The 129,020-nt window shown below is 64.8% G+C and overlaps 2 protein-coding genes across 9 annotated transcripts; one reads left to right on the top strand and one right to left on the bottom strand.

Annotated features, from left to right (window-relative positions):
* The first annotated feature begins 54,221 nt into the window (after positions 1-54,221).
* RIMBP2 (RIMS binding protein 2) lies at positions 54,222-98,742 on the top strand. 8 transcript variants are annotated; one of them, XM_036013820.1, is made up of 21 exons: positions 54,222-54,307; positions 56,725-56,847; positions 62,215-62,319; positions 67,060-67,110; positions 68,667-68,687; positions 71,133-71,337; positions 72,501-72,646; positions 72,821-72,897; positions 74,193-74,302; positions 75,457-76,266; positions 78,062-78,213; positions 79,199-79,639; positions 80,806-80,946; positions 83,411-83,569; positions 88,253-88,373; positions 89,837-90,021; positions 90,236-90,404; positions 93,781-93,887; positions 94,808-94,879; positions 96,085-96,219; positions 98,155-98,742. In XM_036013820.1, exons 3-21 carry the CDS (start codon positions 62,218-62,220, stop codon positions 98,341-98,343), a joined length of 3,393 nt encoding a protein of 1,130 aa, XP_035869713.1. In that variant the 5' UTR covers positions 54,222-54,307; positions 56,725-56,847; positions 62,215-62,217; the 3' UTR covers positions 98,344-98,742. The 8 variants fall into 8 exon arrangements, with proteins under 8 accessions (XP_035869713.1, XP_035869710.1, XP_035869707.1 ...); XM_036013817.1 differs by lacking the exon at positions 54,222-54,307 and adding an exon at positions 96,694-96,740 and having other exon boundaries at positions 56,730-56,847; positions 98,155-98,219; XM_036013814.1 differs by lacking the exon at positions 54,222-54,307 and having other exon boundaries at positions 56,730-56,847; positions 93,784-93,887.
* Positions 98,743-103,533: 4,791 nt separating this feature from the next.
* On the bottom strand, positions 103,534-117,429 carry PIWIL1 (piwi like RNA-mediated gene silencing 1). Its single transcript, XM_028503610.1, has 20 exons — positions 117,352-117,429; positions 116,980-117,091; positions 114,605-114,730; positions 114,216-114,430; positions 113,719-113,840; positions 113,231-113,311; positions 112,428-112,625; positions 111,970-112,081; positions 110,719-110,845; positions 110,403-110,520; positions 109,928-110,042; positions 109,332-109,519; positions 109,037-109,109; positions 107,605-107,805; positions 107,410-107,513; positions 106,632-106,702; positions 106,388-106,541; positions 106,081-106,206; positions 104,476-104,623; positions 103,534-104,327 (listed from the first exon to the last, which is right to left on the bottom strand). The coding sequence occupies exons 1-20, from the start codon at positions 117,427-117,429 to the stop codon at positions 104,211-104,213; spliced, it is 2,586 nt and encodes an 861-aa protein (XP_028359411.1). The 3' UTR covers positions 103,534-104,210.
* Between the last annotated feature and the right edge of the window lie 11,591 nt (positions 117,430-129,020).

A 129,020-nucleotide genomic window follows, 5' to 3' on the forward strand; every position in this document is an offset into this window, starting at 1 on the left:
CTGCGGACGGGCGCGCGGGGTGCGCCGGGAGGCTGGCGGCCGAGCCGTCCGGGGGGGCGGGGCGTGGAGCCCGAGGCCGGGAGACGCCGGGAGCGCAGACCTGGGCGCTCCTCCCCCGCCCGGCGCCCGCGCGGCGGCGTCGGGGCCCCTTCGCCCCGCGAGAGGACGGCGGGACGGCGTGCCGCCGCGGGGGGCGGGGGGCAGCTCTCCGGAAGGGGGGAGGTGGGCGGGGCCTGCTCGGAATGGGGCGGGGCCGCCAGTTCCGGGTCTCTGCCAATGGGCGCGGGTTGCTCCTTCGCGCGCCTCGGGTCGTGTCCCTTGGACGGGGGACCCTGGAGCCCTGTTCTGCCCTCCAGCGAGGGCGTGCGCGGGTCCCCCCTTCCATTTCCCGGGGCGAGCGGCTCTGTCACTTCACACAGACTGCCGCCTGTGCGCCGGGCCATATTCCCGGGGCTGGGGGGACGGCCGTGACGGCCCCGTGCGGTCTCTGCACCCACCGGGCCGTCATCCGGGGGAGCGGCACGGGCAGCACACGCGGTGACTAAGTGAGATGTGGAGCGTGCCGGGCGTGATGGCGTTTTGGAGGAAGATGAGTCTCCGGAGGATGAAGAGTTCTGGGACACGGAGTTCTTGTGCTTCCGTGCGCAGGGCGGGCAGGGAAGGTCGGACCGGAAGGTGACATCTGAGCGGTGGCACGAAGCAGGTGAGACTGCGACCCACTTGGATTTCCGGGGGAAGCGTTTCTCGGCGGAGGAGGCAGCCTGTGCCAAGGTCCTGGGGTCTGCTGGCAGCTGGCAGGAACTGGCCGGGGGTGCGATCCGGGGCTCAGTGTGTGTGCGCCTGTGTGTGTGCACATGTGTGTGTGCACGTGTGTGTGTGTCTGCTGGGCTGTCGTAAGGACTGGGACTGTCACACGGACAACAGTGGGAGCCCCTGGAGCGCAGGCACAGATAACTGACCTGACCTCCGTGTCTCAGTGGCATCGCTCAGCCTCCCGTGTTGAGACGTCTGGAGGAGGACGAGGACGGAAGGAGGAAGACCAGTGAGCAGGGCACTGGGGTCTTCCACAGACCACAGCAGAGACGCCTTTGAGACTCACATGCTGCTTCGTAGGGAAGCTGTGTCTAGTCTAAACCTCCACGGAGCTTCACCGGTAAACCCTGAGCTCGTCTCGGCGCCAAGGAGGCGGGGGGCAGCGCCGGGGCTCTGGCTCGAGGGCGGCTTGCCGAGGGGCTCCTCTCTGGAGCCGGGAGGCCGGTGCCCACTGCGGACATCTGAGTGCAGCCACAGCTGCTGTGTTTGAAGCGCCGTGACTCATGCTGCACGCACTCCCACTTGCCGCCCGCCCGAGCTCTCTGCCTCGGCAGTCAGATGGGAAGCAGAGTCGTGAGCAGGGTATTTCGGGCAGCCTCGCAGCAGAGGTAGCACCAGCCGGGCAGACGTCCTCTCCCCCTGGGAGAGTCTCCTGCGGATTCCGGCCTGAATGCACAACTTCCTTGGCTGGTCCCCGGGACGGTCTCCCTGGCTGCTGGCGCCGGCCTGGGCTGTTCAGACGGAGCCCGGTCTGTGAAGACGTGAGTGCCGCAGGCCTTGTTAGTGACGGTTTTCCTTAGAGGTTGAGTGTCTGTGGGATTGTACGTGGGAATCGGGGGCGTCTGTAGAAGGGCTGGGGTGAAGGTGTGGGCTTGCGGAGGGGGGGGGGGGAAGAGCAGACACAGGTGTTTCTACAAAGGCTCATTGGCAGGTCAGGTGACCAGCTGGGTACTGCACCAAAGACCATTCTGGGGGTTCATGTCAGTTGTCTCCACTGAGGGAGAAGCGGGGGTGGGAGGATGGTGGGCATTGGTGAGCTGGAAATTCTGGATAGGGTGTATATGTTCATCTGAACAGCGAGGTGCTAGGTTTTGTGGATTTAAACAATGCGTTTCATGTGCTATGCCTGTTCCATCTATGAATAAGGTTGAGGTCATTTAAATGACCAGATTTTGTAGATTCTAAGACACGTTTTCCCCGTCGCATTATACAGCCTCTGAAACTGAGTCGAGTTTCATAGTCCGTGGCCAGTTGCAGTCACAAGTCCTGTGTCGTCTGTCTCATGCTGGTGCACTGAAGCCCCGTGGTTCATCTGATCGTTTTAACGTGGATGACGTAGCGTGTAGCTTTTCTTAGTTTTTTCCTCTGGGCCTCAGTCTCCCCATATGTAGGAGGAATATTGGATCAGCTAGTGCCTCAGGTCCTAGCATTCGGGTTGATATTCTGGGGTGCTGCGGCGGGACCGTGCAGGAGGGCGCCCCGGGGCAGGACGTGGTGTGCTCCTAGTGTGAGGCCTGGTCCTCGGAAGTGCCACGCTTTGGGACCTTGGTGTGACCTGTGGGGGTTGTGCTTGTTGACCACGCAGTTCACTTCGAAGACCGGCTGGGTTTCCAGACCAGCCACTCTCTGGTCGTGGGCCCATTTGCCTGTCCTGGGAAAAAGCAAGAAGTGCTCACCTGCTAGGGCTGTCTCGAACAGCGGTTTCTGTGGCCTTAAACACTCAAAAAGGTGGGTATGGTTCGGTACCTGGTGACCGTTATCCTTCTGGAAGGTTCATTGGGAGGAGGTGTTCAGAAGCTGTGGGGCGGCATCGTCACCATGTACTTAAAGTCTTGCCGCCTCCCGACCTCCACTGATGAATGTTCTTAGTTTGAGCAAATGAAACACATCCTAGGTTGATCCCATTTTCTTGCCTTTGTTCATTCATGACAAAATGAACTTTTTCAGTGAGAGAGAAATTGAGTTTTCTCACCAATAATGAGTGGATCGTTGGAGGTCAACTCCAAGGCCTGTTGGGAACAGTTCCGTCATGTACTGGCCTTTGCAGGAGTTGTTTCAAAAATCAGGCCGGGGTCTGCTGTGGAGCAGACCCTGCACCTGCTCTTGGTGTCTTGGTTTACACACCAAGGTTGGAATTCACTTTCGTCCGTGGAAATGAGTACTGTGGCCGGAAAGTAAGGCATGGATTATTAAAAACAAATTGGTTGGAGTTGCTGTATGATTTTTAAATTGCCTTTAGCTGAGGCACACTCTTAGACCGGCCTCGTTAATACACGGAGAGTGAAGAGGTGGGGCTGAGCCCTGTGGACCGTGCTGTGGGCTGGGCACCGGCAGGCAGACCCCCTGGGACTAACCGTTGGTCTGGCCCGACATCCAAGTGGAGAATTCACACTCAGATGAAAGAATCTGGCTGCAGTTAATGAGCTGTAACACGTATTTTTTTGTGTCACATACTGGACTTTATTAAACTCACTCTATAGCTGTTAGAAGATGAAACAATCACATCTTAGAGCCAGGAGCGGCCAGCCCAGGGCCTGCAGGTGTCACAGAACCTGAATAAGCCAGCGGAGCAGGTGGACTGAACAGACAAGCCTTAGCTGTCAGGGCACTATGTTTTGTTCCAATAATAGCTTCCTGGGACTGCTTTGCTTCCAATGTTAGAAGACATGTGAGTATAAGAAATATTTCATTTAATTCCAAACTAACGGTCAATAAAGCAGCTGGGCAAATGGCGACTGTGCCGACCTCAGTGACAGAGAGGCAGCCGCGAGTGTGCGGGTTGTGCAGGGGCCACCGTGCAGCCCTGTCTGAAGAGGCAGCCCACCCCCCATCCACTCTGCTGCCTGCTGCCTGCTGCCAGCCGGGGTGTGGGGCAGGGCCACCAGCTCCTCCGGGTTTTCAGGAGAAGCTGCCACCTGGGCCTCAGTGGGAGCCTCCCTGTGGTGGCGTGGTGCAGCCTGTTCAGTAACAGGGAGCCCTTCGTTCCATCAGGCGGTGTGGGGCAGAGACAGGCTGACCTCTGCAGGGAGACTTCAGAGGGACAGCTTCGGGCCCAGGGAAATTCCTTTGACTTTGTAGCTGGTGCCACAAATAAATCAGCACCAGGCCTCATGCTCCCTTGCGGGCCTTCTGGAACACTCTCCTTGCGACACCCCGAGGACCCCACTTCCACCAGCAGCACCAGGAGGTGGGAGGCGGTGCGGGGGCTGGCTGTGGGCGAGGACGCGGAGAAACCGGAGGCGCTCTGTGTGGCCGGTGGAACCCCAGATAATGCAGCTATTTTGGAAAACAGTTTGCAGTTTCTTCCAAAGCTCAACAGAATCTTACATGACCCAGCAATTCTACTCCTTGTATTTACTCCAGAGAAATGAAAATAAACGTTCACACAAGGACCTGTAGGCAAATACCCACAGCAGCACTATTCACGATAGTGTTTCCAAAGCTGGAGCTGCAGGAGCGTGCACCCACAGGCGAAGCGTGAACCTGGGACACACCCACACCGTGAGGCAGCCCTGGCGGTGAGTGGGGTGGACACGCCACGAAAGGGAAGAAGCCAGTGCCCTGCGCTGCTCACTGCAAGGATGAGTGGCCATGTGACCCCCAGGACCGCAGGCCCAGGGAGACGGGCAGCAGGTCTGTGGCTGCCCGAGGCTGGGCGCTCTCTGCAGAGATGGAGGCGTTTCAGGACTGGACTGTGGTGATGGTTGTACAACCATAAATGCACTGAAACCACCCAACTCCGCCTTCGCAATAGGTGCATTTTACGGTGTGTGTTCTGCCCCAGTAAAGCCGTTTAAAAAGGTCGCGGTCCCCTCTCCACGCAGGACTTGGAGGTACACGGTCCCGAGGACAGCTGGCTGGCCCCAGCTTGTCGCTGCCTCCGGGGCGTTCTGGCCTCTGCTCCACTGGCCTGCAGAGCAGGGGACGAGCAGCAGAGGGCGCCCCGTCCCAGGCCCTGAGTCCAGGCTGCCTGCCCAGCTGAGGATGGAAGGGGGCTTCTTTTTCTCCTTGGCAACTGTTTTCTTACAAACCTCGGGTGGGGAGAATGTGTGTCAATCAGATCTCATTTTCTCACTGACCTGTGCGACCCTTGAAGAGCTGTTTATCATTGCCTCTGAAGGGGGGCCTCCACACACAGATAATCCAGGAACAATGGTTACCTGTGGGACCTCACAGCCGCAGGGATCCCCGCGGCGACTGCTTTTGTAAAACTGACCATTCAGGCTCCGCGAGGTCTCCCGAGCCAGCAGGGGACTCTCTGGTCAATAGGTGGGATAAATGGTGGGCCTGAGCTCTAATAAGCAAGGCCTCCTGAGAAGGCCACTCCAGGGAGTTTCCCACAATGCTTAGTGGCTTCCAGTAATCCCCCTGGAAATGGGGACAAAGTAGCTCAGAGGAAGGGGTGCAGAGATGACCAGGGCAGGAACAAGGGATCTGTGGTCAGCTTGCCCAGAGCCCTGTGGGAGTCTGAGCCACTTTGGAAGTCCTGAGGTTAAAACATAAAACCACCCCTGCCCCCCTGCTCCTACCGGATAACTGTGCTCAGGGCCCCGCCCGTCATCTGGTTCCGGGAGCCCTCCCTGCGCCGAGGTCGGCCAGGTGCAGAAGGAGTTCAGACGGGACCCCTCAGTGGTGTCCCTGGAGGTCAGGCTCAGTGCTTCCATCAGCCACCAAGGAAGGGCTTGTCCAGGGTGATGGTGGAAACGAGGCCAGCCCTGGGCTCTGAGCTGGCAGGAGAGGGCTGCGGTGGGGCCACTGGGGAGGACCCGAGGCTTGTGATGGTGATGACGCCACCAGTTCTGATCCGGTTGAATTTAAGGTGCCACCTGGACTGTCGGGGGGAGGACTGGCCATGGCTGGCTGAGTCAGGGTGGTCTCACTGCTGAAGGGGTGAGTGCTGGAGACAGAGGAGGGGGTGGTCGGGGAGAAGAGATGGCTGAAGAGCCGGGAACGTTCCAGTCTTGCAGGAGGATGCAGTTTGTAAAGGGAGACAGTCAAGGGCAAGGTCCCATGACGTCGGCATCCACAGACAGCGCGTGCAGGCAGATGGGCGAAAGAGAGCTTCACGGGCAGAGAGCGAAGAAACGAAACTGTGTATGAGAAGCAGTTTCTCCTCATCGACGGACTGCTTTATGACAATTTTCAAGCATACAAAAATGGGAATGAATTTCGTCAGGGACAGAGATAATGCCTACCACCTAGATTCTACAATTGGTGTTTGGCTGTATTTGCTCTGCTTGAATTTACCCATCTGTCGGTCACATCCATCGGTGAAGTCATCTCGGTACTTTGACATAAAAAGCAGCTTTTCAAATTCTAACAGGCCACGTAGTTGGCAAGTACAGACTAACATTAACATCCTCAAGTCTCCTGCACTCCCCTTGGTGAAACAGGTAAACTCTTCTGAATGCGGCCGGCTCAAGGTCTTCGTCTTCGCGGTGTTTCCGGGAGCAGAGGCTTGGGGAGGACGAGGCGGAGCACCAGTAGGTGGCGCCAGAGGGCAGCGATTTTGCTCAGGCAATGGACCCCGATGCTGGGTGAGCCACCAACCAGGTGACATCCCAGGTCCACGGTGTCCCGGGTGTGGCCATGTTTGAGTTCTGACCTCTGCACGGGGCTCAGCTACTTGTGGCAGTAACGGGGAAGGCTGAGCTGGGCACCGCCAAGCTACCTCCAGCCGGTACATCGGGGCTTGACCAACGCCCACCCTTCACGGGGCAGGAATCGAATCACCGCAGGCAGGTGGGGAAGAGAGAAAGCGGGAAACGCAAGACCGCTGGGAAGGCTGGAGAGACTCGGGCAGCAGGCATTTTGCCGGGAACCGTGTACACCTTTACTTCCCGAGGAGAAGGAGAGTGACGAGGGAGGACTGCAGTCGGTGTCAGTCGGACTCCCTCCCTGTGACCGTGAGTGGTAGTGATGTCAACAGTAGTGGTGATGACAGCGCAACAACAAGGTTAAGGACACCAACGCGGTGCGGTCCGTTGAAGCACCCTGACTTGGGACTTAGATTTATGCGCCGGTCTTCTCAGAAGAAATGGAATAGAGCTTCTCCCCATTAGTGAGAACAGATAATCTGGTCCAGCCACATTCCCCAAGTGTTCATGAAATACCTTTGGAGTGGTAACAATGATGATGGCAGGGGTTCTAATGAACCCCTTCGTTTCTCGGGCCCTGTTGGTGCCAGCGTGTCCCACGTGGCTATGCTCCGGTCCAACAGTGGTCCTTGCAGCAGGTGCAGTGTTCTCACCTGTATGACGGACAAGGGCGCTGAAGCTTGGAGGGGTGGACCAACTCTCCCAAGGCCACCCAGAGCCAGAATTTAGTGCACACTTACTATGAGCCTAATAGAAGCAGTCAGGACAGGCTAGCGTATGTGGCTGTAACAGAGTCTCAGTGGATTAAAACCAGTCTAGTCATGGCTGGTGTGGCTGAGTGGGTTGAGCACTGGCCTGTCAACTGGAAGGTTGCCAGTTCGATTCCCGGGCAGGGCACATGCCTGGGTTGTGGGCCAGGTCCCTGGCTGGGAGCATGTGAGTTGCACATGGGATGTTTCTCTCCCTCTCTTTCTCCCTCTCTTCCCAGTCTCCAAAAATAAATAAAATCTAAAAAAAAAAAATTAATTCCTCCATCCTGCTAAATGCCCATGGCAAGCTACCACTGCAGTTCTGGGGGACCCAGGCTGCAGGGAACCCCGTCTCCGCAGATGCTTCCGTGGTTGTGGACACAAGGAGAGAGAGGGCGGCAACGAGGGCTCGTGAAGCGTGCTACCTGGAATGACGCACACCTCCGAGTAGTGCTCACAGTGCGCTCACAGTGCTCACAGTAGTGCTCACCGTTCCTGCCTGGCCGGCCCTGTGCCGTCTCCGACGAGTGCACCGGGAAGGGTCTGAAGTCTCCCCCAACCCTCATGGTCTGTCTAGAGAAATTTTCAATAGTTTGGGCTTTCTGGAGTCACAATATCTTAAACCCAGATGAACACCTTTCGGTGGTGGGATTTCTGACCTGCAGGAAGTGAGCTGTGGGCGGAGCCAGGGACACCACGCTTCTTCCCGGTGCTCTCCCCGGCACCTGCCTCCCTCCTCCGTTCTGCTGCAGGGTCTGTTGGCTTCACCTATCCCCGGCATGAGCATTTGGGCCTCTCTGGCTTCCGGATCGTGCTGTGGGCTCCAGGGTGAGCAGTAAGCACGGCATTGGCCCTTTTCTGTGCCAGCCTGCGGAGATTCTGGAATTTGGGGGTCTGACTTGGCACGTGGTCCACACGCACAGTGTCCTGGCAGGCATTCACGCCTGCTATTTCCCATGGAGTTCTGGGCTCAGCTTTTCTCGGTGTGATCCTTATTTGGAGCCCACCAGCTGGCTGGACAAACAGATCGGTCGGAAGAGCCGCCAGCGAAGTGAGAATCGTGTAGGAGCTGCTGAGCAGGCTAGGGAAGGCAGGCTGGAGCGGCTCATCCTTTATTTATCCGCGTAATGGAATCCTTGCTGGAGGTTTAAATATAGTTGACACTAGGGCTGTGTCTTAAATACATCTGCAGCATGTTAATAATTAAACAGAATTGGGAAATGTTTAGTTTGGGGAAGGCAAGTAGGAATCATGAGCTTTCTGCAAGGAATCCTCCCAATGGGAGTTTTGCCTGAATCAAGACTTAAGAATTACGTCCATAGTTTAACTGAAAGTTGTCTTCTTGTGGGAGGGAGAACAGGAAGGAACCCTAAGAGAATGTAAGGGAGAATATTTGATCACACTATTCTCTGGAAGCCAAGATTAAACAAAGAAAAAAATCATTGTTACATCAATTAAAAGTGGTTTTGACAAAAAGAGTAGAATCTACAACTCACAGTATCTTAAACATACAGGACTTACATTTTTCTCACATGAGGGGAAACTTGAATACAGTCAGCTTCAGGCACTGATTCCATGGCTCAAGGTTGTCAGGGCTGTTACATTATGAGTCTCTTGGCCTTTCCCTCGTGATTGCAATATGGCTGCCACAGCTCCATCCATCACACTTGTACTCAGGACAGGGAATAGGAGAATGAGGAACAACACTGACCTCATCTGTTCCCCTTTCAGAAGAAAGAAAACATGATTCTTGGACTCTTCCCTCCCAATCCCCATCAGACTTCTGCTTGCAGCTCCTTGGCCAAAACAGTGGGACATGGCTCCCTCCAGCTCCAACAGAGTCTGATACATTGCCACCCTAAATTAATCAGCATCCTGTTTACACAGGAAAAAGGGACGGATGGGTATTAGAAAGGGCCAAACGCGGTTTTGTGCAGCGTTCAGAACCACCCCTTTCTGTTTCAGGAGGCTGACTCGTTCGTGCTCGGGCCGAGCCCCACCGGAGAGAAGGACAGCGCGCCCCGAGAGGCGGCTCTCCGCCACGTCCTGGAGGCCCCAGGTCGATGGGGACACGCGGGCCCTGCGGCGGGGGCCCAGGGCTGCCAGGCTGGACGGGCACCTGGAGACCCTCGCGCCGGTGATGACAAGCCAGAGCCCCAGGGACCAGCCCCGGGGTCTCGGGGCAGACCCTCTCCGCCTCGCTGGCCCGTCAGTAAGTGAGCCCGGAGAGCTCGAGCTGCTGGAGCGACTCGGGGCTCCGGCCGGGGCGGTGCTTGGGGGGTTTCTCCACCCTTTTGTTCTAGGTCTGTCTGCTCTGTGTCCTGCTGTTCTGTTTTAGCCTCAGAAAAGAGCTGTGTGATACAGTTTGACAGAAAAGTAGGCAGAATAGCATAAAGACTCATACCTTTTACCTGTATTCAGCCGTCCTTTGTATTTACCCCAGTTTCGTTTTTCTGTGCCTTTCTATCTGATCACCTGTCTGTCTGGTTATCTGTCTTGTCTACCTGTCCAGCCTGTCATCTCTCTCTCTCTCTATCTACCTACTTCTCCTCAGAGAGAGGGAGAGGGAGAGAGGTTTTCTCCCAGAACTGTCTATTTGAAAGGAAATTGCAGATGTACCGCCCCTTTATCCCTAAGTATTTCATTTTTTTTCCCTCAGAATAAGAACATTCTCTTACACAGTCGCAGTACAGTGACCAGAACTGGAAAATTTAGTGCTGATAAAACACTGTCATCTAATGGACAGCCCCTATTCAAATTTCGCTGATTGCCCCGGTAACGTCCTATGTAGCTGCTGTTGCACCGGGTCCAGTGTGCAGCCCGGGGCGGCACGCCGTGTGTTGTCCTCACATCCCTTCGGCCTCCTTTAGCTGGGAAGAGTCCTCCGGTGCCTCCCTGTCCACTGTGACCTTGGCGTGTGGAGAGGACCGCCCCTCGGTCGGGGTCTGCCTGGCGTTTCCCCATGATGGACCCAGCCGTGTGTTTTGGGCGTGGTGACTGTGGACGTGACGCTGAGTTCTCGGTGCCGCTCGCCAGGACGCACGTGGTGTGGGCTGTCCTGGACCTGGTGACGCTGCTTTGGGTGCCTGGCTGAGGCCGGATCTGTCCGAGTGCCCGCTCTGAGGCCGCTGTTTCCCCTTGTAATGAGTGGTTTGCGGGGCGACCCTGTGAGGCTGTGTAGCTCATCCACGTGTTGGGGCTGCACACCCTGAACTCTTCCGTCGGCTGGTCTCCTGATTGCAGCTTCTGGAAACCTTCGACTGAGGGGTGGCGAGGCTTTGCTCCCGGGAGTCGGTGGCAAGCATTTCGGGCGTGTCGGGCACGCGGTGTCTGTCGACGCTCCTCGATCTGCGGCGGGTGTGGCGGGTGGCCGTGGGCACCTGTAAACAGACGGATGTGACTCTGTTCCGACAAAACTGGAGGTGCAGGGACACGTGGCGGGGGGGCTTAGCCCATGCCCCTGTACCTCCTGCCCCTGGCACCTGTCTGCCCTTTAAAACCAGGGGTTTCCCCTCACGGGTGCTGTGCCTGCTCCCTAGGGCCTGACCTGGAAGCTCCAGGGTTTTAGCTCTTGGTGTGCAAGTTTTCGAGGGGTGAGTCGGATTCTGCAGCAGCCTGGTGCCCAGTCTCAGAGGCGCGGTGACAGCCACCAAGGTCAGAGGGCCAGGTCCCCGTCGGTCTGGGAACTGTCTGGAGGAAGGGCCCCCCTCCCCGGGGACCATGTGTGTGTTCGGTCAGGCCCACGCAGTTTGGGATCCATGCGAGTTACTTTGGGTGGGGCTCGGTTCTCTCAGCTGTCCCAGGCCTGCCCCTCCCCTACCACCTCCCCCTCCCCTGGTGATGATGGGCTCTGCTCCGCCCCCAGAAGCCTGTTTGTCTCTCACCCCTTGGTGAAGTCGTGACGATCAGGGGCCACCTTCCAGAGCTCCTGTCTCTCGTGGCCCTGGACCGCCAAATCCCAGATGGAAAGTTAACCACGTCGGATATTTGTGCTTCGTGCCCCGTTAGCTGGAGAGCAAGAGGAGCCTCCCTGTGATGAGGCCCCCCCCGGGGGGGAGCCCGACGGGATGTGGTCGTTCACAGAACCAGCTCAGCTCCCTCGGCTCCGCAGCGTGGGCGCTCCAGCCTGACACTGGCCCGCCAGTGCGGGTCACAGGGCTGTCCCGGAGGCGGTTCTGGGGCTCGGGAGCCACAGGACTGTGTGGGGACGGGCAGCCGAGGGGACGTGTGTGCGAGCTCAGCCTTGGGAGCAGTGCACTCGGGTGACGGTGGGGACCGTCTGCTGCTTCATTTCCCGGGGGGGGGAGCTCTGGGAGGTCCCACTGTGGGTCTCCTCCGAGCTGACCATCCCTCACTCAGTGGTGATCACTCCAGAAGGTTCTACTCAGAGGGGTGTCTTGCCGGGGGCCTGCCGCGGAGGAAGCTGGTGTCAGCCGGACGGAACGCGTTCTGTGAGGAGATGGGGCGCCTCCGCCTCCGGGCGGGCCGAGCTGGGATGCACGGAGTCTGTCCAGCAGGCTGCGCAGCGGAAGCGCGGGGAAGCGCAGCAGTGGCCACCCCACGACAGAGACTTTTAGAAGTTGGGTGTTACGTGTCATCCCCTGTGGCCTTGATCTGTGAGCTACTGGAACGATGCAGAAAAAGGGGGGCTTGGTTCCGTGAAAACCTGACCACGGATGCTCTCGTCCCAGGGGCTGTTCCTGCCCCCAGGGGGCTGGAGGCTCCCAGGGAAGACGGAGAGTCCTAGGTGCAGGGTCCGGTTGGAGCCCAAGCGGCCGAGGCGCCCACAGCCCCTGCTGCAGCCTCTCCTCTTGGGGGGGGGTCACCTGGTTCCTCCCCCCTCCCAGGGGGCATCTAGCCATTTTCTCTCCCTGTTGTGTGACGCGCAGTAGGGATGGTCTGCCGTGGGTCCGGCAGGAGTCGCCGACGCTAGAGCGTGCGACCCAGAGCTCCCAGACTCACGCGCTGGCCGGCCGGGGAAATGAGTGAGTCGCGCCAGTGAGGTGGGGTTGGGGCGAGCGGGCGGGCAGTCTGTGGGCTCGGGGTGAGCGGCAGTCAGCCCTCGGACTCTGTCGGCGGTGAGGGGCCTGCAGGCAGGAGGCCCTGCCCACACCCACCTTTCCCACCGAACCAGAGCGGCGGGGCTGTGTGTGCAGGCTGCAGGGTTTACGTCTTGGCATCACATGCGCCCCCCTCAGTCCCTTCTCCCTCTGAGTAGGGCCCCCGCGGGCTCTGCTGTGCAAACCCTGATGGGAGGGGTGGCACGGGGGCCGCGTCTGTGGGAGGTGGGCACGTTGCAGCTCAGCGTGCTGGGCTCCCCGAGTGGGTGACGAGGCGTGGGTCTCGCGGCTGAGCCGGCTCTGCGCTTGGCAAGACACCTGCAGTCTCGGGAGTCTCCCGGCCGACTGAAGGAAACTGTCACCGAGTCTCGCTCCCGCTGCCGGTCCAGGAGCTGGTGGGAGGCACAGTCTCCTCTGTGTGTGCCTGAGAGCAAACGGAGGTGGGGGGGGGGGGGGGGGCGAGATGACGCGTCGCCGCCCCCGACGGCCTGAAACGCCCCGAGCGCCGTGGCCCCCACGCACTTCACCTTCTCCTTCGGTGGTCGTGGAGCCAGACGGTGTTCACCGCGAGGCGGTGCTCGTGGGGCACACCCGGCGCAGCGGTGCCCACAGCACGCTCACGCGTTACAACTCCACGTGAAGTAAATGTGTGAAAGAAAACCCCAAACTGCTCATAACTATGGGAGAGAACATGCGGTCAGTTGTGCTAAGGGAAGGAATTTTTCTTTCTCTTCCCACAAGAGAGGACAGTGTCACAAAGAGAACCAGGGCCCCGGGGCGGTGGCCAGAGACTGTGCAGAGGAACGGTGCTGCAGGAGCGAGGCAGGCAGACTGTGCAGCAGCAACAGACAGCGTCCTGTTTCCCCTGGACTCCGTGGTATTTGTGGGACTCGTCAGCTTTTTAAAGTCTGGAATCTGTTGTGATTTGTATTTTCATTCTTTATATATAACCATATTTGCACCATTTCGTATGGGTGGGTTTTAAAAAATTCTTTTATTTTTGGTGATAAAGGAAAGAAGTCTTTATTCAAAAACTACTCAATTTTGGAATAACAGCTTTCCACCTGCGTTAGTCTCTCTCTTTTTTTATCCCCTCCCACTTCCCTCTGGTTACTCTCAGTTTGTTCCAAAGGAATTTTTAAAAAATATACTTTATTGATTATGCTGTACAGTTGTCCCATTTACTCCCCTTATTCCCCTCTGCCCTGCACTCCCCTCCCACCCACATTCCCCCCTTTAGTTCCTGTCCATGTGTCATACAGGTAAGTTCTTTGGCTTCTGCATTTCCTATACTATTCTTGCCCTCCCCCTGTCTATTTTCTCCCTACCGTCTATGCTACCTGCTCTCTGTACCTTTCCCCCCTCTCTTGTCCTCCCACTCCCCTGGTGCTAACCCTCCACGTGACCTCCATTTCTGTGGTTCTGTTCCCGTTCTAGTTGTTTGCTTAGTTAGGTTTTGTTTTTGTTTTAGATGTGGTTGTTAATAATTGTGAGTTTGCTGTAATTTTACTATGCATTTTTTTAAATCCTTTTCTTAGATAAGTCCCTTTAACATTTCATATAATAAGGGCTAGGTGACGATGAACTCCTTAACTTGACCCTATCTGAGAAGCACTTGATCTGCCCTTCCATTCTAAATGAAAGCTTTGCTGGATAGAGCAATCTGGGATGTAGGTCCTTGCCTTTCCTGACTTGCAATACTTCTTTCCAGCCCCTTCTTGCCTGTAAGGTCTCTTTTGAGAAATCAGCTGACAGTCTGATGGGAACTCCTTTGTAGGTAACTGCCTCCTTATCTCTTACTGCTTCTAGAATTCTCTCCTTCATTTTAATCTTGGCTAATGTAATTATGATGTGCCTTGGTGTGTTCCTCCTTGGGTCCAACTTCTTTGGGACTCTTTGAGCTTCTTGGACTTCCTGGAAGTCCATTTCCTTTGCCAGAATGGGGAAGGTCTCTTTCATTATTTGTTCAAATAACTTTTCCACTGGTTGCTCTTCCTCTTCCCCTTCTGGTACCCCTATAATTCGGATGTTGGAACGTTTAAAGATGTCCCAGAGGTTCCTAAGCCTCTCCTCATTTTTTCAAATTCTTGTTCATTCTTTTCTGGTTGGATGTTTCTTCCTTCTGGTCCACACTATTGATTTGAGTCCCAGTTTCCTTCCCATCACTGTTGGTTCCCTGTACATTTTTCTTCATTTCACTTAGTGTAGCCTTCATTTTTTCATCTAATTTGCAACCATATTCAACCAATTCTGTGAGCACCCTGATCACCAGTGTTTTGAACTCTGCACCTGATAGGCTGGCTATCTCTTCATCGCTTAGTTATATTTTTTGTGGAGCTTTGATCTGTTCGTTCATTTGGGCCATTATTTTCTTGTCTTGGCGCACCTGTTATGTAGTGAGGGGCGGAGCCTTAGGTGTTCCCCAGGGTGAGACAACCCGTGTTGCTGCGTTGTGGTGCTGTGTGTGGGGGTGGGGTCCGAGAGGGACCCATGCCGCTTGCTCCACTCTCTGCCGGGTTTCAGTCATTTCCCCGTTTCCCCCAAGCACAGTGGCCCTTCTGGTGCTGGTTCCCGGGTGGGTGGGCTTGCGTACGCTCTAGGACCCCGTGGGTCTCTCCTGTGAGCTCTCCTGTGAGGCTGGGAGTCTCTCCCGGCACCTCAACCTCCCACAGGTGTTTTCGATCAGAGGTTTGAGGCTGCATTTCCCTGCGATGGTGCCCTGGGTTGTGCAGGCTGTCTCGCTCCCTAGTTGTTCTTCCCGGTTTACCTGCACGCGAATGTGGGGCCTCCCGGCCCACCAGCTGCTGCCTCGCTGAGTTGCAGCTGCAGCCTTACCCGCCCCCGGTCCGCCAGCCACTGCCTTGCCACGAGTCTTCTCCCCCGGGCTGCCCTTCTCCGCCCCTCCTACCGGTCTGGGTGAGTATTTCTTCTTTAACTCCTTGGTTGTTGGATGTCCATGCAGTTCAGTTTTCTGTCAGTTCTGGTTGGTTTTTGTTTTTAAATTTGTTGTTGTTTTTGTTTTGGTTGTGTGAGGAGACACAGTGTGTCTGCCTAGGCCTCCATCTTGCCCGGAAGTCTTTAAAACATTCTTTTCTTAAATAAGTCCCCTCAGATGGAATGAGCTCCGTGTCCCACCAAACCGCGTCCCACGTCTGAGTCTGAAACGTGTGTTGCAGATATTTTATTCCAGTTTGCAACTTGTCTTTCAGTTTTCTGCGTGGCTTTTTTTCCCCACTGTGCAGACGTTTTCAGTTTCATGCAGTCTGATGTAACCATACCTTCTTTTAACATCTCTGGGCTTTTTCTGTCCTGCTGAGAAAGTCCTTGATTTCTTTTAGGATGCCCAGTTTTTCCTCTATGTGTTTAAATACTTGATTCATCTGGCACTGATTTTTGTATAAGGATATTGTAAAACTTATCCAGTTTTCTGACCAGCATTTATAGAATAGTCAATCTTTTCTATTGATTAGAAGTGCCACCTTATCATATATTAAATTCTCATAGTAATTTGATCTATTTATCCAAGCCTGTTCTATCGATCTATTTGTTCCTACACCGCGGCCAAACAATTTTATTTATATACTTATAATGCAGTTTTATGTCTGGTGAGATTAGCGCCCTCCCTTCACTTGTTTTTACCCTAAACAGTGTCCAGGTTATACTTTTGTGCCTGCACATTCGCACAAAGGTCAGAGCCGGTGCCCGTGTCTAGCAAGTCCTGCCTTGGGGTTTGCTGGGACTGTGTCCGACCGTGCGGCTGGTTTAGGGACAGTCCTGTGAGATCGGGCATCACGTCCGAGTGTGGGCGTGCTTTTCTCCTTGTCCGGGCTTCCCCGTGTTCCTCCGTGTTCTTCCCATACGTCCTGTGTATTTCTGGTTCAGATCGCTCTTAGGGACATCTTCTTCGTCTGTGCTGTTACACGTGGGGCTTTTCCCCTTTCCGTTGCAGTTTCTGACTGGCTGTTCTTGTGGAGGAAAGCTGTTGATTCTTATATGTGATCACAGGCAGCAATGTACAAAGTACCGTTGCTCGGAACAAAACTGCTGTATTATTCTATTCTGTTCTCTTCTCCTCTGTCCCTGGAACATGTGTGGGGTTCTCCTCATTGCGGTCCGTCCTGCCCTGTTCCGTTCTTGTAGCAGTTTTGTGGTCTGCAACCTGGGTTCTCCCGTTGGACCATCGGACCGCCTGCAGCACTGCCCGCTTACCCCCGCTGTTGCCCCCGGTCTGTGTGGCCGGGGCGCAGTGCCCACGTGCCCACGAGGAAGCTCCGCCCAGTGTGGATTGGGAAAGTGCTCTGTGTGCGCACGTGCTCCCCAGGAGGTGCGGGCGCCCACGGTGCACCTCGGGCCTCGGAGGGAGCCGGCCGCCCATGTGGCGGCCCCGATTTCAGTGCCTCTTGGCCCTGTTGTTAGGGCTGCGGCCCCAGCGTCAGTTCGCTGGCCACAGCTGACTTCCGCGGCCTGAGGGCTGTGCCCACAGAACCACGGTGCCAGCCACGGGCCTGCTTTTTCGGACGGCCTGTCAGAACGGAGTGGCCTGGCTGGGCTGCCACCCACGGTGGCAGGAAACTCGGAGTGGCCATGAGCAGCGCTGCATCCTCGCGTCCCCGACATCCGGCAGACACGCCCGAGTTCCTGGGGGGAGCCTCTGGCGGCCCGGGGCGGGGCCCAGTGACTAGCAGGACTTCCGTGTGGTCTGTTTCCACCAGTGCAGGGGGGCGGGCAGCGGGGGCTGGCTCACGTCTCTGATTTCGTCGTGGCCGAGGGTCTCGGGCAGGCCGTGGTTTCCAGAACTGGGTGATTCCACGGCAGTGTCAGCCCGGTCCCCACTCGGGCAGAGGTGGATGGCTTCCTTCGCATCCCCGGGCACCCCCGAGCAGGCCCACGGAAGCCTCTGCCTTCTCACACTGCCCACTGCCTCATGCACAGACCTCGCCAGGGCTCCGTGAGGTCAGAGCCTGGCACCGAGGGGTGGAGTCTCCGCCTTCCTTTGGTGCCAGACGTGGCTCTCAGCGGGGACACTTCCTCCCTGGGCCCCAGCTTGCTGGGGACCCACCTGTCACAGCGGCGTGTCCTTCCTAAGTGGGGCACAGTTCTCTCTTCCTCTGTCAACTCTGCCTCCTCCAGCAGCCGGCGAAGGGGGCTCTGTCAGAAGCAGAGGCGACCCTTCTGTAGATGAGGGGACAGGCTGACCCGCTCGGGGCCACACGCAGTCAGGGCTTATGGGACGCTCAGTTCAGGCTTTGTTCACCGGCCTTTGCTTTTTTTCCTTCTTTTTCAGTCGAGGGGGTTTGTGTAACAAGATTAACCACTTCACAGCGCACCACTCAGTGGCATTGGACACACGCATGATGCTTTGCAAGCACCACCTTGAAACCCTGTCCCCAGGAGCGGTCCCATCCCACTCCATCCCCCCAGCCACCCCCAGACCCCAACCTTCGCTTTCCGGTCTGTGGCCTGGCCTGTTCCGGCTGTGCCCTGTAGGGGGAGTCACGGGATGGTGTGTCCTGTGCTCCGTGTCTCTCACTCAGCAACACATTTTTTTTGAGGTTCTGCCACATTGTAGCACGTTGGGACTCTGTTCCTTCTCATGGCTGAATAGTGTTCTGCCGCACGGCTGGGCCACACCGCCGGGCCACACCCGTCCACGGACACTGCCTGGCCCACCCTGTGGCTGCCGTGAAACGTGAGCACGAACGTCCCTCCCTGAGCACCGTTCTTCCCCCCGTCTCGTGCTGCCCCTGTCTCTGCTGGTCGCAGCTACGGGGCGGCAGCTCCGCCTGCAGAGGGAGACAGGCAAGGGGGTCGGCCCCCACTGCTGCTGCTGCCACTCGGGGCTCTGCGACCGACGAGCCAGGCGGGACTGTGGATGTGGGGCTGGAAGGAGCCTCCCACCTGCAGGCACCTTCGGGTGCTACTCCCGTGTTTCGGCAGCAGCAGGGCCCTGATCTGGAAACCCTGCTGGGTGCGTGCTCTGGAGAAGCCGCGGTGGGAAGGCGTTGAGTTCAGGGTCGCTGTGGTCCACAGTGCCTGCACGCTTCCGGTTCCCGCGTCCTGTGTGGGTGGGAAGCAGGAGGGCCCTCCTCTGCCTTGGCATCTGGGGGCCCCGACACGGGGCTTTCTGCCCCGGGGACTAGATCGCTAGCATCATTCAATGATGCGCCTTCGGCCCCCGGGGAGGAGGTCCCGTGTGGTTTCCTGGCCTTGGACTGTCGCTCACTTGCAGTGCTAGGTAGCTGGTCCGTGTATGCGGCCGCCTGAACTTCTGGGGGAGGGCAAGGTGCCTGTTTTCTGTCCTCCTCACCCCGGAGCCCGGGGGACAGGGAGCCAGACCGGAGGGTGAAGGCCCCGGCCGCTCGCTCGGGGCGTCGCAGGACCGCCTGGTGCCTGGCAGCTGGGGCTCGTAGTTGCTCCCTGGGGCCGAGCACAGGCGGTTCCCCCCCTGCTGCCCACGCACGCACGTGGGCCGGCAGCTGCAGGCATCCCCCACCCAACAGCGGGGGAGATGGGGCGCTCTTATCCCGTGGAGGGGGCGTCACCACCGAGCCGGTGGCCAGACAGCGGGGTCACCTCTGTTTCTCCCCGGGCTTTGGCGACAGCGCAGTGAGAAGGGCGCCGGCAGTGAGGGGAAAGCCATCTTGGTGTGTGTGTGTGTGCGCGTGTGTCTAAACGCTGCCGTTCCCTGGGCGCCGGGCACCGCTGCAAGGCGGCTGATCCTCTCCCCTCTCTCCCCACCCTCCCTCTCTCCTCCCCGCCCCCTCCTTCCCTCCGCCTCCCCTCCCTGCTGCCGCCGCTCCCTCCGCCTCCAGTTTGTAATCCGACACAGTCGACTGCAGTCCTCGCCTGCGCCTTCGCCTTCGCGGGGAAGCTCCGAGCCTGGCCCTGCCGCCGCCGGGAAGGTAGGCTGAGGTTTGTTTTTCTCCTAAAAATAGCCTCTGGTCCCCTCACCTTCCCCACCAGGCTGCAGGGCTGCGGTGGTGGCAGGGCCGCGAGGAAACTGCGCCCTGACAAAGTTCTTCTCCGGCGGCATCGGAATGCCCTTCAGCAGGGGTCCAGGAAGGCTGTGGGTGGGCGTGGGTGGGCGCCGGTGCGGGAGAGGTGGACGGGGGCGTCTCCGGACCAGCCTTCTGCCCGGCTGGATGGGGCTGTCTGCTCCCCCCATCGATGGATGGATGGAGGGATCCCTTTCCGAGGGGCAGGGCTGACCAGCCCCTCTGTCTGTGTGGGGGCCCCTCTCCGCGCCAGCCCCCAGCTTTGCAGAAGAGCCCCTCAGGGCCAGCTTGCACACCCGGCCAGGCCATGCCTCCTGGACCCCAGGATGGGATGTCTGACTGTCTCTGATCTGAGCCTCGGGGGCTTCGGACTGGGCCTCCCTGCAGGCCGGGGCTGCAGTGGGGAAGGGGACGCGGCCCCCCAGATCTGAGAGGTGGCTGCTGCGTCCCCGGCGCGGCTCAGACGTGGGAGGCATGGACGAGCGACCGGCACATTAGGATTTGTCAGTTCACGTCTCCTGGACTGACTTGAATAATTTGTTTGTCACAACAGATGCTCCCGGCAGAGTGCGCGTGCAAGCCTGCGTGTGCGTGTGTGCGTGTGTGCCTGTGTGCACGCAGCAGCCTCTGCCCGGCGGGCTGTGTTTTCACCTGGAGATGCAGTGTGTACAGGGCCACCTGCCCAGAGGGAAGTGGAGTTTGGGGGAGCCTGGGGTGGGGGCCAGGGGGAGCCTGAGGCCTCCGTAGAGGCAGGCTTGCTCCTGTCCCGTCACCATGGTCACTGTCGGGGCCTGAGGTCTGGGTAGAGGGGGATCACTGCCTTGTCGCTGGGCAGAGGGGAGAAGGGGCCGCAGGGGCCCCCTCAGGGTGGAGGGCAGAGGCTCCCCAGGGCAGCCCCTGCCCCAGACCCTTCTCCTGGCCTCCATCCCAGCAGGTGCTTAGGATGTCAAAGTAAGCGTGGAGGCGGGAGGGGAGGGGAGGGAAGGGTGTCAGGCCCAGCCTGGCCCATCCCGCATCACCCCCCTCCTGGAGGAGACCCCACTGCGCTGAGGGAAGACCCAGGGCACAGACGGGAGCACCGGGGGCGGAGCGAGCTCTCCTGGGGGTGGGAGACCAGATGGAAGGGGAGGCTGGTGGGCCCAGCAGCGGCTGTGGCCGGGCGGCGTGTGGGTGGGCGGGGCGTGGAGCCCCTCTCTCTGCGCCCAGTTTCTGAACCCAGGCGAGCGGGGCACCAACAGAAGGGACATGCTTCCAGCCGCACGGGGAGCAGCTGGGGGCCTCTGGGAAGTGACTGCCCCCTGCCCCAGGTGTGGTCTTGCAGGGGTCTCCTGCCCCGCCGAGGTCTGGGTTTCTCTTCTCGGGGTGTTATGTGGGCTCCTGTGACGTGGATCTGGGGCCTCCGGGGGGGTGACGGGTATGATGCGGGCTCGCAGGGTCCCAGGCGCGGGGCCCGGGCATGGGAGGAAGGCAGGTGGGAGGCACCTGCGGTATGGAGTGATGGGGCCATGCCCCAGGGTCCGGGGCCGCCGTCGAGCCCTGGACCTGGGACACAGCAGAGCGTGTCCGGGTTATTCAGGGAAGTGGCTGGCAGCTGATTGTACCACCCCCACCCGCTTCTGAGAAGACGACAAACTGGGTCAGGGAAGGCTGGCACTGCCGGCGAGCCCGGGGCGGTGTCTGGGCTGGAGGGGTGCGCCCCGACCCTAGCCAGAGGCCTCCGTGTCCAGCTCACCCCAGAGCGTGTGGGCCCTCAGCCTCGGCAAACCGCGTGTGGGCGTGGGCGGTGGCACATCTCCCCGGGTGAGGGGGCGGGTGCAGAGTGGGCTGAGGACTCCTAGCGATTGAGGGGAAGGACAGCAGACCAACTCAGCCCGTTCCCACGGGCGGGTTTCTCGCTGCGTTTGCTCCTGCGTGTCCGGCCATGGGGAGGGGCAGCTTGTGCTGACCAGGACGAGGAGGGGGGGCAGAGAGGCTGCGGTGTGCCCGGCCCCCCCGTGGCTGCTCACGCAGGCCTGGGTCTCACGGCCCAGCCTTGTGGCGGCGCGTGTTTCTGGGGGTGACTCCCGCCGCTGCCCGGCGTCCCGGCATGTCCATGGCCACCCCGTGGCTGCCGATCCCAGCGAGGCCCCGGCCGGCCACACCGACGCTACAACACGCACTTGCATGCATCCCTGGGTTCTGTGCAGGATGGAGCTGGGTGCATCTCATGGTGGGTGGTGGGGTCGTGGGGGTGTGGCCGCTTCCTCGGGGCAGGGCCTTCCTGAGGGTTCTCCAGAGGGCTCCTCTCGCCCACGCTCTCGCCAACGCTCACCTGGCCCACCTTCCTAGTGTCTGCACGCCTCACCTGAGCTGCCAGGCCTGTGGTCCCCCCGCCCCCCGAGGACGGTGGAGGCCAGGGCGTGAAAGCCCCGCTACTCTGAACCCGAGGCCCTGTGGGAGGTGCTCGGGGGTGGGCGAGAGCCCAGCAGGCAGGGATGAGGGAGGGGCACGCGTGGTCCTCAGTCGCTTCTTGGGGGTGTTGCCTGCCATGCGCAGGGCTTGCGGGTAACGGGTCCTTGCCTTTGAGAAAGAAGTGTGACTGTGGGGGTCTCCTGGGGACAGCGTGGCCCAGCCTCCCAGTGACAGAGCCTCAAGTTAACCTCGACTTGGGAAGCTATGTGTCCGGTCACTGAAGACCGCGGAGAAGACTTGAAGAAGGAGACACTGTGCACACAATTAGCCATTACGTTCAGTTCTCCCACTGGAGGGGGCTGCTGGAAGGCGTGGCTGGGGCTTGTCACCTGTCGGCCCAGGGACGCCGGCCGTGCCTTGCTCGCTCACTCAGCCCACACCTGAGCACAGCGGAACGCCGAGAGCATTTGAGGTGCTGGCACCAAATGGCAGGCAAGACAGATGAGGCCCCTGCTCTCGTGGCGATGATTGTCGTGTGCATTTGTTAGCAGGTGAATAAGTAACAGACTGAGGTAGCGCCACGCCCAGGGTTACAGCAGCCTGATGCGAGGGACTGTGACATCCCGGAAGGCCCCCTGGAGGAGGTGACATTTAAGCTGCACCATGAATGATGACAAAGGTCAGGTGTGTAGGCGCCAGTGCAAAGGCCTTGACTGTTTGGAGGAAGGAAGCTGCTCTCACGGCTTCAGTTCCCATGGACTGGTGTGCAGGAGTGCTGGTGGGGAGTTTGTGGAGCGTGACGACCCTCAGCCTCAGCTGTGAGCCCCCAGGAGCATCTGGACGCCAGCGAGTAGGTGCCCTTTGGCAGCTGTCTCCCCAGGGGTAGGCCGTGGGGGCTCCTCTGTCTGAAGTGCCCAAGTTCCCCACTTCCTCTGTCAGCCCCCACCTGTCCCCCCGCCCCAGCCCGGGGCCGGCCACCGTTGGGAAAACCCTGCCATTCTGCTTCTGGAATAGAGGCCTTTTGCATGGGACTTGGACATGTTGCCTCATCTGGCGCTTTGGTGGTGGGACTTCGTAAGACTCCCTCCGGTCTGGTGAGACGTGCCTGGTGCCGAACCCTGCGCGTGTGCGGCGACCTCAGCCTGGGCGGCTGCAGCTGGCTCCCGAGCCGGCTCTGCCCTGGGTTGCTAACGGGGGTTATTATTACTCATTGTTTCCAGGCCCGGAGCGCTCCCCGCCATGTGGCTACATTGTTGCCTTGGTAGGAGGTGCAGTGGGGCCGCAGATGTAGCTGCTTCTCTGTTTGTGCCCCGCCCCCACCCCCACCCCCGGGAGGAGGAGGGTGTAACCTTTGCCCTGGTGGAGAGTTCCAGGTCTTTGAGGAGCTGAGTTTCCCCGCGCCCCCGACCCTGAATGCACTCGAGGCTGTAAGCGGGGACCCGTCTGGGGGCGGGGACGACAGGTGAGCCTGGAGCTGGGCACCCCACTTCCGTCCTGCCTGGGGCGGGGGGCGGCTGACATCCAAGCCCCGCAGACAGGCCGCCCCAGCGCACGGCAGGGCTGTGCCTCTGGAACCTGCTTGTTTTTAATGTCAGCTTTTATTTTTTGTTACGGAAGTAATGAACGGTGATTGTGGCGAAGTTAGAACACAGAAAAGCACGAAGAAGAAAATGCATGTTACTCATAACCCTGTCACCCAGACACAGCTGCCGTTAGTATTGGCATTCCCCCCAGATTTTCTTCATGGGGATTTATGCATAAAGTTAACTGGTTTAAGTTGCGTTTTTTTTTGAAAGTTTACATGACGATGGCACTTTCCTGTGGCATGAAAAACCGCAGAGATGAGCCCCAGCCTGGCTGGTGACCTCCCCATGAGGCTGTCCGCAGTGACCGGTCACACAGCGACCGTTCCGGTTGTTTCCTCGTCTCTCATTACTGCGGTAACGGGTCGCCTCTGTGTCCAGTCTCTGTCTCTCCGGGTGACAGGTGTGCCCACCTTGGGGGGCAGGGTGAGCCGGGAGCGTGCCGGGGCGCTGGCTGCGGGCGGGTGCTCTGCCAGCAGGACCCGAGGTGCCGTATTGTCCCCGCAGCGCAGCCGGGGGGAGCCCTGCTCTCTCGAGAGCAGGGAGGGGAGTCTCGTCCCTGGAGGGTAAACTCAGTTCCTCAGTGTTTTCTTGGTCATGTCTCAGCTTCACACGGTGAATTCCTATTCCCTGGAAGAGGAGGGGCGCGTGCAGCGGGGCACAGCTGGCCGGGCTGCCCAGGGCAGGGGACCGAGTGTGTCAGAGTACCGGTGGCCTTGCCACCGAGCGGGGAGGGGGTGGCCTTTGGGGTTTTCCGAATCGTTCCGCTCGAATTCTAACGGCCGGTCTGCTTGGGGTGCAGCAGCGACAGCGGCACCCACGTGCTGCACTGGTCACCTCGTGGTCCTCAGAACGACCGTGCCAGGCAGGTGCTGTCCTTCTCCTCGTCCTCCGGGGGGGGGGCCTGAGACCCAGGGAGGCGAGTCACCTGCCCAAGACCGTGTGGCTGGGGAGTGGGGTGGCCGAGGTGAAGGGAGGCACCGTGGGTGGGGCGTCCGGCCCTGGTGCTGGGCCGCCCCGACCGGGGAGTGGACGGACCGTCCACCGGCTCCCGGCTCCCGTCCCGTCCAGCCCTGGTGAGAGGGCCACGTGGGAGCCGGTCGGCCAGCCCTCACTGGGCTGCGTGCCCACAAGTGTGCTTCTGCACCTGCCCGAGCCTCCGTGTTCTCTGCTGTGAAGCGGGGGGACAGGGGCCCTCGTCCCTCCTCAGAGGCCTGCTTCCGAAGGAGCCGACGCGGGCGGGCTCTCAGGACCCAGGAGGCACTGGGTGACCGCCGCCTGTCACCCTCGTTCTCGCTTGGACCGGGCGTTTGTCTGGCGAGGACGGGGATCGACTGCGGCGAGGCTTCCGAGCGGGGCCCTGTGCGCGGAGGGGGCTCAGCACCTGCCAGCCGCTGTTGCCGCCGCTGCGGTTCTTGGGCTCCGGCTGCTCGCTGAGACGGCGACGAAATCAGCCGTTGCACGGGGGGGCTGGCCCGTGGTCCGCAGGGGGACAGCGCCCGTCCAGTGTATCGACGCAGACCTCCCCGTGCCCTGCCCCGGCGGGGGCTCCTGCAGGCTCTGCAGCCCCGCGAGTGGCTGTATTAGATGCTGGCCGCTGCCTTGGCCTGGGGATGGAACGGCTCCTTTAGAAGCCGGGACCCCCCTGGCTTCACTCGGGTCAGAATCAGGCTTAGCCCCCAGGCCTCACGCCCCGCCCCCCATCCCCGCCCGGTCTGGCTCGTCAGCCGTGGGAGGAGGGCCCCTCTGCCGTCCCGTGAGGTCTGCCCTGGCTGCCGTGTCTGGGCCCCACGGCCCCGAGTCTCGTGGACGCTTCCGGAGTTTGTGGATTTCTTCTCTGAGCAGCGCCGCCCCAGGTGTGGGTGAGGGCAGGCACTGGTGCAGAAGGGAGGGGCTGTGCCTGTCTCGGGACCCTGCGCTCACCGGGCGAGGGGCTGGGGACCCCGACTCGTTGCCCGGGTCGGGGGGGTAGGCAGCGGCTCCGCTGCGGAGCGGGGGCCTCGCTGAGCTCTCCCGAGGCCTCGCTCCCCTCGGCCCCCACCCAGCCCGGCTGTTGGCGCTGGTGCCTGGGCGAGAGAGCACGGGCTCTGAGGACCTGGGCCAGTTGTCCCGAGTCCCGCCGTGAGCACCAGGAGACCGGGAGGCTGGCGAGGACGCCCTGAGTCCAGAGCCTCCCCGCTGACCGGGCGTGTGGCGGTTCTCGCCGGGAGAAGCAAGCAGCCCAGGGGACGTCTTTGGGTTCCGGTGGCGGGGACGGGACCGCACGCATTCTCTGTCCTCTCTCTGTCCTCTTGGTCCCCCCCCCCACCGTCTCTCTCTCTGTCACTTCGCTGCTGTGCCTCTTGCACCTCCTCACCGCACCCCGCCCCACTCTGCCCCGCCCCCACCCCGCCCCCGCCCCGCCAGCTCCAGTTCACACCGAAGCTCGCGGCCATCTGTTCCCGGCCCTGGCTGCCGAGGCCCCTCGGGGGCATCCTGCCAGCTGGCGGGCGGTGCTGGCTCCTTGGATGGCGTTGGACAGCAGGCCCTGGCTCCGCCGCTCCACACGCCCGCCGAGGCGCAAGGCTGCTCGCTAAACGCTGGCTGCGGGCGCCCGGGGCGGGGCGACTGGCTTCCCCGTCAGGCCTTCAGCTTGGCAGGCGCGGCCTCTCTCCGGGCCGGCGGTCGCATTTAATCCGAGCGGAGATTTATCGTGCGCTCCTCATCGGGCCCTTGTCTGCCTCGCCGGCTTGCGGGGATGAGGCGGCCGTGGCCTCGAGGTCCTGCAGGTGCCATGGGGACCGCGCTCTGTGCTCTGACCTGCCCGCGGCAGAGACGTTTGCCGGACCCTGTCTCAGTCCTAGTGACACGGGAACGTGAGTGTGTGGTGGGCGTCACACAAGAAACGACCCCCACCCCCCGGCCTTGTGAGGAGAGGCTTCGGGGCGGCGGGGGCGGGGGTGGTCGTCCCGGGAGCAGCTGGAGGCCACCTCGGGTGGGCGGGTACTCGGAGGTCTCTGAGGTCTTTTTAAAAAACGTCTTATTTGTTAGTCTGAAGGAGACAGAGGGCAGGGAGGGGCGGAGACACCGCTCCGCTCCGCTCCGCTGTGCGTTCGGTCGTGGCTGCTGTGTGTGCCCTGGTGGCGGGGGCTGGGCCCACAGCCTCGGCGTCTTGGGATGACGCTGCGGCCCACGGACTCGCCCGGCCGGCCGGGGCCAGGGTTCTCTGGTGGGGAGGGGAGAGCCAGGCCGGGTAGATCAGAGAATGTTCGCCCGGGGCTGGCCTGGGCCCCGGAGGGCGTCCGCTGTGACACGGTGGGCCACAGCTGAGGGACCGGGGAGGGAGAGAAGCTGACAGCTATGGCTGGCCAGTGTCCTGTGGGTCAGCTAACCGTTGGCGAGACCCAGCTGTTCTCCGATGTGGCTGAAACCACCCTGACAGCTACAGCCGTCACCGGGAAGTCTGGGGAGAAGTGTGAGGGCTCGGGGCAGACGGCCAGAGTGCAGCAGGGGGTGAAGGCGTGGGGGTGGGAGGGCTGCTGGTGGGGGGGGCAGCGTTGGGGGGGTCTCGGGGCAAAGCAAGTGGTTTGGCCAAGGAGCGGCCGGGCCCCACAGATCCAAGGTCTGCTGAGGCTGGTGGCACAGAGGTCGGAGGTCGGCCACACACTGAGTGAGGCGTGAAGGCTGATTCTGGGGGCCGGTGTGGACACGGTGACCCTGGGGCCGGGGGAGCCCCTGGACCTGGCCCCAAGGTGAGGACGAGCTCAGTCCTCACTCCTCGGGTCGGTCGGAGTGCACCTTCCCGGGCCAGGTGAGAGCAGGGCGGGGCCTGGGCAGGGCTGGGGCTGGCTCTGCCCCCTGTAGCCTGTGTCTGTGGAGCAATGGTGTCTCCCGGGACTTCGCCGTGGAGTCCGTGACACGGTGTGACGGCCTGAGCCTGCTGAGACGGCTGAGGGAGCGCACGTGCGAGCGGCCCACTGGGCGCCCACCCAGCAGTGGACGCAGGCGAGATGCGCCGTGGTCCTGCCGCGCTCTGGACCGTGCGGGACTCGGCCGCAGGCAGGAGCGAGGCCCCTGCACCTGCTGCAGCGTGGACGTGGACGGACCTTGAAGGAGACATGACGCCGAGTGAGAGGCGCCGGACACGGAGGCCACACAGGGTGTGGTTCCATGTCCCGGACGTGGGACGGCAAGTCCACAGAGACCGGACGCAGCCCGGTGGCGGCCGGGGGCTGCGGGCCGGGGGGAGCGGGACTGCCCACAGGACGAACGTTTTGAAACTAGATGCTGGTGATGTTTGCACAACTTGTGGCGGCACCTAATGCCACAGTGTTGCAACTTTAAAATGGTAACTTTTGTGGCGTGTGCAGTTGTATCCTAAGGGGGTGCCTGCTCCCGGGGAAACTGGCAGAATGTGGGAGGCAGGCGGGCTTCCCCAGGCTGGGCCCCCACCTCCGCTGCCCACAGTGGTTTCTGCAGTTTTATTGGGAACCCAGACAGGGAGCAGTTTTGTGCCCAGTCGGACAATTTAGCCCCAATTACGTTCCTCTAGAAAGACCAGGAGGAGGCACCCTGGGGACTCTTTGATCCCCAGGAGGGCGCTGCTCCTAGGAAGGGTCCTGTGTTCCTCCTCCGACAGAGACTGCCCTGATACCGGGACTTCTCGGCTTCGCCGAGGGCAGAACACCTGCCCGGGCGGGCGAGGGGTGGACATGCCTCGGAGGGGAAGAGAAGGGCGAAGACCACCAGCTGGTCTGGGTGCCCGACGGGGCCTGCAGACGCAGGCTTTCAGCTCGGCTCTTGTTGCCAATGTCCAAAACCAGAGCACACAGACTTCCCGCAGTATTCCACATGCCTGGCAGCTTTCTGAAGCCCACCAGCCGACCAGAGGCACTGCCCTCTGTGTTTCCGCGCCACCGTGGGCTCTTTGGCTCTGCACCTGGTCCCCACTCCTGCTTCCCCCGCCCCCGTGACCTGCCCCGGGGCCGGGCACACTGCTGAGACGCCAGCTGGGGGTTCTCGCTCAAGCGGGGCTGCAGCTCTGAGCTTCTGGGGCGGGGGCAGGGACTTGAGAACTCCCAGAGGGCAGAGGGAAGAGAAGGGGGCTCCCTGGATGGGGGGAGGGCGCCTTCCTTCGCATCCTGTGACTGTGAGCGCCCCCCCCCCCCTCCGGCCCACAGCCCCCCTCAGACTCGCTGATGGAAAACCGCTTCCTGATCCATAAACAGCCCTGCTCAGCGGGTGCTCTGATTGGCTCGATGTGACCTCCTGGGCACCGGGACTCAGCCAAATCACCCCACTGCCACTGGCCCTGCAGGAGAGGACCGCCCCCAGGCCAGGGTGGCCCCGCCCCCTCGCCGGCCCCTGGGAGGGGAGGGCGTCCCTGCCTGTGAAGTGGGCGGTGCTGGCCCCACGTGCCGCCCGCCGTCAGCTGCGGCCCGGCTCCTGCCGATAAATATTTAAGTGGTGGTTCAGCTTTCAGACCGGAGCGCGTCCGCGGCAGAGATCAAGCTTTTTGACCTTTTGTCAATTTACTCAGTGAAATATGACTCTCCCGGCCCCCTGTCTTCTAGCCGCTGTCGTTTCCTGTTTTCATGGTGGAGACTTTTCTCCTGACACAGAGTGGGGGGGGGGCAAGGCCTTTGTGTCCCTTGTCAGCACACGCACAGGGGCAGCAGAGTTCCCGCGCCTGCCCACGGGCCGGGTGCCTGTGCCGGCTCCCAGCCGGCGCTCCCGAACCTGAGGCAGCCGGTCGCCGTTGCCCTTGAAGTCGGAACGCAAGCCCTGCGGCCGCGCTGGTCCCCCACCAGCCGCCCCGGGCTCCTGGGTGCGGTGGCCTCCCCCTGAGCCCGCCCGCTCGCCCTTGTTAGTGCTGGAAGGTCAGCGCAGAAGAGGGGGGTGGGGGTGGTGGGAAACCCGGGCACCTCCGGGCCCCGCCTGGCAGCCCACCCGCTGTCCCGCCGCGCGTCCGTGTCCGGGGGTGCTCTGATGACCTCCGACTCTGAAAAGTAACCTCCGATTTTGAGTACTCCCAGCACAGACATACCTAAAGCTGGATAAAACGTGTACCCGAGGGAAGCTTTACCAGAAGCACGTTGGGTGGCAGCTTCAAACATCAGAGGCTGGAAACCACACACTTTGTGAGAGACGGCTGAAGCGAGCAGCTCGGACACGGGGCTCCTGAGCACAGCGAAGTGAGGCCGTCTCATCCGCTCTCCCTGCCCCCGCCAGGCCCCCCCCCCCACAAGCCTGTTCCTTCCTGTCCCCTCGGGCAGGATTGCCGGTCCATGCCATCGACTGTTCCCAGGCAGGGAGTCTCCCTCTTCGTTGTCCCTGGTCCCCGCGCGGCACCGGTTTGGTGATTAGGACACCCAGAGCCCGCCGGGCTCACGGAAGCAGGGTGCTCGCCCTGCGTCCTCCTGGGCCCCGCTGGGTGGAGTGCATGCAGCGTGTGTGGGGGGCGCGGGCAGGGGGGTGCTGCTCCCCCGTTCCCTGGCTGTCATTTGTCATCATCCGTGTGGCGGCGGCTGACGTCTCCCGTGTGGTGTGGGCTGCACGCCCCTGGAGGGCCGCTGCCCAACAACGGGGCTCTGGTGCCGCGAGGGGGGGCTGCCTGGGCTGGGGCGATCACTGAGCTGGTAACAAAGGACCCCCCACCCAAATTGAATCACCAAGCATTTAAAAAATGTGAATGTTATGCATTTAAAAGTTGGGGGGGCAAAGAAAAAAATCAAAATTGCAGTACTCTTTAGAAATGAAGGGCAATAAGAAGTTTTTCTGGAAAGGCCAGGTGGTGAGTGTGTGCCCCTGGGATGCCGGCCCGTCTCTGCTGCAACCGCCCACCTGTGCCGCGGTGCACCGGCGGTCACACGTCCACGAGCGGGTGTGGCCGTGTGCCCATAAAACTTTATTTATTGTGCAGCCGGGGGCGGAGGGCCGTGGTCTCCTGACTCCTGCTGTGTGGCAGCACCCAGGACTGGCGCAAAGCTGTGGTCAGAGGAGAATACGGCTTGAGATCCTCTTATTTTACAAGGAGTCGAGGAAACATGCGGCAACCAGCCCCTCTCCAGGGGACATGGGGCCCAGCGTTCCCTCCTGGAAGCACCGCTGAGCGGCGTCCCTGTGGAGGCCGAGACCCCGTGAGAAGCCAGGGACAGGGACCTCCATCCTGCTGCCAGCGGTCGCCTCCGAGCCCCCGCCTGTGGCGGTGGCGGCGCGGGTGGCCCTGTGCCTTTCCACGCGAGGCTGGGCGCGTCTCTGTCCCAGACGGCGCCGCTGGGAGCCTCCCCGGCGCGTCCCCCCGCAGCCAGGGGGCCTGCACGCACTCCGGTGTTCCCTTGGGGGGGGGGCCCGCCCCGGCCTGTGTTAGAGACTCGACCTGGAGAAGCCCTCGCCTGTCCCTGGGGAAGTGACTGTCCCTGTCCCCGTCCCCACCCCCGCCCCCAGAACACTGAACTGCCCTGGGCCGAGGAAACAACCCGAACCTTCCCTGCCGGCTGAGCTGGTGAGAGGGTCTCTGGACAACGAGGCTAACGGCGGTCAGCGCCGCCCCTGAAAGCTCAGTCTTCAGAGTGCTGCCCGAGGGTTTCCAGTGCGGCCGGGGTGAGGGGGGGTGGGGGGGCCCCCCGAGTGTCTCTGGGAGGGGCATGGGCCCCTGGGGACAGGCTTCCCAGTCCAGTGCTTGTTCACAGATGCCCTGCCAGGCGGAGCTCGCACAGCCCTCTTACCCCACCTGTCCTGGCCACCCAGGCCTGAGGGGCCCCGGGGGGCGGGGCCTCGGAGAGAAAGGGTCTGGGTGTCCAGGTGGCTGTACGTAGGGGGCCGAGACCGGCCGGGTCGCTAGCGTAAACCGTTGTAAGAAACGAACGGGGACCATCGGGAGGTCACTCCCCCGCAGAGCCTGCCGTTCCTTGCTCCAACCGAGGACCTTGAAGACCGTTCCCACACGTGGCCTGTCTGCTCGACCCTCTGTTACACCAGGCGCCGTGCTTGCTGGTGGCAGCACCCCTGCTTAGGGCTGAAACTCGAAATACCCCCAGCCTGCAGACCTGCTGCCTTCCACCGAGGAGGTGCGTGTGTTCGCACCTGGGGCTGGTGCCGGAAGAGCCCGCCCCAAACAAGAGCCCCAGGTGGGGCTGCAGCGAGGTCATTAGGGGCCCAGGAGAAAGGGGTTCTCGCCCTCGGGGTGTGAATGTGCTGGGGTGAGACGGGAAGTGCTGTTCACTGGTGCTGCTGTTTCCTTTCTGCTTTAGAAGCTTTGGAGTACAAACAAGGCTATTTAGTAACTTGAAGGAGCTTTAATGAGTCCACTTAGTCAGGCGAGGAGGACCAAAATGTACAGGCTTTGCCTCAGATTTCTGTTGTTTGGGAATCTTTCCGTTAAAAGGAAACGCATCTCAAAGTGGCTTCAGTGCTCAGAGTGGTGCCGAGACTCAAGTCGCTCTGAAGTGCGGCCGAGACTCAAGTCGCTGGGAAGTGCGGCGGCCGGGGGCTCATCGGGCGGCCGGGGGCACATCGGGCCGCTTGGGTCCAGGGGCTCCCCGCCGGCGGCTGGACCTGGCTCCTCGTCTTCCTTCTCTGCCCTGTCTGCGGGCCACAGCTGGCCCCAGTGCGGTCACCAAGCCTGTGACCTTCCCCCAGTTCCCCGTGCGGTCACCAAGCCTGCCCCAGGCTACGCACCCCTCATCCAATCCCGCCAGGAAGACCTTTCCCGTGACGGTTCACTCCGCGCCCGCTCCAGCCGCAGGTGCACTCCTGGGGCCCGCGGCAGTCGAGGGCAGGTGTCCCAGCCCGGTGGGCTGTGGCGCCCGAGTGGCCCATGGATGACAGACATGTGTCCCTGGCACTTCCAGGGGCCGGGAGCCCACGAGCGAGGCGCTGGCTCTGGGTGGCAGACGGCCGCTCCACTGCGACCCTGCCGAGCGTGAGGGGCCAGCGAGCACTCTGGGGTCCCTCCTGTGGGCACTAATCCCAGTCACCAGGGCCCCACCCTCGGCCTCCTCACCTTCCAAAGGCCCCACCTCCTCCTGCACCGTGGGGTTAGGACTTTAACCCTGAATTTGGTGGGGGCGGGACGGACATTCAGGCCGTGACCTCCCGTGGAGCCAGTGCTGGGGGCGCGCTGAGCCCCAGGGGTGTGGAGGGGCTGACGCCACCCCGTTCACACGTCGGACCCCCAGTTTCGATCTCTGCTCTCGTCTGGATAACGCCGTGGGGGAGCGGTGGGGGCGCTGGTGCACTGGCCGTGGGGGAAAGCAGAAATGTAAGGCAGCGTGGACTGTTGTTTCTGCCCGGTTCCACGGGGCAGCTGCTCCAGCTGGGGCTGATTCGGGCCACCGCGTTCCTGCGTGTCACAGTGGGGGTGGGGTGGGTGGGTGCCGGCTCCAGGGCCCCACCGCTGGGGGCGGTGCGGGGGGGTGGCCGTGGTGTGTGTGTGGTCGCTGTCGCTCGCCACTGGCCCGTGGCGGCCGCACCGATGGGCCGCGGCCATCACAAGTCGGAGTTGGAGCAGTCGGGGCCTGACGGTGCTTCCCTGGTGCCACGGTCCCCTGTTCCTGCTGGGGGTGTCGGGAGACGCTGAGGTCCCGTGGTGAGTGTGGTCGAACGGGCCTGACCGCTCGGCCCGTCCTGTGGCTTTGCGGCCGCCCCCTGTTGGCCAGGCCGACTCTGGGGTGCGAGTGTGTTTGGGACCCTGGGGTTTTGCGGCCTCGTCCGTAATGCCCGTGCATCCCCCCCCCCTCAGTCAGGCTCCGACGCGGGAGTGCTGCTTTGCACAGACTAATCTGCACTCACTGTTAAGGCTCCTTGAAATACGCAGCTTTCAATCCGCGTCGTGCACATAGATTCTTCTAAACGGTTAACCTTCCTGGACCGGATGATGAATGAGGCTACCGGCCTGGCCGGGATCGATAGCAATTGTGTGTGAACGCAGCGGCGTGCACCCAGGGCTGGGCGTCTGGTACTCGTGGCCGAGGTGACGTGGGTCTGTCTTCACAGACGGAGCGCCGAGAGGGCCGCGAAAGCCGGTTTACCTAAGACCACAGCGGAGGCAGGTGTGCTTCCACGCCGCCTTGCAGGTCTGCCGTCTCCCGGGGCGGGGGGCCGGGGCCCTGTTGGAGCTCTTTGGAGGCCCCGCTGTTCAGTCCGCCCGCTGCTCCCGCTCCCTTGTCTTAACGGGGGAGGAGACGGACCCCCGCTGCTCGGCCCTGCTCCTCTGGCCCCAGAGGAAGAGTCCGTAGGCAGGAGGACACTGGCTGGGCAGAGTGGCTGTCGCGCTCTCCACACGCTGTGCCCTCTGCACGTTTGTCTCAGCGTCGCCAGCTCCTTCTCATCACTGTCCTCTTTCCTCGAAGGGCACCTCCTCAGGGAGGCCCACCCCGACTGCACCCCCCCCACCGCCCCCATTCGTTGCTTTCACACTTTGTTGTTATTTCCCTCGGAACAGTCACCTGAGCTGTGGTCACCTCAGTCACCCCCTTGTTGGCGCACATGCTTGTTGTCTCCCTGCTGGAGTGTCCCCCTTTGGGGGAGGGGCTTATCTTTGTCACTGCCTTGTTCCCAGATGTGTCCGGGCTTGGGGCGTTCGATCAAGTTGAAGGGATGAGCGAATGAATGAGTGAATGAGTGAGTGAGTGAGTGAAGGATGGCCGACAGCACCCCATTGCCATTGTGTGGCCTGGTGGGCTTCCCTTCCCTCTTCGTGGGGTTCTGAGCTCTTGTTGGGAAGAAGAAGTCCCCCACTTGCTCTCCCCTTCAGGGTTCTTGCTGGTTCCAAAGCGGCTCCATCTTCTCTCCTGAGGCCACGGTCCTTCCGGGGGGCCGGGGGGCACCGCCTGCACCCGGCCTTTCCCCCAGGGAGGGCGCGTCTGGGTGGGACCGTCACCGTCGGAGGGGGCGGTGCGGCGAGGCGGTGGAAGCCGCCTTCTCCTTGCACGCGCGCGTGACTGCTGTGACGGACAGGCCGCGTGCGGAGCAGTCTCCATCTGGGGATTGAGTTCCCACCCGCTCAGCTGACCCGGAGCGGTTCCTGGCCGCGGGGACGGCGCATGAATAAGTAAACAGGCTGCCCGCCTGCCGCCTGCCGGGCGCAGACACCGTGGGCCGGGAGAGGCTGCCGTCCTCGTGCTCGGGAACAGACAGGAGGCGGTGCTGCCTGGGCGGCCCAGGCTGGTCCCGCCGAGCCCCCGCCGCTGGTCCCCGCGTCGTGTGAGTGCCCACTTTGGGGGCTGGGAGGGTGGTGTGGGCTGGGGGTGTGGCTCAGACCAGAGGCAGCAGGCAGCCCCTGGACACGGCTGCCTTGTGGGCTGAGGGGCCGGGAGGGGCCTCCGCAGCCCTGGGGTGGGTGAGAACGCGCCGTCGTCCCAGAGCCCTGGGGTCTGGACTGCGGCTCGAGTCCCCGTGGCTGCCCCGGGGCTCGTGGCTCAGAGGCTCTGCTGTGTCCGGTCGCACAGGCGCCTCTGCATCGGGGGTCCTTGCTCGAGGGTGGTGGCAGGGCACTCACCCTGGGTGTGGCCCAGGACAAAGGCCGCACGGGTGCCGCCTGCGCAGGCCGCGGGCGCCGGTCTCCGTCCGCAGCGGAGCCCCCTCGGGTGGTCTCCGTCCAGAGTGAGGCACCCTGGGGTGCTCGTGCAGCCGCCCTGAGGCGGCACAGAAACAGGTCACCGTCGAAGCGGTGACGCTGCCGGTGGGAGGTTTGGCTCTTGCTTCTCGTCCGAGTTCTGGGCAGCGCTGGCCGATTCCTCCGGCCCCGCCGACGAGGCCAGGCTTAACGGCGGGAAGGTCCTGGCCGACTCCCATTAGAGCACGGCTCTAACCTCAGTCTTGTTGCTCCGTGCGGGTCCGGGGCTGGTGGAAACCACAGGCACGAGGGTGTCCGGAGGCTGGTGCCGCTGCAACACCAGCGGGCTCCTCTCGGTGTTTTGTTGGGGGGTGGGGAGCGCCCCATCGCCAACATCAGAGCGAGTGAGCGAGAGGCGTCTGTGCCTGACCCCAGGTAGCAGGGAGGGGCCGCTCCTCCTGGCGGAAGGACCCCCTCCGTGCTGGGTGGTGAGCGGGTTTGGGGGGCAGGGTCCCCGGGCGGGGTTTCGGCGGGACGGCAGTTGACGGCAGTGTGTGGAACGGCCTCCATCGGCCATGGCTTTGCTCCCCGGTCTGTCTGTCCCGGCAGCTCCGTTACCCAGCCCTCCGTGTGAAGTGGCACTTGAGCCCGGCACTCACACGATACACTTGACCGTGTCTCCGAGGGTCCGGGGTTCCCTAGGACAAACAGCATGTGGGTTGCTGGCCGCCTGGGGTGACTTGCATTCAAAGGAGGTGGTCACCCCACAGGACAGGGTCTTGGTGCTGGGACCCACTTCCCCTGGGCCCGTGTGACCGTGGAGGGGCGGCCCGAGCCTGTCGTTGCTACATTGTGGTCACCCCACCCCGTAGCGGGGGATGGGGCGTGCGTCCCAGCAGAGGACTTGGGGAGGTGCGTGCGTTTCACAGACGGAGAAGCTGCTGGATAGCCGTTTGTTTCGTGTACTTCAGGGAAAGACAGGCGTACTGGGTGAGCTCGTGGGATAGTGTGAGGCCCCCCTTGAAACAAGATTCATCACGTGTGAAGACTTCGGTGGATTCCCAAAGCACATGTGAACTTGCCCACTTTTGAGCTCCGGTTGGATTTTTAGTCTAAAACACGATGGAAAAATCAATACTGCCCGAGGGCGTGTGATGAGCCCAGCCACCTCTGGCCTCGTCTTTTTCCTGTTGTCCCTTTAACCCACTTTCAGTGCTTCCAGTGGCTTCTCCTTTAAATCACCTCAGTAATCCTAAGTGAAATGTCCCCCCAGCTCTTTCTGACTTACCAGTTTTCTTTACTCGAGAAAGGCGCTTCTTGTTTCGGGGGATCAGTGATTCTCAAGAAGAGTGACTCTGAGCCCCAGGGTCGAGTCCGGAGACATCTGGGTGTGTGGGCTGCTGGCCTCAGTGGCTCCTCAGAGACGCTGCTCAGCCCCCTGCCCCGTGCCGGCGGTGCTGAGGCGGGGTCTGGGGCAGACGAGGACTGAGCTGGCTCAGACCCCACCGGCACCGACGACACCTAGAGCTACTCTGTCGGCTACTGTCGGGCAGTCAGCGGTGAGGGTCACTTTGTTACGTTGGTGACTGCCCCACCAGTTAGTGGCTGGGTTACCTTTCCTTTCTTTTCTCTCTTTTTTTTTTAAGATTTTATTTATTTATTTTTAGAGAGGGAAGGGAGGGAGAAAGAGAGAGAGAGAAACATCCACGTGCAGTTGCTGGGGGTCATGGCCTGCAACCCAGGCATGTGCCCTGACGGGGAATCGAACCTGCGATGCTTTGGTTCGCAGCCCGTGCTCAGTCCACTGAGCTATGGCAGCCGGGGCTCCTTTCCTCTCTTGCACAGCTTTCCCGTTTCCCTGGAGCCCTCAGCGGCCCGTTCTCAGCCGTGCCGCTGCAGTCCGCACTGAGGACTCTCCCCCGGGCCCGGTTATGCCGGGCACGCTTTCTGCGTGTCCCTTGTCGCCGGGGGCTCGCCGGGTGCAGCCCCCTGTCTTCTCGCTGCAGACGGATCCCCGGACCGAGGCTCAGCCGTCACCTGGAAGCTCTCCGGCACTGGTTCGTGGGGTCTGCTCTCCTTAGATGCTGTGGCTTTCTCGTTTGGATTCTTGCACTTGCTTAGCGGAGCGCTCATGAGACGCTCTAATCTGGGAAATTATGTTTTACCGACAATTTCCTTCTCTACATTTTCTCTCTTTGGAAACACTTGTAGAAGTGGAACCTCCCGGATTGATCTTTAAAGTCTTTTTTTTTCTTTCATATTTTCTATCACTTGTGGGACAGGGCGCATGTGGGGCAGGGAGGACCAGGCTGCATGTCGTCGGGGTGGGGGTGCTCATGACGGGGGCGGGGATGCCGGGGAGACTGCACGGGCCCAGGTCTGTCCGGTCCGTCCGGGTCCATCGGGTCCACACGATGGCCGGGGAGGGGCGAGGGACGGCACGAGGAGCTGGACTTGCAGCGTCCAGTGTGGATGGTGCCGTGGACAGTGCGGTGCATGGAGGAGCCCCATCCCCAAAATGAGAGCGACGGGAGGGACGTGGGGTTTGTGGGGAAGACGCAGGTCCGGTTTCACAGCTGTGCTGAGTTGGAGTTGCGTCTGAAAGGGCAGCGGTCTGGGGGCCGGGTCCAGCCCTCGGGAGAGACGCCTGGGCCCGCTCCCTCCTTCCCTCCGGCAGGCCTGGTGGGAGGGGTCCTGTGCTGAGGTGTTGCTGGAGGGATCGGGAGATGGTTGTAGGTGGTGACAACGATGGCCACCTCACTCTGCCAGGGGCTTGCCCGTGCCGCGTGGCTGGCCAGGCCCTGCCTGCTGCACCTGTGGTCCGGTGTGCAAAGCACGAAGCAGGCGGCCCAACCATGTGGGCCTGGTGTTGGGGCCACTCCTGGTGCTGGCAGCGGGGCCTGAGGCTCACACTCCAGTGAACACGGCGGTGGTAGTGGCGGCAGTGGCTGTGGTGGTGATGGTAATGGTGGTGGTGGTGGCAGTGGCTGTGGTGGTGATGGGTGGTGGTGGTGGTGGTGGTGGTAGGAATGGCCCCAGCCAGGCCGTGTTCAGCAGACTTAAATTCACACCTATTTCTGTGATTTCTGGCGTATGTGTTCATTGTCTGTACGTGAAACTCAGCTGTCCCAGATATAGGGTATGTACTTGGTGACGATGTTTTTTTGGTTTCAGCCAAAACCCCAAACAAAGCCCTGTCGTTCAGTCTGTGGAGGCGGGGCCCCGCCTTCTGTCCCTGTCCACATAGCAGCGGCGGCGGCAGCCGGGGCTCCAGCGGGGGCTCCAGCGGGGGCCCCAGCGGGGGCCTTTGTGGGCGGGCTGGCCTTGCGCTGCTGAGCAGGCCCGGCGGGTCCTCGGAGACACCGGCCTCGCTGAGCACTGCAGGCAGTTACCTGCGGCCGGTGCCCCCGTCCGCCCGCTCTCCCGGCCTGGGGGCCCAGGGGCTACTCGGTCCTCCGGGGGGTGTGGAGGGTTGTCTGAGGGCCGGTCACCTGGCGCTTCGGCTTCGGTGGCTCCGGGCTGAGGCCGCAGAGAGGAGCGCTGTGCGCGTGTGGGAATCTTTCCTATATTTGGAATGGGCTGATACGTATTTTTTTTCGGATGGACTGTTGGCTGCTTTGCAGATGCATCATTAAGTTATTGCATTTAAATTTAGCTCTCGCTCTCACTTTGGAAGGGAGAGGATGTTTCCATCGACTCACCGTGAAGGGAAGGCAGTCGCAGACAGACCCTCGTGACTGTGGGACGGGGGCTGGGCCGCAGGTGTCGGCCGGTGTCCCACTTGGAGGGCTTGGGGGGGGTCCACAGTCTGAGGGACGTCACCCCACCTCAGGCCCCCTGATGGTCACCGGGGTTTGAGCCCTCTCGGGGCGGCGACCGGCACAGAGCTCTGCCCTGACCTGCATTCTCGGTGCGGTGCCGCCAGCGCCCGGGCCCCCCACACGTGACAGACCCTGGGGGTGGGACCCCCGGACCCGAGTGGGGGAACCCACGCACACAGAGCTTCTGAGTGGGGGGATGTCTTCAGAGCCAGTGTCCTCTGCCAGGCTCCAGGGCAGCGGGGGGCCCGTGCAGCCGCTTCCGACATGGGTGTGCCAGGTGTGTGACATGGGCGTGCCAGGTGTGTGACACGGCTGTGCCAGGTTGGAGGCCCGAGGCCCCGGGCCGCAGTCGCTGCCGACGGTCTGGGGTTGCCTTTCAGGGCGTCCAGGCCTTTTCCTGTGGGCGCACACAGACACAGTGTCTTCGTGTGCTGCGCTGTAGATGCATGTAGGAAAACGGGGCGCGTGTGTTCACGAGTGTGCACACGTGTGTGTGCACGCGTGTCCCTGTGTGTGCAGACACTGCTCTGCGACCTTTTGGGGTCACGAGAGGGGCAGTGAGTGTGATCCAGTTTGCAAACTCTCAGGTGTCCTTCACCCTCCCACCACGCTAGCCACTGCCATCGGTCGGGTCTTTCTGGGCCTCCCTCTGCGTGTTTCTGCCTGTGCGCACGTGTGGGCGGTGTAGCCACATGATGGCACGTAACAGGCGCTCGGTCAGTATTTGCTGAAGCCAGGACTCCCCCCCCCCCAGGTGAGCCCCGAGTGCCCTCCCCGGGCCAGCAGGCAGGGACTGTCACTCGGTGCTGTGAGCCCCTGCAGCAGATGGCCATGCCCCAACGCCGGGCACAGCCCAAGGGCGTCGGTGTCCTCTCTGCCCCTGTGCGGTGCTTGCCGACTGTTAGCCGGCGCTGCCTGAGTCCACGGACCGACGCGCCGTTCCCGGGTGGCCTCCGGAACAACATGGGTGAACGCAGTCAGCAGAACCCGGATTCGGTCGTGTGTTTGCTGGGAAGCATGTAATTGTTCACTAGGAAAACTGTAAGTAGCGCCTGGACCTGTGGCTTCGATGGTGCTGATGTGAAGTCCCCTTTTTCAGCATCTTCATGTCCATAAACATGCTTGCTTGCTTAAGGAGGAAGGGGACGCGTGTCGTGGGTACACAGAAACGGCAAACTCGCGGTGTTTGGGGAAGCCTGGTCCCCGATGACCTCCGATTTGACCCTGGGAGCAGCTGGTGGTTCTGTGCCCCGGGACCCAGGTGGGGGACGCCGGGAGGCAGGCTGGCCCCCGGGGTCGAGGCACGTGTCTGCTCGGGCCTCAGGCCAGCCCTTCTCGGCGTGATGCTGTTTGGGTGAAGGTGTCCAGGGAATGGCCTCACCCTTTCAGACTAAAGTGATCACGCATTTTAAATTCCATTTCCTTTGTTCCTCTAAGGAACAGTAGACCCGTCGAGCTGGAACGGGCTCTGCTGATGCTGGAGTCTCAGTGCCCGTCCCGTCCCGGCGTCAGCAGTGCCGTCTTGAGCCTGTCGGGACGCCCCCGAGGTCGGGTGGCAGCGGCTCTCTGCTGACAGTGAGGGCAGAGACGAGGACCAGGCTTCAGGGACTGCCGACCTTCTGCTGCGGCCCGTGGTCGCCACAGCGTCCGTTTGGCTCTGGTCACCTGGCACAGCCGGGCCCTGGAGTGCACTCGCCGCCACCTTTCGTTCTGTGGAGTCGACAAGAGGCTGCGGTGTGACGGTCCTCTCACGGAGGTCTCGGGGCTCCTATGTACGGCCTGTGCTTTTGTGTTCGCTGGGGCTCTTCAGCTTGATGACGGCAGGGGACCCGCCCAACCAGCTTGAGCAGAAAAGGGAGTTCACTGACTGGTATAATTGAAGAGAGTGTACAGCTTCAGGGATGGCTCGATCCAGGACTCAAACACTGTTTCGCAAATCTCAGTTTCCTCTGTGCTAGCTTCAGTTATGATCAGAGTCCCTTAATCATGCACTTAGGGTTAACAAACCTGCTGCCATTTTTCTGTGTCTTGGCATGTTTACAGTTGGGCTCAAAAAGACTTGTACAACTTAAAACTATTGTGGATTGTTTGGGCTTCCCTTTTCACTCACTGGAAGGACCCACCCGACGTCTGTCACAGTAACACGTCTCTCAGAGGGTCCATCCCATGAAGCCCGTGGTCAGGGCCCGGGGTTTTCCTGTTTGTTGGAGGTTGTTATACCCGAAGAAGAATGGCTGGGCCCCCTGAGATTGGGAGAGCCCCTTGTCCTCCCCCGGAGGCGTGGTGTCACACGTGCGGCCCCTCCAGCCAGCCGGATCTCAGGCACGTGGCTCGTCCGCCCATCGCTGTTTACGCACTCCAGGTGACCCAGGTTTGCGGGTTTCCAGCAGGCACCTGGGCGGCCCACCCGGATTGCTCAGGAGTCTGTTATGGGTAATGTGTCCCCACCACAGGCCACAGCCCTAACCCCTAGGGTCTCAGGACGTGGCTTTATTTGGAGACAGGGTCTCTACAGAGGCAGCCAGGCCAAAATGAGGGCATTAACTTGGGACCCAGCCAACGTGACTGGCATCCTGCCAGAAAGGGGGAAGTCTGGACATGGGGGGGCCAGGATGGGGGGGGCAGGCCCTGGGGGAGCACACATGGAGACGGAGGCAGAGGGGGGCTGGTCCATGGCCCGGGACACGGTGGATGGCCAGCAGACACTGGGAGCCAGGGAGAGGCTGGGGTGCGTCCTCCCCCGGAACCCCACACGCCCGGCTGCTGCGTGGGCCAGAGCCCTGTCCCTTTGCCCGCTGAGTCCTCATGTGGGTGGGCTCGGTGGCCCAGCAGGGGACCTCCACGCCTCCAGGAGCCCTGGGTGAGAGTGTTGGGGGTTTTGGACCTGCTGACCAGCCAGAGCCTGTCCTCGTCACCAGTCAGTAACCAGGCAACAGAGTGTGTGCCGCTGGCTGACGCTGCGGACAGAGAGCCGCAGCTGCCGGGGCAGACGTGGCCCTGGGTGTGGGGGTGGGGGGAGTGAGGAGGGAGTGTGACTGCCGGTGGAGCTTAATTTTTAACCCGCACCCGCAGGGTGCGCCTGGCTCCCATGACGACGCGGCTTCTGAAGAGCGACCGGTCCCTGTGGAAGGGGGGGCTCGCGTGTTTCCTGGTCCGCACTAGGGGCCCCGGGCCGTGGGGCGGAGCCTCGGTCTGAACCCCGTCTACTCCCCCCGACCTCTGCCCGGAGGCTCACACGTGCTCGCTCCACTCCAGACGGGAGGAGGGTGTCAGGGGTCTTGGCGTCTGAGGGTCTGTGTCCACAGAGCTCGGAAGCCCGAGTTCCGGCCGGCACGGCCGGCGTGGGGAGCAGCATGTGGACGGCACGGGACAGGTGCTCCTGGCCGTGACGACTGTCCTTGTGACGCAGCCGTCTCAGCGGAGAGCACTCCACGCTGCCGCCGAGGCTGCCTGGCTGTCTGTCTGAGGCCGTCTGTGCGGCTGGCTGGGTGTGCACCCCCGAGGGCAGGGGGTTGGCCTGGAGCCCTCAGCCCCTGCACCCCGGGGCCTCCCCGAGGGTGGGGAGCCCAGGCGCGGTCGAGCGGACGAACGAAGGCCGTGTCCCGAGAAAACACCCCTTTCCAGCCCTGCCAGTCTGGTGCTGCAGGCCGAAGGCAGCCTCCCACGGAGGGATTAAAAAAGAAAAACAGAGACGTCGTCGAAAAGAAAGCTGTTAACACCTGGCGTTCAGGCGCTGGCTGGCTCCTGTCTCTGACAGAAGTCTGGTTGCGGGGCGGGGGGGGGGGGGGGGCGGCGCTCAGAGGCCTTCCCTCTCCGTCCCCTGCTCCGTCGCCCCTCCCTTCCCCTCCGAGGGTCTGAGCGGTCACTGGGATGGGACCACAGCACCTCTTCCCCCCCTTGCTCATGCTCAGCCTCCCAGTGGCTCTCCTGCTGGAGTCTTCCCTTCAAGGTCATTCACATGACAAAGCTATCAAAAACATTTCCGTTTCAGTGCTTTTGAAGAAGGCATTTTGCCTGAACTTCTGAAATCCCATCGGCCTCTAGGACGTCTGTTCAGTCGTGGCCCCTGGTCCTGTGTGCTGCCCGCTGGGCGGGGCCCCTTCCTAAAGGGCACAGCGTCTCCAGCGGGAACGCCGGGTGGCCTGTCCGTGTGCGGCCCGGGCACAGCTGTGCGAGGAGGAGGTGACTGGGCGGCGGTCCTGGATGGGCGGGCCTTCTGGGCACTTCTGGCCTCTGGCCGCCCCAGGCAGCCCTACTGTGCCGTCTGCGGCTGACACCTGCACCCAGGGTCTGTCCCTGGCTGCTGCCTTTTCCAGCCAAAGCCCTGGCCGCACTGGCAGTCAGCACCGCACCCTGGAGGGGCTGACGTGGGGCTGGGGGCACGATGAATGGGTCCCAGCTGCCTCTGCTGCCACACCTGGCACGGAGCCCGGGCTGTGGAGAGTGAGCCCCAGTCCGGTCTGAGTGGGGCGAGGAGGACGGGAGGGGGCAGAGTGGACACCTGGCTGGTGACTGGGTGTCCAGGCTCTCCCGAGGGACCGTGCATGCGCCCGACCACAGGTGTACCGTGGTGGGTGCCTCGTGTCACCTGGGGAGATGACGGGGGAGGTGGCGCTCACATCCGAGAGGGTCGTCGCCCTCATGTCCACGTTGTGGGGGGGGCACAGGCCTGGGTGTGGAAGCATCGCTCAGGCCCAGTGAAGACCCCCGCAGACACGGGGGCGGCGACAGTTAGCTGTGCATGGCGGGTCGGAGGAGACCTTCCAGACGGAGGTGCTGTCTCTTCCGAGTGACCCCGACCCGCCCGCTGACCTGTGACCCCCGTGCGCCCGGCTCTGCCTGCTCAGTGAGAGACCTGAGGACTGCTGGGGGCCCCCCCTCTGGAAGGGGCGGCATCGAGGCCCCCGTGGGGGCTTTTCAGGTGCCTGGGTCCTCGGCCAAGTGTGTCCCCACAGGCTTTAACTGTGTCTGCTCGTGGGAGCTGAGCGAGTGAGGACCCCGTCCAGCGGCTGGGGCTCCTGGGTCTGGCCCAGCTGTTTGCATCGAGGAGCTTGGGTCGAAGGTCACGGACCATCGCACCGGGTCTCGCAGCTTTCAGTCTTTTCACGTTCTCGGTGCCGGTGACGCGGCCTGTGCGGGACTGAGGCCTGCCCCGTCCCAGCGGGGAGGAGGCCCCGCCTTGTCTGGGGGCCCTGCCCACGCAGGTTTGTCTGCAGCTCCTCCAGGTGGAGGCAGGCACTGAAGGACCCAGTCTCAGGACCGGAGGGTGTGCCTGGCATCGGGCCCCAGCTCACGGTGTGGGATGTCCCTTTGGAGCTCTGGGGCTGACCTGTCCCCGTGGGTCTGGGTTCAGGGGAGACCCAGGCCAGAGAACCCCTGCTTCCTCACCTGCAGAGCGGGGCCTGCGCGCCCGGGCTGGGTGCAGCGGGGCTCTGGGGGTGAGCGTTCCCTGTGGGCAGGGGTGTGGGGTGTGACCGCATCACAGAGCTCCCCAGCCTCTCCGCAAGCGCCGGCCCCTGGGCGGCCCTGGCCAGGCCCTGGAGCTCAGTGCCAGTCTCATAACAAAACTCAATTAAGGACCAAGCTGGAAGCCAGGCCGGGCAGCAAATTAATTTTTAACCCATGACGCAGCTCGCTCTTCAGCATGATGGATGCGCCACCGCCCAGCGACCGCCAGTCTGACAGGAAACAGAGGAGAGGGCCAGCCGCGCTGGCCAGGGAGCCCGCGTTCTTCCCACGGCCAGGGGGCGGCCCCGGGGCTCCAGGCGGGGGTGGGGTGGGTGTGTGCACTTCCCCCGGGGACACGAGCTCTGGCACCTCAGACTGACCGTCCAATGAGAGAGCCAAGGGCTGCTGGGGGCTCTCCGTGCTCCCGGGTCACACAGCGCACTAGCCCGAGGGAAGGGGGCGCACCGCATCCTCGTCCTAACTCGCCCGTGGAACCAGGGCAGACGTGGTGGCCGAGGGAAGCAGGAAGGTGGGGGTGTCGTGACAGGGGTCTGTCCACGGCAGGGGCTGCACTCCAGGGGAGCTGAGTTCTAACAGCTTGGTTGACTCCTGGAGCCGGGGTGGGGGCTGGTCCTGAGATGCCGTGGCCTCAGACGGGGACGGACACCGGGAGCCCGTGGCGGCAGGGCGCAGGCCCAGGGCGCAGGGTCCCGCGGGGCGGGGGCCCTGGAAGGCGGCATCTTCACGGCCTAGCCTCTCCTGGGGGCTTTCCCACAATGACGACCGTGCTGGGAAAGTACCGGAGACAAGGTGGGGGTGGCTGTTTCTGGCAGGAGGTGCCCTGCCTGCTCCAGGAGCCCAGACCCGCCAGGCGTCTGGGAGGAACGCCGGGGCTGCGGCTGCACAGTGAGGGGTGGGAGCCCCTTGCTTTCCTGGCCTCCCCCGTCATCTGTCTCCAGCTCCCAGAGCACGTGCTCCCCGTGGAGGGAAGGAAGGGCTGCGCGGCCCGGGGCAGGCTGGGAGTCTTGGCGGTGTTTCCCTGGAATCGCTCTGCCGGTGGAGCCCTGACGGCGCCTTGGAGGACGCGAGCGGGCCCTCGCTGCCCTGGGCTGCCTGGCCTTGGCTCTCTCCCTGGGGACCCCGCCCGTGCTCTCTGGGGCGGGGGTGCTGGTTGATTGGGAGCCATCATGAGAGGTGGCATCGGCGGCGGCCTCAGCCTCCACCCGGGTTGTGGGGATGCTGCCCTTCCAGGCGGGCTGCTGCCTGTTAGGAGCTCAGCGCCAGGCCCAGAGCCTCCCTCTGGGCACCGCCCTTTGCCGGGCCATGTGACGGAGGACTCCTTGGGCCCCGGTGTGGGCAGACGCCCCCGCGCACACAGCCTTCCTGCGTGTTTCCTGGGGGGACGAGGAGGCTGAGCTCGCTCCCGACTCACCCCTGCCCGCCCGGCTGCGTTCCGGGCTTCTCTCCACAGGACGGTCTGTGCCCGCTGGCAGCACACCTGCCCGAGGGCGGCAGGGACATGCTGGCTCCTAATCTCTCTCCCAGCGTGACACGTTTAGGACTCGGCTTCCGTTCACGGCCCGAGGTGCGCACATAATGCCTCTTGGCTCCTCCCGGCCCTGCCGGCTGGCGGCGGCCCGTGCCAGCTCCGGCTCAGCCTTCTCGCCTGCCACCCTCCAGACCCAGTGGGGAGACGCAGGCTCACCCGCACCTTGGCTGGAGACAGGAGCCGTTTGGCTGCAGTCTTTTTTGGGGTGACTCCTTTTTGGGGTGGCTCCCTCTGGAGGACGCAGCTCCTGGCTGCTGCTCAGGACCCGGACGCCCAGGGCTGCCTGCGGGGCCGGGGGGAGGGGGGCAGGCAGCGGCTGGGCTGTGAGGGTCGGGGCCGACCCGCAGGGACCCCAGACGCACGGGCCTGGACGCTGTGGTTCAGAGCGGCTCTCAGGTTGGGTGGGGCCGGCTCTCTCCCAGGTGGAGCTGCACCCCTGGGCGAGGAATCCTCCTCTGCCCTCCCCCGCCCCTCGCTGTGGGTGACACGTCCTGGCTGACATTCGAATGGGTCGCTGGGAGCCGAGGTGTGGGGGGGTGGCACCCAGGCCCCGACAGCGAGTCCGTCAGCACGCGGGGCGACTTGAGCGCAGGCCTGGCGCAGCTGGCCCGCTCTCCTGGCGCTGAGGACGGCAGGACGGAATGGCGGCTTCACTCCAGTGACACCCCTCCACGGGAAGTGCGTTTGCCGGTCCTTTCGGAGGGCGCCGGTTCCGCGTTTCACCCCCGTGCAGTCGCACGGCCTCGTGGGCGATGGGGGGGCCAGCCCCAGGCCTTCCCTCCTGACTGCTGACCCAGAGTCCCAGCCCTGCGACGGTGGGGCGCACGTCGGACCTGTTCTCCTGCTTTGTGCTTGAACCCGCCCGGTGCCCTCGTGTTCCAGCTGCCCGCTGGGCTGTGAGAGGCCGCCCCGGCGCCTCGGGGAGACGGGCTCAGCAGGGTGCAGGGGGTGGCCCGGGTGCCTGGCTCTGCGTTGGTTTGGGGGAAGGCTGCCTGGCGTGAGGGCCGTGAAAGTACGGGAGGGGCGGCGCGTGCTTCCGGGCCCCTTGCGCCTGAGAGTCCTCCTGGGTTTGCGCCTGGACACGGGCCAGCGGGTCCTAGCTCTCGTTCCCTCTGGCCGGTGTGACAGGCTCCCGGCCCCAGTGTGGTCCCTGGCCAGGAAGGGGCTGGAGCAGGGGGTCAGAGCCGTCCGCTCGCCGCCCGCCACCCTGAGCCGCGCCGTCAGAGACCTCGGCCTGCACTTGGCCAGATGCCCAGCGAGCTAGTCCTGCTCCTCGAGTCCCCTTTGCTCCAGGCCTGCCTGCCCAGGGGGTTCTGACCAGCTGTCAGGCGCAGGCCGGCCCACGGGACGAGAGGACACCAGGTTGCCCAGTCACGTCCACTGTCCCCTTATTCTTCCCGGGCAACCGCTGTGCCTTGTGGCCAGCAGACCCACCCTGCAGCCAGGGCTGTGCTCTGTGGGGGTGTTGGCCGTGGGCGGGGTGGGCAAGGAGAGACCCGAGGGGGCCCCTGGGAAAGGTTTCACCTCTCCTGAGCGAGACTCCAGGGCAGCCACGGTGGCCTGCGTGGCTCCGCTGGTTGGAGGTCGTCCCGTAGACCGAAAGGTCATGGGATCGGTTCTCAGCTGGAGGGGGGGGGTGGGAGGAGAGGCTGGGGATTTTGTCCCTGGCCCCTCCCTCCCCAGGTGCTGTGGTCCTGGCAGGCCCATGCCCTCCGGGCTGCAGATGCCGGTCCTGCCCAGTCCCTCAGACACAGCGGGTGACGGCCTCCCCTTCTTGGGCTCAGGCTGCTGGGCTCTGGGCGGGGGATGTTCATCCCCACCCCCCTACATGGTTCCTTCAGGCTCTGGCTCCCAGCTGGAGGGGTCACCTGTTTCCAGACAGCAGCCTGCTGGGTGCTGCTCCTCGTAGACCCACGCCAAGAGAAAGGTGATGCAAATCTCTGGCAGGGAGAGGGGTCTCCGGTGGCCGCTAAGGCAGCACCTGCAGTCAGTCATTGGCTGCAGGTCTGCCCGCAGCGTGGACAGGACGGCTGGCCCCCCTGCACCTCTCCCTCAGCCTGTGGATGAGATTCATGTGCCGCCGTTGATTAAACACACAGCAAAAGCTCTCTTTAGAAACAGCCCCTGGCAGCCGGCAGCCAAGGTGCACAGGCCTCGAGCCCCAGTCAGAACTGAACACAAAGCTGCCACTCAGTTCACCTCCCCCGCCCTCCCCACGTTCCAGGGGGCAGAGGAGCTCACCTGGGTGCCCTGCGGTTGCCAAGACAACCGCCAACGTCCCTGCTGGCGCCGCTTCCTCTGTGAGCCGGAGCTGCTGGTGGAGGCGTGTCTCCGAGAGCCGACCTTTCAGCTGACGGTTGCCCCACACAGACTCGGGTGATGGCGGACTTTTGCCCGATGAGCGCTCTGCCCCGCTCCCGCCCCCGGGTTACCGGGCTGGCTTTTGCACGGGAAGCTTTTGTGTCTTTGCTGTTTCATATAGAAATCCTTCCAAGGTCAAAGTCGTAAAAATGGAGGAAAAAACACCTCCCCTACATCAGAGGCTGCTGGTTGAATAGCCCGCTGCTCCACCCTGAGATGGGTCCTTTGTTGAATTTTCACTCGTTTACAATTTTTGCGTGGGAATAGATGCAGTCACGCTTTACTATTTTTGGTGAGACGCTCATGTCTCCGCCCTCAAAGGAGATGCAGTGTGTGTGCCCAGGGCTGCCCCCAGGAGCCTGGGGTGTGTTACACGGACCGAACGTCTGAGGCCAGTGTCAGTGCTCAGAGGCGTTTGTGTCCAGGACGGTGAGCAGCGCGTAAACAAGACTCCTCCCGCCCTGTCTGGCTTCCTGCTCTGTCCCCACAGAAGCAGGCGCAACCCAGGCCGCCGTGAGGTGGCGGCTCCGCGCCCAGAGCCCGGGCCAGGCTGCCTGGGGTCGCGTCCCAGCGTGTGGCCTCGGCCGTCTCCGTGCAGAGTGGAGGGAAGCAGGGCGCCGACCTCACAGGGTCCCCGTGAGCCCGGGGCGGCTCACGTTTGCTCGGTGTCCCGAGCAGCAGCCCGTGGCCGAGCAGTGCGAGCCTCTGCCGGGTGGGGGAGACGGGAGACGGGAGTGGGGGTGCAGGGTCTCTGCTCACGGCGCCCGCACCTTCCCGGCTGTTCCTGGGTCGCAGTGACTGCCGCTGAGCCTGAGGCTGAGGCCGGTCCGGTCCCTGTAGCCGGATGACGTCTCGCGTCCGCTTCATGACTGCTAACGTGAGCGTTCGCGCCGGCTTGTATTCGCTTCCGTCAGTGCTTCGGGGTCTCGGGAGCTCACTGGAGGTGCCCAAGGGCGGGGCACAGCGAGAGGAACCTGTGACGTTTCTCGAGCACTTGCCGCAGGCCAGGCCCTGGTTTCTGACTTAGGTCACGTGCGCCCCCACAGCCTGTGGGGCGTGTGACGCGGAGGGAACCGCAGCTCAGGGCCGTGGTGACCGGTCCAGGTCCTGCCCCTGGGCAGGGGTGGCAGGGACCCTGGCGCTCCCGTGTCTGTCCCAGGGCCCCTGTCCGTGCCATCATGGGGACTCCCTCCGTTTGTCTCCATTGAACTCTCAGGACCCGCAGGGTGACAGACTGTCCTCTGTTCCTCTGAGGGACTAGGGACCGTCCATTGGACCCGTGGGTGGCCCCTGGAGCCCTTCCTCCCTGGACACCGTGCCGTGCCCTCGGGAGCCTGGAGGCCTTAGCCCCCACGCACGTCAGCGGGCTGAGCCCACCGCTGGCCGGTGGGTCCGAGCGCAGCGTCCCCTCAGCGTCTGCGCCCGGGGCGGAGTGGGGGAGGGGCAGGGTCTGTTCAGGGTCCAGCGCCTCCACTTGGTGGCCCTGTGACCGTGGTCAGGTTTTTAACCCATTATACACTGTCGTACACCACATATACCTCACATCGTACACATTAAAGTCAGGGTAATAATGACAGTGCCTGTTTTAAAAGACTGTGAGTGTGAAGGAGAAGATGTGGGTAAAGCCTGTTGCAGCTGGTACTCAGAGGCGTTCAGCCTGTTAATTATTCTAATGTGAACGTGAGTCCCAGTTTGTCCAATGCCTGTCTGGTGTGGAGGGGGTCCGTCACATGTTGTCCTTTGTTTCCGTCTGTGCTTCCCCCAAATCGGAGGAGACACTCGGCACGGCTTGCTCAGAGGCAGCTGTTGCCCCAGGGCAGGACGGCCTGGCCACGGTCGAGTCAGCACCTTGGACAGCGCACGAGGCAGGGCACCCGCTGGCTGTCTCCTTTCTGGTCAGCTTCAGTCACAGTCGGAGCCCAGTGGGGGCTTCCCCCTCGCCGGCTTGTTGCTCGCTTTCATGCCAGGCTGGCAGAAGCGGCAAGGCGATCGGTTGTGAGCGCAGGACCTTGCTGCCCTCATTCCTCGCATCGGGGTTGACGGTGCGGCCCTGGCTCCACCAGGGCTGTCCTGACGTCCATCCGTCTGTCCGAGCGGAGCACTGGGTGGTCAAAGGGCGCTCTCGTTGCCGGGCTGGCCGTCACCGCCGCTGTCACTCCCCATTCCGCCTTGGCTGCCAGCCTTGTCCCGGCTCACTGCCGTTGTGTAGCCCGTCCCGGGACACACGCTACTCTGCTGGTTCCGTTTCGTGGATGTGGTCACTAACCGGGTCACTCTGGGGACGAAGAGACCCTTGGTGCCGAAGGGAGCCCGGCTGCGGTGACTGCTCTGCGGGGGAGGCAGACCGTCCTCCGGGCCTGGGCACCCCGCCCACCCCGCCTCCCCGACCAGCCGGGTGACTCCGGCCAATGTGGGCTTCCTGAGCCCCCCAGAACCCACACTCTGTGGTTGTTCTCTCATTTCCTAAAAGCCCTCGTGCCGATTTTCCGTCATGGCTGTGCCACAGCCTCGTGTCAGTGGCCGCACGGCACCGGAGCCGTGGCGAGTGCACAGCGGTTAGCACCGCGGCCCCCCCGCGGTGGGTGTGTTTCCCTGCGCACGCGGGGGATGCCCGTGCAGTGGGCGGAGCGTCTGTCTCTCTGCGACCCCCCGGGACGGACCCTCCCGCCTGTCGCTCCCCTTCCCGCTCCAGCCTCACGCGGGGCTGCCTCGTTCCGTGGACCCTGTTACCATGTGCACCCCTGACGGCTTCGGGGAGCAGGCGGGACGGGGTCATAGGTCAGTACACATTGTGTGCGACCAGCAGGGTATGGCGAGTCGCGTCCTGTGCAGAGATGCGGCTCTCAAGTTGGCAGAATGCGTGACCCTGGACGTCCTTTCCGTGGGAGCAGCTTGGAGAGACTCCATTACTTCAGGACCACGGACAGGGTGCACTGGGGTCCTCCGTCCACTGTCCAGTGCTCGCCAGGCTCCCCCAACACCGTGTCACATATACCTGTCCTTCCCTCCTCTCCTCCACTCCCTCCACGCCCGCCCCCGCCTGCACGCTGCAGCCGCTCCCGGAGCCCTTTCAGGGAGAGAGACACTGCCCGGCACTCACCGGCTCGACTCAAACACTGCTCACTATCTGTGGTTACAGCTGGGACGATCGCGTCGCCCTTGTGCCGGCGGCTACCGTGGCCTGGCACACCGCAGCGACGGACTCTGGGCTGTGTGGGAGCCTGACGCGGTCATGGGTTTATAACTCACGGTGTGATTGTGTGGGCCAGGGATGGAAGCGGTCTCTAAAGTTCCTACAGCTTCCGTGGGCCACGAAGCCAGAGTGAGTGAGCAGGTGGGAGGGAAAAGCGGAGAGGCGGTCTGGTTCAGAGCCCCGGCTCGCCGCGGTCTGGCGCGCCGGGCGGCACTCGCTGGGGCCAGGTCCCCCTCTGCAGTGAAGACGCTGACGTTGACGGTCGGCTGAGCGGGCACTCGGGGTCCCCGTGACCGGGTTGCTCAGACGCCGCAGACCCTGCTTCTGCGGCACCTGTGGTGTCGCTGGGCTCCCTTTCTGCTTCCCGGGATCTCCGGCCGGTCGGGTCGGCCCAGCCAGCACTTCTGCTGCCGCAGCACCGCTGCCGCGCCCACGGGGTGTCCGGGGTGTCCGGGGTGTCCGGGGTGTCCGGGAGTGCAGCCGGCCTCACCCACGTCGGGGAGGTTTGCGGGCAGCGAGCCGAGCTCACGTGTCGGGGAAGAAGCACCCTCCCTCTTCCGCGGGAGTCTCCCTCTGGGAAAGGGCACCTCCCCACTGCAAGTGGGTCTGAGCAGTGCGCCTGATGGGGAAGGGGCGGCCTCCGAACACCCAGGGGCCTCCGTGAGCCGCCCCCGGGGGCTCCGCGTTAGTCCGGCCCGGCTTCCTCCACGGAACCCCGTGCGTGGGCTGGCAGCTGCCGGGACAGGAGCTTCTCTCTCCCACCCCCGGGGCCGGACCCAGTGCTGTGCCCTGTCCCCCTGTTGGGGGCGGGGCCTCCCGTGCCCCTCCCCAGCCGGGGCCTTCTCAGAGGTAAACAGCACGTGTGGATGGATGGAGCGAGGGGCTCGTATCTGGTGGGTGGACCCCACGGTCTGCCTCGGCTCTGATGGGCATCCCTCCCTCTTTTGGGCTCCTTTCGGCACCTGCTTGTGGTCTGGAAGTGTGGGGTGGGGGCCGTTGGTCTGGAGAGTCCTTTGGCCTTCAGCAGCTCTCCCGTGACCGGCCCCTCGCAGTGGGGTCGGCACCCTGAGTGACGCTGTGCTTCCGATTCAGGCCAGCTGCGCTGGGAGGAAACCGGGCGTTTCTCCGGCCTCTCGCGGTGGCACCGTGGGCCTGAGATGAGCCTTGGGGAGGCTGGTTCATCGGCTTTAGCAGCTGCCCTGGGGTCCCTGGGGGGGCTGCACGTGCAGAGGAGGAGTGTGATGCCTCTGCGGCCACCAGCAGCTGGGGACGGGGCTGGCCCCGTTCTTCGTCTTCCCGACGCCGCCTCCTTACCAGCCACGCTTCTCGGCGAGATGCCAGGAGAGGTCACGGCAGGGGCCAGGCGGCCGGTTGGCGGCAGGAGGCGGGAGCTGTGGGCAGACAGTGGCGCCTTCGGTAGGGAGGGACCAGTCTTTGAGCCGTGGTCACGGGCAGGGCTGTTGGCCTGGGCCCCGAGGACTGTCCCCTCTAACAGGCACGGCCACTGGTCAGGGAGGCGAGTCATGTCCCCAGACCTCAGGAAGCTCAGACGGGGCGGCGATGCCACGGCTGGCCCTTTGCCTTCCCTGAGAAAGACAAGGATGACTGTGTGCTTAGGGGCACGTCTCAGAGGCAGGGGGCTGGCTGTCACATCCAAAGGCACTTTCCTGCAGCTGGGGGAGTTGTTGTTCCCGCCCCCTCCCCTCCCCGCCCCCCCCCCGTGGGAGAGGAATGTGGACCTGGCTTCCTTGTGTTTCATCCCCGAAATGCGGTGGGGGCAAAGGGTGCAGGGGCAAAGGGGACAGGAGCTCCGGGTGCCCTGGCCGAGGGTGGGGAGGGCTGAGTGGGACCTGTGATGGTTCTGGGAAGAGCCGGGGGTGGGGGGCGGGGCGTTGTTCCTGAGGGAGGAGCCTGAGCCCCTTGACCCCTGCCCCGTCCCGCGCAAGGGTGAATGGGGCTGGAGGCCAGGGCGCCCACAGGACCATGTGGCTGTTGCCGGACCACTGGGGACGCGGGTGCCCACGTGGGATGTGGGCAGAGAGCGTGCGGCAGAGGCAGGCAGACCAGGACACGGCGGCAGTAGCCGGCCCCCGACCCCCGTGGCCATTCAAGGCCCCAGAGCCTCTTCCTGGTCCCTCTTGCGTGGGAGTTCTTCCTCTGTCTCTCTCAGGGAGGGCCCTGCTCCCTGCTGACGTCATTTTAGGTCCCTTTGCCACCTTCCTTTCCTTGGGAGGAAGCCCTCCTGATTGCCAATTCTGTCGGTTCTCTTCAGTAGGTTGAGCTTTCTTTGTGTTTTTCTGAATTTCCCTTCTCAGACCTGTCCTAGTGGGGGTGTCACCCCCACTCTCTCCCACTGGGCTCGCCCCGTCTCTCCTCTTCGATGTTACTGTCCCACGGCCTGGCGCCCCTGGTGTGGGGTCAGGGCTCACCCCGCCGGCCCTGAGCCTGAGTCCAAGGTGGGCGTGCCGTGTACGGGCTTGAGGTCCGGGCAGCGTCACCTCCTGGGTTCTGTTGTCTCTGGGGTGGGGCCGGTCTCAGGTCTCAGCCTCGGCTGGCTGTGGGCCTCGCTCTCGGGCCCCGGCCTCAGGGGAGCTCGCCAAGCCCCACCCATCCTGCAGAAGGGGCTCCTGACCCTCTCCGCCTGTCCCTGGACCTGGAGTCCGAGTCCTCACGGACTGCTGTGTCGTTTTTGAGCAGGACGGACCTTGGGAACATCCCTCCAGTGCTCTTGGAGGCTGCTGGTCAGGAGCACTGCGGGGTGCGGGCCGGTGAGGCCTGACGGCCCCCCTCGGCGAGCAGCCCTGCCGTCTCTCTGGGGCACAGCAGTGCAGCGCGGTGGGCACACTGCAGGCGGGTGGCATTCGTCTGCCGGGCCCCCTGCCACGCGCTTGTCACGCGTCACTGTGTCATCACAAAGTGCCGCTGCTGCCCTTCTGTGGAGCGGGGGCCGGGGGCTCGGCCGGAAGGAAGAAACCGGCCTCGTGCACCACAGCTGTGGGTTCAGGCACCCCGGCCCCGGGTCTGATTTCAGGTCGGACTCTTGCCTGCCACACCGCACCATGCCGCGCCACGCCTCCGCGAGCTGGGAGTCTCCTCACGGTGCCCTCTTCTTCTGTCCTAGGAAAATGAGCGGGAGGACGCCCCCCAGGGAGCGGCTCACCTGAGGCCCCAGCATGCAGGCCTGCCCTCCGGGGCCCAGCAGCTGGACCAGGTAACTCACACTCGCCAGGCCACCGGGGGATGGGGTGGCATTTAGGGGTGACACCCATGCACACCGGGACTTGGGCAGGGTGCCTCCGGCAGGGAGGGGAGGGCCCGCAGGCCAGGCCACACCTGTCTGTGTCGGTCTCCACTTTCCTTCGGTTGCAGTCCCGAGTCTTGCAAGAGCAAAGTGTCCCTGTCTTTCCAGTGGTCCTGACAAAGGAGGAACTGTCTGGCCCCCAGCTTGAACACATGGGGGCTTTCCTTTTGCTTTTGGGGGCAGCAGCTTGTGTGTTTTAGGGACGACGCCTTGCTGTCCTCTTCCTCCTCTGAGACCTCCTGCAGTAGCAGAGTCTCAGTTCCCAGGAGAGCATCCCAGCGTAGGCACCTCTGTGGCAGGGACATAGGTTGCTCTCTGTCCATGGAAGGGACCGGCGTTGAGCTCCGACAGCAGCCAGCCGGGGCAGGGCGGGCCCCCGGGCAGGGGAGCGCGTCCCTGGGGGCCGATGCTGAAGACACTGTGTGTGGGGGTGTCGGTCCTCTTCTGGGTGGCTCGGCTGCTGCCCCATCAGACAGGGAGCCCTCCTCTGGGTTCATCAGCCGCACGGGGCAGGGGCCCAAGGTCAGCCATGGGAAGTACCAGGGTCACGACAGTTCTTGCGTGACCACGTAACCAGGGCCCGGGGCGGAGGCAGCTGCTGGTGCCAGGCCGCACTGCCGGGGGTGGGAGTGGAGGTGGGTGTGTGTCAGATAGAAGCGGCACGTGCAAAGGCCCAGGGGTGGGAGTGGGCGTGGCTTGTTGAAGGGACAGAGAGGAGACCAGGGTGGCCTGGGCGTGGTGGGCGGTGGCCACAGGGCTGCAGGTCGCAGCAGAGAGGTGTGTGGGGCTGGGTGCTGTGGAGCCACGCAGGCCACGCTGGGAGTGGGGAGTGTCTCTGTGGACGCCACAGGAGGCTGCAGCCAGGAAGCGGCCCGCTCCGGCTGTGTCCCAGGACGCTCACACCGGCTGCTCTGGGACCTGGGCGTGGGCCGTCGGACCTTGTGCCCAAGCCCCGCCCCTTGACTCGTGGGCACGAGGCTAGAGGGCTGCCCGCCCACCAGTGCCCGCAGGGCCGAGGCCCACACACGAGTGCGCCCTCTTCAGAGAGGCCGTGGCACTGCCGCCCGGAGCGAGTGGGCGTGTGCCCAGGCTCCCACCGCCGCCCAGGTGGCGTCGAAGCACTCCTGCCAGTCAGGCCTCTCCGTGACCTCTCGGGAACAGCTCCCCGTGACCCTGTTCGCTCAGGAGCACCGGTAGTGGTGGGCGCCTCCTCTCCGCCACCACTACCACAGAGGTCCCCGGGCCAAGTGCGCGCTCTGTGCACAGGGTGCTGGAGGCAGAGGGGCCCGGGTGGCCGAGAAGCATGACTGCGTGACAGTCTGTTCTTGAGGCGTGGGCCCAGTTGCAGCTCCTGGGTGGGGGTAGGGGAGGGGACGGGCCGACGTGCAGTGCAGTGGAAGGGCCCCCGGGGCAAACCGGCGACTCCCCGCAGGGGCGTGCCCTGCTCTGTTCCCAGGAAGCCACGGAGACACCGCACACCAGTGTGCCACCCAGGCCCCGCTCCGAGAAACGTGTCCCTGGGGCTCACGTCTGAGAACAGACGGGGGTCCCGAGGTGGTCGCAGCAGCTGCTCACCCTCATCCACGTGCAGCCTTGTTGCCGTTGTTACCCCCTTTTAGGAGGGGTGAGAGTTTTAGACAAAGAAATTGGTGTCCGGGACAATTTGGGTGACACTATTGTATTTCTTAGGACTTTCAGTCCAAAGGGGGAGAACACAAATCAAATCAGTGTAAGCAAGCAAAGAGAATCCTTTCATTCATTTGCATGGAAAGGGAAAATGTTAGCTTCAGGCACAGCTCGATCCAGGTGCTCAAAGGATGTCATCAGGATCCTGCTTCTTCTTCGCATCCCCTGGTGCCACATCCTTTTTGTCGGCTCTGTTCTCAGATGGATCGTCCCCTCATGATGGCAAATGGCACTTCAGCTACAGCCTTTGTCCTCAACTTTTCGAGCCTACTGGGCAAAAGAGACAGTTTGTCCCAGGCTCCAAGTGCAGCACACCACTCTGTGCATGCAGTTGGGTCATGTGCCCCTCTGCAACCAATCACTGTTCTGAGGGTTGGACTCACACTGATTGGCCAGGCTGGGGCACGCCCCTGGTCCTGAGCCAATCACTGTGGCGGTGGGCGGGGTGAAAAGGGAGGCAGTGTGCAGATTGCCTGGCCCTTGGTGTTCAGCCCAGCAGGAGTGGACCCAGCACAAAGGCCAGGACGGGGAAGCCAGAGGGGAGACTGCAGAGAAAGAAACTGAAGAGGAAGCACCTGCTGCTGGAGACAAGTGCCCACGGTGGGGTAACAGCCTCCCTCTCTCCCCGTTGCTGCCTGTAGGTGAAGGCGGAGTATGCCCGCCTCAGCCTCGTGCTCGCCGCCGTGACCCGAGAGCGCGACCTGGCCGTGTGGGAGAAGTGCCTGCTGCGAGCCAAGCTGGAGAACCTAGAACAGGTCCTCAAGGTAGGGCGCCGGCCCGGCTCTCCTGGGGCCCGCGGGAGCTCCTCGGTGAGGAGGGGCTGAACTCCTTCTCCCTGTCATCACGATTCTGGGCTCTTGGTGCTGTTTTTACTTTTTTTATGGTGGAAAATGTGATAAATGACGAAATTCAAGTGTTTCTGGAAGCGATCCCGAAAAGCCAATTATGCACTTCCGTTTCTCAGGATGCTAAACACAGCTGAGCGCAGACGGCAGGCAGCCGTCCGAGTGGCAGGCGGTGGCCTTAAGTGGGGACTGGAGGCGTCTGCGTTGGCGTCTCAAACCCTGTACAACACGTGATGACCTTTGTTACAGAGTCAGAGGACCGCGTCTCCAGGGCACGGGGGCTGGGAGGCTTCTCGCACATTTCTGGGGGGCTGGGGCCGCCTTCAGTGTTCAGCTGGTGGGGTGACCTGCTGCCGATGCCGCGGAGTGGAGCCGAGTGAGTCCTTCAGCTTTTCCATCTTGGGGGCACGTGTCCCGTGTCACTGCGTGCTCACTGTGGGAACAGGTGTGGGGCTGCAGGCACCACAGAGTGGCCGCGTCGGGTCCCGCACTCCAGCCCCTCCGTCGCCGGGGCCCCGGGCGTCTCCTGAGCGGGGAGCCGGCCCCCCGCGGCAGCAGTGGGCTCCATCCACTACCTCTGGGGAGCGTGCTGGGCTCTGAGGGGAAGCAGAGAGGTCAGCGGGAGGTGGGGGCTGGGTGAGCGGGAGGGGGGGTGACCACTAAGGGGCACGGGCTTCTCTGGGGAGATGGAAGAGTTCGGGGTGCCGTGTGGTGGTCACGCAGCCTTGGGAGCGGCCAACAGCTGCTGAATCGTGCAGGTGCAGAGGGCGAGTGTTACGGCAGGTGAGTCCCGCCTTAGTTTAGGAACAAAGACGCCCCGTTCTCTTGCCGCTGGGCCCCGGCTCCCGGGCTGGGCCTACCCGCAGGGCTGTAGGCCGGTCTCTGCTCAGGCCTGGGGTGGGCGAAGGGCCTGATGTTCCGACTGGCACGGAGGTGCCCACTGCCCTCCCCCCCGACGTCAGGTTTTTCTCTCAGCGTGGAGACACCGCAGGCCCACACCCGGATTCTGTCCCTCCCGCTCTGTGCACAGCCTCTCCTTGGCTGCCCCCTCCCTGTCTAGGGGTGGACACACCGGGGTGTCACATGCCCTTGGGGGACAGGTGGGGGAGGAGGTGGTGTGGGAGCTGGAGGTGAGCATGGGGACTTTGGGACGGGGACCTCCAGGGTCCAGGTAGCTGCACTGTGGTCTGGCAGGGGAGCGTGTGGGGTCAGGAGGGGCAGATGCACAGAGACCCCAGGAGGACTCAGCCAGGGGGGCACTGTCCCCTGTGTCGCAGTCCATGAGCCCCAGCAAGGCTCAGGCCGCCTGGTTCGAGGAATGCAGGAGCCGAGTGCTCACTCACCAGGCACGTGGCCACGAGGGCGACGGAGCCCTGACGGCGGATCCTGGTTTCCACCTGGGAAGTGTCACCCCTGTGGCCACGCGGAGAGAAGCGTGTGGGGCGGGAGTGGACGCCAGGGCCTGGGTCCGGAGCGATGTTCTGGAATGCGACGGGGTGGCCTGGACCGGTGTGGGCGTGGTGGGGGGAGGGAGAGGTGGTGGGTTCTGGGTGTGTTTTCAGGGCAGGATCAGCAGGATCGGCTGAGGGACTGGGCGGGGCTGTGGTGGGCGGCGGCGTCAGGGCCACACCGAGGGTGCGAGTGTGAGTTTTGGGTGACGGTTCCATTTGCCAGGACGGGGACACTTGGGATGGGCAGCTGGGGGCTGGGGACGGCCTGGTGACAGGGCACGCTGTGGCCACGGGACCCTGATCCTCTCTCTGGGGAGGAAAAGAAGAAAGTATTCAAGACAAAATTTTGTTCCCGTGGTCAACGGAGCGGTCGGTGATGCCGACGATCTGGGGCTCTGTTCCCGGGACAGACAGCTGATTGTCTGGGGTTGGCAGGTGCCTCCCACAGGGACCGCTAATCTGCCCGTGTCTGCGGCTCCCCCTCTGCGCCTGCTGCACCCCAGACTCAGCCCCCGCCCCCCGCCGTCCAGCCCACCCCCGGGGTTACCCTCCTGTCGAATTAGCACCCTGAGGCCGTCTTCCACATCGTGAGCTGCGCACTCTGAGCAAAGCCTCCAGAGGCTCAGTGCAGGGCCTGGCCCGGGGCGCAGTGTCCGGCGGACCCTGTGGGGAGCCGCCGCTGGATCCACGATGGGCCCAGACGGCTGACCGCACCGCCGGCCTTCAGGCGCCCTCGAGGGACAGCAAGTGCGCTGCTCTGGAAGCTCAGTCCGTCCCCGGTCCACGGGGCGGCGTTGTCGGGGCGCCAAAGCTCCCCGGCCGGGGCTGTGGGACGTGCGCTGTCCTCCCAGCCCCCCTGGGAGTGGGGCCACTGTCTCGAGCCCAGGGCCGCCCAGCCCCCGCTCTCAGCCGGGCCCCGAGCAGCCCCTGGATGGGCGGAGCCGTGAGCGTCCCGCGTGGGCTCCCCTGCTCGTCTGGGAAAGGAAGGTGCATGTCCGCGCTCGAAGCTCGCAGGGCTCTCTGTCGTGGGAGTTCTCGTGAGGGAGTCTGACTTCCACACCGCGGCCCAGGGGTCACGGGGCAGGGCGCCCCGGGAATCCCAACGCCTGTCTTTCTGGTGTGGCACACGGGCGCAGTGAGGTGAGCGCCGGCACACAGGGGCGCTTCCTCCTCTGTGCTGTGTCCGCGCACCCTCGTGTGTCGCGCGGGGTGTCCGTCGGTGCCCGGCCCTGGCCGTGGCGCTCGGGGGGCGGAGCGTCGTCCCGCTGCGCCCAGGTGGCGGGCAGGGCACAGACAGCCCGAGAGTACGCAGGTCAGTGGGAGAGCGTCCCTGGCGACTCCTGAGAAGGGAGATGGCTCTTGTCTTGACGCCTCTGCCCTGGCGGGGCCGGGTCTGCGCAGCAGTCGCATCCCCCAAGGGTCTGCCTGAAGGGCTGGCTTGTCTGCTCCGTGTCCCCTCACTCCTGTCACACCTGAGCTCCCCGGGGAAGCGGCCCCGTGACATTTGCAGGCTACCTCGGCGCTGGCACTGATGTCCACACCCCGCCACACAAAGCACGGCTTTGAAAAGCAGCCTTCCCCGGCAGGGGCAGGGCCAAGCAGGCAGGCTCCGCTGGGCCGGGAGGTCCTCAGGGCCGCTCAGATGTGGGGTGTCCCCGCGGGGCGGGGCGCAGCGTGGGCCCTCGGAGCGGGGAGGACGCGTGCAGACGGAAGTGGAAGCCACACGTTAGGGACCTGGGGTGGGGGGAGTGTGCTGTGGGCTGAGGGCAGGGTTTCCAGGCGCTCTGGGAGAACCGGGATGGCCAAGGCTTGTGGCAGTTGTGAGTGACATGCAGATGGCCCCCAGGAGAAGTGCGGCATTTGGGGACCAGCAGGAGGGGGGCCCCTCGTGTCAGGGGCCCCGAGAGACGGGCCCCCGGCGCAGAGAAGTGGCTGCTGGCTCGGACGGCCGGGAGCTGGTCCCGGCCGAGCGGCGGGAGGGCGCCCTCCACCCCTGCCCTGCACGGCACTGCCACTGAGCTCACGCGCCGTGTCCACGGAGGGCACGCGTGTCCACACGTGTCTGCTTCTCCGAGAACTGCCTGTTGACGTGGCCCACCAGCCTGGGAAACGCAGGTGCTGCTTCCGCCCCGGCCGTCTCCACCCGTCTCCGGAGCCACGACGCATCCTCTTCGTCCCCAAGAAAGGAGCCGGCAAGGGTGTCTGTCGCCCCTCATCCTGCTGTGACCCCACAGCCGACACAGCCCACCTGGACGGACTTCTGTGTCCACCTGATGCTTCTGATGGACCCTTGTGAGGAGGGCGGTCCCCTCCTGCCATGGACGACTTCCTTCCTGGAGCTAAATAAGGGGGCCGGGCTGGTCTTCAGGAGGATGGCCGGGCAGCCTGTCATCAGGCAGCCGTGTGGCTGTGTGTCCGGATGAGGCTGGCTGTGTGGGTGCCTGCTGGGGCCGGCCTGGCTGGGTCCTGTGCCACGGCGCAGTGGCCGTTGGAGGAGCGGACGCAGGCCAGGGGAGGCGGGGGGAAGGGTGCGCACGGCCCCCGGGGACTGACACGTCGGGGTGGCTTCCAGGCTGGGCTGCGTGGGCTGCGGGGCCTCCGGCAAGCTGCTCGCTCCCTGCGTCTGCTGCAGCCAGTGGGCAGGGCCCCTGCTCAGCCTCAGTGGGGAGGCACGCGGGCCTGGGGAGTGCCTGGCAGGGGCCCGAACAACAGCCACACGTCTGCCTCGTCTTCATCACTGCACAGCGCTGCCGTCCTCGTCACTCGCGGTCCTGCTGGGGGAGCCCCGGCCACTGACCGTGCCGCGCCCCTGGGGTTTAATGGAGGAGCAGCCGTGCAGGCCTCTGAACCGCACAGCTCCGTGTCACCCGACACTGTCACGTGGCTCTGTGTCACGTGACTGTTATGTGACTGTCACGTGGCACTATTACGTGACTCTGTGTTAAGTGACCTGTATTACGTGGCACCATTATGTGACATGTTACGTGACTGTGTCATTCCACAGTGCACAAGGTTAGTAGGAGGGGGTTTTCTCGCACTCAGAGTAAAGGGTAGCACAGGACTGACATGTGACAGGTATTATTCTAATTCATGCAATGTTCAGAACATCAGAACACCTCTAGAGGCAGGTGTCAGTCAGTAATTCACGGTAGCCGCCTCACTAATTGTTCCTGAAACGTGGGTTGGACGGGACCCGGCCGTGAAGGACAGGGCGCAGCCAGGGAACCACCCCCCTCTTCTGCGAACGCAGATCTGTCCGAGGGGCCTCTGGCCTTGCAGCACCCGAGCCTCGGTCCAGCAGAGGGAGCCGACGGCTGAGCTGAGACTCGGGCTCTGGCCAGGGCTGCAGGTTTGAGGTCGGCAGCCACTAGGAGCCTCGTGACCAGCAGGGGAAGTGTCTCGGTGCTCGGTCCTCCGCTCTGTGGGACGGGGCTGGTGGCAGCACCCACCCCTGTGATCGGCCCGAGATGAGAACTGTGTGACTTACGTAGCAGTGAGCAGCTTGGGACAACACCCGCCGCACGGGAAGGAAGTGAGAAACTGCGGCTGTTTCCCGTAGAGCACTGGGGGGATGCAGAGCAGAGACGGAGAACGTTTCCAGAACGAGGAGAAAGAGCCTCCACCCTTTCACCGTCGCACGGGAGCCTGTGGCTCCTGGGTTCACACGGGAAAGGGAAGAGTGGGTGGAAGCTGGGCCAGTGCCAGCGTGTCCCCTCGCTGCTGCCACCCCCCGGACAAGCTGGGCGAGCAGCAAGGGGCGGGGGGGGTCGGCGTGGGGAGGGGTCTTGCTGTGTGCGGTGCACGCACGCCCCCCTGACGCGCCCTGTCCCCGCAGCACATGCGAGAGGCTGCTGAGAGGCGGCAGCAGCTGGAGTTGGAGCATGAGCAGGCCCTGGCTGCTCTCAACGCCAAGCAGCAGGAGATCGACCTTCTGCAGAAGGTGAGCGGGAGGCGCGGTGCTCGGGTGGGGCGGGGGGGAAGGGGCGGAGGGAAGGGGAGGGCGGGTGGGTCTGGGACGGGTGAGGGGCGCTGGGTGCGGGCGGGCTGCTCGCCGAGGCTGGCGTCCCAGGCTGGGGGGCCCGGCCTACAGACACTCGGAGTCCTCTGTGCTCCCCGGGCTCTCTGCATCCCCCGGCCCGGCCTGTGTTGGTGTCCGAGCTGCAGACGCCGACACGAAGGGCTGACAGTCCCCGTGGTGGGGCCGTGGGGAGGACCTGGTCACTGGTGGGGTGGGGGCGGCTCCAGCGTGGGGGCGGACAGCCCCACAGCAGCAGTTAGATAAACCCTGCGGCCTCTGCCCAGGGGGCACAGGGCCCCGCTTGGAAGGGTTTGGGGGTTCTGTGCACTGCCGTTGTGGGCGGTGGGGGTGGGACGCTGGACTCGGTCCGGTGCCCATCCCAGGGCACGGCTGTGTCCGCCCTGCCAGTGCCCCACCGCGGGCCGGCGTGACATCACCGAGTCGCTCCGGTTTGCGGCCGTCACCTGGGGAGGTCGCATGCTGTGTGGAGTCTCTCCCCGCCTCCCTGCCTCAGCACCTCGTGCAGGGGTGCCCTGTGCCCCAGAGTGGGGGCCACACTCCCAGAACATGGCCTGGCACACAGCAGGGACTCCATAAGTGGGGCATGAACAAGATGCGCAAGAGCACTGAGTGAATGTGTGAGCAAGTGAATGGGTGAGTGTGTGAGTGAATGAGTGTGCGAGTGTGTGAATAAGTGTGCAAATGAGTGTGAGAATGAGTGAGTGCAAGGGAATGAGCTAGTGCAAGTGTGTGAATGAATGAGTGTGAGAATGAGTGTGTGAACGAGTGTGTGAGTGAATGAGTGTGCAAGGGAATCCGTGTGTGAATGAGTGTGTGAGTCTGAGTGAATGAGTATGTGAGTGCGAGTGAATGAGTGTGCCAGTGAATCAGTGTGTGAGTGAGTGAGCGTGTGAGTCTGAGTGAATGAGTGTGTGACTGCGAGTGAATGAGTGTGCGAGCGAGTGAGTATGAGTATGTGAGTGGACGAGCGAGCGAGCGGTCCGCCCAGCTCCCTCTGCTGATGCCGCTGACGGCCAGAAGAATGTGAGGTGAGCGGTGGCGAGGCCCGAGACGGCTAAGTAAGTGCCTGTTGAGTGAGGAAAGCGGTGCAGGTGTCGGCCAGCCCCCAGGACAACCTGTGGGTGACAGTCCCCCTGCAGCTGAGGCGCCTGAGACTGGGTCATGTGCCAGGGAACTGGTGGGCAGCCCGCAGCTGCTCTGGTGCCTCCAGCTCCCTGGTTTGCGGGGCGGGCGCGTCCTCGCCTTGCTACGGGCAGCGGCTCTCACGACTCGGGGCTCTGGGCGTCCTGGCACTTGGGACCCGCCTGCAGGGCCGCCTGGCCTCCCTGGGGGCGGGGCGCACCCCTCCCTCCACTAGGGCTGCTCCTGAGACTGGCGTCCGCACAGGCGGGGCTGCCTCACCGTCCGCGGTCCACGCTCTGCCTGCGTTCCACACGCCGCCCTCGGGTGTCTGGGGTGAGCTGTTGTGCGCAGGTGGCAGGGACCGGAGCGGCCCGCCGTGTCTGCCCACCCTGTCTGCCCGCCCTGTCTGCCCGCTGTGTCTGCCCGCCCTGTCTGCCTGCCGTGTCTGCCCGCCCTGTCTGCCCGCCGTGGTACGAGCCTCGGTCTTGCTCCCTCCCGCACCCGGCCCCGCCCCAGGGTGGGAGGTGTCCGCCAGCCTCCTCAGCTCTGCGGAGCGCGGGGGGCCCGACGTGAGGCTCTTGCAGCCGCACCTGCTGCCACGCACATCGTCCAGCTTCCGTGGAGCTGCGTTTTCAGCGCTCACGTGACCCTCGTCTGCTCCCTCCTAACCGGTGTCCACCCTCCCAGCCCAGTCCCTGCGGAGCTTGCAGGGGGCTCGCTGCTCTGAGTGGGGGCCTCTCAGCGGCGATCCGGCCGAAAGTCAAGCCGGAGGCGACAGGACGTCCATCGCCCCTGTGTGTCTCTGCCTTCCCTGCAGCCACCGGCGTGCGTGGTCGGCCTCCCCCCACACTGGCTCCCTGGGTGGCTGCCCCTTCTTTCCGCAGCCAGACCCTGAGCCTCCGTGCGTCCTGGCCCCTCTGGAGGCCACTGTGCTCAGTAGGAAACCGTGTCCGCGTGAGGGTCGCAGCTCCCCCACAAACTGGCCCCCGACAGGAGTCTTGCTTAAGCTGTCGTTTAGATTTTGCAAGAATTCAGTGCTGCCGACTCGAACGGTTAATTTTAACCACCCCTTCTTCTGATCGCCCCGCGGCCCAGCTTGTGAGCAGCCCGCGGACCCCGTCTCCCGATTTTCAGTCGAAGCTGGAAGCCAAGTCTCTCCTGCCAACTTGGCTGAGTTTTCACAGCCGCTCTGCGCGTTTCGTTGCTTTTTTTTCCACCCTGCCGCTTGAAAACCATCTCCGGCTCAACTGGCTCAGGGCTGGTGTTATTTATATATAATCCCTCTACGTTCTCTGCTGGTTTGTCTTTTTCTCCCGTTCCGTTACGTGTTGTCACTTTTGCTTCGAAAGGAACAATTTTAAGCATTTGGAGATTGAGCTGGATTCAAGAATGGTGTAATTAAATGCCTGTGTGCTATTCACTTCCCCAGCTTTTAAAAGCCTCTTTTGAAAAATGTGAGAATGGGATGATGCATATGAATGAGCGCTCCAGAAATCTCGGCCGCCTCTCACTCAGTTTGCGGTGGGGCGGGGAGGGCAGGCGCTCCCCCCTCCCTCTGACCCACGGAAGCCTGCAGGTGCGGGGCCGATGCTCCTCCGGTAACGCTCACAGGCCGAGGACGTCAGATTGCTCCCTCCTAGAGAGAGTTCTCTGTTGGAACTGAGAGTTCTCTTTGTCCTTGCGTTTCAGACTTTACTTGTTTCCTCTTAGAAAGGGGGAGAAACGTCCTTGTGGGGGAGAAACGTCCGAGTGGGAGAGAAACGTCGATGGCTTCCCTCGCACGCCCCCAGCCGGGGACCTGGCCCACAGCCCAGGCTGGCGCCCTGACTGATAATCACTCTGGTGACCTTCTGCTTTGCAGGATGACACCCAGCCAGCTGAGCCACACTGCCCGGGGCTCTTTCTTTAAATTAGAGTTATTGGGGTGGCATGGGTCAATGACATTAAGTTTCAGTGTCCAATTCCACGACACCGTCTGTATAGCACACCGCGTGCCCGCCGCCCCAAACCCAGTCCCCTCCCATCACCGTGGGTGTGACCCCTTCACCCGCTCGGCCTCCCCGACCCCCGTCGTCCCCTCTGGGGGCCACCGCCCTGCTGTCCGTGTCTGTGGTCTGTGCGCTTGTCCCGTGGGCTCCTCTGCTGCTGCCCTCAGTTCACGCCCCACGTGGGAGTGAAGTCACGTGGTCCGTGTCCTCTCCCACCTGACTCGTCCCGCTGAGCCCGACGCCCTCGGGACCCCCGTGTGGTCACAGACGGCGGTGTTTCACCTTACTGCTGACTAGCACCCCAGTGTGTATATGTCTGACATCTTTTTCGTCTGGTCGTCCATCCGAGGACACTTTGGTTGTCTCCGTGTCTTGGCCACTGTGAATAATACTGCAGCGAGCACAAGGGCACCCAGGTGTATCTCTCCAAGTAAGTGTCTTCAGAATTCCAGGCAGATGCCCCCAGAGAGAGAGATGACTGAGTCCTACAGAACTGAGAATTCTAAACATAAATCTCAATTTAACACACAAATGGCTTTGGTTTTGGATCTCATGGGGAGGCTTCTCATGGTGGCAATGTGGCTGCAGCTGCACCAAAACTCCCCTTCACTCCGGTGCAAGTCCAGTAGGCAAGGCACCTCCATCTACCGCAGAATTCCCAGGCAAAGTAAACCAGAACTAGAGTCCAAGCTGCTGCGCTCATGTACTCAGTCAGGTGAGGGCTGGATCCCCGGCCAGGTCAGGGGCTCTTCAGGTCAGGAGAAGAGGGCACAGCTGCCAGGCCGGCAAACCCGGCAGACACTTCCTGTTCTCACAGCGCCAGGACCCAGGGTCCTCGGGGACAAGGACTAATGCCGCCTTTCGGTTTCATGTGAATTTGCCGTCGGGCCGAGGCAGCAGCCAACCTGACGATGAACGTTAGTGACACTTGCAGAGTTTTCTCTTCTGTGGAGCAGACGGTTCTGCTCCAAGTACTTTGAGGGGGGTGGCGCCCTGCTGCTGGGGCCGAGCCGCCGACAGCGCGTTGCAGGCTCGGGGCGCCCACCCCAGCCTCCCCTCTCGGTCTCTGCGGTCCTGCCCAGCCTGCAGCCGTCGGGGGGTCAGGCCCGCGTGCCTGCTGTGGGAACAGACTCTCCCCTACTGAGGCTGAAGGACACCTGGGGACGTGATGGGGCCACCTGAGGCTTCGAGAGGAACCTTCCCGTTATTGTTCTGGGAGTGGGGACCGTGTGCGTGACGGTGTCTCAGGAGCAGGCTCGGGGCGCGCCACCCGCACACACGCCGGAGTCCCGTCGGCCCGTTCCTGCTGCGGGACCGGGGTGCACTTCCCGGTTTCACAGAGGGGAGCCAGCCGAAGCCCGCCCATCGTGCCCGAGAGGGAGGCACAGTGAGAGCTGGCCCAGGCTCTCGAAACTCAGGGCCTGTGACGGCGATAAGTCGACGGCTCTCTCCCTGGTAACGTGGACATCAGTCCGTTCTTTCCACTTTTCCTCCTTTAAACGTGCACTTCTCTCTCTTTGTCATCAAAAAGGCTCAGGTTGAAGCTAAGAAGCAGCATGAAGGCGCCGTGCAGCTGCTAGAGGTAAGCAGACGCGACCGCGGGCTCTTCCCCTGGGGCGGCCGGGCCGCACTTGAACTGCACGGACGCCCTTGCTCACGTTCCCCGCGTGCCCGCGGGGCACGGCCACCGGGGCCGTGCGCACGCCCTCCTGTCCCGTCGGCACGAGCGGCCCGTGCGACAGGCGCCGTCGCGATCCCTTCGTAAGGGGAGGGCGTGAGGCTCAGAGAGGTTGAGCAACTTCCCCCGGCCACACAGCCAGCATCAGGGCTGGGGCCTCAGATGTGGTCTTCTCGCCTCTGTCGGCTCCTCTCGAGCGGGGAGCGGGGGGGTGGCCGCCGTCGGCCGGGGACAGAGGGACTTTTGGTTTCTGTGTGGAGGCCCCGCCTGGTGGCAAGGTGGCTGCAGCTGCTCCAGACTGTCCTCCAGCAGAGCAGGAGCCCGCTTCCCCAAGGAGAAAGGGTGGTGGGCCGTGCCCGTGGGTGCCCTGCTGCCGAGTGTGCGGTGCGGAGTAAGTCTTCAGGGGGCTGCGCTGGTGCTGAGGGGCACGTGGCCGTGGGTGTCAGCGAGGCACTTGCAGCGTTGCAGAGAGGACGGCCCGGGGCACCCGGCAGCAGAGGCCCTCGGGCGCATGGCCCCACCGCTGTCCTCGGAGAGCGAGGCGACTGGCCCTGCTCTGCGGCCCTGGCGCTGGGGGCCGGGCAGGGAAGGGGCACCAGGCCTACCAGCGTGGGGTGGCTGCTGTGCCAGGAGCCACCATCCTCTGTCCCTGGCCCGACGCCAGCCTCCTGGGGGCAGGAGGACGGTGAGCCTGGACGGAGCCCCTGGGGTCACCCAGAGGCCTTTGCCGGCTGCATCCTCCGAGAACCACGCCCAGGTTGTGAGCGGGCCGGGCCTCCCGCCTGCGGGGACAGAGCCCGCGCAGCGCAGACCCCCAGGCACGGGCACGGCTGCAGGGCGGGCCCCTCCCTCTTCCCTCCGCCGGGCATGGCCCACCGCCTCCAGATGTGGGGTGCGGTCGCCCTCTTGGGGGTGACCTCGTCCCATCCCCGGGGAGCAGCAGCCACTTAAGACGGAGCCCTGCGCCTCTCCCGTGGCCCTGTGGGGCCTGGCCCCTCGGGAACGGGCTCCGGCGTGCTCGTCATTGACGTGAACCTGGTTTCTTGGAAGCATCCGTTAGCTAACGAGTATCTGAGGGGCGGGTGTGACGGGTGGGGGTGGGGGGAGATCGGACCTGCAGACCGCCCTCGGCCCCTCCCCTGGACGTCCCCCGGCTGCTCCGGCTGCCCACCACTCTTGAGTTTGCTCCGGCTTCTGGCTGCCGGCACAGCTGCTTTCTCCAGCGGCTGAAGCCCGCTGAGGGGAAGGTCTGTGTCACTCTGACCGTGTGCTGAGCTGCTGCTGTGACAGCCCGCTGAGGCCACGCCCCCGGGGCTGGTGGCACCGCTGGCCTGCCTGACGGGGGGTGGCGGCTGTGTCGCACTTGGGTTTGGAAAACAACAAGCAGCGCAACGTGCTGAGAATCGTGCCTTCTTCTATCCACATGTCCTTCTGTGCTTGTGTCTCGTTGCTTCGCCTAGAACACCTTGGAGAGCATGCAGGTACTCCAGGAAAGCCTGTCCCCACCCCGTGTGCTTGGTGCCGCTTCCCCGTGCATGGAGCAGCTCCCTGGGCCCGCTCAGCCCCTCTTCTTCCCACGCCGCAGCCCCCGATACAGCGGAGGGTGCGGTGGGGCGCAGAGAAGCTGCCTGCAAAGCCCTCGGGGGCCAGGCTTCCGTCTGGGCCCCGAGACATTCGGTCCGGTCCCTGGCGTGTTGAGCAGGCCCAGCGGGCCGGGGTCCCCGTGGTCTGCCCAGGCTGTGACTCCCAGGCTGGGGACGCACAGCTCGGGGAATTCCGATGACCCCAGGGAGGGGCTGCTGTGGGCCCAGCCTCGGGGCCCGGGTCATCAGAATTCCGACAGGGCGCCTGACCATCGCACCTGTGTGCCGTGTCTGCTGTGGGGCGTGTCTGTGCGTCTGTGTGGGCGGCAGGTGGTGTGGGGGCTCCGTCTGCGCTTCGCCCCTCAGCTGCAGAACCGAGTGTCGCCCCTGGTGTGGCCGACCTCAGGCAGCGGCCGGGGTGGGAAGCCGGGGTGGTGGTCCGCAGCCCTGCCGCTGCCTCCTTGGACCTGCGGACCTGCGAGAGGGAGGCGGGTGTGACGTTCAGGTGCGACAGAGCCTGGGCTGCACTGTGAACCCGAGACGCGAGCAGATGAAGGTTTCTGCTTTGTCGACGTCTCACGTCCTGGGTCCCTCAGGAGGCCTCTCCCCCCGGGGTCTGGATGGTGGTCTCTGCCCCCGCCCCTGTGGAGTGGCCTTCGCAGCCGGCACCCCCGTGTCCCTGCCGGGGCGGGGGGCGGGGTGGGGTCTCTCCTGTGCCGGGGAGTCCAGCCGGCGCCAACTTCCTCCCCCAGGGCCTCCCCATCCCTGCCTCTGCGGGCTCTGAGGGCGGCCCGGGGGTTCCGGCCCCGTGCGGAGTGGGGCTCCTCCGCCTCTGACAGCCGAGTGGAGACCCGCCATGCGGACACACCCCGACTCAGACGGCCCGGCTGTGGCGGCCAGTCCCTGGGCTGCGGCCACACAGTTTGACAGAGGCATGGATGGCAGGGAGCGAGGCAGACCTGCATCCCCGAGGTGCCGGGCCCCTGCGGGCCGCCGAGGGCAAAGCGCTGGCCTCCCCACTCCCGGGTTCTGCCCGCGGGGCCTCTGTCCTCCTCCAGGCTCCAGGGCCCCTGGTCCTGCAGGGGCCCCGGGGCTCAGGGTCTGGTCCAGCGACCTCACGGGGTTTTCCGTGTCTGCCATCGTGGCAGGCTGGAGCCAGGGCAGAGATGGGCACGTAAGAGGCTGTGAAAGGCGCCCCTTCATTGGGGATCGCCCTGAGAAAAGGTGAGGGGCCTCCGTGTCTCTGGCGAATGACGGGAGCGGGGAGCGGTGGCGTGCCCGCGCTGGGCTCCCACTGCGGTCTTGCTTTGCTGGCGGCAGGCGCCCACGCAGCCGGGAGCGTGGCGGAGCCGGGGGGCCTGAGGTCTGCACCGGCTGTGTGCCCTGGGACTCTGGGAGGCACGCCGCGCTCTCTGCGGAGGAGGGAACCGGGGCCCACCGAGAGGGGCCAAAGGCCGAGGGCACACACTCCAGAAGTGGCAGGACAGACCCCAGTCTCAGCATTGCTCCCGGTGCCTCTGTGCAACATGTGCAGACACGCATGAAGCACGTGGATGCCCGGTGGCATCTCGGCCGGTGGTCTGTAGCTCAGCGCTGTGCGGGGTGTCCGCCCCCAGCTCCCATAGGCCAGCTCCGGTAGCCTCGGGCCGCCTGGAGTCCTCTGAACCAGTGTCTGGACACAGGGCCGTCCAGAGCCCGGACCCCAGGTGCCAGCCCTGGAGTCACCCCAGGCAGGAGAGACTGGGGCAGGCGAGCTGACGGGCACAGTTTAAGTCCTTCAGCTGCCCCCGCCAGCGCCCGTCTCTCCATCCGTTGCACGCAGGAAAAAGCTGGTCACCGCACCACTGTTTCCTGGTACCGCCCTGCCAGTGAGTGCGCCTGGGGCAGCAGCGGGGACCTGCAGGTGGCAGGCGTCCTGGGGGCAGCTGCCTCACGGCTCCTCGATGGCCACCTGGAAAGATTGCCCTGGCGGGGGCCAGGCTGGGGGCTGAGCGCTGCATTCTCCCCAGGTCTGGGCTGTGCCACCAGCACCCGCTGATGCCTGGGCTCCGTGCAGAGCCCGGAACCACCCGTGCTGGGCCGGGACCTGAGTGTCTGCAGGCTTTCATGGCTCCCGTGGTTCCCGTGTGTGCCCTGGAAGGGCACGTGGCCGGCGGCCAGCCCGAGTGGGAAGCGTGGTTCCAGCAGACGCTGTTCCCGGGGGAGGCGGGGGCAGCCCTCGCCATACACAGGCACGCCCGGGGCAGGCAGACACACTCACACGTGTGCACGCGGGTACGTGCGACACCCGCGGTGCGCAGGCACGCCCCCCACCGCCCCCGCCGACCCGTGCGTCCCCCGCAGTGCAAGGTGCGGGAGCTGGAGGACAAGTGCCGGGCGCAGAGCGAGCAGTTCAGCCTGCTGTCGCGGGACCTGGAGCGGTTCCGGCAGCACGCCGGCAAGATTGACCTGCTGGGCGGCGGCCCCGGGACCTCCCTGGACGTCCCCTCGCCCCCCGGCAAGCCCTTCCCGCGGTTCATGAACGGCCTGGCCCCCTCCATCGGCTCAGGTGAGTGCCCAGGGCCCCGCCGCCTGGGCCGAGGTGGAGAGGGTGGCTGGCGACCCCCACGAGGGCCGTGCTGGCTGGGCCTGGGGGCGAGCGTGCCAGGACCCTTGGCACTTGACAGGTGTTGGCAAGGGCAACTGCGGCAGTGTGCGTGCTCGGCGCTGTTGGAGCCCCACGTGGGCCACGCAGCCGGGGGCCCGGGCGGGGCTGCAGCAGGGGTCGAGGGCAGGGCCCACGCCATCCCTCCCGCGTGGATGGAGAGACCCTGGGACGCCTCTCTGGCTGGGACAAGCGGCGTGTCAGGGACAACGCCCCTCTGCTGCCGGGCAGAAGAGCCGCGCCCTCGTCCCCGGCTGGCTCTGGGGTCCCATGAGGAGCTGCCATGCACGTGCCGTGTGCCCGCATGGTGTGGGCGCTGGGGCGGCGCCAGGGAGCAGCACACTGCCCCCGCACCCGTCAGCCCTGCAGGGCACACGCGTGTCGTGTCAGCAGCCGCCCTGGCTGCAGAGAGGCTGCTGCCCGGCTCCGTGGAGCCGCTCGGTGCTCGCTGGCTTGGACTTAGGTGGTCGTTGCTTCAGTGAGGCAGCCCCATGGCGTGACGGCCTCCGAGAGACGGGGGAGGGGCCCTAGGCGGCCGAGACCTGACTGTCATGGGACAGGGCCAGCCCGCCCGGTCTCAGAGCTGCCGGCCCCAGAGCTGCCAGCCCCGTGAGTGAGGGGGGCGGGGCTCGTGGCCGCTGGCCCCGAGAGGATGGGGCAGCATAGAGCCCCTTCGGCCCTCGGCTCTGGTTGGGGTGGTTTCAGCCACGAGCCCTGCCCCCTGGCCGCTCCGTGCCTCCTTGGGACCCCCTGGGCCCTGAGTGGCAGCAGAACCCGCCCACACTGGGGGGAGCCAAGGGGAGCCCGTCACCGAGTGTGGGCGGCGAGCTGGGGCTGCCTTGGAGGCCTGGGGGTCCAGCTCAGCGGACAAGGGCCCCCCCCGGTGCTGGCGGGGCTGCGGCTCCAGGGGCCGAGCGTCCTGTCTGCTGTGTCCTCTCCGTGGGGTCGCTCAGGTAGACTGAGTGGAGGGGGTGGGCCCTGAGCCGAGGCCAGAGACGGGGGAAGACCGCCAGGCGCTTTATCACCGCACCCCTCCCACGTCCCCTTGTCTCCGCGGTCGGGGCCAGGCCAGGAGAGCGCCTTCGGAAGCCGCACTGCCGCCGGGGACTACGTCCGGCCCCTGCCGCTGCCCGGGGACAGGCCGGAGCCGCTGTCCGTCAGGCCCACCTTCCTGTCGAGATCGGGAAGCCCGAGATGCAGACTTGAGTCAGACGTGAGTGCTGTCCCTGGAGGTGCCCACTCGGCCCCGCCCCCTGTCGGGGCGGCGGTGGCTCCCAGGAGCCCCAGCACCTGAGGCTGCAGAGCCCTGGGCGCCTGGGGGGGGCGTCCGGTGTGTCTCCCCCACAGAGTCAGCCTTGTGACCGCGTGCCATCTGTGCCTTTGACAGATGGACAATGAGCGGAACGCCAACCCCTCCAGGCAGAGGTACTTGGGGAAGGTGCACCTGTGTGTCGCCCGCTACAGGTGAGGCCACGCCCCTCCTCTCCGCCGGCCTCTGTGGGTGCAGGGCCTGGGGGCAGGTGAGGTGCGGGGTGTGGGGCCTGCGGTGAGCTGCCACTGCCCCTTCTCAGGTCCCGAGTGCAGGCTGGGCCGGGCTTCTCGGGACGAGGGTGTGGGGACAGAGAGGCGTGGCACGTCCGTCAGGACACGGGACAGGGAGGGACCCCTGCACAGGACGGGGTCGGGAGGCCCGACTCTGGCCCCACCCACCACTCAGTGAGCTCGCCACTCCAGACAGGCGGGCGCGCCGCACTGGGCTGTTACGGGTGGGAGCGAGGGCCGCTGCTGGCTCTCCTCACCGAGACTCGCTGGTGACCGAATAAAACGCGTGGCCTCGCGGTGACAGGACTGCACGGGTGTCACGGGGTCATCGTCACCTCACGGGGCCACGGGCTGCCACTGGCGACCATGAGGAATGTCACTGCTGTTTGCTCATTGAGACCTTTTCTGTTATTTCAAATTAACTAACCTTTTAATTAGAAAACCCAGACTGTGTGTCACGTGTCTTCTCTGCAAGCTGGACGGGACTTTCTAAGGTGGTGGCTCCAGTCTTTTGAGGACTGGAGGGTGCAGGCACTTGTGTTCTCCTGCTGGGGTGAGCAGAGTGCAGTGTGCATCCCGAGTCAGCACTCTGTGGAGGTGCGGCCCCAGGACCTCAAAAACGTGCACAGCTGGCCAAGAACGTGCTTCCGGGGGCCTGCCTGCAGGAAGGGAGTGTGCAAAGAAGTGTGCACGGACATCGATGCGATGCTGGTGATATTAGCCCAAAGTCAGAAGCAACATCAGTGCCCAGCGTTAGGACGTCAAAGCACGTGACTCTGTCCCCTGGAATGTTATGCGCCCGTTAAAAAGGTCACGGGGTGGGGAAAACAGGCAGGTGATAAAGCAGCGTATGGAATGTGATTATGCCTTCGCTAAACAGTATGTGTGGAAAGATGCAGGGCTGATCATCTCCCGCTTGGCTTGCCGATTTGGAGACCTGTAGCTGTGGTAGAGGTGACAGGCGTGAGCGGAGATGTCAGAATTGTCAGTGTGGCACCTGATGCAAAGACCCCAGAAGCGCAGCTCGGCCTCAGAGCCCTCTGTTTCCCGTCCGGGAGAGGGGGCCGGCCATGGCCCGGGTCTCAGCGCGCAGAGAGCAGACTCGGTGGCACGGGGCCGGCTGGGGGGCCGGAGAGGCGGCGATAAGCATCCGCAGGGCCAGGGCTGTGGTCGGCCTGCGTCGGTGCGTCCCCGAACCGGTTTCCATTTTCCCGCAGCTACAACCCCTTCGACGGCCCCAATGAGAACCCGGAGGCCGAGCTGCCGCTCACGGCGGGGAAGTACCTGTACGTGTATGGGGACATGGACGAGGACGGCTTCTACGAAGGTCAGTCAGAGCGTGGCGGTCGGTGGGTGCACGGGGCCGGCCCCCGCCGGGCGGGTCTGTCCGGGGCCTGAGAAGCAGGCCAGGTCCCCGCACGACCCCTGCTGGCCCCGGGCTCTGCTCTGACCCTCCCGCTCTCCAGAGTCCCCCGGTCGCCCTCTGGCGAATGGTCTCCCCGGCGGTCGAGTGGACGTAGTGACATCGCCACCTGGGGGGAGGCCGGGGGGACGACGAGGCCTGGGCCCGGTCGGAGCAGAGAGCAGGGCCCGGGCACGGGACCCGCTCAGCACACGTCAGTCGTCGCCCCCTCGCCCCTGCGGCCAGCGAGGCCGCCCACGCAGAGCGCCCCCGGGCACGGGCTGACCAAGCCGCCCCCGGCCCCCGGCCCCCGGCCCCGCCACAGGGCCCAGAGCAGAGAGCATGTGCCCGCCCGCCCCGGAGGGACCCGGATTCACCGGTCGCTCTGGCTCCCCTCAGGCGGGACGGCAGCGCTGAGCACTTCCCAGCCCCCGGGGGCCCTGGGCGTCCCACCCGGCAACCCCCCCTGCAGACTCGGACGAGGGGGGCAGTCCGTTCCCGGGGTCTGGGAGGTTCCCAGTACTCCCCAGCCCCCGAGCCTCTGCTCTGGCGGGCACTGGGGGCTCCCGGAGAGAGAATGCAGAAGTGAGACCACGGCTTGGACAGAAGGAGCCCCCGTGCCCACCCACGGCCACCAGTCCCCCCGAGGGGCGCTGCTCGGGTGGCTTTGGTCGCAAACGGACACCCTGGGGGCCTCACGGCGCCGCACACGGCGCTCTGCAGGGCAGGCCCCCCAGGTCCTGTCTGTGCGGCCCCCCCACCGGGAGCGGGAGCGGGAGCGGGCGTCCGTGCTGCGGCCTCCACACCCGCGGTCCGAGTGTGTTGTTGGCCCTGCTGGCCGGCGCTGACCCAGGGCCCGGGGACCCCAGGCTGGTCAGGGGTGGCGAGCGGCAGCAGACCCCGCCGGAGCGGGGTCATTGGGCAGACGCAGGCAGAGGGCGTGGAGGCGTCGGGTGCCATGGAGACGCCTGACGGAGGGCGGGGCGCTGGGCCAGGGCACTGTGGGGGGCGGCATCTGGGTGGGCTCCCGGCGGGCCCCGAGAGCTGGGCGGGCGGTCACTCTGTCCTGCATCCGGCAGGGGAGCTCCCGGACGGGCAGCGGGGCCTGGTGCCCTCCAACTTCGTGGATTTTGTCCAGGACAGCGAGTCCCGATTAAGTGCCCTGGGGACCGAGCTGGGCCGGAACCTCATCAACCACGCCGGCCTGGGCCTGGACGGGGAGAGCATCCTGGACCTGAACTCGCCCACGCCCCTGGACGCGGGCGTCCCCGACGACGGCGTGGGGACGCTGGACGTGAACATCGACGACGTCGGAGAAGACATCGTGCCTTACCCCCGGAAAATCACCCTCATCAAGCAACTCGCCAGAAGTGTCATTGTGGGCTGGGAGCCCCCGGCCGTGCCGCCGGGCTGGGGCGCCGTGGGCGGCTACACCGTGCTGGTGGACCAGGAGCCGCGCCTGCGCCTCCCGCTCGCGGGCAGGACTAAGGCCCTCATCGAGAAGCTGAACGTGGCGGCCTGCACCCACCGCGTGTCCGTGCAGTGCGTGACGAGCCGGGGCAGCTCGGACCAGCTGCGCTGCACGCTGCTCGTGGGCAAGGACGTGGTGGTGGCCCCCTCCCAGCTGAGGGTGGACGGCATCACCCAGGTCTCCGCCCGGCTCTCCTGGCTGCCCACCAACAGCAACTACAGCCACGTCATCTTCCTCAACGAGGACGAGCTGGACGTGGTCCAGGCGGCCCGGTACCAGTACCAGTTCCTCAGCCTCAGGCCCAACACGGCCTACAAGGTCAAGGTCCTGGCCAGGCCCCACCAGATGCCGTGGCAGCTGCCCCTGGAGCAGAGGGAGAAGAAGGAGGCCTTCGTGGAGTTCTCCACGCTGCCCGCAGGTGAGCCCGCCCTCCCGGGGTCCCCCACGCGGGACTCGGGGCCGGGGGCGCGGGGGGCGCAGAGGGGGACAGCCCACGTCACCCGTGAAGCACAGGGTGTCTGTGTCTGTGGGTGTGGGTGTGGGTGCGGGGGCGGGGGCGGGGGCGGGGGCGAGACTCAGGGCAGAATGCGGCTGGGTTTAGGGCGGCGGTGGTGTTTCTTTGCACCCTCGCCTGGCCCAGGGGCTCGTCCTGTGAAGGACGGGCGGGGTGACACCTTCCCAGGGTACAGCTGGCCCCGCCCCCCCCCCCCCGCCCCTCCCAGCCCTGCCGCTGCGCGGTTTGCGCCCCAGCGCCCACACTCGTCCTCGCCGTGGGACGTCTCCTTCTGTGAACCGCACACCCGGACGCGTTTGTGCACAAGGCGCGAGCTCCTCTGGGGACGCAGTTCAGGTCCCGGGCACCTGCGCCGAGTGGCCCCGTCTCCTCCTGCGTCCTCGGCTGTAGCTGGAGGAGGGGTGACTCCCACCCCCCTTACGCCAGAGAGCTGTGGACGGTGGTACGGACGGGCCTGCTGGGTCCACCCGCTGTCCGGTTTATTCCAGTTTATCCCACTCGCTGTTGTCTGTCCCGTGAGCCCCGGTCCCGGCGGGGAGCCTGAGCTCTGGGGGGCGCCACTGCCTGGGAGCAGAGCAGGGGTTTCTCAGGGACCCTGGAGGCGTGCGCCGTGTCCTGGGGCCTTCCTCCGCCCCCTCGGCCCCTCGGCACCCCTCGTTCCTCGGGAGTTCTGCCGACACTTCGGGATCCCCACCAGACCCAAGGCCGGCTGCGGGGCCCTGCGCGGGCGCAGACAGGACTCGGGGGAGGGGGTGGAGGCGTCGCGTGGGAACTGGCTCAGGAACGGTCCGGTCGTGCCTGTTGCATGAGGGTTTCATTCCGCGGGGGTGACCCTGACTGTGGGGTCGGGAGGCCCCTCAACTTCGGTGCCCGTGGGGAGCCCTGTGCGCGGTGCTGGGGACAGAAACGGGGCGAGCACGCAGGGCGGCGTGGGCACAGAGGGCAGCCGTGGCACGCCCGGGGGACCGTCAGGAGGGGCTGCCTGCGGAGGGGGGTGCGGGGCCCAGGACGGGTGGGGCGTGTCCCCCGGGTCGGCTCCCCGGCGTTGCGTGTCCCAGGCCGTCCGAGCTGCTGCGACACAACTGCCCCAACCAGGCGGCTGGGAGGGCGAGCGTCTCCCTCCTGCAGCTGTGGAGGCTGCAAGGTCAAGGTCAAGGTGCCGGCAGACCCCGAGTCTGGGGAGGCCCCTGCTGGGCCCACGGGCGGAGAGTCTGTGCAGAGCCGATGCCCAGGTTCCCGTGCTGCCGCTGACACCCTTCTCCTCCGCCTCCCGTGAGGCCACAGCCCGGGCGACCCGCCAGCCAGGCTGCGTCACCCCAAGAGAGAGACGGGGAGGGGGGGGCATGTGGCCCCCCGGCCCCACACTCCCACTCGCGTCTCTCCCCCGCGCCCGGGATCCCTTTCTCGTCATTCATTCCCCTTCGTCGGAGTGGGGCTGACGCCCCCAGCCCGTGAGTTCCAGGCGCACAGCGGAGTGGTCCCACGGCGACAGACCTCCCCAAGCCATCACGGCGACGTGTCCGTGGCTGTCTGTCCCCTGCAGAGTCGTTGAGCCTCCATGGACGTACCCTGCTCCCCCGGCGCAGCCGGGGCTGACCCGCGCGGCGACCGGGAGTCTGCGCCTCCTGCGAGCGACCCCCTCTGCTGTGCCCCCCCCCCCCCCCGGCACAGGGGCAGCTCACCTGCCTTCTGTCCTCAGGCCCTCCGGCTCCCCCCCAAGATGTCACGGTCCACGCAGGGGCCACACCAGGGACCGTCCACGTCTCCTGGAAGCCGCCGGCCCTGACCGCCACCGGGCTGTCCAATGGGGCCAACGTCACGGGCTACGGCGTGTACGCGAACGGGCAGAGGGTGAGTCGTCGGGCAGGAGGCTCACCCGGGCACCTGACACCAATGCCGTGGGGCGGTGACCGGGGGAGCGCCCCTGCCCCCTCCCCCACCAGCACTTGCCCAGCGCCTGCCCCCTGGCCGCCCCACGGCGCCGCAGACCGCCGAGCGCCCCCAGTCCCCTCTGCCCTGCTTTCTGGAGCCCCCGCCTGCCTCCCGTCGGTCACCTGCTCTGCCCCGTCTCGTTCTCCTGCCCCAGGGCTGAAAGTCCCCCGATAGCGGGGCCCCTCGACAGAGGGCAGGCTTGCAAACCCCCAGACCGACTCTTGGACAGATGGAGCCCGGGCTCCTTGGGAACACGGCGTGTGGCTGGGCCTGGACCCCAGTGTCTGGCGCGGGACGCCTGTGGCCTCCACCCCGCGCTCGTCCCGGCGCGTGAACTGGCCAGGGCTGGCTTGGGGGCGGGAGTTCCCGCCTGTCCTCCTTCCTCCCGCCCTGGTCCCCCCCGGGAGCCAGGGCTGACCGGCCAGCAGGTGTGGGTGTCTGAGCTGCCTCGGGCTCCCCCTGTGAGCTCCTCCGGCTCCCCCCGTGAGCACAGGCCCCATGGGCCGCGTGGCCGTCTCTGCTCGCCTACCAGGCGGGCCCCGCCCTGTCTCCACTGGAGAGGGAGCCAGCCTGACCGCAGCCTGGTGTCCCCCCCGCCCTGCTTTGACTGTCACGACCTTGTGTCCTGACCGCCCTCTCTGCCCCCCTGCATCTGCCTCTGAACTGGGCCTGGACACGGGGGCCTTCTCTCCCACGGGCTGCATCGGCCCGCTGACCCTCCGGCAGCCGGGGGTCCTGGCACCTCCCTGCCGGGCCCCCTGTCTGAGACTCGGGGGGTGTCCAGGCTGCCCATAGGTGGGCCCCAGCTGCCGGGCCCGAGGCGGTCTGAGGCGGGCCCCTTTCAGGGCTGCAGGGGTGGCGCTGGCCGGGCCGGCCGCCTGCGAGTGGGCTTCCTCTGTGGCAGGTGGCCGAGGTCATCGCCCCCATGGCGGACGGCACGGCCGTGGAGCTGGTGCGGCTGCGGAGCCTGGACGCCAAGGGAGTGACCGTGCGGACCCTCTCTGCCCAGGGCGAGTCCGTGGACTCCGCCCTTGCCGCCGTCCCCCCCGACCTCCTGGTGCCTCCAGCCCCCCCAAGAACTGCTCCCACACCGAAGCCATTAGCAAGTGCCGGAGTCCCCGATACCAAAGATGACCGCCTGGGCCCCTGCGTCAAGGTGGACGAGGCCTGGGAGCAGGGCCGGGCGCCCCCCCACGGGCACGGGCTGGAGCCCCCTGGCCTGCAGGGGGGGCGGTCGCCTTCGCCCAGCCGGACCCTCCCGCAGCCCCAGGGGGCCCCCGTGTCCACCTCCGTCGCCAAGGCCATGGCCCGGGAAGCCGCACAGAGAGTGGCCGAGAGCAGCAGGGTAAGACTGGTTCCCGCGCGGGTCCTGCCCCCCCGCCCCCCTCACCCCCGGCCCCCGGGATGGGGCGTGTGTGCCCTCCAGTCCTCCCCTGAGGCCTGACCCCGACGGAACCCGTGTTTGCACCGTGGGGACGTGGGCCTGGGTGACCGGAGCCAGCGGTTGTCCACCGGCCCGGCTTGGAGGACGGCGGCGGCCAGCCCCCAGCCCGGCTGTGGTGTGTCCTGGGCGTCAGTCAGCCTGGGGACCTGGCCTCCCGCCGGGGCCCCTCCTGGCCCTGCGCACGTCCAGGTTCTTGCTGTGTGCGTGCGAGGCATACACACAGGCAGACGTGTTTGCACACATGCGCGTGTGGCACAGAAATCCACTCGTGCCTTTGCGTGGCGTCACCGGGAACAGTCTGGGCCGCAGGGCAGGGAGCGTGTGCAGTGAGGGGGCACAGGTCAGAAACCCCCGCGAGGCCGGCTGCCCTCCTCTCCTCGGGCTTGGGGCTGAGCAGCACCCGGCGCCCGTCCTGCCCGGGCTCAGCCCGTCTCCCCCCGTGGGCGCCCTGGTGTCCGTTGGGTGGTCAGCGCCCTGGCAGAGGCAGCGGGCTCAGCGGTCCCCCTGCCCCCCTGTCGGGTCTCCAGGATGGCGACCCCTGGCAGCACCTTCTGTGAGTGCCGGTGCCTGGAGACCCCCACTTCCCGAGAGTCCCAGGGCCTGCAGGCTGGGCAGGGGCCCCAGGAGGTCAGGCTGAGAGGCAGGCTGGTCACCTCCAGGGGTCCCAGTGGGGCGACTGGTGGGCCTCCTGAGCGACGGCGGGCCAGCTGTGAGGCGAGGCCTCCCGGCTTGTGTGGTATCTGCCTCAGACTACGGACACGCTTCAGAGTCTGTGTGCGTGTCCTGGCCGCACCCTGCCCTGCCAGCTCACGGGGCCGAGGCCCGGACGACCACAGAGCTCCGAGCTCCGGCGATGCGCCATGGGCAGGAAGGCCTGGCGGGTGGCACTGCCCCTCCCTATCGGGCGGCAGCCCGGAGACCCTGCCCAGGACCCCAGGGGCCGGTCAGAGGCAGAGCCGGGCGAAGGGGAGGGCTGCACACAGAAGGCCTGGGGGCCAGGCCACCCCTTCCCTCCGCTGGCCCCGTGCCGATGCCTCGCCCACCCACGTCCGTCCTCTCCTTCCAAGCTAGAGAAAAGGAGCGTCTTCCTGGAGAGGGGCGGCCCGTATGCCAACTCAGATGAGGAGGACGGGGACGAGTGTCCAGATGTCAGGCGGAGGGGTGCCTCGGTGGACGACTTCCTGAAGGGCTCCGAGCTCGGCAAGCCGGTGAGTGCCGGGCTGGCAGCTGTGGGGTGGGGGGGCAGCTCCCGGCATCAGCGCCCCACATGGGCCTCTGGCGGTCAGCATGGCCCCTGGCCCCAAGGAGGGGTGGGCGGTGCGGGGCCTCGTGACGACCAGCCGAGTGGGCGTGCGAAGGCTGGAGTCAGCGACGCCTGGGCACGGGGACCTCGTCTCGGGACAGTTTCAGAAGCCTGGACGGGAGGCCCCCACGCTGACCCCCCCGCTGGCACCTGGTCACGGGGCAGTTTTGTGGGTCAGGTGACCAGTGGGCTCGGCTCAGGCAAAGCCTGCCATCTGTCGCTGCGCTTTCGTGAGCCGAGCGGACGTTCGCTGGGCATCGTGGGAGGTCCAGGCAGAGGACCGCCGGCACCCCGTGCCCGAGCGGCAGAGCGTCCGGACGAGGCTCATGCACAGCAGGCCCGGCCCGCGGCTGTGTCTGCAGGTCCAGCCAGGCCTCTCCCCCTGGCGCCAAGACTGATGCGGGGCCACAGGGGGCAGAGCCTTCGGGTCCTGGCACTGGGGGTGTCAGAGCTTGCACACACCCAGCACCCTCTACACACACACACACACGCACACACACACACACGCACACTCGCCCCCACGACAGGGCGGTGTCAGGGCCTCAGCAGGCAGGGCCACGCCCTGGCTCTGCCGCTGCCGTCGGAGCTGCAGGCACCCCCCCCCGACTTCCACAGACGTCAGCTTCTTTCTCCGCGGGATGGCGTTGACGCTCGGGGCACTCACTGTCACACGGGGACAGAACGCCCCGCTGCAGCGGCTCAGGTAACACGGACACGGAGTCACCCCCCGCCACGGGGGTCTCCGGTAGGAGGCTCCAAGGTCCATTCAGCAGCTCAGCTGTGTCCGGGCTCTGGGTCCTGAACCCTCCGTTCTGTTGCCTATTCTCATGGTTACAAAGTGGCTGCTATAGCTCCAGTAATCACACCCCCACAGGACAGCATCCCAAGAAGGAAGGAAGGGACGTCTGGAAGAGGAGGGGCTTTTTCCTCTGCACTTCCCTGTTAATGGGGAGGAAAATAGGTTCCAGAATCTCTGTCAGACATCCCGATGGGCAGCCAGGGGCACGTGCCCACGCCTCCGATTCATAAGGTTCCTACGAGTGGCTCGTGGGCGTCCTATCTGGCAAACATCCGACAACCTGCTCCGTCCCGGGGTGCACTGCCAACTCAGCACTGGGCTTGAACCACGTGAGGCTGCTCCCCTGCAGGGAGTTCACGCCCGTGGGCCTCCGCAGACCTCACCGCAGCCGCCTGGTCTCTGAGAGTCCGCCCACCGAGAGCCCCTTCACTTCCGCGCCGTCTGCTCGGAGCCTTGTTGGGGGAAGCAGGGCCGGAGCAGCTCGGAAGCTGATGCAGCAAACTGCGCCAACCCAGGACTTTCCAGGCCGCCTCTCTCGGCACGGGGCAGGTGGGGCCTTCTGGAACCTTCCACCGGGAGCGCTCACACTGCCTCTTGCCCCGCAGGCCGTCTTTGTCAAGGGCAGTCATTGAAAGGGCGGTGTTTTCAACCACGCGTCTCTCAGGTGCCGTTAGACACACCTGTCTGGTCACCCGTCAGGGACACGGGACGCGTCCTCAGCCCCCACCGTCGAGCAGACAGTGTGACCTCGGTGCTCTGTGCTCGTGCACCCCAGAGTGTCGGCGTGCGGCTCAGCCGTTGCTGCTTCACTCACTTTCCTAAGTGCTCAGGGGTCTCGGGGGCTGAGACCACGGCTGTCCCTCCCTGGGCCGCCCTGCCGGGCTGCTGGCCTCGGGGCCTGCATGTTACCAAGGACTCTTCACGTCACAGGGGCTTTTCTGTGACACTGCTGACACTCTGCGCAGGCTCTGCTCAGGGGCACGGGCCCTGCTGGTGCCGGTGACAAGCTGGGCACACAGTGAGCACAGCCTCACAGGGCTGCTGATCCTGCCCAACCACGCTGTTCTCCAGACAGCCCCGTGTGTGTGTGCGTGTGTGTGCATGCATGTGCATGTGTGTGCATGCGTGCGTGCGTGTGCATTTCAGACCACATGCCGCTATTTGGAGTCTCAAACTCCCTGATGGGGTGCAGAGATGCCCACATCCCCACAACCGCACCCCTCCCATGACTGGGCCCCAGCCTGCCGGCCCCTGGGCGTGCACCCTCCGGCTTGTGCCTCTGTCCAGCCGCCAAGCTGGAGATGCTGGAGGCACCGGAAGGCGATGCTTTCCGGCCTCGGAGGTGGGCTGCCGCGAGCCCGTTCCCGTCAGGGTGCGGGGTGGGAGGCCTGGTCCGGCCGTCCCCCAACCGCCCCGTCAGCATGGAGCACGGGGTCCCGGGGCCCCGCGTGCAGACTGCTGCCACATCTGTGAGCTCGCGAGCCAGCAGAGAGGGGCGGGCGCCAAGGACAGCCTCGTGGGGCTGCTCACTTCGAGAGGATGCTCATCCGTGCCCCCTTGCCGCCCCCAGCCCCACTGTTGCCATGGAGACGAGTACCACACGGAGAGCAGCCGCGGCTCTGACCTCTCGGACATCATGGAGGAGGACGAGGAGGAGCTGTGTTCGGAGATGCAGCTGGAGGGCGGGGGCCGGCGGCGGCCCAGCGGCACGTCCCACAATGCCCTCAAGGTCAGTGGCCGGGCGCCAGCCCCTCTGTCCTGTGCTCTGCTGGGGCTGCAGGGCCGGCTCTGGAGGGGCCCTGCCCTGCTCCCAGAAGCCCGTGCATTGGATTGGTTTCTTTCTCACCCTTGACTCTGCACCCAGGAACTCCCTGGCCTCCTTTTCAGTCTGTCCTCTTTGCTGAAGAGCCTAGAACAAGGGTTTGGGAGGCCCATTTGGCACCCTCCTGGGGGCACCCAGCTCCACACTGGGAATCAGATGGGGGGGGACCAGACAAGGAGGCCCCCAAGGTCCATACCCAGAGAAGCAGCAGCCAGGAGAGCAGGGTTGGCCTGCATCCCAGCGGGGGGTCGGGGACCAGAGGGGCCGGCTGGGGGGCTGTGGGAAGAATCAGTGACTGAGCTGCACCTTGCGAAGGGCGGGCGGGATGGCCGTCCTGGGGGACAGTGGGGTCAGACACCACCTCCCCCCCACCAGAGATGGGGCATCCTCAGCATCCCCCTCTGGTGTGGCTGCCAGCGGGGGGGTTTGACCGGAGGTCGTGTGCATGGACACCGTGCCCAGGAAGAGGCTGGCCCCCATGTGTCCCCCAGCCCTGTCTGGGGAGCTGTCCACCTCTCTGCTGGCTGCTCTGGCCCGGGCGTTCATTCACTGCCCAGGGCCGTGTGGGCTGGTCACCCCTGTGTGGCCCACCCCCAGCCTGGGGGTGCAAGGATGGATGTGACCCCTGCCCTCTTGCCCTTCCCAACCTGGTGGGGGAGACGGACAAAGGGCTGGGCCACTGGTAGGATCGCGGTGGGTGTTTGGGGTGGAAAGGCTCTGGAGAGGAGACCCAGGCTGGGGGAGGAGGCTGGCCGCAGCGTTTCTCTGGGACTCGGAGTCGTGTGTTTGGAAGGGTGGGCGGGAGGCCACGCCCCAGTCTGCTGGTGGCCGGCCAGCACCTCCTGGCACGGAAAGACTGTCTGACCGCCTCCTGCAAGGGCCTCACTGAGGGACATGCGGGGCCCCCAGGCAAACCGCGCACGGTTGCAGCTCCTGCTCCTCCCACCGGCCCCTCGCCCTGTGCCCGCCAGCTCCCCCCGCGTCACCCCGTCCGGCGGGCTCAGGGGACTTTCTGGTCGCAGGAAGGCCCCACGCCGCCGCTCGAGGGTCTAGCCCGCTCTCCCCGGGACGCCCCACGCTCACAGCTGGGCCAGACATGGCGTGTACGGGTGTCCCCGCCACCCACGGTGCTGCTCCTTTGGGTGGAGGGAGCGCCTGGGGCGGCACGCCCTGGGAACTGCGGGGCAGAGACGTGCAAGGTCACTCCCCTCCCGGGGAGGGGCCCCAGAGGGCAAGCAAGTCGTTAGGACCCCCTAAGGCCACGTGGGCATGGTGTGTCCCACAGACACGGCCCCACCCCCCTTGGGGCATCACCAGGGGCAGGAAGTGGGGCCGCGGGCGGGAAGGCAGCGGGGCTGCCAACGCTGGCGGGGCCGGTTTAGTCTGTCCACGGTGCTCTTGTAGCTTAGGAATTAGATGTCTTGGCTGATCTGGGTTTCTAGCTGCTTCTAGAAATTCCGGGACAGGGTTTGGGACCTGCTGCCCTGGGCTCACCGACCTGCCGCCCAGCCCACCTCCCAGCACTGTGCAGGTCACCCAGCACAGTGCCTGCCGGCCCTGGGGGCTCTGGGCAGACCCCGCGCTCCGCCCCAGCTGTTCTCCCCATAACGCTCCCAGCACCGACGTCCTGTTAACAAGCAAAAGGGGTTCTCAGCAGGCAGAGTGCGTACTGTTCACCACCCACGGGCGCTCTGCAGGCCCTGGTGAACCTGCCACACCCCATGCTCATGGAGCCCGCGGGCCGGTGTGGGCGCAGGCAGGGCGTAGATGATGACGCCCCCGTGCGGTGTGCGCCCTGGGCACGAGGGGCTGGTGGGAGGACAGGCGGGCTGTGCCTGGCCTGGAGGGTCAGTCTTCCCAGAGCAGACCCCTGAGGCTCCGTCTGAGCAGCAGAGACTGAGGCCGGGCGAGCGGAGCAGGTGGGGCTGTGCAGCCCACGCCCCTGGGGGAGCCAGCACGGGGCGGGCCCTGGGCCCTCGGTGGCCAGGACACGGCTCTCCTCTCGGGGCTCAAAGTCTAGGAGGTGGAGGAGGGTCAGGCAGACCCCTCACCTTTGCAGGCACTGACGGGCGGGACTGGGGAGCAGGGGCAGGTCTCAGGGCGAGGAGAGGTGCACTGTGACCAGGTCCTGGTTTCACCCTCAGGCAGGGAGGAGGAGAGTGAGCTCGGTGCTGGGAAGCGGATGAGAGGGCAGGAGCTGGTTGTGACGCAGCTCGGTCACACCCGGCACCCGGTGGGAGCTGCCCGGAGACAGGCGCGGCAGGCGGGCAGCCAGTGCAGGTCTCCCTGGCACTGTGGGCGCAGCGGGCTCACAGAACCCACTGCGCTGGTCCAGGGGCGGCATCCTGCCTCTGCCGCCCGGCGCTCAGCAGCCCCCACCTGCTTCCCTGGTGCAGCGCACGGTCAGCCCACCCCCCGCCCCCCAGCCCCCGCCCAGCCTGGCTCCGTCCATCCGCCTGCCCTTCCGCCCGCTCTGCTCTCCTCTCAGAGCCTGGCTGGAGCCTGCCGTCCCCGCAGCACGCCCCGCCCCGGCCTCCAGGACTAACGCTGTCTGTGTTTTCTTTCCCTCCCTCGGCCCCCTCCTGCCTGCTCACGCCCTCTGTGCACGTGTCCCCTAGGAGTGCTGTGTGCATGGGACCTGTGAGGGGGCCCCCCTGGAGCAGCCCGAGCGCCCCCCGCAGGCCCCGCACGGCACCAGGCTGTGCAGTATCCCCGAGGTAGCGGAGGAGGACGCGGAGCCCCGGGAGCTCCTGCACGGACAGGGCTCGGGGTGCTCGTCCAGGGCCCAGGGGCCCAGGCCCGCCAGGCCCTGCCGGGGGCGCGGCGCCCCACAGGGCTCCTGGTTTCCTGCAACGCCCAGCGGCCCCACGGCTGGGCCCTACCCCGAGGACGTCCTTCTCGAAGACAGAGGCTGCCTGCTCAGCCGCTCGGCCACCAGGAGCCCGGACAGCGGCCTGGACTGTGGCAGCGAGGAGGAGGACCCGCGGCGGAGCTCCAGAGGCTCGGCTGCCACGGGCGGCCCCGGCCCCGGGCCCTGTCCCTGCCGGAGCCCGAGGCCCCTACTGGCCCGGCGGCGGACACTGACCCGGCAGACCAGCATCGAGGAGGACTTTGGGGAGCAGGCGGACCCCGGCGCCTTCGTCAGGAGCAGTGACGCCCGCCCGAGCTCCGACAGGCCTGCCCCCAGGACGTCCGGCTGGGACCAGCCCTCGGGCCCGGACGCCTGGAAGAAAAGCCTAAAATCGCCCCCCAGCAGGGCGGCCGCCCCACACGCACAGGCTCCTCCCCGAGTGGCGGAAGGCCCCGGGGTGTGTGCAGTGAGCCTCCACGCCTCCGCTTGCCAGACCGGCCCGTCCGCCGCCTCCATCCCCCCTGGTCTGGGTGCCCCCGGCCTCGCTGGCTGCCTGCGTCTCATGCCGCTCCGGGCTCCTGGCCCATCGCTGCCCGGCCTTTTGACTGCGCTGAGGACTTCTTGATTTCGCTCCTGAATAATGATTCCCCCACCCCCAAATCAGCGGTGATCATGGCTGCTCTGGTTAAAGGACAACTGAATCTAAGTTTTAATTAAGGGTTAGCTGAACCGCACTCACCCCGAAGTCTGGGGGCACGTGGGGTTTCAGAGTGGATGCGGGGCTGATGTGGGACCGCCGGCACCACAGAAGGTTCTCTCCCCTCCCCGCGGTCTGGGGTCTGCCGGTGCTGGCGGTGAGCCTTGGCCTCTGTGCTTAGCCGAGGAAGAGCGCCATTGCTCCTGTCGGCCCGATTCTCCAGCGAACACAGACATGATGTCTCAGGTGGGCCCGGCCAGGCTTGGGGCCGGCGCAGCCTGCGGTCTGTCCACAGGGGGGCTCTGACCCACCCCCCAGCCCCACTGTGGAGCTCGGCCCCCACAGTGGACACAGCCACGGCTGTTCCCCACCCGTGACAAGCCCTCTTGTCGCCGGCGCCCCGAGCATTCCTCTTTCCTTGGGTGCTGGGGAGCGTCCCGACTCCGTTACTCACCTGGAGCCGAGGCTTGGCTTTGACCCTCCGACACGCTCTGACCTTTAGTGCATGCTCAGAGCAGACAGCGGGCAAGTGGGCCCTGAATGTGACCAGTGTCTTCAGGGCGGGGCCAGACGCTGCCTTGAGCTTCACGCGCCCGGAGACTTCTCCGCCTGTGAGTCCTCGGCGACCTCAGTGCGGCTCCGCGGCCACGTAGCAGCGCTTTCCTGCCCCTGTGGCCGTGGCGGAGAGGGGCCTGTCGGCCAGGGGTGCACGTGGTCCCGGGGCCGCCGGGGTGACAAGCCGCGTGCACGCCCTTTGGTTTGGGGTCGGGACACCTGGCTTCCGCAGCAGGAGGGGCGCCGAAGAGACGCCTCCCGAGGGACTCTCTGCGCCTGCCCCCCCCGCCCCCCCCCCCCCCCCCGCTGTGGAAGTCGGGGTGCCGGGCTCCACGGCTTTGTCTCCCGGGCCCTTCAGCTAACCTTTCAGTTAAAAGCTAAGTTTAGTTGCCTTTACAGCTTGTGCTTCTGAGTTGAGTTGCTTTGGCTGACTCGGTCCTGCGTCCCCAGGGCTGGCGGGCTCACGGCTTTGTTGTTCTGTCTCCAGATTCTAGGCAACCCCGCGTCTGCAGGACGGGCCGACCGGCCGGACTCCGTGGGCCGCAGGTTTCCGCACGGCGGCGCCGGCCCCCAGAGGTCCCGGCCAGGGACGGGCCCCTCCACCATCGGTTAGTGTGCCTGCCCGGTGCCCCGTCTTCCTTTCGGCCGCGGGTGCGTGGCCGCGGAGAAGCGCAGTGCAGACGTTTAGAAACACGAGTGGGAACGGCCTTTTCGTCTAAACACGGGGACCCCCCCCAGCTGAGGCAGAAGGGAGGGGAGGAGGCCCCCACGTGTGAGGCTCTCCCTTGGGGGGCCCCGTGGCGTTCTCAGAAGACAGAAGGGCACCACCGTGCTCCGCGGCCCTCAGGAGGGAGGAGACGCAGCCGGCGTCTCCCCGTGCAGAGATGAAAAGTTGGAAACGCGCCCCTGAGTGCACGAGGCCACCGGCTAGGAAGGTGCCCTCCTTCCCGCGGGCGTCCCTGCCCCGAGAGGAGACGCAGCCAAGTCTAACTGCCCTTGTCTCCCTGATGGTGGCGTCACCCCTCCCACAAAGCTCCTGCAGAGCCCCCCCCAAAGAGGACATGAGCCCCCGAGAGAGCTGACGCAGCCGCCACACCCGCCCTTCCTCTGCTCCGTGGGTCCCGTCGGGCCGCACTGTGCAGACGCCTCTGTCGGGAGCTCAAGGAAGCAGGGGTTCTTGCTGTGGCCTGTACACAGGTGGCGTGCGTGGGGAGCGGTGGAAGGGGCCCGCCGTTCAAGTTCGTTCCCTCGAGGAAGGCAGACCCCTGAGCTCTGGCAGACCCAGGCACCCTGGAAAGACCCCCAGTTTAAATGATGTGGGGTGCTCACATCGGAGCACTCGAAACCCCTGGCTTTCCCGCAGCTGAGATGTCACCTTTCAACTCAGTGTCTCTGCCGGTGCCAGAGCCAGCGGCTTGGCTGTGCCTGCACCGCCTGTCTTCCCACGCACCGGGGACGCGCGTCGGCCCACCCGTGTGCTCGAGTGCAGGTGACAGGGCTCTGTCTGGCTGCTGGCCCGCCTGCCCCCTTCTGGTGACTGGGCTGCCCTCGCTGCCTCCTCCCCGATCAGCAGGCAGCCCGTTTTCTCCCTCCGTCACCATCAGGGGACGAGGGGTTTGCACGTTCGTCTAGCTGGTGGGCTAGAGTGATCCGGGTGCAGGCCCACCCTGGTGCCTCGGGCCGTCCCTGCACGCGAGCTAGGGTTTCAGGAAGAACCCTGTTTGCAGCTGGCCGGGAGGGGGCCGGCGGTCACCGCGCGGACTGTCTGGAACCCAAGGAACAGTGTGGTGGCTGCGGCAGGCCCTGCACTGGAAACCCCTCGGGCTTCGGGTGCCCATGGCGGTGGCTGTGGCGCCGCGGCGGGATGCTCAGCCCTCTGGTCCGCGCGCTTGCGTGCGGGGACAGCTGCGCGTGAGGTGGGCGTGCACCTCGCACACGCGCCTGGCCCGCGGGACCAGTCTCTGCGCACATGCTGCGTCCCATGCTTTCAGAGACGACAGAACTCGCGTGTCTGGGTGACTGGGGCTCCGGCGGGTGACCCAGCTCGGCCCTGTGTGCCTCCCGCCCCTAGATGAGTACGGCGACCGAGACCGGCTCTCCCCCGACTTCTACGAGGAGTCCGAGACCGACCCCGGCGCCGAGGAGCCCCCGGCCCGCATCTTTGTGGCCCTGTTTGACTACGACCCCCTGAGCATGTCCCCGAACCCCGACGCTGCGGAGGAGGAGCTGCCCTTCAAGGAGGGGCAGATCATCAAGGTGGGGGCGGTGCGGCCTGGGGCCCCCGGGGGCTGGGGGAGCTGGGCTCGGGGAGCCATCGCGGCCCTGCCCCCCTGCGCGGCTGGGAGGCCTGCGGGACGCACAGGGAGCCGGCGGACCTAGTTCGGAGCCCACCAATCACCGCACCGGAAGCGGGGTGACGTCATTCCGAGTCTGCCAATCACAAGGCCTCGGCTCCTCCCTGCGGCCCCAGGTCTACGGGGACAAGGACGCCGACGGCTTCTACCGCGGCGAGACGTGCGCGCGGTCCGGCCTCATTCCCTGCAACATGGTCTCCGAGATCCACGCCGACGACGAGGAGATGATGGAGCAGCTCTTCAGACAGGGCTTCCTCCCTCTCAACACGCCCGTGGAGAAGCTGGGTAAGAGCGGCCCGGCCCGCCCGGCCTGCCGGAGGGTCCCGGCAGGGCAGAGCGCGCCCTGCGGACCGGGCTCCGAGTCCTGCGTGCCCCCCAACAGCGACCGGAGGGCCTTCTGACGGGCGGGGAGGGCGGCTTTCTCACGCAAGGCTGACGCGCTGAGAAAGAGGCAGCTGCTTCCCCGTGGTTTCAGACTGAGTATCTGTGCCCCCCGCCACCCCATGACCTTGAGACCCCAGCTCCCGGGAACAGGTGTTGGGGGGAGAAGCTCCGGAGGTGATGCAGTCACGAGTGGGGCCCCCAGGGTGGGGTGAGTGCCCTCACAAAAGGGGCCGCAGGGAGCGCCCGCCCTCTTCTCTGGCGTGGGCTCCTCTGTGAGCCAGGGTGTGGAGACGGGCACCGGACACCCGGTTTTTACGCAACGTCACGTGTGTGGTCTGCGTTTTCCCACGTGCAGGGAACACCCACTCTTTACGAAGGTGCTCACTTTCTCTGAACAGCTGGAGACAGAGAGGTCGGTTGTATGCCAGTCATAGTTAGGGTTTCAGTACGCGAGAACATCAGGCTAACTTCTGAGCCAGACTTCAAGGAACAGGCACAGTTTGAGGACGACCCCAGGTGAGACGAGGCCACCCTCACTGGTGTCAGTGGACCTCCTGTGTCCTGGCTGAGGTTCGCGCACCTGCTGCCCCACTAAGCCCAAGAGCCGAAGCTCTCTGAGCCCCGCGCACCGAGTCCTCCCTTTCGCGGCCGACCTCCTTCCCCGACGTCGGCGGTGACGGGGCCACGAGGGGACAGGCTGCGCCCACAGACCGAGGACAGACACCTGGCAGCAGTCGGCTGAAGACCAGCAACCGGAATGGCATTGTCCGTTCGGTCAGACGTCTCTTTACCCCCCTCTGTGTTTCTAAGTGCGGCCAGACGACTGCCTGCCCCGCAGGTCCTGGAGTCCTCACGTGTCCGGGGGAGAGCCTGGGGCGGCCTCCCCGCCTGCCCCGTGCCCCTCTGCCCAGCTTCTGGCCAGTGGGGCCTCGGACAGACAAGAATAAACAGTGTGTGGGCTGGAGATGACATGAAAATCTGTAGAGATTTCTCGAAGAATCTCATAAAGAAAATCTCAAAGCCTCCATAAGGAAGCAGTTCCCAGAAGCCCCTAACCCGAGAGCTGACCGAGGCCCACAGCTGCACCAGCAAGGGCGTTTCCACGGTGACCGTGGACGTCTGAGGTGTACCTTTAAGAAGTCGTGCCGTCACAGCACTGCAGAACGCGGAGGGCTCTGGGCTTCGCCCGATGACACACGCCAGGGTCCGTGCGCTGAAAACCCAAGGACACTGACGACAGGAGTCACGGAGTTGCTGGGTGAAGAGAGATGCCGGGTTCTCGATGACGTTCGGGGGTCGGGCGTCCCCCACGTGGCCTGGAGGCAGAGGCGGTCCCGCTCGGAGTCCGTGCAGGGGTGTGTGCGGAACCGGCCAGCCACATGCAGAAAAGTGAGGGAACTAGAATCACCAAAGCAATTTTTTAAAAGAACAAAATTGGTAGAGTCATGTAACCTGCCTTTTTTGAAAGTAATATGTTTTTTAAAATTATGTACTTATACCTTGGCTGGTGTGGCTCAGTGGATTTTGCGCCAGCCTGTGAACCAAAGGGTTGCTGGTTCAATTCCCAGTTGGGGCACATGCCTGGGTTGCAGGCCAGGTTCCCAGTAGGGGGTGTGCGAGAGGCAACCACACATGGATCTCTCTCTCTCTCTCTCTCCCTCCCTTCCCTTCTCTAACATAAATAAATGAAATCTCTAAAAAGTCATTTACTCATTTTTAGAGAGAGGGGGAGGGAGGAAGAGAGGGAGAGAAACATCCATGTGAGAGAGAAACATTGATTGTATATACCTGGACCGGGGAATCGAACCTGTGAGTTCAGTTTGTGGGATGATGCCCAGCCCACGGAGCCACACTGGTCAGGGCTCATCTGATTTTAAGACCTACTATAAGGTCACTCTAATCAGGGCAAGGTGATGCTGGAAAAAGGCAGATACTTGATCAGCGGGAGAGGATGAAGCCCAGCCCACTCTCCCTGGCCACCAGGTCGCACTGACGCTGTGTAAACAGTTCTTGTTACATGAACAATGGCCGGGCGTCTTCTGGACAGACCATCTGAAAACGAGGACTGTGAAACTTCTAGAGAACTTTGTGATGATCTGGCAACTTTTTAAATAAGAGACTAAAATCACCATGCATAAAGGAAAAATAACCAACGTTAGGTTTTGTCAAAGTGAAATGCTTCGGAGCTTGGAAAGACGCCCTTGGAGGAGCAAAGGGAAGCCTCGGGCTGGCAGGGGGCACCTGCAGGTGGCTCAGCTGGAACGGGGTCTGTACTTCGGACCCACACACAACGTCCAAAGCTCAGCACCAGGGACACAGCCGCCGGTCGCAGTGTGGACGGAGGTGGAGAGAGTCTGTGCCACAGATGCACGGGGGTCACTCAGCACACGGACAGACGCGTGACTCCGTGGGCGAAACACCCGGTGAGCTGCAGACGGAAGGCAGGGCCCACGCAGCAGCCCAGCCGCAGCGGAGCCGGCTGGCCACGCTGTGGGCGGCAGTGTGGCACCTCACCGTCCCCTGCCGCCGCCACCGCCACCACCACCGCTTTGCAAAACGTGCCACGTCGTCCCACAGCTCAGAGGACAGAAGCTGTTCACGCAGTGAGCACAGGGCTGACGGCGGCACACGGACGTCACAGCCCCGGCGCGTCCGCACGGTGCAGCCCGCTCTCCAGCGAAAGGAGAGCAACAGGCCGGCAGGGCACGTGGTGGCCGGCCCCAGGGCGTCGTCCCAGAGGCTGAGACCATCCCCGAAGCTGTGCACTGCAGGTCCCACCCCGACGGCCTTCCGGAAGAGGCTGACGTGGGGGGACGGGAGACGCGCTGCTGGTTCCCTGGGGCGGGAGGGGGTGGGAGGGGGCACACGGGGCTTTGGGGTGGCGGTGCGAGCCGACGCACTGCAGCCAGGAAGCGCGGGCCGTGCGGTGCGAGTCGTGCCCCCGTGGGGCGTCAGCTGCGGGGGTTCTCAGGTGCCACGTCCCCTGGGGCACCGACGGGTCAGAGTGCTGTCCTCGCTGCTGGAATGTGCATGTTTTGTTTTAAGGGAACACAGTCCCCGAGCCCCACAAAGGTGGGCTTGCTCGTTCTGAGTTAGAACGAGACGTGGGGCTAGGACGCCCGGGGCACCGGCCCCGAAACAGAGGCTGTGGCCTGTGCCGTGAGCCTGATACCTGGCGGAGGGTGGTCGTCTCGGGTCCAGGCCGCGGTGACAGGGACGAGGGGCCTGGCGCTCGGGCAGCGACGTCACGATGGCTTTCTTCTCCCCCGGGTGCCAGCAGAGCGGACCAGAAGAGGCGGCAGGCAGCACCCCGTGCCCACGCGCAGGATGGTGGCCCTGTACGACTACGACCCGAGGGAGAGCTCACCCAACATCGACGTGGAGGTGCCGTCCCTCCTCCCCACTTCTCCCCAGCGCATCCCCGACACCGCGCCTGGGCGGGGGCCAGCCTGCTCTGGGACCCTCTGCGGCCCCCAGAGCGGGAAGGGGCCACCAGGGGTGGGGAGGGGCTGCCCTTGGACAGGCTCAGGGCACAGCGGCCTCCTTGGGCAGTGACCCGCACCCAGCGGCGAGGGCCCGGTAGTGTCATCCTGAAGGCAGGCGCGAGGGCCCCACGGTGGAGGCGCAGGCCCCACGTGGCTGGGCGGCCTCAGCACACCTGCAGAGCGGGAGGGACTTGCCTTTGGAGAAACCAGGTTCCCGCCCCCCGGAGCTGCCCTCCCGGGGGACAGGGTGTGTCAACCCCGCCTGCCACCCTGGGTTTCTAGGACGCCGGATAGCCTGGCCCAAAGAGCTCTGCCAGGCTCCGTGCGCCCGGCACCTGTGGCCCTTCGGTGGGGGCCCGCCCCCCCAGCCTCGTGGTCAGAGACGGAAGTGCATCGTCCTGTCCCCAGCCTGGGGCCAGCCCCGTGTGGCCCCTGAAACAGGTGTTTGATAGCCGAGCACAGGTCCTCCTGCCCTGGGGGAGGGTATTTGCACAAAGGTCCCTGAGGCCCCAGGTGCTCGAGGTAACGGTGCCAGGACCGGCGTTAGGACGGCCTGGCGGAGGGATGTGGCTGGGACCTGAGTTCTGGCGGAACTGGGATGCCGCCGCGCTCTCCTGCAGGGGCCCGGGTTCCGAGGGGCGGCTCTTTCTAACAGGCCCCACACAGACAGACACACTCGTCAGCTTTGTAGGTTAACACCAAAATCTCGGGACCGACGGGGGGCAGATCAGGGAATCACAAAACCTTTGTTAACCCCCGCCCCGCCCCCCCACACCCCGCTCGGAGGCCGAGGCCACTCACGGCGAGCTCTCTCCCCAGGCGGAGCTCACCTTCTGCACAGGCGACATCATCTCCGTGTTCGGGGACATTGATGAAGACGGGTTTTACTATGTGAGTTTCTGGAGCGTCAGGACGCACCACGCCACTCACCGGCGCGTCTCGTCTGGGGCGCCCGTGCTGTCCCTGGGGCGGAGCCCCAGTGTGGACGTGCTGGGTCGCAGGGCGGGCGGCGGGCTCCCACCGCGCTGCCCCGGGCCCCGGCGCCCCACGTCTTCACGGCACCGCCTCCCGCCCTCTGGAGGTTCTGTTCTGGCTTCGAGAGCAGCCGCTCCAGGGGAGGGAGGCAGCACTCCCTGGTCTTGCTCTGCGTTTCCCTGGTCATCACTGATGCTCGCGGCCACCACGGGCCTTCTTGGAGGAACCGCCGTTCAGGCCCCCATCTAACCGCGTCGTGTTCTGGTTGAGCTGCGGGCGTCCTTTCCCTGTCACGGAGGCCCCCGCCCCCCCGGGCCCCGTTCTGTGGGCTCCCTTCCCTGCCGGGCGTCTGGGTGGCTTCCGTCCCCTCACGGGGGGGTCCCCTCTCACGCTCCAGCTCCCAGAGCTGTGAGCAGAGGGCAGGCCGCCGCGGGCCACCCTGGGACGTGGCCTGGGGCACCCGTGGGGCGGGTGGGCGTCAGGCATGGGAAAGGTGCAGGGCGGTGGACTGCGACCCCCAGGGCAGGCGGCGGCTGGGCCTGCGGGTCGAGACCCTAGCTCTGTGCACAGAGACCAGTGCTCGGGGGGGGGCGTGGGGGGGGGGGGGGAAGGGTCCGGAGGGTCACATACCAGCCCGAAGCTGTGGTCTCGGGGGCTGGGGGCCGCACGGTATCCGCAGGGTCTGGACTTCCAGGGAGAACGAAGCCGGGCCCCAGGGGCATAGACACGCAGCAGGACAGACCCGCCCCCGCAGTGAACCCTGGGATCTGTTCTCCGCCTCCCGACCCCGAGCTGGAGGGCCTCTGTCTGGCTGGTGTTCCTGGGACCCTGAGTCCCAGCACTGAGAACCGGGACTGAGACCACCTGAAGCTCCAGACGGGCCTGGTGCCAGGGTCGCCCAGGCCCCACGACAGCCCACCCACAGGCCAGGTCCGGGGAGGTCACAGGGGCTGTGGCCACAATCAGGGCAGCTGTGTGTCGTGCCCCTGTCAAGCCGGAGGCAGCCCCCTCGCCGCTGTCCTCTGAGCTGTCCTGCGGCTGCGGCGGCAGCAAGGCGGGGGGGGGCACTCGGGGTCGGGGGGCGGCGGAGCGAGGGTCCTCCAGCCCCCGTGTGTCTGCAGGGGGAGCTCAGTGGGCAGAAAGGCCTGGTGCCCTCGAACTTCCTGGAAGAAGTGCCTGACGACGTGGAGGTCTACCTCTCGGACGCCCCCTCCCCCCACGCGCGGGACACGCCGGCGCGCGCCAAGGCCAAGCGGGTAAGCAGCCGTCCCCCGCGGGTCTCGTGTCCCTGCCGCCTGCGCGCGCACGCGGGCTGCCGTCCGTGCCGCGTCCTGAGCCGGAAGCACACTCCCCGAGCGCCCCTGCGCCCCTGCGGGGGCGAGCCCGAGAGCGCCCGCCTCTAGACTCACGCTGCACACACGGCGGCCCCTCCGGTTCTCACCGACCTGCCTCCACGCACAGGGGCCCCTCCCCCGTGGCAGACGCACACGCGGTCCCAGGGGCGCGGGCTGCCCATCCGCCCGCTGGCGCCAGGCGGCAGGGGGGCAGCCCCGCCGGGGTCCCCGCCCGCCGGCCGGCCTCGGTCAGAGCGAGCTGCGGGCTCCTCCGACGGCCAGACGGCACTCACGTCTAGTGTCTCATTTTTGTTTTGTCTCATCACTGCGAGTTCTTCTATATTATATTTTTATATATATATATTTTTATTTCTTTGCTCATCTGCTTGGAAACAGAAGAAGAGTGTTCATTTCACACCTTAATCAGGCAATGTAGCCTTCACGTAAGTGAGCAACTGAAGATACCCATAGAGCACCGACCTAAGCTACCTTAACGGACTAGCGCGGTAGACTTACGGTTCGCTGTGGGGTCGAGAGGAGGAGCACGTCTCAGAAAATCATTGGACCGACAGTGCAGGTGTCCGCCGCTGGGCGTCAGTCGCCAGCAGCCGGGCGTGGGGTGAGACGAGCCGTCCCTCACGGTCCCTTCCTTCCGTCCACTCGGGGAGCACTCGAGAGGCCCGCATTGGGAGTGCATTTCTTAAGAGGCTAATGGCGTGTTTACGTAGCGTGTTTCCAGTGTCTGCTCGTAACGAGGCTGCGTGTCACCTCGTGAGCCACTCTTGCCAAAAGCACGGCCTCGCACGAGTCTTTGTACTGTGGCTTTCGTAGAGAGGCCTGGGGAGGGCAGGCCCCCAGCAGGGTGCGCCCGGCTCTCCGGCCCCCAGGCCCCTGTGCAGCGGGGGCCAAGCTTCTCCCCAGAGCACAGAGACGCGGGGGAGGGCTGGCCTGGTGGCTGCCAGGGCAGCGCCAAGTCCGGTCTAGGGGACGTGCAGCTCCAATGATTGCCTCAGACGGAGGACATGGTATCTTCAGGTGACCCCGGGTGCTTGACGAGGTGTTTTCCATTAGAGTTAGACCTTGATTTTCAATCCAAGCAAGCTTGAAGCCCCTTGGCTGGTGCCCTCTGCCTGCTGAACACTGAACCCCGGGCGGTGCGGTGGGGGGAGGGGCCTTGCTCTGGCGAGGTCAGGCAGCGAGGGGCAGTGGGCCCACAGGTCAGGTGTGAGGACAGTCGGGACCTGGCACTGCCACCAGGCACCTCGTGGTGAGCTCAGTCGCTCCAGTTTAAGGTCAAGGTCGTGGAGACGCTGAAACTCACCACGTGCTCACAACCGACAACATTCCCCCTCTGGTTACGTGTGAGCAACGACCGCACACAGTGAGGGCCTTGAAGCTTTCTTTGATTGTGATTAAGGTTCATTTTAGTTTTCTTTGCTTTCGACCGGTGTGCCATCTCCAGTGTTTCTGACCCCGGGACGCACGCAACCACCCCAGGGCGTCTGGACCCACGTAGCTTTCAAAGGCGACCAAATTCCCTTAAGAATGTTCCCTTTGAGATCACCAGTGGGAACTCGGCCACCTTTACTATCAACTTAGTTTAAAGTAGCCCCCACCCCCTGGTCTTAATTCACAAGGGAGGTGATTCCCTGGCCAAAGCGCTGGCCGCCCTGCCCTGAGGACCCAGACTGAGCCGGCCAGGCCTCGGGCCGGAGACACTGGGGCGGCCCCCCTGCTCCGGCACCACCCCCTTGAGAGAAGGAGGAGCCCCCCCTCCCCGGTGCGCGGGCCGGGCGTGCGGCGCGGCCGCGGGGCCTGGCGGCGGCGGCGCTGACGCTGTCACACTGTGCCTACTAGGTTCCTCCCGAGGGGTCGGGGACAGCAAGGAGAGCGCCGTCCCCCACGGCCCACCTCCACGCGGGGTCACCTGCGTCGTCTCTGGGTACTGGGAGTCCCGGGAGAGGCAGGGAAATGTCCTCGAGAAAGAAAAAGGGGCTGCTTTTCAAGGGCAAGAGACTGCTGAAAAAGCTGGGCGCGGTGAAGTGACCACGGCTGCGACGGCTCCGACCCCCGCGGGTCTGTGACCCCAGACGAGGGCTCTCACCACTGCTCTCCCAGGACCCCCCCCCCCCCGACCCCGCGGCGGGCGCTGCCCCTCCGCCCACCCGCCTCAGAGGCTGCGGCCCCCTGGCGGTCACCGCCCAGGTCTCGTGGGAGGGCCCCCCGACGGGCCAGACCCCGGCAGCCCCCACACCGGGCCCTAGTCTTTGTGCACTTGTCGTCTGCCCTATGGGAGCGGCTCCCCCCTCCTCCCTCCCCAGTGCTTGCCCCACGCGCGGGACTGTCACCGAACTCTGGTCCTGAGGCCTCTAGTCGGGCCGCCTTGGTGTTCTGCCTTACTCCTGCACAACGGTTTGTACTGTCTAATAAAACTTCGCTGTCCGCTGTCTGTGTGGTGCGTCCAGTGCTCTCCACCCCCCGCACACCCAGGGGTCTCAGGCCCGCCTGTCCGGGCGGGGGGCTGGGAGGTCCTGGGTTTGCTCGGTCCGAGCGAGCTCGGTGCCCAGCAAGGGTGCACTCCCCTAACGCAGAGCAGAGCAGAGCAAGGGGCTCCCTCAGCAGGGCCACCTCCCCACCTGCCAGAGCGCTGGCACTGCCCACCGCTTTCTGTCGCGCTCTGGCCCGTGGGTGTCCGGTCCTCTCATCCCTCGTTAGAACGCCACACACAGACACAGCCAGCCCCCGGAAAGCCATCCCTCACGCACGAGCACAGCAGGGCGCCCCGGCTGGGGTCTGCTCCCGGGGTCCCCCCAACCCATGGGCACTTGAACAAAGATTTACAGAGTTGCCAGCAGGTGCATTTGATGGTTACTATTTTGTAATTCTTGTCCACTTGTAAATTGTTTTTACTCTTTATACAGACTTTTCAGACTGCCTTTCTTTTGTAATTTATGGAAGGTTTATAAATGAATGACAGAGCTTTCCCCATTGTGTCTTCAAAACTGTTGTCAACTGTGATGGAACCTGTGTGGCAGACGAAGAGGAAATGGCCCTGTGTGGTTAAGTGCGGTGTGGGCGTGTGCATGTGTGCGGCTAGTGTCGAACATTTCCTAGAAATAAAGCCGGTTATTTTGTACGACGCCATGCATTCTGTGGTGTTTGAAGCACTCGGTTACAGCGGCACAGCCGAGTTCTCCAGCACGGACAACAGAAAGTCTAACCTTCTCTGGAACTCCTTCCTTCCCTAACACAGTCCTGACCCACGGCTTGGGCACCGTGTGCAAAGCGCTGTCACTCACCTTGGTGACAGCCTGGTCCGGGGCACAGCCAGGCCGTCGGCACCGAGTCAGCGTGTCCCGTGCACAGGAAACCCTCCCGTGCCGCCCAGGCCAGAGGCGGGAAGGGGGCGCCCCATCTGCGCCCGCGCCCCCGGCACGGCCGGCATCCCAGCGATGGGGACCACGAGCGCCCGCTCAGCCGGCATCGCACGGCAGCACTCCTCGAAGGCAGACACTTTTCCGAAGCGCCCTTGTGAGTTTAGCATTCTCCTGGTAACGGGGTTTGCCCTCTTAGTAGGGGGCCAAACCAACACGCCTGTGGCGAGACGGAGTGGCATTGCAGTGCCGTGACTTTGGGACCTGACGTCCGAGTCTGTCATTCCACCGCCACCCGGCATCATCCCCGAGCGACGTCTCCTCCTGCTGCTGCGGCGCGAAGGGCTGGCGACGGGTGTGCTGCGCAGCGGCCCAGCCGCAGGACCTGGAGCCAGACCCGCACGCGCAGGGCGGGGGGCGCTGGTCCCCAGGGGCTGGGGGAGGGGAGCGGGGGCTGGTCGAAGGGCCCGCGGTTTCCGTCCCACGCCAGTGGATTTCGTTACGTGTGAATGCCTCCCGGCCCTCTGGTGTGGAGGGAAGGCTGAAACGCTAGGTTAAGTGGAATGTTTAAGTTTGCTTCACAATTCCAGCTTAAGAAACACTAATGTAAGTGTGTGTGTGTGTATACTCAGTGCCACGGCACACTCAGAGACGGTGGACGCGGTGAAACTCACGCCGTACTTGACCACAGTAAAAAGGAAACCGACGACAGTTCCTCCAGACGGAAAACCCAGCAGCCAAGGCGGCCCGGCCCGCACTCCTCCAAATCGTCTGAGACACAAATCTCCCAACAAAACCCAAAGCGACGACGAGCCGGACGCGGCTGGGGTGGAGGTCGCCAGACATTTAAGGAGCACAAAGCGCCCACTGTGTGCAAGTTCTTCCTGGAGACCAGAGGAGGAAAGTGCCCGCGCTCGTGAGGCCCGCATCGTCCTGACACCCGGCCTGGACCAACGCGCTGGAGGGGAGCCGCAGACAACGGGGCCGTGAATGGACATTGAGGAAAAGCCTTAACAGAGTATCAGTGGAGCGAAGCCAGCAGTGTGCGCAACGGCTGGCCATCGTGCTGAGCAGGTCAGCGCGGGTCGCTGCACCAGCAGGACAAAAGGGACGTGCGCGCGCTCGTCGTTTCCATGGCAGCAGGGGCCGCCCTGGACAAGGTCCACGCCTGCCCAGGAGGCAGGAAAAGAAAGAAATTCGTCTCCACCGGCAAAGGACGCAACCCGCACCACCCTCCGCGGTGAGGACTGGCCGCGCCCCTTCCGCCGGGAACCGGGCGGGGTGTCCACCTGCCAGCTGGCGTCTGGCCCCGTGCGGGGCTTCTCCGGCACGGCGGGAGGGAGGAGGAGACGAGGCCGCCCACCCGCTCGGGAAAGGGGAGGGGAAACGGTCCCTGTCCACAGGCGACACGACCCTGTGCAGGTGACGCGCTCGGTGAGGTGGCAGAGGGCCACGTCAACGTGCAAAAGTCAACTCTCGCTACACACCAGCAGGTGACAGAAGCGGAAAGTGAAACGCTCCCACGTGACATAAAAACACGTGCGGTTGTATCAGCATCAGAACCGTGAAAGACTCGGGGACAAGTTTAATGAAGTGTGTGTGAGGCCGGAGCACTGAGACGTGTAACTGTTGCTTAGAGACCGCCACGGGGCTCCTCAGTCTCCGTGGTGGCAGGTGCAGGAGTGTGTGATTCGTCACAGCTCGTCAAACCGCCTTCACTTACACGAAAATTATCCCTCAATGAAGCCGACTTAAGAAGCAATGGCCTGCCAGTTGGGGAAGAGAGGGAGGAGCTGGTGTCTGGAGGTTCACAACTGCCCAGAAAGAAGGTGTCAGTGCACCTCTCTGTGTGCACAGGCCCTGGGTCCCACGGAAGGTGCGAGGTGGCCCAGGAGCAACCCCCAGGACCCGGCCCTTCCTGCACGGTGTGGTCTCCGTGGGCCCAGGACCACGGGATGCCTGCCCGAGCCGTGGCTGAGGCCTGGCTGCCCCTCCCCAGGAGTCCTTTCATGGAGGGGGGGGGGTCAGAGACATGAGCTAGGCTGTCACCTTTGTCCCTCACAAAGGACGTCGACTAAAACCAAAGCAGAAGGAAGCGGACCGGGGGAGACGGAGCCTTAGTGTCGTCTCATCAGCCCGACTCTCTGGGCCCCTCTGCACGTCCAACCCCCAGGTCTGTGCGGGGCAAGGCAGGTGATCCGGCTCCGTCGGAAGCCGTGGCCCAGGATAAACAGGAACTCGGTCCGTGGCCCCCCGGCTCCACTGAGTCCAGCGGCTTTGTGCCTCTTGAACGAAGTCTTCAGCTCATGGCGAGGGAGGGCCTCCTCACTGCCCCCTTCTCAGAATTGCCACATTTCCCAAATTTTTCACGGTTTGGGAGACAGGACAGCCTTCCAACTTTAAGGGGTAGTTTAAAAACTGCTAAGAATGAGGCTTTAAGGACTGAGGTTATTGACCATTCATGAAGACCCATAAAAAAAAGCTAGTGCCCACATCGCCCCTTTACAGTCGCGTGATCGGACTTCCTTGTTTTCCTTCGTACTGTGACAATTTTTGCCATTGATTTCCTTTCTCTGTCTGGCATTCTTCTGAACTTCACAGTCCTCTGTGTTCTTCTGATGTTAGAGACCACACAGGTCAAGAAACCTGGACTAATAGCCAAGAACAGGGTTAGCAACAGTTACTAGCTCCAAGAACTAAAAACAACAACAAAACTTAGTGGTTTTATTCACGACGTTAATAAGGCTGAATCCAAAAGGTATTTACTGTGCAGGACAAGCAGCCCCACTGAACTGTGTAAGCCGCCGTCCCCGTGGCCTGCACACAGTCGGCGCTCTGTCCGTCCCCCCGACGGGCGGTGTGTAAAGGGGTCACGACACACGACGTCCGTCCGCAAGAGGCCCAGCCGTTGCTAATACAATGAGAACGGTTTGCGTGGCATCGACGTGCCCTGGCAGCCGCAGAGCGTGGACTGGAAGGCACATGCGTGAGCAATGACGACCTCACTGGACCCGTCGGTGCAGGCGGTGGATGCCGTTGAGTGAGCGTGTGTGCTGTGTGGCCGTCACATTAAGAATGACTGAGCGAGAGCAATGAGTCTGCATCCATTTTGCGTTCAGCTTGAACCTTCCCCCACGGAAACGGTTCACGTGACTCAGAGGCCGCAGCTGTGGGCGCCTGCTGGTTGGCGGCTTCATCAGGGCAACCCCTCTGCTAACGCATCACGTCTCACGTAGAGTTTTTTGGTGAAACATCCAAGTACCCAGGCGACTCAGCCTCCCTACAGACCAGACTTCTGGCTTTCCCCGAAACTAATATCCCCTTTGAAAGGGAAGAGACTTCAGACCATTGATGAGATTCGGGGAAATAAGACAGGGCAGCTGATGGCGATGGGGAGACCTGTGTGAGGTCCCACGGGGCCTGCTTTGAAGGGGACTGAGGCGTCACTGTCCTGTGTACAATGTTTCTTGTATTTTCCTCAATAAAAGTCTCTATTTTTCATAGTGCATGGCTGGATACCTTCTGGACAGACCTTGTACAGTTGGTTACTCAGCAACCTCGAACCCGCTCTTTGCAAAACTTTCCCGAAAACCCCCACAGATGTGCAGGCACCTGCTCCCGACGGCGCCGACGCCGGCGGCCGCGCTTCCTCCGGGGCTCACGCTGCGGCCCTGCAGGGGGAAGCCCTTCCCAAGGCAGCTGCGTTCTGACGCCGGGCTCCGCGCTGGCGCTGGTTCGGCCCACGGACGCGGGACAGCCTGGTCACTGCAGGTGCTCCCCCGCAGTCTGAGGAACTCGTTACAGGGGAGAATGCGTGTGCTTCCAGGAAAAACAAAAACTACGCTGTGGTTCAAACCAGGTGACCATCACTTCAATTTTATTTTACAATAAATAGAATGAAGGCCCACTTGCAAAACCAAACAAACAGTAACGTTAATATAGACCACTGGCTGCCTGCTGCTAAAAGGTGTTAAATGCTTCTTTGAACAGAAATTTGAGTTTTCAGTTCTTCCTTGACACCCACCCCGCGGGCCTATTTCTCCGCAGTCCCGCCCTCCCGTGCCTGGGGGGCGCCCTTCAGTGGCGGCTTCTGTCCTGAGTAGGACGTGCCCACGTGAAGCCGTGCCTTGTGACTGGAGTGGGCTTCCTGCTTCGTGCCTTTTCTCCTTCACGTTCAAAATAAACATCCCCAAACTAAGGTTAATGTGGGTTACAAGTGGACTTTCTGTCGCATGAAAGTACTTTCAAACGGTTTGAGAGACTCCATCCATAAAGTGCCTCACCCATTTTCTTCAAAAACAAACAAAACTCCTGACTATATGTTTGAGAGGCAAAGAACTTAAAATATAAAATCTTAATTTCTACCTGTGAAATAAATAGGTTAGTAGCAATCTTAGAATTAAGACTCTCGGCCCCCTAATTCCCTCCCCAAGTTTCAACCACGAAGAGAACAGTTAAAAAGTTAAGGCGGGGAACCCCAAAGTCGTCCCGGGGAAGGAGGAGCGCCGCTCGCCGTGGCCCCCCGTGGCCGCGCCGTGGCTACAGGTAGTACAGGCGGTTGGACAGGGACAGGTTCGGCTCTCGGTGGATGCTCTGGCCCACGAGGAAGGCCAGCTTGTGCGCGTACTGGCAGGGCGCGGGCACGCGGATGACACCCTTCGGGGGAGAAGACAGAGCTGCCGTCACTGCGGGGCTGGCTTCTCCGGACCGTGCGTCTCGTGCGAGCGCTCACGCCCTGGGGCCTGTCCTGGAAAGCGACCCCCCGCCGGGAGCGGTGCCGCGCGGAGGGGGAGGCACCACTCACGGGCCAGTTGTAGTAGACGTGACACAGCTTGTACGTCAGCCTCTGGATGTGGTCTGGCTTCAGGCCGCTGTTGTCGTAGATGACGTTGTAGTGCGTGGGGGACACGCTGCCGCTCCTCACCGCCTGGCTCACGATGAAGAAGTCGTACCTGGGTCGCACACACACACACGCCCCGGGGCCGTCAGGGCGCAAGGGAGAGGACCCGGGTCCCACGGCGAGGAGACCGCGGACACTGACGTCAGCCAGGTCCCCAGGACAGGACACGGCCGCCGCAGCCGCCTGTGACCGCGTGTGCGCCGTGCTGAGACCGGCAGCTGCCGGCACCGGGGGCGCGTCACGGGGGCCCTGGGCACCGCACGTGCTTGCTGGGCCCACTGCGGGGGCGGCGGGGGTGGGGCCCGGCTTCAGGCTCCATCGCCCCAAACGCAGAGCTGTGGTTAAGCTTAACCACACACCCGACCCGTCTTCCTCGGTGAGGACCACAGCGAGTCTTCAGGAGGGAGGGTGTGTGGGGGGCTGTCGGTGGGACAGGGACAGGGACGGGGCCGGACGGCACACAGACACCCGGGCTGCGGGTACCAGGGAACGCACGGCACCGGGCCGTGCCCTTCTCGCTGTGTCGCTGACCCGCCCGTGCACACGTGCTGCGCCTGGGCCTGACCGAGGCCACGAGGGACCTGACCGTGCGGTGTGTCACGTCCACGGAGGCGAGAGCAGTGACAAATCAGAACCGGTCTGCCACCGACGACGGGTTCCCGGAACGGCGAGGGTTTCTCGCGGACCCCCGAGAGCACAGCGCCGCAGCGGAGTGGACGCGGCGCTTGGCCCCGACGGCCAGACGGGCCCTGGTGCTGGCTCCAGCCCCGCGTCATGCTGGCAGCGGCAGCAGCCGGGTTTCAGTGGGAAGGAGGGCAGCTTTCCTACTTCCTGATGCAGCTTGGGTTTCCCCGCTGTGCGGGGCCCGTGGCACCCTCAGGTGAGCGCACCTGCGCTGCGGTGACCCCCAGCCCCACACCCGCCCGAGGATAAGGCGGAGTCCAGGTGTGCGGCTCAGGGTGGCAGTTCCGGGCGCCGTCACGGGAGGCGCAGGCCGCACGGTCGGCGGTCAGTGCAGCGACGGCTCGGCCCCTTCCGTTTCTGCAGGGAGAGCGCGCCGCACACCCTGGCCGACGCAGCCTCCCGGTGGCAGGTGCCTCTGAGACAACGTCCCCACATTTCCACACGGGGACGAGGGCCGCTCCCCGCGGAGGGCCCGGACTCTGCAGGCACGCTCCCGGCTCCCAGCCGAGTGCCTCGTGTGCAGAAACGAGAGCCAGCGTCCAGCCCCGGCCCCAGCCCCCCCTCATCTCTGCGTGGGGGACGAGGCTGGGCAGCCGCCTGCCCATGGGGATGGGCACACAGAAGCCTCTGCCGGCTGCTCCCGGCGCCCAGGCAGTGAGCGTGGGCCGTGTGGGCCTCTCAGAGCAAACGGGGAAGGGCAGCAGCGTGGATAAGACGTGCAACATGAGGACGCAACGGCAGCGTGTCAGGGCTGCCGGGACCCGGGGGCCACGCTCAGGGACACGCAGGACCCCGCCTGCGCCTGGCCCCCCGGGCCGGACTCACCACTCCGGGCGGGTGACCTCCACGTCGATGACCGTCCCGGGCAGCGGGTTCTGCAGCCTTCCTCCCGACTGAGCGAAGAACCGGGCGTTCACACGCTTCTTCACCACGATCACCGTCAGCCGGGGGCTGGAAGGTGGCAGGGACGCCCCACTTAGTGTCCGCTCGGGCGCCGGCACGCTCCGTGTGGGAAGGAGGAACACCCCCCCCCGCTTCCCGGGGCTGGGGGGAGGTCGGGGGGTGGGGTGGGGAAGGCCCTGCACCCCCAGCTCGTCTCGGGCCTGAACGGGGCGTGGGCCGCGCTGCCTACTTGTAGCCGCGGCCCACGGACTTGAGGCAGTCCAGGAACTGCGGCACCTCGTAGTTGACCAGCGTCTTCAGCTGCCCGTCGCCCACGCCGTCGCGGTACACGATGATGCGGCTGGGCATGTACTCGTTGCAGGTGTTCCAGGCGCGCAGCGCGGCTGCGGGGGGGGGGGTGCGGGCGCGCTCCGGTGAGGCCGCACGCCAGTGGGCGCCGCCCCCCCCCATCCCCGGCCGGGGCGCAGACTGACCTTGCAGGCACACCTTGAGCCCGTCCACCAGCTCCTGGCCCCGGTCCTGGAACACGCAGCGGGAGAACCAGCTGTGGGGAGAGAGCACAGCGGGTGGCCTGCCGCCGCAGGCCCACCCTCCCCGCTGCTCGGGGCGCGGCCGGGCCCCAGCCTGCTTCGGGGCACCTGCCGACGTCTCCGACTGCTCGGGACTCCCGGCGGCAGGGACCGGCCGGCCAGTCCCCGACACACACTCACCGCACCCCCTTTTCTCAGCCATCAGCCCCGCGACGCCACGGCTGGGGAGAGCGCTAGCTGGCTCGCACGGTGACGCCGCGGGGCCCCCCTGGGGTCACACGGCCGCACCCACCGCGGCCCCCCCCACTGTCGCCTGGGGAGGCCCTCGGGACGGGCAGACGCCCCCCCTCAGACACTTCAGGCCTCCGAACGTGCCCGTGGTGACGCCGACTCGCCCACACGCCCCTCCCCCTGCCCCCCCCACGAGCCTGCTCTCGCTGGTGCCCTCAGTGCTGCCGGGGCACCGACACTGACCTCGGTGCCCCACCACACGCTGCCTGGGCCAGCTGCAGTGGGTGCACTCGGTGTGCCCCCCCCCCCCGAGTGACACAACCTGAGACACGGCTCCACGGACCGAGGGCCCGCGGGGGAGGCGACAGCGATGGGGCAGCTCACGAAGGCGTCTCCCCCCACCCCCTCGGCCCCGACGCCGGGGCTGTCGGCAGGCGGGAAAGGACGGGCTGACATGGCTCCGCCGCCCGGCAGGGCCCGGCGCGCTCACCGGGTCATCCCCTCGTTGATGCTCGCCACGAAGCCGGCGATGGACCTCCGCCCGGCCGTGGTGTCGTGGTAGCAGTCGATGCCGACGATCATCACCAGCTTCAGCTGCAAGGGAAGCGCCGCGCTCAGACACCCGGCGGCGGGGGCTCCGCGGCTCTCCGGCGCGGGGACCGGCCCCGGCGGGGACGGCACTCACGGGCATGTCCACCCTCCACAGCTCCCCGCCCATCTTGCAGTTCATCTGCAGGGCGATCTTCGTGGCGATGGCCATGACCGTCTGCTGCTTGCCCAGGGTGCGCGCCACCACGCACTGGCTGGGGGTGGGGCAGTCCGTGCACAGGTACTTCTTGATGGCGTCGTACTTGTCCTTCCGGTTGCTCGACAGCAGGCAGACCACCTGCGGACAGACGGACGGAGAACGCGGGCACCGGGAGGCAGCTCGGGGGGCCACAGAAGCTGCCCCCCCCGCCCCCGGCCCCGGGACCAGGGGCAGCCACGTGGTTTCCACGCGTCTGGGCCGTGCGGCAGTGAGGCGTCACGTCAGCCCTCGCTGCCTGCTCGCTGCGTTCGGCCGACAAAGGCTGGTGCACGCACACGTGGGGCCCGTGGCTGTGCCCTGCACCGCCTGGGCGCCGGTCCCACAGACTCGATGCCCCCACCGGCCGCTGCGTTTGGGCCTGGGGCGGCCGGAGCACAGGGTGGCTGACGGGCGGACGGGGGGCTTCCTGCCACTCTCCGTTCCCACACACAACCCCTGGAGAGGCCCCTCGGGTCATGGCTTCCGTACTGCAGGGCTCGGGCTGGAGAGCCTGTCACACCACAGGGCGCCCTAGGGAGCCCGTGGCCGGTCAGGAAACCAAACCTGACCTCCGAACACGCCCCCTGGAGCGGGCGGGGACAAGCTGCGCAGGCACTGGCGGTCTCGAGTGCAGCGGGGCGTCCCGACTCCACCAGAGCGCCCGGTCTTCCCTGACGCACCACGCACGCCAAGCGGAGGTGCCGGGAGCCGACAGAGGCGCTGACGCACCCGTGTGGGGACACGCACACACATGCCATGCACCGTGAACCCGACGGTCCCCGCCAACCACACTCAGGAGTGCAGGGAGATCCGCCACCCCCCGCCCCGCCCCGGATCCCAGCTGACGTGCCGGGGCTGGGCACAGTGGCGACTCTCCCGTGTCCCCGGGTCACACACCCGGCTCCCGCCCGGCGGAGCCGTCTCGTGCCCCCTGCGTCCCCGACAGCGGGGCAGGGAGCTGCCTCCAGTGGCAGGGGCACGGCCCACGAGGGCAGGGCTGTGCCGGCCACCCCACAGTCACACTCCGTGTGTGGAGTGTCCAAGGCCGGATGTGCCTGCTGTTCTCCCCAAATGTTCTAGAACAATGGGAACCATCGGGTCCAAACAAATTCAAGGTGGCCTGTCTCCCCCACCCCCTACTGCCGCTGGGAGCCACAGTCACCGACCCTGGGGTGCCGGCTGGAGCCCGCGTGGACTTGGAGGCCGGAGGGAGGTGGCCGGGCTGGGGGCCTGGCTGGGACGTCTGGAGAACGAGCTTGAGCTTCAGGACCTCACGCGCCCCGGTCCAACCAGGCGCTCCAGCAGCCGCCAGGGGCCGCCGGCTACTCACTATCTGGGTGTCCGACGTGACCTTCTGCTGCAGGACCCTCAGGTAGGCCTCCGTCCTGTCGTCCACCTCGATCCTGGACGGGAAACGTGTGACTGAGCACCGAGAGGGGGGCCGACGCGGCGCCCACGGGAAGGTGCCGCCCCGCTGTCCGAGGGACGTGAGGACACGCCGGGGCGGGCAGGCCGCTCCGCTCGGACCCGCACGAAGATCGGCCCCTGAGGCTGTGCACGCTCCCCGTCTGACCCCCGCGCCCTCCCCACCGTGCCCATGGCCCGCGGCAGGGGCGGCCACTCACATTATGGCCTTCTTCATCTGTATGCCCATGGCCGGTGTGACTTTGAACAGGTTCTGGATCAGCGAGTTGGCCGCCTCGTAGTTCCGCCGGGTGTACACCAGCAGCCAGTTGTCCAGCGGCTTCACGCTGATCAGCGGCGCGCCCCTCGTCTCCTTGGACCAGTCAGCAAACTGGGGGTTGTACTCGAACTGGGGGAGAGTCGGAGACACCGTGACGCCCCTGCGTGCCCTGGGAGCGGGCCGGAGAGTTGCACTGACCCCTGGGCGCCTCCTCACACCCGGGCTGCAGGGGCGGACACGAGGCGCCCGGTGGGGAGGAGAGACGCGGAGAGCCCCAGAAGGACCGTGGCAGCTCAGGGCTCTCCACGTTAAGAGCTGCCCCCCAAGCGCGCCCTGGTACCGATGGCCTCCCAGGTGCCCGGCCGCGTCCTCTGACCTCGGCCTCCGCCTGTTCGCCCACAGCCTCCGCGGCTGCTCGGCTGTCGGCAGAGGGCGGGGGCGGTGGGGGCCGCTGCCGCTCTCTCCTGCTGGCCGAGCAGGCCTCTGCCCCCCCCCCCCCCGCCTCCCCCCGCCCCCCGACAGTGGGGGCCGCCTTACGGTTTTCCCGCCTTGGTGGATCTTCTCTGCTTGCAGGATCCTCCCCGAGAAGGACAGCAGGTTGGAGTCGAAGCTCAAGCCCCAGTCTCGGAGCTCCCTCTGCACGTTGTCATCTCTGCCGACCACGGGGCGCGTCCGTGCGTCAGCAGGCGGGAGCACGCCCCCCGAGGAGTGGGCCCCGGCCACGCCGCCGCAGAAACACGGAGCGCCATCCGTGTCCACGCTCTGCCTCCACGCTCCGCACCCCCCGGCCCTTCGACGGGAAATTCTGGGGCCCGCACCCTCCCCTTGGAGTGAGCCCCCGGCACTGAACAGAGAGCACGGAGCTGCCCGAACCCACTCGGCTGCGTCGCCGCCCTCCCCGACAGAGGACTCGGCAGGGCCGCGGGCGCCAGACGTCCCGCTGCTCCCTCCCTCCCTCCGAGACCCCGCTGCCTGCCGCCCGCCCCCGCGAGCGCAAGGGGGGAGCACGTACTTGTGGATGTAGTCGATGAGCCGCCCCACCTCCCGCTGCCTCTGCTCGGGCGTCAGCCGCGTGTGCACCGCCAGGTCCTTCATCACGGTGAAGTCGTTGCGCATCTTGTCGGTCAGGCCTGCGGGGAAGACGTGCGGAGGCCTCGTCCCAAGGGCCGGGGGCGGCACCTCGGTGTTCCGAGGGCGAGGTGGGGTGGGGGAGGGCCTCAGGGAGACACGGCAGCTTCCAGGGTTCTCCGGGGACAGGAGGGGCTCGGGGAAACGCTGGTGGCTGTGAGGCTGACCGGGGACGCCAGCCCCGCGGCCCCCGCCCCCACCTGTGAGGTAGCAGAGCTCCGGGATGAGCATGGCGGGGCCGGGCAGAGTGCCGCCGGGGCCCCTCCTCCGCTTGGGCTGACTGACCAGCACCGGCTGCTTCAGGTCGGTGATCTCCTGGTTGTATTGCTGTTCGGGGGAAGAGCCTGGTCACCGCGAACGGGGAAGGCCTCCGGGGACGTGTCAGCGGGCAGAGACGGCGGCCACCTGTGTCCAGGGCTGGGCCGAGCGCACACCAGTGCCCAAGCCCAGCCTTCCGCACGCACTGCTGACCCCCGTGTCCAGAGGGCTCCCCGCTCGGTGACTCCGGAGCCGTCACAGGCCGCTCCCCAGCCCGGGCCCGCCTGCCCGCGGCCCTGTCCTGCGCCCAGCGTCCCGCTCGCACCGTGAGCGTTCCGGGCAGCTCTGCCCCCGCCGTGAGAGGCGCACCGGGCCTCCCCGGGGTGCGAGCCTCTTCTCCCCGTCTCGGCCCCTCACCAGCAGACTGTGGGGCCCCTGCCCACCCTGTCCTCCTGTACCAGGACCAGCTCCCGGCCGCCCAGCTCGTCAGTTGAGAGGCCTCGAGTCCCAGCCTGTCCGTGACTTCGATCTGTGCTGTGCGCTCCGCCAGCCCCCGATCTTGCCTCGCCCCAGCAGGGCGCGGGGCGGGGCCTGTGTGCTGCAGGGGGCCGGGACCCGGCCGGCCTGCGCTGCCACGTGAGCGTCTCGTCGTGCTCCGGTCTGTCGGAGTGGGGGGGGGGGGAGGGGGTCTCTCCCCGCCCTTTGACTCGGGCGTTGCTCCCTTCAGCGGGCTCTGGGGCCCAGTCTGGACTTGTCTCCATCAGGCCAGGGTCAGCGGGCGGCCCAGGACTGGGCGGCCCAGCGCCAGGCCCACCTGTGCGGGATGCGCACACGGAGCCGCCAGGGTGCATGTGTAGCGGGAGCCCAGCCGATGCCCAGGGCGCCCAGCCCTGACCGGGCCCCAGGCGGGCTCAAGACCACCGAGGTCAGGACGGGGAACGGTGTGCCGAGCAGTCTCCCTCCCGCGGCGTGCACCCCTAGGTGTCCACCCACCTGCCCCGCACGTGCTCCGGTTCCCGCATAACCGCATGCTCGACTGCCGGAGGAAGCCGGACGGGGCTCTCGGGCCAGCGTGGCAGCGCCGCCCTGCGGGGCCTGCCGTCGCCTGCTCCAGCGGGCGAGCCGCGGGAAGCTCTGCCCCCACATGCCCGCGCCTCCGCTCTGCCCAGGGCCCCGGGGCCGCAGCTCCGTACCTTCCTGTAGTACTCGAGGAAGCTGACCTCGGAGCCGTCCGCCTTCTTGAAGGTGCTGTTGGGGTTCTGGTCCCAGTCGATGTCGTCCACGCGGTACGTCTTGTTGTTGTACCTGTGGGGCGGGGCGCTCGCTGGTGCTTCCTCGCGGGGCACAGGGAGGGGGGGGGACCTCTCACAGACCGTGCTGCTGGACTAAATGGACTGGGGGCGGGGACTGGACGGACTGGGGGCGGGGACTGGACGGACTGGGGGCGGGGACTGGACGGACTGGGGGCGGGGACTGGACGGACTAGAGGTGAGGGCTGGACTGCCAGGAGAAAACCCAGGGAAAACCGAGGGGCCGGTGGAGGTCATGCAGTGCCTGGCCCGCGCACGAGCGGGGCACGCCCCCGAGACCGCCGCCCCCCCTCCCCTCCTCGGCCCCGAGGACCGGCCCGTGCCGAGGACCGGCGGCTCACTTGGTGAGGACGATGAGGCCCACCAGCTCCTTGGACACCTGCTCCTGGAAGCGGCGCTCCTCCGTCTGCTGGTACAGGCTGAGCATGAAGTCCAGCACGGTCTCGCTGCGCAGCACCTTGTGGCTCACGTCCGTGCACAGCATGATGCTGTTCTCGTACTGCAGGATGGAGGTCGTGAAGCCGGGCCAGATCACCAACCTGCGACACACACCGCCGTCCGCTCACGCGGCCGCCCGCTGGCGCCGCGGCCCGGACGCTGGCGCCGAGGGAGCTCGCCCACCGCCGGGGTTTGCGCGGCTTCGGGTGGAGGCCTGTCTCTCTGAGATCCGGCAGCGAACGCTCCCCCCTCCAGCGACTTTACCGGCTGCCCCGTCAGCTAACGTGCCGACTGTGCTCGAGCCTTCCGTGTCCCGGCCCCAGGCTGGAAGAGTCCCCCGTCTGGCGGAAACCCCCCGAACCACTGTAACCGAGCAAAGCTGGGCCGCCGCCTCGGTGCCCGACTCCCGGGCGGCCCTCCCTGGTGGGCGGTGTCCGCCCCCAAGCACGAGTACATGAGCACGGGCTCCGCGTGAGGAGGCGGGGTGCGTCCCCGGGGACACGTGCCCTCCCAGCCCGCGCCTTTAGAACCCAGGGACTCCGGACGTCTCCTCTGCTGTTCACATCCAGGTTCACGTTCACGCCGTGTGACGGGCACCGGCCACAGCCCCAGGAGTCAAGCGGGTCATTTCGAGTTCAAGTGCCACCTTGGAGGTTGGGGATGAGGCCCGGGGCTGGCCCCTCCGCACCCCGCACCCCGCACGCACCTGTGGTTGGGGATGTCGATCGGGTCGCTCGGGTTGTAGTAGTTCCGCCCGATCTGCTGCAGGTTCATGATCTTCAGCAGCCTGGGGGCCGGGGGGGGGGGGGGCGCAGCGGGCAGTGAGTGCGGGCCGGAGCCTGGATTTGGGGAGGGAGGGGTCTGCACCGAGGGCGCACTGCAGGGCCTGCGTCTGCCCCCAGGGCCAACGAGCAGACCCGAGGGGACTGCACCCGCCCTGCCTCTTGAGCGGGTCCCCCCAGCCCGCCCCAGGGCGGGGGGAGGTGGGGCATCGGCAGTGCACGCTGCCAGCTGAGTGGAGGGGTCGTCCTCCAGAAATCACGTGACCAGACGGGGAGCCCCGGGTGAGTCCCACGTTGGCGCCCCACGCCTCGAGGGGTGACGGTGTGACCGCCACTGCAGAGCCGCGCGGGCCCCCACCTCCCGTGCGCTTCCCCTCCCCCCCGCCCCCGCAGGGTGCAGGCGCGGGCACACCTCCGGAAGATGATGTTGTAGAACTGCAGGCAGGTGGGCGACGTGGGCGGGAGCTCGTTCGTGAGTGTGATGGTCACCCGCACGTGCTCCCCGTTGCGCGTCTGACTGAACACCTCAGTCACCTGGGGCCGGGCGGGGTGGGGGGTGAGGGACGAGGAGGGGACTGTCCAGAGAGAACGGAGCTGGCCGTGCCCCGCCTGCTCCGGGGCAGTGGTGGCGAGCACAGGGCGTTTCTGACAACTGGGGGAGGGTGGCCGGGCGGGAGGCATGTGCAGGAAGTGTGCGCAGGCACCGCGTGTTGCTGCGTGGTGGGCACGAGGCCCTGCAGGTGGGCACGAGGGTGACACGCTGGTGACAGTGACACACCCTCTGGGGCCGTCTCAGGTCCCATCAGGCGGGAGCCCCTGGGGTTTCCTCAAGAGCTCCCCCCGGCCGTGGCGCTCCTGCTTGGAAGCAGAGACCCCACCTCCCTCCCCCAGCACGGCCCCGGAAATAACCTTGTGCTGCAGCCGCTTGGGCAGGAACAGGATGGTGCCATCGAAGGCGTGGCACCTGCCGATGAGGTCTTCGTGCTGGAAGAGCAGGGCGGAGCGCAGCCTGCGGGCCTCCATCAGCGGGTTGTAGTCCACGTGGTACTGGTACAGGGCCCACTGCGGGCGCGACGTCAGCCGGAAGTGGTTGGTGCTGAGCCGCACGATGATGCCCGAGGAGCCTGGGGGGGCGGGTCCCGCGCTGAGCCCGGCGCCCTCTCCTCCAGCTCCCGCCTCTGGGGACCGCTGCCCCAGCTGCGTCCGTCCCCAGTGGCACACGCTCAGGAAGAAACCCTCCCAGCCGACCGCGTCCCTGTGTCAGGAGCGCGGAGGGAGCCGCGCAGCCCCCCACCCACCTGTCTTGGACTCCCTCACGTGGTCGATGTGCTGTCTCGTGTTCACCCCGAGGTCGTGGAAGTCTCGGCGGCGGCCCCCCCTCTCAGCTAAGGACAACTCCTGGAATCCGGCGGAAATCTGGAGTTCTTGAAGCAAAGGGAGGCAAACGGCAGCCGGGGTGAGGGGGAGCGTGCGGCGAGGAGCCCGGCCCCGCCCCGACCGCAGCATTGCGGGGGGTGGGGGAGGGGGGGGGGGCTCTGGCGACCCTTCGGCCCCGTGTCGGTGCCACCGACCGACCGCAGAGACGTTCCCTGTGGGCCCAGCTCCTCCCGAACCACCAACCAACCGAGGGTGACAACCCCCGGCAGCGCGGCGACTTTCAAATGACAGTCACTCTGGAGCACTTCACAGGAGCGGCTGGTCGGCCGGTTGAGGCCCCTCTGCAGGCCGAGGGGCTCCGCGCAGAGGCCCTGTGGGCCCCCACCAGCCGCCCTCCGGGGACTCCAAACTCCCCCCGCAGGCTCTGCACCCGTGTCCGGGGCCTCGGCTGACTGCACGGCCGGGCTGGGCCCTGAAGCTGACCTGACAGCAACGGCAGGTCAGAAAGGCTGGGCTTGAGATTTTCCCTGAAAAATTGTGAATTTGCCTTAAAAAAAAATCACTTCTGGATACGGAAACCTGAGCGTAAGCTCCGGACCACAAACAACAATGGAGCCCGCTCCCCTGGCCGCGGGTGGCCACGCTAGTGCTCCACATGGCCCGAGTGGGACTGGCTGTCAGCCTGCACAGACGGCAGACTTCCGAGTGGCTGACACTGGCCCTCGCTGCTGTGGCCCAGTGGGTTGAGTGCTGGCCTGCGAACCAAAGGGTCGCCGGTTCGATCCCCAGGCAGGGCACTTGCCTGGCCTCGGGGCCAGGTCCTCAGTAGGGGGCGCATGGAAGACAACCACACATCGATGTTTCTCTCTCTCTCTTTCTCCTTCCCTACTCCTCTCTCTAAACATAAATTTAAAAAATCTTTAAGCACAGCTGACATGCTGCACAGTCTGTACTAGCCCCCGACGTGTGGGGGCGGCATGGCGGTTCGATGCCTGTGACCCTGGTGTTCCCAGCACCCGCTCGGCACCACACGCAGCTCTTGCCGCCTCACTGACCGTGGTCTCTGTGCCGAACCTTCTGGCCCCTGCTGGCCCCGGGGTCAGTCTGTAGTGTCCAGTGGGTGCCTGTCAGTCCCCTCACCTCTTTCACCCCGTTTACCTGACCTTCAAGGGCTGGGCGTGCCATGAAAACCCACTGTGTGTGGGGACTGCCAGCACCAGCACAGGTGTTGTGGGAGCTGCCACCCGGTGCCACACCGCCCACAAGGGGGGACAACTGTCCCCTCCCTCAGGGACCACGCCGACAGAGGCCAGCGGCACAGGTGACAAAGGAGAGGGACAGGCACGTCACGTCCTGGCGGGATGCAAACGCCAGGACAGGCTCCCCGCCCTCCCCGCCAGCCTGTGCCCCTCGGTGCCCCGTCCTCTCGCCCCTCCGCTCGCTGTCCCCAGCTCCACGGCACCGACGGGGGAGGGGGAGGGCTCTGCACATGCAGCTGAGGAAGGGGCTCTTCCGTCCCGTCACCAGGTGCCCCGCTGTCTTGTGACGCCGGCGGTGCCCGTCACAGGTCAGCGCACACCACTGCCGGTGGCAGACTCGCCCGCACGCCTGCTCACACTCACGGACGTCACTGGTCGCAGCCCAGTACTTGGAGCCCGTGGGGGCCCGTCTCAGGAAGCGGGGCAGGGAGCAGCCCCGTCTCCCGGCCGCCCCTGCGCCTCACACTGACCCCCGGACAGGGGTCTGGTTTCCCTGGTGAGAAAGAGGACGAGCCGAGGCCGAGAAGAAGCCGGCGGCACACACACCGGTAATTCATTCCCGCAACAACGCGGCGACACCGCGCAGCGCTCGGAATCCGAACCGGCGTCGGATTCTGCCGGTGGTCACGGTTTTGACCTCAGTCACACGGGAGTTTTATAAACCAAAGGTCGAGTGCTGACCTGGGTCCAGCTCGTGAGCCCGAAGGGACTAAGAGTGTGTTCTGAAGGGGCTTCAAACACACAGTCAGCACCTGTGCCGTGGGTTTCCCGTTTAGTTCCCCTGTGACAGCCCGGGGCCGTCGAGAACACGCCTTTTCATTTCCAGGGAGAAGAGGCGCCCTCCACCCCACGGCGGGCGCGAGGCCGTGCAGGAGAGGGGCCGTCCTCCTCGACCGTGAGGGGGTGTGAGGGGCCCCTCCTTCGGGGTTCGTGCACTGCTGGCCGCTGCACCCTCACACCGCACACACACCTCCCACTCTCCCTTCACCTGTGACCCCTTCACCTTGTGACCCCTTCACCTTGTGTGACCCCTTCACCTTGTGACTTGGCTGTTGCTCCCACTGGTCCTCTCTGTCGTCCCAGGCCGACGAGCTCCCCCTCGGCCAGCGACTGCGGCGGCCGCGGCGGCCGGTACCCAGGCTGCTGGCCCTGCGGCCCCAGGCAAACAGAGAAGAGGGCGTGTGATGACACAACCCCGTGCGGCCAAGGCGGCCCGAGTCAGTCATCACGTGGTTTGTCATGGGCGCTGCAGGGAGGTCACCGGGGGAAGCCGAGGAGAACAGGGCCTCTGCTGCCCTGCTGATCCCCCCCCTCCCCCCGTGGCCGACAGGCCGGCCCAGTGCCCACGTGGGTGGGGGCGGAGCCACGGGGCAGCCCCGGGGGAGTGGGGTGGGGAGGGTGGCACTCACTGCGGCAGCCCCCACGTGCTGCGCCGTCTCCTGGCCGCGGGCCCTCCCTCGCGCTCGTGCCCTCGCGCGCCCGGTCATCCTTCTTCTTCCTCGGACGGAGACTCAGCGCCCCCGGCCGTCGCAGTGTCACCCGTCTGCGGCTGTGAAATGAGCACGCGGGGCACCGCTTGTTTCTGACGCTCGGCCCCTCCTGCGGACTGAGCGCTGCCCGTGGGTGGCCGACACGCAGCACGTCCCACACGGCAGAGGGCCCGTCAGCGCGGCAGATGGGGGGGGGGGCGGGTTTCTGTCATCTTCCAGGGGCCCGGCTGGGCGTGGGGCAAGGTCCCTGCCCGCCCCCCACCCCGCATGGTCCTTGCACGCCGGCCGCCTCCTCCTGGGCCTCCCCCAGTCCCACCCTGACCTCTTTCCTGCGGGGTGTCACTGTGCCCATGGCCTTCAAAGGAACACGCCGGGGCCACCTCTCTCTGACCTACCCCACGCTGGCGCAGGGCACCTGACCTAGCCACTCTCTCCTGTCTGTGGTACCACGTGACTGTCTCCCCCCCCTCCCCCGCCCCAGGAAGGTGGCAGCCTCCGGTCTGGGGGGGCAGCGACCCCAGGGCTGCGCAGGCCCTGCTCCTGCAGGAAGCGGGCTCCAGCCCTCACCTGCGGATGCAGCGAGGTGAGCCCGCTGCCCAGGTCACGTGACGACGCACGTGGAGCGCTCACCAAGTACCTGCACACAGAGAGCATTCAACGAACGTTAGCCCCGGTGGAAAGGAAGGTAAACTTGTGTGTTTCTTAAAGTTTAACGGAGGAAATAAGCAGAACGCTTTCACAGAGCAGGAGGCAGGACCTATTGTCGTGCTCAGGGGACCGGCCTCCGTTGCAGCCGACCTTTACACTGGGGTGGGGGGTCAGGGCCGAGAGCGGCGCCCCAGCCTCGCAGACACCCCGCGGGGCCCTGCGGGGGCGGGGGCGCTGGGCACCGCGGGGGCCGCAGAGGCTCCAGCAGCAGGCTGGACAGCCGCACGCACAGGAGCGGGGCTGTGCGCCGGGCTGGGCTTCAACAGCTTCGAAAGCGCGCCGGTCCCACGACCACCTTCCTGGGCAGACACGGCGGGCGGCAGCCCCTGACTTCCTGTCACGTCCGCTCAGCCCACCGACTGCAAAGCCCCTCCCCGCCCGGCCTCACTTGGCGCGCCCAGCGCAGCGCGGCCGGCCACGGCGGCACCGGGGCGCTGGGGCTCCGACTGCGGCAAAGCCCCGACCCCGAGTCCCCTCCGCCCGCTCCAGGCTCAGCCCCGCGCTGCGCGGCCCCGCTGCGCCTGCGCCTCCCTCCGGAGACCCAGCGACCGCGGGCCGGGCCTCGCCAGCAGGGGGCGCGCGAGAGGCGCCGGTGCGGCCGCCCCCCGGCGGGAGGCTCCAGGTGCCGCCGCCGACGGCCCAGCCCCGGCCGCAGGGGCGCTGCACGCCGCGGCGCAGGCCGTCCCGGCGCTCGGCTCCCGGGTCCCTGCGACCGATCGCGTGGCCACCCCGAGGGAGACACGGGCGCGGGCCTCCTGGCAGGTGACTCCGCCTGCGGCACAGCCGCCCCGCCCAGGCGGCCGCCCCGCGCCCCGTCCCCGGCCTCCGGTCGCCGCGCCCACGGGCCGGCTTCTCGGCCGCCCGCCCCGGCCGGGAGCCCCGGGCAGAGGCCCCGCCCGCCGCCTCACCAGGCCCGCCGGACGGAGCCAGGGGAAGCGACGCCACGGGGGCGCGGGGCTGCAGCGGCCCTCGGACCTCCGTCAGCCTGGCCGCCGCCCGCGCACTAACTGTCCCCAACGGTTACCCGCGCCGGATCCCTCCGCGCCGGGACTTGGCGCCCCGGCCGCCGACGCCGGCGGCCCGACCCCGCCGGGCCCGGAGGGACACCCCGCGGTGGGCGGCGCACTGCGGGAAACCCAGGCGGACGCGGACGCGGCCCTCCTTTTCAGGGTGGACGGACACCGGCTTCAAGGGCCAACTGCGGCGCACGTGACAGGGGACGAACGTCGAGGCGGGCGGCTCGCGCTGCGCGCTGATTGGCTGCGGCGCGCACCGCGGTTCCCAGGCGAGCCCCGCCCACGCCGGGCCTCGTCCGGGCCTCCCAGGGCCCACGTGCTCCCTGCAGCCCGGCGCAGGTGGGCTTGGCGGGCGGGGCCCGGTTCGCGCTCAGCCAGGGCACACCCCCGTGCACGAAGCCCACCTTCGTAAACCCCGAACTGCGGCCAGGAGCGCTTTGAGCGCTGCGCAGTGGGATAGTGACTGCATCTTGGGCTGGCCCTTGCATTTAGAAGTTAACGCACTCATCAGCTACAGAAATGAGATTAGAATTTTGCACCCCGCACCCCCCTGCAAAATAAGATGGCATTGAGAGGCCAGGATGGCAGGCGGCTGCGTACCTAAGAGGTTTCAGTTTCCGAGTCAGCGGACAAACTGCGTGCCGAGGTCGTGCGTGTCCACGTGCAAGGCAGAGGCTCCCCTCTGTGCTTGCCTCGTCTCGGCGTCTGGAGGGCTGGTGAGCCTGCAGTTCGCTCCGCCGCCCCCGGAGATTGCGGCTCGGCGGCTCCGTGGGTGGGACCCACACACCTGCATCTCTAACCAGTTTCAGGTGGTGGTTCTGCACCTGGTCCGGGGTCCACGTTGATGGGAGCTCCTCAGCCAGATGCCGGAGCGGCCGCCGGGGGAGTCTGCGTTGTCTCTGGGCAAACCCATTGTAAACAGTGAAAAACAGAAGAGAATGGTTTGTCAGCTTGGAAGTGTGGCCGATGGAAACTAATTGTGTGACTAGTTGTGTCTTACAATAATTCAATACCTTTTATAACAAAGCGTAGGGGCGAGGGGCTTGTTTTAAAGCTGCATTCCTACAGCAAACACGCTGTTTTTATTCACTTAAGAGCGTACGTGTCGGTGGAGGTGGGGAGTGGGTGGGCTGGACGAGGCTTTAGCCTCCCTGAGGCTCCCCCCCCAAGTCCCACAACCATGTCTGTGGGTGAGAGGAACCGGCTGGATTTCCCGGTTTCCCGCATTAGCTTGATTGTAGAACCCCCAGGGGAAGCTCTGCAAAGCACACACACTCCCAGAGCAGGCTGATTCGGCAGGTCTGGGACGGGAGGAAAGAATTTTAATGAGAGGCACTGAGGGACTCTCAGGCTGAGAGACACTTGAGTCTCTCCGGCGAGTTCTCCGATCCTGACATTACTCACACTTAAAGAATGCAGGAGAAAAGGCAAGATGCTTAAAGATAGGGCTAATTTGGGGCAAAAAGGAAAACCCGGGCTTGCAAAGGTTACACTTTTTATAAAATAAAAGGCACAACTTGGAATACACTATGAAATTGAACTGTTGCAGGGTGTCAGATTTTGGTGGGAAAGATGTTCTGTGACTTGGCCAGCAGGGGGCGCCATAAAACAAGAAATCGATCTTTGCAGCCTGACCTGCTCGGGATTGGAAATACCCTGAGCGGACGTCAGAGGGTAGAAGCGGCACTTTTCCCTCCGTGTTTGTTTTGCCTGTGGATGCTGGAACTCCTCGGAGCTGCCAAAGATGCGGTGCCGGTGGGAATATTCTGGAGTGTCTTGGGATGTGCCATGAATGAAATCTTGGCTTCTAAACACTCAAGAAGTTGTGGCAAAGCAAGATGGAGATAATTCCTGTACCCTCATTCTTCCGATGGTGCAAACTTCCATCTCCCGGAGCTCACTTAGAATTTGAGAAGGAAAGCTACAGAGAGAGATTAGGGAAACATTATTTCTGTATGGGCCGCAGTTACGGCCCCAGGCCCGGTACCAGTGGCAGAAGCTCTGTGTGGGGCTCTGGGGGCTGGATGAAAACTTCGTTCCTTGTTCTGTGTGTCTCATTGATCTCTGTTCTGAACTGGGAGGAACCCCCTCCCAAGTTACTCTGTATGTCAGTAGAAACTGTCACAAAGTTTCAGCCTTGGAGCACGGGAAGATTGCTCGGAGAAGAGCACTTTGAAAAAGAGGTTCTTATTGTCTGCACTGACGATAATAAAATCACACACACCTAATTAAATCGGTTGGTGGAAATTTCCATTTCTTTCTATGTTTAATAACAAAGTTACTCTGAATTTCCTTCCTTCCTTCCTTTTTTTAGAGTTCCTTCTTAAAAACCTTTGTTTTGGAAGCTTTAAAATTTTTTTTTCAACGACAGTTTACTCTCAATATTATTTTGTATTCGCTTCAGTCTGAGTTCCTAACTAGCCTGAAATATACCTGTTTGGAAAGTGTTGAGCTTATGGACTGACCAGTGGCAGACGTACAAATGGCTTGGGTCGCATGTTAACCTGAGCTGTATTATTGTTTACGAATTGGTGCCTTTGAGATTTTATCCAGCTCCATTTCAAATCTTTAAATTCAAAGAGCAAAAATCAAATATTAATACTTTCAGGGTTTTGTTTCTTCTTATGTTTTGTTTGTTTTGTTTTGTTGCTACAAACTCACAGGAAGTTATACTGAGCTCCGTGCCCTGAGGTGTCACCGGTATAGTTTAAAGACCTGTACAAGGTGAGGTCCTTCCTCCCGCCCCGATGGGGAAGGTGACAGAGAATGGTGCTAAATATATGTAACTTGGGATGGATGCGCATTAGACAGTTGGACTGAGCACAGGAGATCAGCAGTTCTCCTCTGGAGATCTGGAAGCCGTGGCTCCCAGCTTTAAAAACACGTGTGCACACACGGATGTGTTTGATATTTTCTATGTGTTATCAGGAGGTCCTGGACCCCAGTGAACCCTGGCTGTGGACTGGACTGACCGCACCACACCAGGTATTTCTGTAGCCCACGCTCCCAGCCTGGGCCTGGTGACACCGTTGGTTGGCATTCCTGAGCAGAGGGGGCCACGGGAGACGGAGCGGGCGCAGTCTGGGCCTTGTCTGGAAGTGTGTTTGTGTGGCGGGCACACTGGTCACCGAGGCTGCTGTGGACTCGGGCTGGCTAGGGGGAGGGCGGCGGATCAGGGAGGGCAGCTGCAGGCCCCCCAAGCCACCACCAGTTTGGGGGAGGTGGACCTCTTTGGAAAATTTCATTTCTCAGCCCTGGCTGGCATAGCTCAGTGGATTGAGCGCGGGCTGCGAACCAAAGTGTCGCAGGTTCGATTCCCAGTCAGGGCACATGCCTGGGTTGCAGGCCACGGCCCCCAGCAACCGCACATTGATGTTTCTCTCTCTCTTTCTCTCTCTCTTTCTCCCTCCCTTCCCTCTCTAAAAATAAATAAATAAAATCTTTAACAATTTTTCATTTTTCCACCCGAGAGAAAGGCGTGTCACTCCACGTGCCCCACTTCAGCTCCCGGAGGCCGCCGTGCGCCTGAAAGTCCGCCGTGCGGGCCACCTGTCGGTCCCATTCCCTCGTCCGGCCCCGTGCTCATCGGCTTCGGCGCGAGAGACCCCTCCCCTGTCCCCCTCTCCCCCGTCCCTGGGGCGGTGGTGGCCTTTGCCCCGCCTGGGCGCTCTGCCGCGCGGTTCAAGGACTCACCCCCTCTTAGCCCTCCGGGCCCCCCAGCCCCCCTGCCAGGTGTGTGCTGCCCAGCCCTCCTTTTAGACGAAGCAACGGGCTTGTCCACGCCGAGCGGTGGACACAGTTGCCGTCCTGGTGTCTCCGGGCCTGGGTCCCGTGCCCAAAGCGGGAAGGGATCCATCCCTGTGGGCAGAGTCTGCACGTGCGAGTGTTTAGCACACACACACACACACACACACACGCACACGTGTTCCGTGTTCCGTGTTCAGAGCCTGGCGGGGCTCCCCGTGGGACGCCGGCGGGTGCTCCGTCCTGTGGGAGCCTGTCCCACAGGGAGGGCATCGTGGTCGGTCCGTGCGGAGTGGGTGTGGCCGGGCAGGTGCCTCCCGAGACGGAGGGTGGGAGTTTTGGGTCGGCACAGTTAATAAAAGAGACACAGAAACACTTCTGGGGGGTGTGGCGCCGTAATGAAGCAGCTGTGTCACGGGTTGGAAACGGGAGTTACTTACACCGGCAAAACCACACCACTTGTGGAGACTCATGTCCCATTTCTGCCGCAGGGACGTACACAGACCCTCCTCGGATCTCAGGAGGCTCCCCAAATCCGTCCTCTTTCCCACTGGACCCCTTCCTTTCCCACGCCCCCCACTCTGGACCCCCCAGGAGCGCTGGTCTGTCGGGTGACGAACGTGATTCCCGGACCCCGAGCCACCGGCAGGACAGAACCGGCCGCCGGCACCTCCGCCCAAATCCGGCTTCACTCATTGGCTCTCGGGTCACAGGCGGCAAACCTCAGGCCCGTCGGCCGAACCCGCCCCCGCCCCCGCTCCTTGTTCCGTCTGGCCCGGCACCTGGTTTCTACCCACTTAACTGTCACTTAACTGTTAACTGAGTTCTTGCTTCACTGTCAGGGAGCGGGTACATCTACACTGCCCCGAAACTACATTCTCTGCCCTTTGACGGTGACCTGGAGGTCGATGTGGCCCCGGGGACAATGAGTCGGACGCCCCTGCTCTCTGAGGGCCACCGAGGGGGCGCAAGCTGGGACTGCGCATCGGGAAGGACCCGTGTCCTGAGATGAGGCTGCGGGAAACCACCGAGACGCCGTGTGTTAGTGGGGGGGTGTCTGGGCACGTGGCGGTGTGTGCGGGGCAGCAACTGAGAGAGCCCTGGGCAGATCGCGTGCAGATCCATGGCCCCCGGCCTCAGAAAACATGCCGTTCACCGCTGCCGAGCTGGCGCGAGCTCGGCAGACCAGCCGGGAGCCCAACCTCGCTAGGGCGTCCCCGCTGCTGCCTGCCCTCTTCCCTGCCTGCCCCTTCTCCCCCTTCCCCGCGTCTCTCTCTGCGTCTCCCCACGTGTGGAGGGCGCTGCCCTGCGTGTGTCTGCATGCATGTGTCTGCCTGCGTGTGCTCACGTGGCCTGCAGGCCCTGGGAGGGGGCGGGACTCACCCTTCCTCCATCCTGCCTCATGCTCACTGGTACCCCTCAAGTCTGGTGGACCCACACTTTTCTCAAAATAATGAAAGCTCGGCTTATTTCCGTTACCACCACAGTGAGGCCGCCTGCGCAGCTGGCACGGGCCGGCCCGGGGGCCCAAGGTCTCCGCCGAGCGTCTCCGGTCTCATCGGCAGGGCCAGGGACCTGTCCCGCAGTGTCAGGAGCTCGGTGACCCTTGGGAAGGCTGACACTTAACACGCTGGGCTGAGTGCAGGAAGAGGCAGCGGGACCTGCCGCCCTCATCGCTGCGGCCCCGGTCCCAACACAGATGAATATTTCATCAAACGACTCGGGGTGGGGGGGCGCGTGAGGCGGGCCGGCCCGTCACCCCGCGCCTGCCCGGGCACGTCCCCCCAGTGGGGAACTTTATTATGGAGCAGCCTGCTGTGCCCGCCCCCCCGCCCGGGGGGCCCCGGGGTTGCAGCCGCAGGAACACGACCGCGGGACCATCTGGGCTCCGTGTGGCCGGGGAGACAAACAGGAGGCTGCCCATCAAAGCCCCGCGGCGGCCGGTTTGACTGCCGCGGAGCGGAGCGGGGCGCGGGGAGCGCGCCGGGCTAGGGGCCTAATGAAGACCAAGCCCGCAGCCCCCGGTGGCTGCTTGGTGGAATGCGGAGGATTTTAAGTGCCCCCCCTCCCCCGCACCCCACCGCCCCCCCAACTTCCCAGAGTCACATTCACGGATGCGGACTGTCGTCAGTTTGGAGCTGTCCGAGACTGCCCCGCCCCTCACGGCGGCTCCTCGGTCCGCTAAACGCGGCAGATTCCGGCGAAAGTCTGTGAACTGTGAAAGTCTCTCTTCCCGGGCATTTCGTTTGCTCTCGGGAAAACGGTGACAGCCCGAATTCTCCTGGAGGGGGTGGGGGATGGCCCCAGTGTGTGTGGGGGCAGTGGGCTGACGTCCTACAGGACACGCCGGGCCTTTTCACTGTGGCCCCAGCGACGCTCCCCGGGGGACTCTGGTGGGAGCCGGCTGCTGCCTGCAGCGCCCGGCGGCTCCTGTTCCGGTGCCGCTGCTGCCTGCGCGCCGTGAACACCTGTGCTCTCGGAGGAGGTGGCTGGTTCCCCAGGGGCCTGAAGTCTGCCCCTGGGGTGGGGGTGGGGTGCATTCAACAGCTGGCGTCCGGCCCCCCCCGGTGACAGTGAGGAACACAGTGGTCTTGAAGCTGAAAGTTCCCAAAAAGCTTGTGATTCAATTTTGTATAAAATTTTCCTCCGGCTCTGGCTGGCATAGCTCAGTGGACTGAGCTTGGGCTGCGAACCAAAGTGTCGCAGGTTCGATTCCCAGTCAGGGCACGAGCCTGGGTTGCAGGCCGTGACTCCCAGCAACCACACATTGATGTTTCTCTCTCTCTCTCTCTCCTTCCCTTCTCTCTCTAAAAATAAATAAATAAAATCTTTTTAAAAAAGTGGAACAACAAATCAATGTTTCTCTCTCTCTAAAAGTCAATAAATTGAAAAATTAAAAAAAAAAAAAACAAAATCTCCCCCCAAAGGCCTACCTTCCCATGTTCCCGACCCTGCGTAAAAAGTAGCAACCGGGACTTGCTGGGGGAGGCTTGCCTGTGAGGTGTTGCTCACCGCCCGTGTGCGTGCACAGGTGTGCACACGTCTGTGTGCATGCGTGCATGCGTGTTTCCCTTCTCATGCCCAGCTTCCCTTCCCTGTCGCCCCGTTGGTGCAATAACCCGTTTCCCTTCCGTGTCGTCTCTAAATGGAAACAGAGCAAAGGGAAGGGGACAAAAGGAACTGGGGAATTTTCCGACGGCACATTTGATGTTCGGGCGTAAACAGGAAAGAAGTCCGAGGAGCCCGGAAGCGGGGGGCGGCCAGCTGGGAGCCTGTGCCACCATCGCGGCTAGGAGAGGCCCGGGGGGGGGGGGGGGGGCGTGCGGAGGAAGGGACGCAGGAAAGGAGAGGCGGCGGGAAGACCCTGCCCTTTCTCCTGCCCGTTCTCTCTGTTTAGGCTACATCTGTAGCCGCTGAATTCCGTTACATCTGTAGCAGTGGGGCCGCCGGCGTCCGGCCCGCTCAGAGCTGCCAGCGAGTCCCGTGCATCCACAGGACCGACTTCCAGACGGGCCTGACCGCACCCTCTCCGCCTGGGTCTCCCGCCACCTGCACCCGAGGCCGGTGGAGCCTGTGCCCTGCCCAAGCCGCTCAGGGTCGGGGCGGTGGTCACTCGGGGTGGCCGGCGTCCTCCCAGCCTGCGGAACGGAGCCGTGTCTGACTCAGTCCGGACCTCCTGCAGAAGAGCCGGAGTGTGTGATGCGGCCCGGCTCGAACTGGGGTGTCAGTCCTGACGTGTGACGAGGCCTGTGACCCTGAGACCCACTTGGTTCTCACTGGGAGACCGCGGTGTCTCCGGCGTCGTGTCAGCTGTGTCCTGGAAAACCGAGAGCCGCCAACAGGCGTTCCTGGTGAGGGCCGGCAGCACCGGACCGGGAGGGTGAGGAAGGGAGGGGGCCGATGTCCTGTCACGCACCCCATCCTGGGCCTCCGCGTTGTTCAGGCGACGCAGGGGAACCCCCGACGCTGGGTTCGGCTGCAGACGTCCAGCCAGAGTGTGTCCGTTTGTCCTCAGAGGACACGACGATGACAAGTGGCTTCTTCGTTTCTCTGTGGAGCCTGGGAGGGGGCGGTCAGCTGGGCGGCAGGACGCCGGGGCCGGGGCGGCAGCCTGGGCACGGGGACGTTGTCAGCAAACCCTGAGGGCCGGGGCTGCGGCGGCGCCGGCCTTTCTGGCCTCGCTCACCTGCCCGCCACGCCGCCGTGTCCGCACGCCTGGAGCACAGGTGCTCACGGGGAGGCCGAGGCGACCGGGTCCCTTGCCGCCGGCTGCATGCGTCATGAGGCCGACGTCAGTGTCAGGCTTCCTCGGTGGCAACGTCGTTGCCGTGGCCGGGACGGCACAGCGCAGCCGGCGTGGGAGACGGGTGTCCGTGGGTGGGGAGGGGCCCGGGAAATCTGGAGGGGGGCGTGCCAGAAGACGGGAGTGCACCCCGTTTTCAAGACGAGGTTCTGCGCTCCCGGCTCGGAGCACCGTTCTCGAGGTACCACCGGACTCGAAGGAGCGGAAACACTTCTCTCCCCAGTGGCTCTGCGGCGAGTCGGCCGCGCCGTCGGGGCCGCCGGCACTCGGGTGCCCCACGTCGTCGTGGGAGCGCCCTGGCCGAACCGGCTCCCAGCTGCAGGGCCCGCTCCCTGCCAGCCCAGTGGTTTGCTTTCCCCTTTTTTTTTTTCCCTTCCTTCCCGCCCCGCCCCCGCCCCCTCGCAGGCAGCTGCTGGCCCCGAGCCCTCCTCATAAAGAGCAGGAAGGACCTGAAGCCACAGGCAGGATTAAAGGGCTGATCCGAAGCTCAGATCTCGGCTTTAAAGTTGCGGCGCACAGTGAGCCTGGGTACGTGGGAGAGGAAGCAGTAATTGCTGAAGTATGTTTTCTTAAGCGACAGAGCCATTTTTGAGATGCCTGCCTTTAATCCGCGGGCCGGCTCGCGGGGACAGAACGCCGCCCGGCCGCTCAGGACGGGTCCGAGCCCCCGGACTCTGCATCTCGGGGCCACAGTTTGTCTTCAGACAGAGAAGGAAGAGGCAGAGACGAATCGTGTCGGGGGGCGGGGTTCGAAAGGTCGCTGTTGCTGCTGCCGTGACTCCAGCGCCCTGGTTACACACTGGCTGTCGGGACGGTTCAAACCCCCGCGCTTCCGTTTAGAGTCCGAGGCCACGCCCTGGGCTTTCCTTTTTCTTTTCTTTTTTGTTTGTTTTTCTTTTCTCTTCTTTTTTTTAGGGCACCTGTGAGTTCACTAGACTGGGAATCTGTCTCGTTGTGCTGGGGGTGGGGCAGAGGAGCTGGGGGTGGGGCAGAGGAGCTGGGGGTGGGGCAGAGGAGCTGGGGGTGGGGGGCAGAGGAGCTGGGAGTGGGGCAGAGGAGCTGGGGGGGGCAGAGGAGCTGGGGGTGGGGCAGAGGAGGGTCCGCTCAACAGAAATCAAAGCAGATGTCTCCCTCTCCCACCAAGTTCGTGGGCCCCTCCCCCACCGCCAAGTTCACGGGTGCCCTGGGAAGAGCTTGGGGAGCGCTGAGTCGGAGGCTGCCTTTGCTCCTCCCCAGGCCCGAGCCCCCGTGGGGCCTGCTCAGCTTTCTGGGCCCCGGTGGTTAGGGACTGCGGGGCCCCTGAAGTGACCCTCCACCCCCGACGCGCGTGGCGCACGGTGGCGCCTGGCGTGAGCACGGCCCTGCTGGTCTGGACGGGGTCTCGCGAGGCCGCAGAACGGCGGGCTCTGCGGAGAGGTGAAGGGCACAGCTCGCTCGGGTGGCCGGCCCCGGCGTCAGCAGGGGCGACCTGTGATGCTGTTCACGTGCCATGTGCAGCCGACGGCGGCTCCTGTGTGACACGGGGTGTCCCGGAAACCAGAGAGGGAGCAGAGACACTCGACCTGCAGGCTCGGTGTCGGCGGCGAGCATGTACTGCCGGTCTCTGCCCTCCGCTCCCTCCGGCCGAGGTCCGGGCGCCGCTCTGGTGGGGCGGCCGCAGGACTCCGACACCCGGGTGTCGCCGTTCCCGCTCCGGAGCCAGGGAAGCGGCACAGAGAGGCTGGGTGACTTGCCTTCGCTCACACAGCGAGCGGCGGGGCCGGGGTCTGTGGCCGACGTTGGGCTGGACCACCGAGCTCTGAGCACGCTGGTGCAGG

Source organism: Phyllostomus discolor, chromosome 13 (genome assembly GCF_004126475.2).
Source record: "Phyllostomus discolor isolate MPI-MPIP mPhyDis1 chromosome 13, mPhyDis1.pri.v3, whole genome shotgun sequence".
Classification (NCBI taxonomy): domain Eukaryota; kingdom Metazoa; phylum Chordata; class Mammalia; order Chiroptera; family Phyllostomidae; genus Phyllostomus; species Phyllostomus discolor.

Coding starts and splice junctions, on each gene's coding strand:
- RIMBP2 (XM_036013820.1), top strand. CDS start 62,218: ATGCGAGAGGCTGCTGAGAGGCGGCAGCAGCTGGAGTTGGAGCATGAG. Junction 79,640..80,805: donor GAGTGGCCGAGAGCAGCAGG/GTAAGACTGGTT, acceptor TCTCCTTCCAAG/CTAGAGAAAAGGAGCGTCTT. Junction 96,220..98,154: donor CGCGCGCCAAGGCCAAGCGG/GTAAGCAGCCGT, acceptor TGTGCCTACTAG/GTTCCTCCCGAGGGGTCGGG.
- PIWIL1 (XM_028503610.1), bottom strand. CDS start 117,429: ATGACCGGGCGCGCGAGGGCACGAGCGCGAGGGAGGGCCCGCGGCCAG. Junction 106,207..106,387: donor TCCGTGGGCCGCGGCTACAA/GTAGGCAGCGCG, acceptor GCCACCTTCCAG/CCCCCGGCTGACGGTGATCG. Junction 104,624..106,080: donor GAGGTCACCCGCCCGGAGTG/GTGAGTCCGGCC, acceptor TGTGCGACCCAG/GTACGACTTCTTCATCGTGA.